Here is a 144,179-nt window from a genome sequence, read left to right on the forward strand (position 1 = left end):
GTAGGATGGGAAGGACATGCTGGTTCTGCCCCCCATCCCATGAGTGCGGGCAGTTTTAAAAAAAATGAAGCTAAAACCTTTAGCCCTTAATATTAGAACTGGTGTTACTTAAAGGGTTAAGGAGTCAGAGGGAATAGAAGGAAAGAATTCTATGGACAACAAGGTAGGGGGATTGGAACTTTGGTTGTGGGTGTGTAAACCCGCTCCAAGACAGCCACATTTACACCCTTGTAGAGCAGTTACTTCAAGTAACTGACATTTCCCTTTATAAAAAAAAGAAGAAAGAAAATAAAATTAAACAGAGAAAATGGACTTCTTGTGGACAACCCAGAAAGCTGAACAGGTCTAAAACAAACCTATGATTTAGCCCAGAGGAGTAAGTGAGAGGAACATTCTAGGCAGCAAGAATATTCATTTCTAAGGACTGAAATACCAAAGGACAGTTTTTCACTATCTACTCTGTGGAGAGAAATCTAGTGTGTCACAAACCCAAGTTCTCCCACATGCAGTATTGTGTGTAGGTGAGTCACTTAACCTTTGTGAAATTTACCCTCCAAATCAATAAAACGATAATAATATCTTACAAGGATATTCTAGTGTTTATGCTAAAGGATGTCTATAGCTTGGCCAAAAAATGAGGAATTTCCTGTAAATGCTAATTTCAAAGGTGAAACCCATCAGAGAATAGGCATCGGATGGTAGAAGTCCCTCAACATGTCCATTGAGCATGGGAGCACGTGGACACCGGGATGCAGGAATGATGTGTCAGTGAAGGTGATCTCCAGGTTTTCTGGATAAAATGTCAATGAAGGTTGCAGCAAGGGGTGAGCCGGGTAATAAGACTTCCTCTGAGTCCAACTCTATCCCTTGCTATCTCCAAAACTTTATGTAAACAGTGTCTTGATGCTGCTGTTTTATCTTCAAATCACTGATCCTGATGATCAATGACTGACTCAAATTGATGTGGAACATAGAGTAGAGGATCTTTCACCCAGCACTAGGGCCTGACCTGGAGATTGCATATTGATGAGAGAAATGAGCTTAAAAAAATTAGTTTAAAAAACTCCCATGTCTCAAGATTTCTCCTCCTCCTCTATAGAAATGCTGCCCCGCCTCAAAACCTTAGTCTAGCTTTAGCCTGATGCCCACAGTCCTCCGAGTTCCTTCCACCCTTCCCATTCATGCCTTCCTTTTGAAGCTTCTTACCCTTCCTAGGTATTTACTTCTTTCTGATTACCTCCAATTGTTTGCTTGAGAGTTTCTCTGGCATGGAACAACTTTCTATCTTCTTTTTACTATTTAACTTTCAGACATCCTTCCAAAAGATAAAATCATTCAGTCTGATATTAATTCCCTCCATAAACACTTTTGCCCACTCAACCCCCTCCCCCCCCCCGCCCCGATTTGGCTGCCCTGTCAAAAGATATTTCGGGAATCTTTCACAGACTGACAAGTCCTAGATGTTCATGACCTTTCTGGCGTATGCCCACTTTCAAACTTTCAAACACTATCATCCATACGTTCAATTGTTTATCCTTTAGCCTTTATCTATGAGCCTTTCCCAACTAAAGGAATGTTCCTAAAATCATGGATTGTGCTTCATCCATTTCAGTGTACTCAGTGCCTAGTCTAATGCTTTGAGCAGAGTCTAATGGTCACCTTTAGGACTGAATAAAGAAGACAAGGGAAGGGAGAGAGAGGACGTAAGGGTTGGAAGATAAAGAAATCTCTTTCAAATCTGCCCTCCCACCACCAGCACCATTGCGGAAAGGTCTAGATTCTCATCCAGTTTCTTATTAAGGTGATTTACATCTCACTTATTGGTGCCAGTTCACCAGGAGATTTCCCATGCCTGTAACTTACTCTAAACAAGCACCTCTTTAGACCCCTTTTGATATATTTCAGAAAAAAATATTGTGTTCTGGGCTCCTCTCGACATCTGTTTATAATCTCTCTCCACTACTTAAAATGTCTGATGTTAGAAAAGTTATTTTGCATCTTTGTCTCATTTTTCTCATCTGTAAAAGCTGTGTATATTATGCCCACCTTAAAGGTAAGAGTAAGAGTATAAGGAGTGTTTGAGTTGTCGGAACTTTTATTAGTACCAAGAGCAATCAACAGGGGATCTCACAACCCTTGAAGTTATTGTGAGCTTTTTCTCAGTTTCACTCACTTTTTGAAAAATCCAAGGAAATTTTATAAGTAAACATTGTAAAAATGTCTCCTTCTGCTTCTTGCAAGCATGCACCTAGAGCACTAATAAAATCACACCTCCCTTTGGTTTAAGTTATGATTCCCTAAGCTTAAATCTTTCCTGCTAAATTGATCTTTTATAAGTCCTTGGGAAAATATTTGCATTAAATATGCCACAAAAAATGAAACACACACAGCATAACAAGAGAAACTTCTAGTTAGTGAAAAAAATCAACATTGCAATAAATAAAGGAGGCAATGAATATATAGTTCCTATTAGAGACTGAAGGTTCACAGCACAGACTTCCAAAAGAGTTTCCACCTGCACTTTCCTACAAACTTAGGCCCCTGCCTCATTTTCCCCACCCCGAAAACAGATCAAACTATACTTTAACAAGTGAGATAGGTTTAGAATTAATGAAAATTAACACTTAACCAAAACCTAAGACCAACTGTCTAGAACATCTCAAATATCTACTTAATTTCAGCCTTTGTTTTTTCATGAAAGTGAAAGATATTCCTCATGGTTAAAGGTAAATGACAAACTCATGGTTATAAATCAAGTAAAACACAAATGAGATACGACTGACATCAATTGCAACAGCAAACATTATTAACATGACAACCACTTCTAGTAATGCGTTTGGAAAACTGGTCTATGTACACTTTTCTGGGACCAAGGCAAAAATTTGACCCCTATGAGAAATACCCTCCAAAATAATAAACAAGGATTTTCAATTGTTTTGAAGTGGTTTTGAAATTTTGAAAGACTGATTCTTTTTAAAACTCAAAAATATGCAATTTCATAGTCATATAGACATTTTACAAAGTACAGTCTTTCCTTCAAAACTATACCCTTGGTTATTGGGTCTAAAATGATAATTTTCAACATTCCTGAGAAATGTCGGGGTAAGGAATTAGTGGTAAGGAACCATAATGATTTTCATTTTAATATTATCTATTGTAGATCTGTGCAATGTTCGTGGGGTTATTTCCCCAAAATAATTATGCTTTATAAACCAATGTTCCATATACAATAATCTAAAAGAAAAACACTTACCATTTTTATTATCTATAACTTGTATTGGACTGAATATATTTAAGAATACTATGTATCTGTTTGCCACTCAATGCCTCTTTTGCAGACCACAACACCCAAAAGGAGAGAGAGAACAAAAGGGAATGTCCTGCCATAGAGGCAGGGTGGGATGGGGGGATGGGGGTGGAGGGATATTATCCATGGTGGTGGAAAATGGGCACTGGTGGAGGGATGGGTATTTGACCATTGTATAATCGAAACCCAAGCACAAAAATTTGTAAATCTACAACTGTACCTCATGATGTTTCACTAATAAAAATTTTAAAAAGAATACTATGTATCTAATACAATGAAAATTGTAATGAATTGTTCACATGTCAAAAATATTATTTTTACAAATAATCACTACTAAGATTTTATTCTGACACAGTAAAATAAATCGAGAGAAAAAGATCAAAGAACCATTTGTTATTGCTTAGACATTGAACACAGAGCTGAGCTTGTATATCAAACATGGGGAAAACTTGCATTATCCACTATGGGGAGAAACCGAATTCAATACACTATATATCCATCATCATTATAACTTTTTAAAATTTTTTATTTTATAAAGTGGTTCACAATACTTGATTGCGTTTAATATTCAAACACCAATCCCACCACCAGTGGAAAGAGTGTGAAGATTGTTCTATTTTGTCAGGGGCCATTAAGAGATTCTTTGCAATATCACTAACATGTTGGTAAAGGTTGAGTGATGTGAGCTTTCATATATATATAAATATATTATGGATTACGGTCCTCCCATTGTTAATCGATTTGCTCGAGCGGGCCCAGTAATATCTCCATCATGAGACTTGTTGTTACTATGTTTGGCATATCGAGTACGTCACGGGTAGCTTGCCAGGCTCTGCCGTGTGGGCGAGATACTCTCGGTAGCTTGCCAGACTCTCCGAGAGGGGCGGAGGAATCGAACTCGAGTCGGCCATGTTGGATAGGTGCAGGGCAAACACCCTACCGCTGTGCTATATATATATATATATATATATATATATATATATATATGACAAAACAAACACTGTCCTCCATTGTTCATGTATTTGCTCGAGCAGGCCCAGTAACGTCTCCATTTTGAGACTTGTTACTGTGTTTGGCATATCCAATACATCACGGGTAGCTTGCCAGGCTTTGCTGTGTGGGCAAGATACTCTCGATAACTTGCTGGGCTCTCTGAGAGGGGCGGAGGAATCGAACCCCGCTGGGCTGAGCTGGCTGCACACAAGGCAAACACCCTACTGCTGTGCTATCACTCCAGCCCCATATATATATATATATATATATATATATATATATATTTGAAAATATGTATATATGCATATATATATTTCGCTCTACTATTTGAACCTCATCAAATGTGGTGTGGTGCTCTTGGAGATTGGGTAGGGAGTATCTTATGGTGTGTCGTGCGGCCTCAAATGTGGTCCAGGAATACATTCATTCATGTGTGGGGCTCGGCCTGAGCATGTGGGGAGCGACCTTGAGCATGGTGGTGCTTGGGTTATGGAGGTTTTTGGCTGCCAGGGCTGAGTCTTTTGTAGTGGGAAGGGCTCTCACCTGTCCCCTCTCTGGGGTGTCCAGAGTGAAACAGCCTGGTGTGGAGTCTGGTAGTATGGCTATGACCATCAATATGACTTTAACCAAACATTTTCTGCACATAGAAGAACTTTTAAAATATTCTTGATTTTCAGAGATGGAAAGATAAATTGTTTTCTTTCTTTTGTCTCCTTTTGCTTACTTCTTTAATATTGGCTTTGTAATAAAAGAAAATTACACCTTACTCAGAAAAGGAATGTGGAATGAAAAGTCACAATTTCCAGTGTGAAAGAGAACTATCAAAGGTCTTTCCAGTTTTTTAAAAATATCTCATAAATGGATTGTTGAAAATAAATGATTTTATATGAAACATCCATTTTCATTGTTGTTTTCTTCAAATAGCAGCACATCAATTCTAAGACTCCAAATAGAAACTAAGAGTGACAACAGCTACAAGCTCCAATGTCTATTCACTTTCAATTGATTCTACTCACCAGCCAGGAAGAATTTTTATTTTTGACGGGGTGGAAGTTCATCCAAATAGAGCTTGGGGACCACATTGGGGGCCACTTGGCTGTTGGATTTCATGTTCAGAGGCCACCTGGCATTAAAATTCTGGAGCATCCATAAGGAACCCATGCAACTTTTTATTTTATTTTATTGAATCTCTGTGAGATATAGTTACAAAGCTTTCATGATTGAGTTTCAGTCATACAATGATTGAGCACCCATCCTTCCACCAGTGCACATTTTCCACCACCAATGTCCCCAGTACCCTCCTTCCCCCCATCACTCCACCCTCTATGACAATTCTCTCTCTCTCTCTCTCTCTCTCTCTCTCTCTCTCTCTCTCTCTCTCTCTCTCCTTTGGGGCATTCTGCTTTGGAGCATTATGGTTTGCAATACAGATACTCAGAGGCCATCATGCATGGTTCTTTATCTACTTTCAATATACATCTTGCATCCCAAGCAAACCCTCCAAACATCACTGACTTTAGTGGTCCATTCTATTCCCAGCTGCTTCTCACCCAGTTGCAGGTCATGAGGCAGACTTGCAACTATGGAGCATTCTTCCCGGCCCTGTCTCTACTGTCCTTGGTGTTAGGTTCATATTATGTTATTTTATATTTCACAAATGAGTGTAGTCATTCTATGTCTGTCCCTCTCTTTCTGATTCATTTCACTTAGCAGGAAGTTCTCCATGTCCAACCACTTATAAGAAAATTTTAGTCATGCAATTTGTTTAAGCATAAATAATACCATGCCAGTCCCTTGTTCAAGTTTCCAACAACTTCTCTTGTGAAATATTGCAGGTACTGTCACAGGGCCCAAGGCTGTCTAGTTGACCCAATCTTCATCCCAACTTGGATCTCCTTGGTACAATCACATTGATTCTCATTCTTATTTCTAAGTCAAGCCACTTGCATCCACCTTGGAACCATTGTACTGGCTTTTCCACTGGCCCAAACACTTTTGCTCCTCTTTCTTAACCTGGTCCTATTCATCTCTCATAACTAACACTCCAATAGTTATTGAACTGTGGAACTATTCCTATGTGTCAAGTTCTGAATTCAAGGCCAGTGATCAGTAGGTGACAAGAGTAGTCCCAGCATTAAGGAAATCACAATTTACTGAAGTACATAAGCATCATTTGAAGTTTCCTTGCTAAGACATAGTGAATTGGAAAGTAGTTGGAGTTGTAGAACCAAGTCTTGCAGAATTAGCCTATTAGTTCCCAAGGACGTAACATCTAAGTTGGAGGATGGGGAAGAAGAGGTAGACTGTTCGAGTCACCAGAACCAAAGGAGAAAAAATGAGTCTCATTTATGAACTACAAGTGTTTTTTTCAGTTGCTAGAAGCTAGTAGATTAATCCAGGGCTGTGCATAAATAGGTAGAGAAGCCATTAATCATCTTATGGAAAAAAAAAAGAATTTAGGAATCTCCCTATAGCCTTCCAAGGTTGAACCAAAAAGGCCTGGAATACCTGAACAGACATATCACCATCAAGAAAATGGAAACGGTAGTAAAATTCTCCCCAACCACAAAAGTCCTGGCCCAGATGGATTCACTAGTGAATTCTTCCAAATCTTTAAAGAGGACTTACTCCCAATCCTCTTTAAACTTTTCCACGAAATGGAAGAATCAAAAACACTTCCAAACAGTTTCTATAAAGTAAATATCACCCTGATACCATAAGCAGATAGAGATACCACAAAGAAAGAGAATTACAGATCCATATCCCTGATAAACACAGATGCAAAGATCCTCAACAAACTATTAGCAAATAGAATTCAACGACTCCTGAAAAACATTATACACCATGACCAAGTAGGATTCATCCCAGGGATGCCAGGATGATTTAACATTCAGAAATCGATCAACATAATCCATCATATCAACAAAAGAAAAGATAAAAACAATATGATCATATCAATAGACGCAGAGAAAGCATCTGACAAGATCCAGAACCAGTTTATGATGAAAACTCTCAGCAAAATAGGCACTGAAGGAACTTTCCTTAATGTAGTCAAAGTCATCTATCAGAAGCCCACAGCAAGTATCTCTCTCAATGGGGAAAAAAATAAAAGCCTTCCCACTAAGATTGGGCACAAGACAAGGTTGCCCACTTTCGCCACTCCTATTCAATATAGTACTGGAAGTCCTGGCAATTGCAGTTAGCCAAGAGAAAGGTATAAGGGGCATACAGATAGGAAAGGAAAAGGTCAAACTATCACTATTTGCAGAAGATATAATACTATACTTAGAAAATATGAAAGATTCTGCAGAAAAGCTCCTAGAAACAATAGGTCGGTTTAGTAAAGTGGTAGGCTACAAAATCAAAACCCAAAAGTCCATGGCTTTCTTATATACAAATAACAAAAGAGAAAAAAGAGACATTAAAAAAAAATCCCGTTCACAATAGTACCTTAGAAAATCAAGTACCTCGGAATCAGCTTAACCAAAGAGGTGAAGGACCTATGCAAGGAAAATTACAAAACACTACTTCAAGAAATAAAAGAAGATACTAGGAAATGGAGACACATCCCCTGCTCATGGATAGGGAGGATTAACATTATCAAAATGACAATACTGCCCAAAGCGGTATACAAATTCAATGTGCTCCCTATCAAGATACCCATGACATTTTTCAAAGAAATAGACAAAACACTCCTAAATTCATATGAAACAATAAACTGCCACGAATAGCTAAAGCAATCCTTGGGAAAAAGAATATGAATGTCATCACCCTCCTCAACTCCAAACTGTACTATGGGCTAGAAACAGACCTGCAGACCAATGGAACAGAGTTGAATATTCTGTCACAGACCCCAAGTATATTACCACTTAATCTTTGACAAAGGAGCAAGAAATGTGAAGTGGAACAAGGAAAATCTCTTCAACAAGTGGTGCTGGGAAAACTGGATAGCTACCTGCAAAAAAATGAACTCTGAACTCTGTCTAATGCCATGCACAAAAGTCAGAGTGGATTGAAGACCAAATCAAAGTGGATTGAAGACCTCAATATCCGACATGAATCCATAAGGTACATAGAGGAAAATGTAGGCAGAACTCTTCACGACATTGAAGCTAAAAGCATCTTTAAGGACGAAACAGCACTGACCATGCAAATGGAAGCAAACATAAACAAATGGGGCTGCATCAAACTAAGAAGCTTCTGCACTTCAAAAGAAGCAGTGACCAAAATACAGAAAGAGCCCCCAAAATGGGAAAGAATATTTACCCAAACCCATCATATAAAGGAATTAATATCCAGGATATACAAACACTAGTAGAATTGTATGAGAAAAATACCTCCAACCTCATAAAAAATGGGGAGAAGAAATAAACAGAAGTTTCCTCAAAAAACAACACAAATGTCCAAAAGGCTCATGAAAAAATGCTCCACATCGGTAGCCATCAAGGAGATGCTAATCAAAACAACAATGAGATATCTTCTCACAACACAGAGACTGGCACACATTCAAAAGAATAAAAGCAACCAGGACTGGCGTAGATGTGGGGGGAATGCTCACTGGTCCAGGCTTTCTAGAAAACTATATGGACAGTTCTTCAACAACTAGAAATCGAGAGAGAACAAAAGGGAATGCCCCGCCGCAGGAGTGGGGTGGGATGTGGTGGAGAGGTGGGAGGGACGCTGGGAGCACTGGAGTTGGGGAATGGGCACTGGTGGAGGGATGGGTGCTCAATCATTGTATAACTGAAACCCAAGCACAAAAGTTTGTAAGTCTACAACTGTACCTCATGGTGTTTCACTAATAAAAATTTTAAAATGAAAACGAAAAAAAACCTAGAAATTGAGCTTGCATATGACCCCGCAATACCACTTCTGGAAATACATACCGAGGATGCAAAAAAGCACAGTAGAAATGACATCTGTACCTATATGTTTATTGCAGCACTGTTCACAACAGCCAAAATCAGGAAACAACCCAAGTGCCCTAGAACAGATGACTGGTTAAAGAAACTTTGGTACATCTATACAATGGAATACTATGTAGTTGTGAGGAGAGATGAAGTCATGAACTTCCCTTTAAATGGATAGATATGGAGAGTATCACGCTAAGTGAAATGAGTCAGAAAGAGAGGGACAGACATAGAAGGACTACTCATTTATGAAGTATAAAACAACATAACACGAGGCTGACTCTTAAGGATAGTAGATACATGGGACAGGAAGATTGCTCCATAACTGGAAGACTGCCTCATGAGCAAAGGGGAGAAAGAAGCTGGAGTAGAGTCAGTATCACTAAGAAATGATGGCTTCAGGAACTGTTCGGGGTGGGAGATGTGTGGTGAAAGTAGATAAAGGACCAAAAATGATAAACTCTCAGTATCTTTATTGCAAAGCATAATGCCCAAAAGTAAAGTGAGAGTATGGGGAATATTGTTGACACTGAGGCAGGGGGAGGGTGGGAAAAGGGGCTGGGTGGGTTAGATCTGGGATATTGGTGGTGGGAAATGTGCACTGGTGGAGAGACTGTTGTTTGACAATTGTGTGATTGTAACCCAAACATGAAAGCTTGTAACTATCTCACGGTGATTCAATAAAATTAAAAAAAAAGAATTTAGGAATCAATCAAATTTATTAGAAGCATGTAGAAATCATATCAATTCTGAATTGCTTTCTCTGTAGTGTTATAAGAACATTGTTGATCTCCATTTCTTCTTTTTCACATTTCTCAGGAAAGTTCCGGTGAATCGAAGGTCTCTGGAATATTTATAGACTCCCTTCTCCCTCCTGATTAATCAGGTCTCAGTTTGTGCATTTATGAACCTACTTCAGGAATAAGAAGCCAAGCAGCTCCAAGGGCATTCAGTTTTTATGTATAGCAACCAGGACACACACACACACACACAAAATAAGAGTAAAAGACGTGGCCATGGCATCTGAAAGATAGTGCATCTCACTCTTAATTAGGTCCAGCATCTGAGTTTGTGGAAAGGAAGAGTGTATAAAGAAGAATGTAATGTTGTTTTCTTACATTCTCACCATTATATGCCATAAATATAGTAAAAGGAAGAGGTGGGAGAAAGTCAGAGAGAAAAACTAATGCGCATGGCCCAAAGTAAGCAGCCCTGAAAAGCCTGGCCCGACCCACTGCCTTACTTTAGGCTGTTCTAACAAAACATGGCAGAGGCCAGCGAATCCCCTTGCTGCTAATGGTGTTCTTTCCTTCTTTCTTTGTCTTTAGGTAACTTAGAAAGAGGAAGAATGAACTTTCTGACTTCTCATAAGGGCACTAGTCCCATCAGATGAGGATCCGAGCTTCATCTGAAGTGAAGCACCCCTCTGCATATACATCACATGGTGAATGGGGTAAGATATTTAATACGTGACTTTTCTGCAGCCACAGTTCATTCCATAGCATCTGCTCACTAACTCTGATTTCTTTAGGGTCCTCAGTTGCCTCCATTTTCTGTTCTCAAACAAACATTGTAATTGACAAAAGAACGTTTTTTGAACACTCATCTGAACAGAATCTCCAGGGGAGGTGGGCCTGCAATTATGGCAACCATAGATAAAAGATGTATTTTCAGACACAGGATTGTTCAGCTTCAGATGAGGGGTAGAATTAGTGAAATAATAGAAGTTAATTTCTATTTTCCTCTATCTGAGGGAATGAGGTATATAATTAAGTCAAATCACGTTCACCCACTCACACATATGCTAAGCACATGGGCTTATGCACACACTCACATACACACACAGAATCTCTACTGTGTCTGTGTTCACAGTCATTCACTTGATCACTTGATCACTTGACATCCTGTTACTCATCAATTTTCTCGAGGAGCCAGTAATGTCTCCATTCATTCCTGTCGCATGCTAGTGTAACCCAATGGCATCTGCTCATTCTAGGAACACCAAGAACCTCAAATAGATCGTCCAGGGTCTTGACGAAGAAGTCTGACCATCTCATAGGTGGGCGGTCATGTGATCTTTTGAGGTCCCGTGGAATCCAGTCAGTAATGGCTCTCCTCCAGCAGTTGTCTCCAAATCTCATTACGTGTCCAGCCCATCTGATTTTCGATGCCTTGGCAAATGAGACAGCATCCCTGATTCTTGACCATCAACAGAGGTCAGAACTCCAGATTCTTTCTCTCATTTAAGTGAAGCGTGATACTCCAAGCTCTTTCAATTCCTCTTTGGGAGACCCAAACAGCATTCTCATCCTGTTTTCGTCAGGCCCAGGTCTCTTGAGGTGTATGTTAATGTGAGAAGAACAGGGAATTGAAGAGATGTGCCTGGAACCAGAGGTTTTTCGTCCTCTTAGCTATTTCTTTGATGCTCTTGAAGGCGTTCCAAGCTGCTCTCTTCCTCCTGTGCAACCTAGGTGCCAGGTCAATCGTCATGTTGACTTTTCCACCAAGGAACACATAACTGTTGCATTTGGAGATGTTCATTCCATTGAGAGCAAATGGAATGTCAGGAATGAGACCATTTCTCATAAACATTGTCTTCATGAGATTCAGTTGTAGTCTGACCTTTCCACACTCATGGTCGAAGTCGGCCAACATTTGTGCCACTTGGTTAATGTTTGGTGTTATGAGAACAATGTCATCGGCAAAGAGGAGGTGGTGTAGTTGCCGACCGTCTATCTTCACTCCCATTCCTTCCCATTCCAATCATCGCATGATGTTCTTGAGGGTGGCACTGAAGAGTTTCAGTGAAATGGTGTCACCCTGCTGAACCCCTCTCTTGACATGGATGATCACTTCCTTGGAGAATGGTGAGATCCAGGTAGTGAATATGTAACACAGCTCACAGAGGATCCTGAGATATTGAGTTTGAGTGCCCTGTTTGACTAGGGCTTCGATGACCGCTTCTGTCTCAACAGAATCAAAGGCCTTCTTTAAATCAGTGAACTTTAGACAGAGTGGCATCTTGAACTCCTGGAAAATCTCAATGAGCTTGGTTATTATATGGATATGGTCACTCATGCTGAATCCTTTTTGGAAACTGTCAAGCTCGCAAGGTTGTCCTTCAACTAGTGTTCTGCCAATCCTATTCAGGATGACTCAAGTGAACAGCTTGTAGACGATAGACAACAGGCAAAACAGGTGATACAGGTGATAGTTGTCAATGTCGTGATGTCTCCCTTATTGTACAGTAGTACAGTCAAACAGGTTTTCCATTGAGACAGAACCTCGCATTCAGACAGGTAGTGTGTGAAGAGCCGAGCCAGTGTATTGATGAGTACTGACGGCAGGTTCTTCAGATGTTCAGGTCTGACCTTGTCTGGGCTGGGTGCTGTTCACTTCTTTATTGGCTAATGGCAAATGGCAAGTCAAAATGGCGTGTTGAACTTCAGAAGGGAGAACGTTGGGAATGACATATCCATCCTGCCGAATTTGGTGTGTGGGCAGGTGGATGTGGCTATCGAAGAGATCTGAGTAGAAGTCATGGATAACTTCTCCATTCTGGAAGATGTGATAGATCCATCAGGACATTGGAGGGCAGTCATCTTGGTCTTGTTGTTGCAAAGTTCAGGTGGGCAGTGCGAATGTTTTTCCTGGCTTCTGCTGCATCTGCCAGCACTGCTGCTCTACTCTCTTTGAAGTCTTCCTTTGTTGCTTCTCTGCACTGCTTTGTAAGCTTGGATGTTTGCTTGCAGTTGCCTGAGGCTTGTGCCAGGCCATTTTGGCGAATGAGCTCAAGAGTTACTCACATAAAAAAAATCATCAGGACAAAAATAATCAGTTCTTCATCAAGATAATCATATGGTCTTTTACAGCACACACACTTGGAGGCATCTAGTTGTTTTATCAAGAACCTGTTTGGATGTCATGGCAGTGATCTTCATCACCTATGTGGATTCCAGTGTAAATACTTAAGCTGATTCTCAGTCCTCTCACCAGACACCTGCGTGATCATGTGAAAAAGGGCAGTGTTTTATTTGTAACTATTGCAACTAGTCTTACTTTAAGGATGCAGGTGTTTTAATGATAAACCTAACGGGAAGACATACGATGAAACCAAATCTTCTTGTGAGGAATTGCCTAGATTAGATCACCTGCCCCTTGGGAGCATTGACTTTTTTCTCTGCACATTTATTCAGTGGGGGAATCAGCTCCAGCACATTTGTGAACCAAAGCATGTGGGAAATCTGCCAGATTCTGAGTCTCAAGGGATTGATGAAGACAAAGACTTCTGCCAAGGGCACTGGAGTAGCTGCCTTTCTCACAGCTGGAACAAAATCACTTATGTGAGGCATTTGGAGCACAGTGCTTAAAAGGTGCCTTTCTCAGGTCACAAAAATGCTAGCTCTTGACATATTATCCCCTCGGTGTCTTACCCTAGTCTCACTCCCGGCATTTTTCAGGATTGTGAATATCCAGGCCTGCAATCAAACTTCTTACTTTCTTATCCCCTTTAACTCTGGCAGGAGGTGCTGCTTGTAGAGCACTTCTCTCCAGCATCGCTCTCCTTTCTCCATGTGCTATGCTATCCTTCCACTGGGGCACCATCTTAGGCAGAATTGCCATCTTAGACTCTTAGGACTTGCACTACTGTCTGAACAGGGGAGACTTACTTTCTGTGCATTTCTGACTTTGGAGCTTCCTGGGAGAAGAACCCAACTGCACCCTTATGACCCCAGGGCCATACATATGAGAGTCATGGGAATGCGGGTCAGTGTCTCTCAATCTGGTCTCATCTTTTGAGTCAGCTCCTGGGCACAGGCATCATGAACAAGGGCAGAAGCCTTCCCCAGGAGCTTCATAGTCAGTTTTGTTGTCAGGCATAATTCTTTCCCCATGAAATTTTAATAGCGTATAAACATTGTGTTGTGTTTATATTGTCAAGTAGAGATCAGTATTGGAAGACTCTAAATTATGAAAATCCCTAAGATCTTTTATCTCCCTGCCGCAAGAATGACCCTTAAGAGTGTTGTTGTCTCAATCTTAAATGAAAGTATTGGACTGGAGAGTTAACTCAGGGGGTGAGGCACTTTCCCTATTTTTCCAGATTCAGTTTTATGTGGTAACTTTCCTGGTTGACCTTCACAACAGTTAGATGGGACTGTGAATGTTTAATAGTCCTGGTTATCAATTATTTCTTGGTAGAACTAATATAATAAGAATCTGCAAACTGCGGGGATTCATTCTACCCAGATATGTCATGAGGTGAAAATCGTGCATGGCTGTGTATGTCGATTGACTTAAAACATCCTCCAAGAAGATGGTTCTCAAGTATAAAACTGAGGCAGTGTGTATTAGCAAGCAACTAATACAGCTCAAAAGCAACAGTTCCATTTACTGCGAGTGGTAAAATAACAATTTAATTGCCATCTTTGCCCTCAATCTTATCACTTTTCTTAATCACTTAATCCCCGTTATTCATCGATTTATTCGAGCGGGTGCCAGTAACGTCTCCATTCATCCCGGTTGCGTGCTAGCGTAGCCCAATGGTATCTGTTCATTCTAGGAACATGCAGAGCCTCAAACCGATCATTTAGGGTCTTGACGAAGAAGTCTGACCACCTTGTAGGTGGGCGTCCACGTGATCTTTTGATGTCCCGTGGAATCCAATCAGTAATGGCTCTAGTCCAGCGGTTGTCTGTAAACCTCATTACATGTCCAGCCCATCTGATTTTTGATGTCTTGGCAAATGAGACAGCGTCCCTGATTCTTGAGCATTGACGAAGATCAGAACTCCAGATTCTATCTCTCATTTGAGTGAATCGTGATATTCCAAGCATAGTTCTTTCGATTCCTCTTTGAGAGACCCAAATAGCGTTCTCATCCCGTTTTCATAGGGTCCAGGTCTCTGAGGCATATGTTAATGCAGGAAGAACAATGGAATCAAAGAGATGTGCTCGATGCTCTTTGTCCTTTTAGTTATTTCTTCAATGCTCTTGAAGGCATTCCAAGCTGCTCTCTTCCTCCTGCACAACTCAGGTGCCAGGTCATTCATCATGTTGATTTCTCGACCTAGGTATATATAACTGTTGCATTCGGAGATGGTGGTTCCGTTGAGAGCGAATGGAGTGTCAGGAACAAGGCTGTTTCTCATAAACATTGTCTTCGTAAGATTCAGCTGTAGTCCGACCTTTCCACATTCACGGTCAAAGTCGTTCAGCATTTGTGCTGCTTGGCTGATGTTTGGTGTTATTAGAACGATGTCATCAGCAAAGCAGAGGTGGTGTAGTTGCCGACCATCTATCTTCACTCCCATGCTTTCCCATTCCAATCGTCGCATGATGTTCTCGAGGGTGGCACTGAAGAGTTTTGGTGAAATGGTATCACCCTGCCGAAACCCTCTCTTGATATGGATGATTACTTCTTTGTAGAATGGTGAGATCTTGGTAGTGAATCTGCAATAGAGCTCACGAAGGATCCTGATATATTGAGTTTGTACGCCCTGATTGGCTAGGGCTTCCATGACTGCTTCCGTCTCAACAGAATCAAAGGCCTTCTTTAAATCAATGAACGTTAGATAGAGCGGCATCTTGAACGCCCGAGAAACCTCAATGAGCTTAGTAATCGTGTGGATATGGTCGATGGTACTGAATCCATTTCGGAATCCAGCTTGTTCACATGGTTGTCCTTTATCTAGTGTTCTGCTAATCCTATTCAGGATGACTCGAGTGAATAGTTTGTAGATGACAGACAATAGGCAGATTGGGCGATAGTTGCCAATGTCGTGGATGTCTCCTTTCTAGTATAGTAGTACAGTACTGCTGGTTTTCCACTGGGATGGAACCTTGCATTCAGACAGGGAACGTGTGAAGAGCCGAGCCAATGTATTGATGAGTACTGATGGTAAGTTCTTCAGGTGTTCAGGTCTGATCTTGTCTGGGCCAGGTGCTCTTTGTTTCTTTACCGACGAGATGGCATGTTGCATTTCGGAAGCGAGAACATTGGGAACGACATATCCATCATGTGGTTTGTGGTATGTGGGCAAGTGGACGTGACTATTAAAGAGATCTGAGTAGAAGTCATGAATAATCTTCTCCATTGCCCTTCTGGAAGATGTGATAGATCCATCATGATGTCGGAGGGCAGTCATCTTGGTTTTGTAGTTGGTAAAGGACAGGCGGGCATTACGAATGCTTTTACCAGCTTCTGCTGCATCTATCAGTACTGCTGCTCTCCTGTTTTTGAGGTCATCCTTGATGGCTTCTCTGCACTGTTTTGCCAGTTCGGATGTTCGCTTGTGGTTGCCTGAGGCATGTGCCAAGCAACGTTGGCGAATAAGTTCAAGAGTGTTCGAAGAAAGGCGGTTTTTTGTGGTTATCTCTCTCTTGGCATTCCTTGCACAATCATGGAGGTGCTGAATCATTCGATCGTATTCCTCATCAATGTTGTCAATGACGGCATCTTCCCATGCTGCCGCAACAGAGCCAAAGAGCTCCCAGTTGGTGGTTGTTCTGGGAGTCCTCTTCTTAAACCTTGCATTCTTTTCTGCTCATTCTGTGAGGTAGAATTTTGCATGAAGAAGACGGTGGTCTGATCCCGTTTGGAATTTTGGGACAACAGCAACATCGGTTAGGCAAAACCGCTGATTGAATATGATGTGGTCTATTTCATTGTGGAACCGTCCATCGGGAAACTCCCATGTCCAACGTTTAGATTCAGCCTTTTGGAACTGTGAGTTACCATGGAAGGTTTTGGTTGACATGATGAACTGAGACAGTCTGTCACCCTGTTCGTTCCATTCTAGGCCATGGGTCCCGATGTGGAGTTCATCGACTGATCTTCTTGGTCCTATCTTGGCATTAAAATCACCTACAATGATCTTGTAGAAGGTATGATCTTCTTTATAGAACTTCTCCAGTTCCATGTAGAATTTCTCCGTTTCTCTTTCACCATAACTGGATGTTGGTGCATAGACAACAAAGATAGAAACTGCCGGTAGTGAGCCACATTTATTCAAGTGTAATCATCCGATTTGGGTTGTTAAGCATTCGAATGAATCAATGCTCATGACTAAGTTTGTGTTGACAAGGATACCGACACCACCGACGCCTCTTTTATCACATGTTCCAAGGAACAGTTCTTCTCCAGTGTCGAAAATGGCATGATGTGATTGATGTCTTCTTGTTTCGGCCAGGCCAATGATGTCTTACTTGATCTTTCGGCTTGTACCATAAGATCTTCAATGGATGCAGCAGATGCCAGCATACGTGCATTAAAAGTACAGACAATCATTTTTGTTTTTCTGCGTTTTGGAAGCCTATTTCTGCCTTGGTATTTTATCAGCCTCTCCTTCCATATCCTTCTCGACTCTGCATATTCAGGGTTAGGGAAATGAGATCCATTTATTACTGGATTTGGTATATCAATTTGGTCTATTTGGCATAGACCACGGATAGCTTGCCAGGCTCTGCCGGGCCGGTTGGATATTTAAGGTACCCTGAAAACTTAGAGAAAAGTAAATAAAGTAAAAATAAATAAATTAAAAATAAAAATGAAAAATAAATAAATAAATTTTTTAAAAAAGTCCCTTCATGGTCGCCCTCAATCTATCTCTCTTAAATCTAAATTCATAAGAGGAAAGAATGTGCACATTCCCTAACATCACATGTTCTCTAGTTGATAGTAAGCTTTCAAGAGTATGAAGTGTGAGTTACATTTTTTCTCCCACTTGGAAACTAATATAATACATTTCCGATAGTACCTTTCATTATTTTAAATATTGGATAATTTCCAGGTGATTAAATGAACCAAACATTTCTTTAAGTTTTACTCTGACATCTTGACTGAGATAAAGCGGCTGTTTGCTCTTGCATAAGTCATTTTTCCTGTGGTCCTATTTCTGCCTGTGAGTGCTCTCTGCTTTCTGGCTCTAAGATCCTTTCAGCTCCCCTGTTCTAAGGCACAGTAACACAGAAACATAGATTTGATGTGACTGAAATACTCAATGGAATGAAAGAAAGGGCAGGCAGGAGATGCCCATGGTCCTGAACCATAATTGTCCTGTTAAACAGTTTCTTAGAACACGGGTTGTAGCTGCTAAACCTCAGTTTCTCAAGACCTGGCTCACACTGCTAAAACTTTTCCAGGAACCCAGAAGCAACTCAGAAGAAAGCAAGATGGGGGGATAAAAGATGCAGGGGGAGAGAGAAGGAAAGAGAAAGAAAGAATGTGATCAAAATATTCAATGGGACCAGAGAGCTCACAAGGGGTGTCCATGGTCCTGAACCATAATTGTCCTATAGGACAGTTCCTCAATACATGCCTCAGAGCTGCTAACCCTCAGTTAGGCAGATAAGAGGGTCAGGAAGACAGAGGCAAAGAGAGGCTGAGTGAAAGAAACAAGAGTAAGATCAGGGAGAGAGAAAGCACCACAGAAGTAAACTAAGACAGACTCACATAAGATGCAGGAAGAAAAAAGAGAGAGATCAAAAAATAGATGCCAAAAGAGTTACAAATCAAGAGTCATAACTGAGTCACGAAAAGAGGGACAAAGAGAAACAAAAATAGGAAAGAGCTTAGCGCTGCTTGTGAGACTAGCCACTGAAAGATTTTCAGGGAAAAGGCACATGATCAGTTCCACCCTCCCTCCCCAAAATTTCCCCACTTGTGCAGCTTGGGGTGGAGGCAAGGGCGGGGCAGAGATCTGGGCTCCTGCTCTTCCTTACTTCTTCCCCCAGCCTCTGCTTCTGCGCAAAAGACAAAGTTATTTGAATCCCGGGCGCTGTTAAATGCTCTCTCGCCTGCCTTTACAACGTGCTAGAACATGATGTTCCTTAGTAGGTTTTGTGTAGGATAGAGTCCCCGCAGCCAAGAATAGCAGGGCCCGGCAGCCATCCTCCCGAAAGCATGGCACAGCCAAGAGTGGGAGCGTGTTCACACTTCAACTTCATGAGTTTGCAATTTAATAGACCCAACAGTGCCAACACCAAACAAATCTCCACTGGACCCAGAAGCAGCTCCCCCTCCAGGCTGAGCTCTGAAGAAAGCATTTGCTTAAACTCTGCAAGTCGGTAGTACAAACATTGAGTCCACTCACAGCCCCTGTTCCATGATCCAAATGCCAGGTATGAGAGGTCTTCTCTCATCTCCGCTGTCCTGAACCACCGGGGCCTCTGCCTTGATCAGTCACTAATCTCAGGTTGGGCTCAACCCCTCACCAATGGGCCTGATTACACCCTTTTTTGCCTTTTTACCTTCATATTATTCCCAAACTTTGCTCCCCTCACACCCCTCTGTGCCTATTTAGTGGAGAAAGGAGAGCAAAAGGTAAAACAGCTACCACTTTGAACATTCCTTCTTACATGTGTGTACATGGAAATAGGATTTATCTAAGGTGCTGCTTCATTTCTACCTAAGTCTTACTATGCTTTCCATTCCATTCTGCATGGTTCTCATGACACCGCTGCAGTGGAAGTTCCCCAGCATAGCGCCTGACACTTAGAAAGAAATCCATGAATATTTGTAACTGATATTTAATATTTATAAATCAGGAACTTTGACCTTTCCATGTATCTTTTTAAAAATGACCTATGGAAGTGTGAAGTTCACACATGGCCTTCAAGATATTCCCTATGGGAAGTGGGGAGCTTTCTGGGTGTGCCCCAGAAGCTGAATCATCTTGCGACTATCCCAGTTAAGATGAAAAGACGTTAGGAATTGGAATCTGGAGGTCTGGGTTCAACTCCCTGTTTTACACATTTATAACTTGAGGGAATTCAGTTTCATCATTTTTATGAGTAACAAATCCTAACTTGCTATGTCCCTCGAGGAACAAAAGGGCAAAAACATGGAAAGATTTTGGTGAGGGCTAGGAAGTGAACTCCCATCTTACTCTAGATTGTGTATGGAGTCATAGATAACACACATGAATTCATTTCAAACTCTATGGCAAACAGTAGTCACTTGATCAGTGTCTACTGCATATGGAAATGAGTTTCTCAACTGTCTCTTTCATTCTCCCCATCCTAACATCCACCTGAGCTCTAGATGTCCAGCTTCGCCTTCTGTGTCATTGACCTCTTTTTCCAACCATTCTCCCTTTCTAGTCCTTTTTTCACTTATGGTGTCCCCTTCCTGTCTGACTGTTGGCCTCCTCGTCTATTTCTGGGTTCCCCTTTTATAATATTTTTAACCTATAGCCCTTTTGGAATAACCTGAGGAATATCCATGCAGGGAGGAAGAACAAGGCCCCCTTTTGGGAAACACTGACCTGAATATAGACAGCTTCCCATCCTTCCCATAACCACTCTTGCTCCTTGGATACAAACAGTCCTTAGCATTCAATCTTACTAATAGCACTTTCTCTAGAACTCAAGTTCTTTTTAGAGTTTTAACCACAGGCTATTCTTTACATCAAACTCATATTTTCACATCCAATCAATAGCTAATAAAAAAAACCCTGTGTAGCCTTTTTCCCTCTGGAAAGAAAGATGGCAGCCTCTTGGGAGCTTTGTGGAAAGCCAGGTATGAACTGGTTGTGATGGGGCAACTAAAACCTCATGGGAAGGGGGGCGTTCCCAGCTCATCCTTCATGCCCTACCGAGGTCACGAGCTGCCCCCCACGAGCGGCTCTCCGGCATGGCCATGGCTCCAGAAGCACAAAGACTTAATGCAGAGCCCGGCAGCTTGCAGTAGAAAAGTAAATGGACTATGCCTTAATCCACGCCACCATGCCTGCCCGGAGGGGAAAGGGTGTTGGTCCCTTCTGCCTTTTTCCCTCTGGAAAGAAAGATGGCAGCTGCTTGTGAGCTTTGTGGAAAGCCAGCATGAGTTGGTCGTGATGGGGCGACTAAAACCTCATGGGAAGGGGGGTGTTCCCAGCTCTTACTTCATGCCTTCCTGAGGTCACGAGTTGCCCCCCACAAGTGGCTCTCTGGCACCACCATGGCTCCAGAGCACAGAAACCAATCTCATAACTCTCTGACTCTCAGCATAAATACTTCCAGGGTTAATAAGTAAAATATCAGAAATCTAAAAACGTGTGGCCGCTTTTGTGGCCACGCGACATCATTTGATTCTTGTGACCAGCTGTAGAAAACAAATTATTCCACAATGCCTTTTTAGCATGTCTGATTTGGGGGTGTAAAGTGTATATAATAATGGTGCATCTTTTGTTGAAACAATGAATCTAGTCAAAGTAGATAGAGTGTTAACTAGAATTCATCTGCCTCACAGGCATTAGGAGGGTTGGGGGGGGGGGTTATTGTGGTTCTTCGTGGTGAAAAATAAGTATTGGTAAAGGAAAATGTGTTTGATATTTGCATAACCGAGATTTAAACCTGAAAGCTTTGTAACTTTTCCCACAGTGATTCAATAAATAAAAAAAAAAGTTAGAACATGGACCAGGGGGTGTCTTCAGCAGTAGTCCACGAGGTTGGCATGTGTAAAGTACTGGGTTTGATCCCCAGGAATGCAAAATGAGTAAATAAAATACAAAACAGAGCATGAAAAACAAAACAAAGCAAAACAAAACAACCTGTGTACAACAGGCCATGAAAAAGGAAGAAACTTGTACCCACATTAATATCAGAGATTTAGAGAGAATCCATCCCCAGAGTCCTAGCGGAGGAGGAGTCAGAGAACTTCCCCCCAACACATACCCCAGAATAGAAAGAATTGATTGAATCACTAAGACTCACATTCCACTTGAACAGTGTCTTTGCCAGGTTTTGTGATGGGTAGGGACATGGGAATACTCCTGGTGGTTTATAGAGCTTACTCCTGGCTCTGTACTCGGGAAGCCACTTCTAGGAAATATATATGGCACAGGGAATGGAACCAGAGTGAGCCACATAGAAGATAGCATCGTATCCCCTGCCCCATCGTATCCTTCCAGCCCCCTTCCAGGGGTTTTCAGTTGACATCAGAAGTCATTTCCAACTCCTAGTAAATTCTCAGGGTCTCACTGGTGAGGATGAAGAGGGTTTGTAACTACCTGGAGAACCCCTAGAAGAAGCAGCACTGTTTCTCTATTCTCTGCAGATTTGTCTCTGCTCAACCTGCTAATAAATGCAGCCTGCAAATCCAGGCTAGGTTTAAGTGCAAAATTTCAAGCTTTCCATGTTAATCCCTTTTTAATTGACGTGAAATGAATTCCCAATTATTAATGGAAAGTGTGCTTTCGGGAGTCTAATTAAATGCACTAATCACATTTTCACCATTAAAAATGGTTTTGGGTTTCTGTTGTTGTTTTATTTTTTTCCTAATGAGCCGCTTACTCTGTTGATGACTGTAGTGTGGACAAAAGGGGAGATTCAAAAGCAGCTCCAAACGCTCAAAGGAAATGGCTTTCCTATTGATAATAATAATAAGCTCGAGTACGGCAGGGGGTGGTAGAAAGCCTAAATTTATTGCTGCTGTGTTGAATGTGCAAATGTCACTTCCTTAAAGAGGGAAAATTAGTTTTTAAGCCTGGTTTAGCAGCCAGAGTCACTGGCTGTCTGCATAATATTGGATTTTTCAAGGCTTCTACCATGCCCCGGGATGGGGTGTTTTGCATGCAAATTGCAAATTATATAATACGGAAGATGTTACATAAGGAAAAAAATAAAGACTGGTGCCTCATCTTTAAAAAATTATTTCTAGTTTCCTTTTCAGCTGGACCTTCTCCTTCTTCCTTTCCCCTGGACCTTCAACATCAAGGGAAGGTCAAACGTTCACTGAGCACCTACTGCATCTCAGGTATTCTTGAGCCATTGAAAACCCATGGCAATGCTTTGAAAGGGAGAATCCACATGCTTTTATGGAAGAAGAAACTGAGGGTCTGAGGTTTGAATAAAGAAGCCATTCCTTTAGAGAGAGGCACAGCTCATAGCTCTCTCCACCAGAACTTCTCAGACGTGAGCATGTATGAGATTCTCCTGGGGAGCTTATGAAAAAGCAGATTGCTGGGTCTCTCCAAAGAATTTATGGTTCAGTGGGTCTGAAGTGGAACCCAAAAAGATGCATCTCCTGTAAATTCCCAGGTGATGCTGATCCAGCACACTTCAGGACCACACTTAAGAAATCACTGCTCTCCACGGTCACCTCTTCCTCAGCTATAGCCACCCAAGAGGGAAGTAGCGGAGAGGTCATTCCATGCAGACCTCTGCAATAGGAGAGGTAAAATAATAAACCGCACCTGTTTGATAGATGACTCATTAAAGAAGAGTTGGGAGTAGGAAAAGGAATGTCTTGTTCAGAACCAGCCAGCTAGTAAGTACAGGGTTATCATCATTTATCATAGAGTTGACGTTTAGCAGATAGGACAGTTTTAAAGCACACATTAATTTACTGAACCATTCCTCCACTCTTCCTGCTCTTCTGTGAGCCAAGCCCCATTTGGAAGCACACTAGTTCTCAGCACTAATTCCACACAGACACCAGGAACAAGGCTAGTCCAGTACTGTAGGTATTGGGGAGTGAACGAAGCAGTGGGAAGAAGAAGCCCCTTTAGTCTAGATGTGACCCTCAACTTAACCCCTTGGTCACATTAGAAGTTTTAATTACTCACACAGTCCTAAGGAAAGACCATCTCATCTAGAAGAATTCGTATTTTTATATTAAAATTTCTAATACCTGGCTGGAGCAATAGTACAGTAGGTAGGGCATTTGCCTTGCAAGAGGCCAACCCAGGTTCAATTCCCAGCATTCCATATAGTTCCCCAACCACTGCCAGAAGTAACCCCTGAGTATCACCGGATGTGATCCAAAAAAGCAAAAAAAAAATTAAATTGCCAATATCCCTAGTAATGAACTATCGACTAGTTTTTGTAATTTGGCTGGAGCTATAGCACAGCGGTAGGGTGTTCGCCTTACAAGCGGCCAACATGGCCGACCCGAGTTCGATTCCTCCGCCCCTCTCGGAGAGCCCGGCAAGCTACCGAGAGTATTCGATATGCCAGACACAGTAACAACAAAGTCTCCAATGGAGACGTTACTGGGCCCGCTCGAGCAAATCAACGATCAACGGGAGGGCCTTTACCTTTACCTTTACCTTTTATTAAGAATTATCTTCTATTGTACATTTACATCTGCATAAAAGACTCAAATACAAAAATATTAAAATATTAAGAAACATTAAAGGTTTCAATTTAAACATCAAAATTAGATAATCATGATAATCCCAATATTATATGTCTTTATTTTTTCTAAAGAAAAAGAGTGAACAATAATTGTGATATGGGCCCCAAGGGCTCTAATCCAGGTAACCCAGTGTGTGGAGCAACTGCTCTTGTCAGAGCATCAATTATGAGAGAAGATTTCCAGGGAAATTATATATGTGGCATTCCTAACCCACCTGGTGGAGGAAGAAGGGCAATTTCCTGTGTATTTCTGGATGTGAGATTTGGGAGGTTTTGTTCATTTGTTGTTGTTGTTGTTGTTGTTGTTGTTTTGGCTTTTTGAGTCACACCTGGTGATGCTCAGGAGTTACTCCTGGCTCTGAACTCAGGAATTACTCCTGGCAGTGCTCAGGGGACAATTGGGATATCAAGGACAGAACTGGGGTTAGTCACATGGAAGGCAAATATCCTATGCACTGTTTGAAAGATCTTAATGCAGATTTCCTTGCCTTCTTCCAACCCAGCCCACTCCATCTGCAATCTGCACTCTCCTCTGAACAGGAGTAGCTGAATCAAACCCAGATATCAGCAACTTCCCTTGGGGACATTCTCCATGGAGAATTCTCCACTCTACAATGAAGTCCACACCTCTGAATTGTCAGTGGGGACACTATGTAAACACAGCACACATCTCAGAACACAAGAACAAGGACTGACTCTTGGGCTCTCTTTATTGTCGTTAATTGACTTTGGTCAGGGGAATGAGATTCATTGTATTTACTGCTTTGGGCATATCGAATAGGCCACGGAGAGCTTGCCAGGCTCTGCCATGTGGGCGGGATACTCTCATTAGCTTGCTGGGCTCTCCAAGAGGGGTAAGAGGCTTTTAGGGTGACCTCTAATCGACCTTGCAGACGTTCCCATGGTTCAAATCATATTTGAACCCCATCAAATATGGTGCAGTATTAAAGCAGCCTGGAGCGTGATGGCAGCTGGGTAGTGGAGGTAGTAGAAGTCGGCAGATGAGGAATTTATCTGGCTCCGGCAGGGTGGGTCTTCTGGGTGTGATCCCTGGGTCGCTGGAGATTGGTGGAAATAGGCAGAGGATCTTTGTTTCCGGGTCCCATTGAGTCTTGAGTCCAAGGTCACAAAATTCCACTTTACCTGGTTCTGTAGGGCTTCACTCATGCATGAAACTTGGCCCAAGCAGTCTGGAAAGCGGTCTTGAGAGTGGCGGCGGCTGGGTAGTGGGTACATCAGGATCCTTCATGAGCTGTATTACGGATTCACTACCATGATCTCACCATTCTACAAGAAGTGATCATTGATGTAAAGAGAGGGGTTCAACAGAGTGATACCATTTCACTGGAACTCTTCAGTGCCACCCTCGAGAATGTCATGTGACTGCTGGAATGGGAAGGAATGGGAGTGAAGATAGACGGTCAGCAACTACACCACCTCCGCTTTGCTGATGACATTGTTCTAATAACACCAAACATTAGTCAAGCAGCACAAATGCTAGCCAACTTCGACCGTCAGTGTGGAAAGGTCAGAGTGCTGCTGAATCTCACCAAAACAATGTTCATGAGAAATGGACTCATTCCTGATGTTCCTTTTGCTCTCAATGAAATGAACATCTCCAAATGCAGCAGTTATGTATACCTAGGACAAGAACTCAACATGACAAATCACCTGGCACCTGAGTTGTGCAGGATGAAGAGAGTGGCACGGCACACCTTCAAAAGCGTTGAAGAAATAGCTAAGTGAACAAAGAACCTCTGGCTTCAGGCACATCTCTTCGACTCCACAGTTCTTCCTGCTTTAACATGTGCCTCAGAGACCTGGGTCCAATGAAAACAGGATGAGAATGCTATTCGGTATCCCAAAGAGGAATCGAAAGACCTATGCTTGGAGTATCACGCTTCACTCAAGTAAGAAAAGGAATCCAGAGTTCCGATCTCCATCAACGATAGAGAATCAGGGATGCTATCTAGTTTGCCAAGACATCGAAAATCAGATGGGCTGGAAACGTAATGTGATTTGGAGATGACTGCTAGACCAGAGCTGCTACCGATTGGATTCCACAGGATGTCAAAAGATCACGTGGCCGTCCACCTATGAGATAGTCAGACTTCTTTGTGAAGACCCTGAACAAACGGTTTGAGGCTCTTCATGTTCCTGGAGCAAGCAGATGCCATTGGGCTACACTAGCGTGTGACAGGAACAAATAGAGACATTACTGGTGCCCGCTTGAGCAAATCAATAAGTAATGGGATGTCAAGTGATCAAGTGAAGTGATCAATTGACTTGGTGCTAAGCCATCCCAAGATTTTTATAGAAAGAGATCATGGAGAAAATCACAATTAATGGGGGAAAAAAAACTTTGGCTTTAATTTTTGACCTCTTTTGTTCAGATAGCATAGCGGTGAAGAAGGCTAAAGTTGAAAGGTAATTGCTTAAGATGCATAAGTTCTTTCCTTTCTTCATCTTCTTTCTTTAATAAAATCTGAGACCTCCTTACTACAAGGCACATGACTGGACTTTTACCATTAAATCTCTAGATGGAAGAAAGTTAATCCTGGATATGTGCAGTCTAGAAAGAAGCAGGGTAAAGGAATTTATCAGAAAACACAGTAGAGAAGGTACAGGCCTGGGACATAGCCTCAGTTCTTCTCGTTTCAGACTCCGCACGTAGTTACGGAACAGTCTGGTGCACGGGGAGAACATGACCATCCTGACTGGTATCCCCAGAACGCCAGAAGCTGAGGTGACCACCAAGCCATTCAGACTAAGCGCTATGTTCAATCTCTGTCTCTAGGATGCGTTCTCTTCCTCCTGCCTCTGTTCTCTTTCAGCCCTGGAATTCTGACTTAACAAAAGCCATTCATTTTCCTTCTTCACAACCTTCATAGTCAAAATATAAAGGAAAAGCAATTTCTTTGAAAATTCTTGTGTTTAATTTGGTATTGAACAGAAGTCCTCTCTTTTGGATTCTCTGTGTCTATGTTAATGTTAACTCTGTCCCTTTTTATATTTCTTTCCTCCATTCTAACCCTTAAATTTCTAACTTCCCCCACTTACCTGTCTTTTGCATTTGCTGAGTGGCCAGCATCTGGTTTTTCAGTTTATTTAGTAGACAGACTACTTGAGCGAATAGACCAGGCTCCTCTCTTGCCCTCATCTAAGAATTTGGAATGCTATGGCAAATGATCTTCTATAGCCTTTATCTGTGTAATAACATTTGCATATCCTTTCCCCCCCACAAACAGTGGAATCGTGAATGCCCCACCTTCTCCAATGTCACCTTCTCTCAGGTCTCCCATCTCTCTCTGTAGGAGAGATGACATTTCCCAGGACTGCTAAGAATTCCCTCTTTACCTGAGAGGAGAGAAGATGAAGAACTCAGACACTTCTTGGCAAGTGCACAGACCAGCTAAATGGTGCCAACAGTAACTGATGAGCAAGTTCCGATTCAGCAAGCAGAGGAGCTTAAGGGCACTTCAATGGTTCTCAGATGACAGACTCAAGAGCAATGAGCAATATGAATCTATTAATGACAAACCGTGTCAGGGAAAATGGATGAGCCTTGGGATGAGCATTATAAATGAGGGCATGAAAGGGACACCATGGCTTTGATGCTGTGGACCTGAGGGACACTTCTCACTGAGACAGGTGAAATCCTGGGACTAGCAGGCAGATGCATAAAGGAGAACACAGTTAGGGATGAAAACACAGTACAAAGAATATAATTAATCGTGAGCTCAGAAACACTATATGCAGAAGCCTATTTTACTGCTTTTATGCTGAATAATTATTAGTGACCATTTGCTGTGCTGAGAGCCCTCAAAAGTACTTTCCCAGCAGTTCATTCCATTATTGTTAGAAGGAAATAGGCAGCCGCAGTTCTGATTAAATGAGGGACTGGTGGAAATGTGAACCTTTTTTGTCGCTTGCTTGCTCCTCAGGCCTCATCTCCATTTAGGGAAAACAGGAAGTGGATGTGGGCTAATTCAGCTACGCCTAGTGACAGAAGATTAAACTGAATCCACACAACCTGACCTTGTGTCTGATACTTCCCCTAAAACACCTCAGAATTGCCCTTTATCCACTCCTCAGACTGACTTCCTGGTTTTACTGAACTTCTGCTCCTAGACCAGTATGTCCATGTTTTCTGAGCTGTTCCATGTCTATTATTGACTTAACTAAAGTACTAGTATTGCTATTTCCAACAAGTAAAATCTGTATTTCAAAATAGAAGAGAATAAAGCACTTCAATATGTTATTTATGGCTGAAATATTGCTCTCATTTATGTTTATCACATTCTGGCCAGATTTTAAACCTTTAGGGGCCTTCAGTGGGTTGTACCTTTGCTCATGTTTGAGACCAACTGTTACTTCCACAAACCTGAAAAGAGATGTTAAAATAAGCTCATAAACTAGGCGTGGTGGGAGTTAAATGGGACCATTTTAATTCACCTTGTAGGAGAATGCCCTTGAAGAGGCAAATTCAGAACATTCCCTATGTTGTAGTATTTTTTAATCTTGTTATCAGTATGATACAGATAAGCTTCAGAGTGGTGGTGCACAAAGAATCATTCAAGCAGCTAGAGCATTGCAATGATACATTTGGGAGGAACAATGAGCAGATTGAGGCTGTATCAGCCTTTCACCAAACAACTGCTTTAAAATAGAATACTGTAGTTAGTCCAACATTCTGTGCTACTGAAGTATATCCAAAGAATCATCATCAGTCTCCACTTTGTTCTTGTGTTGTTGTTTTCATACAAAGTTATTAAGCCACATTCTACTTTGTGCTTGTATAATTGCTTATATACAGCTGTTAAACCATACTATTAAAATGTATTTTAATACCTAATAGAAAGAGACGGGGCAGAGCGATAGCACAGCGGGTAGGGCGTTTGCCTTACAAGCGGCCAACATGGCCGACCCGAGTTCGATTCCTCCGCCCCTCTTGGAGAGCCCGGCAAGCTATCGAGAGTATCTTGCCTGCACGGCAAAGCCTGGCAAGCTACCCGTAATGTATTCAATATGCCAAACACAGTAACAAGTCTCACAATGTTACTGGGCCCGCTCGAGCAAATCGATGAACAATGGGAGGACAGTGATAGAGACAAGGTGAATTGGCAATGTAATGGACATAAAATGATATACTATTTTAGTAGTAAAAAAAAATGACGGTGAAAAATCTCTTTCCTATAAAATGGACATTAGGTATGGCAGTAGCAGCAAGGATGAGAGTAGCATCAAAGAGACTGTCATACCAGTACTCACCCGATGGTATTGGGCACAAAAGTATCATTACCCAATGTACCATCCAAGTAACATAATACCAAGGAGACTTAAACATTTGGAGATCTCAAATCCAGCCTGGGGAGAATTACAGAGAGAAGAGCTAAGTCAGAAAGAACAGGTATCTGGTTAAATAAACTAAATTTTGAAGGAGATTCAAGTAAGAATCATTTAATCCCTCATAAAGACAGACCTTTCCTTGCATTTACATGAAATCTGGGTAAACACTGGATAATCTTATTCATGTAGGGTATCTGGAAAAAACAGGTAAGGGATTAGACAATGTTAAATGAAAACAAGCCATTAGACTCGACCAAAGAATTGAGATTACTGAGGTGCAGGTATAAGGACATGTGGAGAGGTTGAACTGGAACAAAGGGTTCAAAGGACCATGGGGCAGAGATAGTGGCACTTTGGTGGCAAATGTAGTATGGCTGCATACTTTTTTTTGCTTTTTAAGTCACACCCAGTGATGCATAGGGGTTATTCCTGGCTCATGCACTTAGGAATTACTCCTGGCGGTGCTAGGGGGACCATATGGAATGCTGGGAATCAAACCAGGGCCGGCCGCATGCAAGGCCGATGCCTTACCTGCTGTGCTACTGCTCCAGCCCCAATCCCATACATTTTGAAGGTGTGAAATAGTATTCCAAAATTACATAGGTTTGTAAACCAACATTATCTCAAAGACACTTAGCATAAATAAATAACATTTTAAAAAACAAAACCACTCAATAGAGACACAACAGAAATGGAATACCCTTGAGGATCAAACCTTGAAAAAAAACAACTAGGCAGTATTCCAAAAGGTTATATGAGTAACAAATAAATAATGAATACACAAACACACAAATGCTGAAATAAATAATTTTAAAAACACAGATAGATTTCAAGAGAACATAGATTCAGGAAATCAATGTTTCCTTGCATTTACGTCAGAGGCTATTTGCAATTAAAAACTCAGCACAGTTATAGGTCTTTCCTAGATCTGATACTAGAGAAATATAATCCCTTCATGGTCTCTAGTTCAGGTCTAAGGAGACTGATGCTAAGGAAGTTTGGACCTCATGGTAATGCCCTAGACCTACATTTATTTCCTTCTCACTGGCACTCCAGTATGTGTTCTGGGCTGACCATAAAAGTCCTGCTTGATAAATAAATACCTTCTCTCACTTCAGATACTTGGTTTGGGCTTCTCTTGTTATTTTTGTCTTCTTCTGTTTTAAAACATATTTCTACCTAGATTGCTCCCAAGTGCCCCTCAAAATTCAACCTGAGAGTTTTTACTTCTAGCTATATTAACTTGATCCTCAAAAAAACTCTGAAGTGCCCCTTCTCTTTTCCACAGCATCTTGAGCTTACCCACCTGTACTCAATTTTCATCTTATATTATTGATACTTAATTTTCTGTCACACTAAATGGTGAGCTCTTCAAACTCCTAGACTATGACAGTTATCCCTAAACCACATGTTAGGAATGATGCCTAAGCATATTAGTAAGTCCTGAATGAATGATCATTGTATATATGAATGAAATAATAAATTAAAAGTTATGAGTAATATTTTAGAACATTATGAAAATAGTTCCTTTAAAAACTTTATCTTGTGGCTGGGCTGGAGCAATAGCACAGCAGGTAGGGCATTTGCCTTGCACGCTGCAGACATGGCTGACCCAAGTTCGATTCCTCCGCCCCTCTTGGGAAGCCCAACAAGCTACCGAGAGTATCTCACCTGCGCGGCAAAGCCTGGCAAGCTACCCGTGGCGTATGCGATATGCCAAACACAGTAACAAGTCTCACAATGTTATTGGGCCTGCTTGAGCAAATCAATGAACAATGGGAGGACAGTGACAGTGACAGTGATCTTATGGCTGTGGCGAAAAATTCGTATAAGCTGCCCTAATTTTTTTACTATAAAAATTCAGATTTGCATGCAGTTCATCTAAATTATTGTCTCTCATGTAAGACCTTAGTTTCTTAGAACTACTTGGAAGAACCACTTGGATTTTAATTTATATGTTTGTAGAAACAAGTTTCATTGCTTAAATACTTTCTGATGAGTTCATTTTGTTTTAACTTCGATACTCTAAGAAGCAGAATCTGAGATTTCCAGGGTTATAGGAGTGCACGCTAAGCTTGGGCTCCAATAAACAAGGAAGGGAATCTCACATCCAGTGCTGTTCCTATGGGATATCTATTACTTTTCACTATTTTTGCATCATTATAGACCTTTAACTTTATAAAATCATATGTACACAAACAAGAAGAGAAGAATGGCATGATGCATGCTGTCTATTACTTTTACAAAGCTCTTTCAACTCTTTCCTCATCAAAGAGCCCATTGCCTTTTGGGTCTGACTAATCTTGCAGACTCCCCAGGAGACCTAAATTTCATCATGGAAACAGTCAATAATGTTCCCAAGGTTCAGAACCTCAGTTTTTACCCTGGGTCCCAAGAACAATTTCTTGTGACTCTTATGACTTCCATTTACTTGTGACTGGGAATCAGAGAATTGGGGTTTTTTTTTATAAGCATGTCCCCTCTAAAATAAGTTCCTGATATCTGGACCTAACATTCCCTAATTTCATAGCTTTCACTTTTGCTGCCAGATTTTGAAACTAGAAAGACCCAGTTACAAAGGTAATACAGGACCAGGGTATGACTCAGAGGCCTGAAGCAAATGTTCTCTACATGCAGGAGGCCAGAATTTGATTCCTGGCACCAAGCACTTCTGGGGAGTGTCCGCTGAGCACAAAACTAGTAGTAGCTCTCAAGAACTGCTGGTTGTGGCCTAAAAAACAAATAATAGGAGAGACAGAGGCAGAGAATGGAATATCAATAAACAAAAGATCCCAAGTATTCTGTATTCTTTTCACCTTGCACTCACCTATTTGGGTAGGCAAATATCTAAAGGGACTATATTTGTATTTAATGGCTCCATCATAGTCTCAGGCAGAAGACTGGGAAAGAGGTTCCAGAATATATTCGTAGAAATAATGAGGATGCAATAGGGTCAAATATATTTCAGAATTCATAACATGTTTTCATTTTCTTCTTTTCCTTTTTTTTTTTTTTTTGCTTTTTGGTCACACCCAGAGATGCTTAGGGTTTAATCCTGGCTCATGCACTCAGGAATTACTCCTGGCGGTGCTAAGGGGGGACCATGTGGGATACTGGGAATCGAACCCCGATCAGCTGCATGCAAGGCAAATGCCTTACAAGCTATGTTATTGCTTCAGCCCCTGTTTTCTTTTTCTTTAACTTTCACAACATCCCTAAGAGGATTGGCTACTTGGGTAAACAATTTTGTTTTTGAAAAAGCAAGTTATGAAATTAGCCAGCCTGGATTCCAATTCCAGGGGTGCTATTCTTCATCTCTGTTATCTTCATCTTGTGATTTTTGTGTTCCTGTGTGAGCAGTGGTGTAAAGGTCTTCATTCTCTAACGATAAGTCCTCTATCAAGGACAATAACACCATTGAACAGGAAGCTAAAACTATCTATTGATCTTGTGGGGTTCCTCATACCAATTAAACTACAGACAAAAAACAAAGGTACTAGGTCAGTACAATAGCTAAGATTTGGTATCAATCTAGATGCCCAACAACACATCAGTGGATTGTGAAGATGTGGTCTATGTACATTATGCAACTGTAAGTAACGGTGAAATCATGCATTTTTCTACAACATGGGTGGAACTGGAACACATCGTGATAAATAAAAAATCAAAAACTAACTAACATTAGTCATCACTTAGAGTAACTGCATGAGGAAATGCACTGGTTTAAAGGGGGGATGTCTAGATCTCTCTAGGCCCCAGAGTTTAGAGAGGAAAAGGAAATAGAGTGAAGGGGAAAGGGAGACGAAATCTATGAGAAACAACAGGGTCAGGGGTCAAGGGAACTCAGTTGCATGGGAGGTGTCAAGGAATGATAGAGTTAAACAGCCAAATAACAGAGAAAACAACATGGGATTATGAGTATGAGACCCAAATTTTATAACCAGATTTAAAAGATGCTTGTCAAGATGGCAGACTGAAGCTGAGGAGAGGGGAAAGGGTAGAAGAGGAAATCTAGGAGTACTGTTGGAGGGAAGTGGATATTGATGGTCGGATTGTTCATGGAACATCGCATGTCAAAAACCCAACTATGAATAACTTTGTAAAGTCATTGTTCTTTAAATAAAATTTTGGAAAAAAGTAAAGGTGCTAGATATAATTGAGTGACAGACTCTAAATCTCAATGAGATATTGGCTAACAGGAATCAGGTCCCTGGCAGGAATGTGTCTGAACTCCTTTGGAGTCTTTCTGTGTTCCTGTGTGTTGTGATAAAGATAAATGGAAATAACAGCAACCGAATAAACACATAAAAGCAAACATATACTCAGGGATGAAGGTTTGGAGAAGAAAAGAAACCATGATCATGAGTTGCTTACTAAGAAGTTAAAAACATCAGTTAGAACCACATAACCATTTCCAGAACTGAAAACTATGCCATTTCATCTTGCTCTGATACAAATATATTTATTTGTTCATAATCATTATTTTTATTGTCATATGACCCAAGTATGTTCCAATCATAGTTAATATGATATCTCAATATTTAAATTATCAGATTGTAAAGGAGAGATTTTTCTCTGCTAGTAGCAAAAATATTCACACCATCTAAAGAAGAATACAGTGAATGACCCTTGGAGCAATCGTTTGGGGATACACTTTTAATTGTATAAGGGGCAACTTTTACTGCTATAAAAACTTAATATGATACTTGAAACTTTAATATCACATTGAAATGCAATTTTGATATTATTTCATTCCCAAATTAATATAAAAAAGGAAGAGTTGTTGCATGGAGGGAAAATTGACAAGGGATGGATTTACTGCATTTGCTGTAACAACTAAGACAGGAATAGTATTTCCCCAAATCCCTTTCCTCAGACAGTATTACATAAGAGTTGTACAAAGAGGAGCCTGTGAGTGATTTAGAAGGCTTTTTATTCTAGAACTCCTTATAATCAGATATTCGACAGATGAAGCGATGATTTGTGGGTTCCACATTGTCTTTCCCTTTTCCTCGCCTCCCTGAATGCTGGAGTAGGAAAGAGTCAATGGTGGTTCACAGATATTTATTTCTGTCTCAGACCAATCAGCCCAAATCTCGCCTCCACTATCCAGTTGACATCATGATTGCCACGGGCAAGAATAGCAGAAGAACCAACCACAGGAGACCAAACAAAGTGACAAAGCCGTGAGACCTTTGAGCAAATAAATGGGCCTTCATTTGATATTTAAAACAGTAAGTTTTAGGACAGGCCATTATGTATTAATAATCTATCAATGTAGAAAATAAACCTGTTTGGCTAATGATTTATTGCATTATTAACTATTATTGAAATGATATAAGAGAGATCATATACGAACTGAATTGCCTGTGTTGCATGATGCTGAGCTTGGTTTGATCCCTGGCACCACGCAATCATCCAAGCACCATTGAGGACATTTTTGGATTCCACATGCTTCACTGAGTGATGAGGGTAAACCTCAGTATCATAAGGCCTAAGCATCACCTCATCCTCAGGCCCTAGACCTGAACCACCAGTCGGGTTAGAGGAAACAGTCATCAGGAATGATGCTGGGCCCCCCTACCAGTACTGGGAAAGATAAAGAGATCAATTCAACATTTGAATATACACTCAAGATATTGTACTTCTGAGCTAATATCATACGTAACTAAAATTGTAACGGACAACAAAACCCAAAAGGCCATTTTATCCACCAGTTCAGCAGAGGCCTTACATGGGACTGAGCACACACATGGCAATGTATATGTGAGCATGTGTGTGTTCGTGTATCTCTTAAACAAAGCCTTCCATGTCAACAAATATTCTTAACTGAATTGAAATAAATTAAAGAAGACGAAATTATACCAAATCAAAATTAGTTATCTAGTAGAATAAGCCCAATGGAATACAGAAAGGAGCCAAAGTTTAGATTTAGGGTATTTCTCAATTTAACTACACTGTGTCCATTGGATAATTGATACTGCACATGATATTCTGATGAGACAATATCATCTCAGTTTAATTTATAACTCAGACATTTATTGGCATTTTACGTGGCTTTTCCCCCATTTCTTTATCTATAAAATAAGTATGACGATTTACCCACCTCTAAAGATTTTGTGAATATTGAATGATTTAGATTCAAAATGTGCTCAGAATACTGTGTCAATAAGTGAGTGCACTAATGTCACTGCCAATTGCTTCCGCTGTACAAATGGTGAACATTACCTACAACACCCTTGGCTGTGAAAATTACAAAGAAAATAAGTGGGAAAGGTCTGAGCACTAGGTCCAGCTCACAAGAACCTCTAATTATTTGCCCCCAACTTTCTCTCTCCTTTTACTTCCCTCCAACACACTTTTGTGAGCCACTCAGCCTCACAATCAAAGCAGACCCATTCCCAGTGAGATTGTGGGAATATCAAATGCAAACATGTCCACTCCGTGGAAACACTCTTCACAGGACAAAGATCCTGCTAATGTCTTTTTCTGTCTTCTTTCCCTTTCCACTTCCTAGGAGGTATGAGACTTAAAACTAAGTTGAGTACTAAAAGATGCTAAGAAAAAGATGGAACTTTCTCCCGTCTTTAAAAAGCATCCATCTTTATTCTCATAGTTCTTAGTAAATAATTTGGCATATTTTCTTCTCTTAGAAAAAAATGAGATAAAATAAGAAGCATCCATCTTTGAAGCAAAGCCATAGAACAGCTATTCATTCTCCCTGTTGCTCCATTTCTTTATAAGGTAAGGTAAGGTAAAGGCCCTCCCATTGTTCATCGATTTGCTAGAGTGGGCCCAGTAACGTCTCCATTGGAGACATTGTTGTTACTGTGTCTGGCATATCGAATACAGGCTCTGCCCTGCGGGCGAGATACTCTCGGTAGCTTGCCGGGCTCTCCGAGAGGGGCAGAGGAATCGAACTCGGGTCGGCCATGTTGGCTGCGTGCAAGGCAAACACCCTACCACTGTGCTATGGCTCCAGCCCTTTATATGGAAAGTAAGTGTTATGATAGGGACTCTAACATCAGATAGTTCTGAATGATTCTGGATGAGTTAAATATTCATATGCTAGCAGTGCAAAAACTTACTTTAATCATATTTGCCATTCTCCTCCTCCAAATGCCTCAGAGTCACCTCATTGGGTGGTAATAAGAGACAAATTCCTTATAACCTGCCTTCCAACACCTACAATCTGGCAAAGCTACATTGACAGGCCACCTTCCTCCCAAGCACTACATTTTTATCATCACCAGAATAACCCAAATACCTGCTATTTTTTCAGTTTGTGCTGAATTTCCACTGTCCAAGGTTTTGGCTAAAAATACTATTTTCTGAGCTATGTTTATCGTATTTTCTAATGAAACCTTTTCAATTGATTGCAGTGCCTTACTATTATCTCCCCACTGATCTTGGCCTACACCATGATTCTGATTTTAATTATACTCTACCTAAAATTAAAGTGCAGAAAATCTCTTCCCTATTCGTGTGTCTTTTCTTTGTGATGAAGAATAAGACTGTTTTGACACTACCTATGCAGTCAGCATTAACACCTTCCATATGTCATATGTTTCATAAATCTTCTATAAGTGGATGAATGAATAAAGAAAGAGCTCATATAAGAAATAGTGTTTAAAGATAAACATTTTAACTCGTGATAATTTCAGAGCTTGTTTTGGAAATGCTAAAGTCTGTGAAATGTATCCAATTACAGACAAAAATAATGTAATTAAAAAAATAATAAATGAGACAACAGGAAGCTTTCATTTTGTTTCAGCTTGCTTGGCTACAACTTGACCATTCGGGAACAAGAAATACCATATAAGACTTTGTAGGGTATAAATATAACTAAATATGGTGGCTTAAAGGGGTTCCACTATGCAAATAGTATTGATTTTTTTGTTTGTATTAGAGTTAATCACTATTCAAAAATTGCCTTTCAAGTCAGTGGTTTTAATTTAAACCTAATTATTTTAATTACTCACCTATGCAACATATTCTACCCATACATCCCAGGGGAGTATATTGAATATATGCATACACTGAAATTCTGGACAGACACGGAGTTTGTAGTTCATCACCTCCGCTTTTTATAAGCTCTTCTCAAACCAAACCCCCATCCACATGGAGCCATCAAGGTCTCTTATGAGACACTTCCTGCAACTAAAACATGGGATCCAGTATTTGTATTTCATCATCATTTGACTCATGGGAATTAATTGCTAGTTTAAATGATGACAAAGAAATGTGATTCCTGGGAAACTTGTCCTGTGAGTTGGGAGTTCCAACTGGAGCGGAGACTAAATCAGTGACATCAGAGCACATGCATGAGATAGGAAGAAGCAATTTTTATGCACAAAGAAATTTTGTATGTTCATCAGAGCTAAGGTAGGGAGCTCAGGAAAGAGAGATCTTTGAGTTACTATTCCCCCACCCTCCAGCCCCATAGGCATGCATCTGCCCTAAAAAGAGAAGGGCTGCCTCCACTCAGCCCTGAGGCACTGGATTGGCACCTCACCACTTTGGTACCTTGGAAAATGATGTTGGAGAGAAAGGATCAGAAGAATAAGTCACCTATACAGTCAGGTCACTGATGTAGGACTTCCAACAATGGTGAGAATGAGTCAGGGAAATTGTCATTATAACATTGGTTATATTTAAAACCAGTGAGTAATAAATTCTAGAGAAAGTTTTTCCAAAAGAAGCAATTGAAATAACCATTGAAGAACTAGAGAAGACGAAAGGAATGCCTTTCTTTTATTTCTTTAAAGCTCAGGTGGAGGAATTGGATTTATAAGCAAGTTTAGAGAAGCCAGAGTTGACACAGCACAATGAAAATGCAGTCAATTTGGCTGGAGGAACTTCTAAATGTTAGAGTTGATCAACAACCAGGTATGTTGCCTTAGGAAGTCTAGGAAGCCATGGGTTCATGCTCATAGCAGTTACTTAAGCAAGGAAACTAGTTCCCATCAGTGATGCTAAACTAAGTCTTGGGGGCATGTGGAAGATTAATTGCCTTATGTAAGCATTCCAAACTATTTCAGCATGATGTCATATAAATGAAGAAGATAACTGGTTGAAGTTACATGGGAGTAAATTTTAGCTCATGACAAGAGTTTATTACAAGCATTGCACCAGCAATACAGGTGATCATAAAAGTTATTGAAGCAGCTCCTTCTCGCTAGCTACCTAACAGGATTGCTAATATTTTTTCTAGTTTGAAAAAACTAGAAAAATACTAATGTGTTCCTTTTCTTAAAAACAGATCAACTTTTATTTTGGCTTTTTGGATCACATCCAGCGATACTCGGGGGTTACTCCTGGCTCTTCACTGAGGAATTACTTCTGGTAGTGCTCAGAGAATCTTATGGGATGCCAGGGATTGAATCTGGGTCAGGTGTATGCAAGAGCAAATACTCTACCCACTGGACTATCTCTCTCGCCTCCTTAAACAGCTAAACTTCTAATTAGTTGAACTATTATGAGAAAAGGAATAATGTTGCTATGGATGCTGATGATTCAGACTATCAGCAGTGACAGAAAATCCCACATACCCTTCACTGTCCAAAACACTTTATATGTAGCAATTCATTTAGTTCTCCCACAATCCTAAGAGATAGGCATTATCATAAGATCCTATATTACAAATTGATATCCATATATTACTATGACATAATGTATCATTTTGATTTTACAGATGAGTAAGTAGTGGACCCTAGAAAGACTGAGCAGGAGCTTGTTCAAGGTCTCATGAGTAATGGCCAGAATCAAACCCTGCACTCAGAGTCTCACTGTCTGTAGTCTGAACACAGTCTGTTGCTAGAGGAATTGGGGGGAACTTGAACACCAACCTCTGCAACTCTAAATTGCCTCCAATAATCTAGCTCACCTTGAAACTCAAGTTGGAAAATTACCGAACAAAAAGGACTGTAAGTTCCCTTGTGACACCGACTCTTTTATGGAGGAAAGGAGATTTGAGGCTGTGCTGAATGAAGTTATTCTCTTTGTTATTTGTACAATGTAACCCAGGAGGGGCTAGCCCTCAGCAGAGAGCAGGCTCTAGGATGTCACAGTAATAACCGTAGTGGCTAGTGTCTCTCTCATCTGCAAAACTTTTCAGGAAATAGAAAATTGTCTAGTTTTAAAAAAATTTCTTTACCTTGAGGTTACAGATTACATCCAAAATTAAACACACAAAAAATGTGGTCCAGAGAGATGGTAAAAGGGGTTCTGGAGTTTGTTTTGCATGTGATAAACAGAACCACATAGGATCCAGTGAGGACCACCAAGAGTGATCTCTGAGCACAGAGCCAGGACTAAGTCCTAAATGCCATTGGATATGAAGCATATCCCTGTAAAATAAAAATGAGGTGGGAATGAGGGATGGGAGGGAGGGAAGGAGGGACAGAGAGAGGGAGGGGGAGGGAGAGAAAGAGAGAGGGAAGGACAAAGGAAGGAAGGGAATTAATTAGAGGGAAGGAAAGGAAGAAAGGGAGGGAGGGAGGGAGGGAGGGAGGGAGGGAGGGAGGGAGGGAGGGAGGGAGGGAGGGACAGAGAGAGGGAGGGGGAGGGAGAGAAAGAGAGAGGGAAGGACAAAGGAAGGAAGGGAATTAATTGGAGGGAAGGGAAGGAAGGAAGGAAGGGAGGGAGGGAGGGAGGGAGGGACAGAGAGAGGGAGGGGGAGGGAGAGAAAGAGAGAGGGAAGGACAAAGGAAGGAAGGGAATTAATTGGAGGGAAGGGAAGGAAGGAAGGGAGGGAGGGAGGGAGGGAGGAAGGGAGGGAGGGAGGGAGGGAGGAAGATATAAAGACAGATAAAAAGAAAAGGAACTAGCATGATGCAAGCTTCTAAAAGCTAAATGTCAGCCCTGTTAGCTTGTGGAGAAAACCAGGCTTCACTTATGTAAGTTTCCTAACTAGAATAGTTCCCTATTCTACTTTTTCTTCTGTTATTTGCTAGAACTGGAAAAACATATGAGCCAAAGATCTTAGGAAGAATACAATCTTTATTCCAAAATTACCATATGCTAGACTTGAAACAAAATTCTCTAGCATATGTGCCCAATCGCAACTGAATGCTAACAATTGCAATGAGACCTCAGCACAGAGTGGGTTCATGCGTTTATCTTTAAGAATTCCCAGAGCCTTTCCAAGCCTTATAAATCCTGCCAGATTGCATGGTCCTCTGAGGGGCCTTTCTCAGATCATAGACCCTGGGGCAAATAAATGCTTTGAGCTCTCAAGGAATTCTTTATAAATTAATTCTACCCACTCACTACACCCACATTAAACAAACAGATGAGAGAGAATAGAGTAGCATATGATAGATGTAGAGGTATCAAATAAAGTCATTCATTTTTCAGAAGGGAGAACTAAGACCCAAGAAAACAGTCAAGACCAGAACTTGAATTTCTGGTCTCTAATTCAGAATTTTTGGGGTTGAGTATTGTTTTCTTTTGCTGACCCTCTCATTACTCCATATGGCAAATAGTGTTTCTATAACAAAGAATTTTTCCTATTTCTTTGATCCTTCTATTTTACAACATGAATGCACCCCAGGCTATTGGTCAGTCCTATGTTCTATTAATTTTTTAATAACAAAATCTATGTTATTTTAAATTAAAAATCTATATCTATAGAAAAATCATCACAAAATAACTCTTACTTATTATTTTATTGCATTTTTAATTTAAGAGAGAAGAGTTTAATTATTCTTTCTCAGAATGGATAGGGAATTCCTTGCATTATGCATTTCAGATAGTATAAAGAGAGTTTTAGCCCTACTTCTACTCAGTAATTCATTCTGCACTAAGTGCACTAAGTGCACTAAGTCCATGTGTTCTTTACACATCTCTCTCTCTCTTTCTTTCTCTCTCTCTCTCTCTCTCTCTCCTTCTCCAGCTCTTGTTCTTACACTGTGTTCTCTATCTCAGTATTCAGGAGCAGATATATATATATATATATATATATATATATATATATATATATAATGTTTTAGTATCTGATAGAGTAGAAAGCTCATGTTGGAACTTGGGTTTAACTGCACTTCCAATAATCTTCGCAAGCAGTCAGGGACCACTGTGAAGAGAATGCTGATCGTTCCATAATAAATTGTGATATTTTTCCATGATAGATTGTGATTAAACCCAGATAAATGCATAAATAGCGATGACTCCTACTGTCATAATATAACCAAATAAAAACAAACAAAAATAACTAAAGGAGATGAAGTGGCTATTCTTTACAGTAGAATTCCATAATAAATGTAAAATAAATTGGGAAATTGGCCAACAATTTCTCAGTTGGCCAAGATCACAGTAATATGTACTATAGTTAAGGTGCACACATTAGAATGTGAGAGTACGTAAAGACATATTTGTCTAATTTTAAAATTTCTCACCCAATATGTTTGTCAACAGCGAGAGGAAAGTCATTTTTCAAATGAAAAATAAATCCAATTTAGCCAAAGAACATTGGAAAATACCACCAACCGTTAAAAAACAAAAACAATACCTTTTTATATAATGAGCCCCTGGACAAAACCTATGGAGAACACACCCAATTTTTTAAAAAAATAAAATTCTTTGTAAAGATAGGAATAACACCTCCAATCAGAAGAAAACGTAACACAAGTCCAAATTGAGAAATATTCCAGAAAATAAATCATACTACAGACTTGCCAGGACTGTGAGAGAAAGGGAAAGATTGGGCAACTGTTCTAAGCTAGAGGCAACTCAAAAGAAGAGTGACTATAAAGCGGATCTTAAGGTGGCTCTTAAAATAATAAAAATATTGAAAGAAAAAATTGGTGTGAACTCTGAAAAAATGAGCATTAATAATATAGTATCCGTGCTTATTCCTTGGTTAAGATAATTGCACTGATGTAACTAAGAAATTCATATGGTTAACATCCGGGGAAGTGAGATAAGACATATAATGGAACTCTTGTGCTCTACTTGCAACTTCTCTCTAAAATTAGTTTAAAGCTTAAAAAATAAAATAGGCATGCCACTTTTTGATCCCCATTTTGTTCTTGTACCTTACCTAAGTTTTCTAGAAGTATGGCTACACCTGGTAATGGTACCAATAGAATAACATTCAAAGCAACATGGATTCCTTGGAGGATTGCAACGAAAGTAAAAATAAAAATGTATCCAAGTTGTGCACCTCAACTTTTATAAATAGATGCCTTGAAGGAAAATAAAATAAGTCTTGTCTGTCCAGAGAAGATCAAGGACTTAGTCTTGACCAACTAGTTGTGCCTGGGAGTTAAATATTCTATATAAAATTTATTTGCTTTTGAAATTCATTAAATTTTATTTTTTAATTAAATGCCTGTTATTTATTATATCTTGCTTCTTAAATATAGCTTTGTTCCTGGGATGCCTTCTGGAACCCAGAAGTACACCTGCTATTTGACCCATATGTTTTCATTGTTAAATTAACTTTGGACCTTAAGTTTGACCCAGAAATACCACTCCTGTGAATATATCCCAGAGAGGCAAAAAAGTATAGTCGACATGACATCTGCACTTGTTTGTTCATTGCAGCACTCTTTACAATAGCCAGAATCTGGAAAAAACCTGAGTGCCCGAGAACAGATGACTGGTTAAAGAAACTTTGGTACATTTACACAATGGAGTACTATGTAGCTGTTAGAAAAGATGAAGTCATGAAATTTACATACAAGTGGTACTACATGGAAAGTATCATGTTTAGGAAATGAGTCAGAAAGAGCAGGACAGACACAGAAAGATTGCATTCATCTGGGAACATAAAGAAACAAAATGGGAGACTAACACCCAGGAGTGGTCGAGATTAGTACCAGGAATTTTGCTCCATGACTTGGAGGCCAGCCACACGTGCTAGGGGAAAAGGAAGCTCAGACAGAGAAGAGAGCACCAAATAAAGGGTGTTGGGAGGATCCTCCAAGGGTGGGAGAAGCATGCTGAAAGTAGACAATAGACCAAACACTATTGCCACTCAATGCCTCTCTTGCAAATCACAGGAACCAAAAGGAGAGACAGAGAACAGAGGGGAATGCCCTGCCATAGAAGCAGGGTGGGATGGGGGGGACGGGGGGTGGGAGGGATGCTCGGAGCCGTGGTGGTGGAGGATGGGCGCTGGTGGAGGGATGGGTACTTGATCATTGTATAACTGAAACCCAAGCACAAAAATTTGTAAGTCTATAACTGTACCTAATGGTGTTTCACTAATAAAAAAATAATTAAGAAAAAGATTGCTATCATTATACCCATGACAAATATAAGAACATTAAGATCCAGTTTTCACATAGAATATAGGTAGTGCACTAACTAACTCCTCAATTCCTCTGGCTCAAAATCACACAATTCTCTTTCTAATAACAAGGCATCAAGAGACTTTGGCATGTGCAGAAGGATGATCAAGATGCTTTGTTCAGGTGGATACTTTAAAATATATATTGACGATGTTGCTTTTACTATATCGGAATTACCTATGCATTTGATAGAACTATGATAGAACTCATAGAACATGAGTTCTATTACTCATGTTAAGTGAGTAGTTCTGCTTCCTATGTAAGAAATCTCAAGGAAATCAAGAAAGCAAACTTAACCAAACCTCCTTGGGCACAAATAGTCACCCACTTTCGGAGATGACATTTAAGTTTTGTTCTGAGCAGTGAGGTATAGAGCCAGACATGCGTGGGAGCCAGGTTCCAGACAGAGAAAACATATACAAATGAATAGAAGCTTGAACTGGGATGAACTGCTATTGGCAATGCATGGGGAGAATAAAGGGACAAATCTGTGTACAGTTAACAATCATCTAGAAAGTTGCATCATAACTGGTACCTTTGCAGAACTTGTGATCTAAACAGGAAAACTGAACTTCCACATAGGAAACTGGTGCAAGTTTCTTTATTGATTTAATTTTTGTTATATTTGAGGCAAAATGTTTATAATAATGTTAGTATTATTGTTTCTAATACATAAATCATTCTCTCCACCACCATCATAGTGCCAAAGACCCTCCACCACTGTTCTTCTATCATTGCTACTTTGATTATTTTAGCCACATCTCCCATTCCCCCTCTCCTCAATGTTCTAAACTCAGATTCCAAGGGTTTATCACTTGATGCTCTCTACACAGGCTGGAGCGATAGCACAGCAGGTAGGCCGTTTGCCTTACACGCGGCTGACCCAGTTTAGATTCCTCCACCCCTCTCAGACAGCCACTGAGAGTATCTCGCCCGCATGGCAAAGCCTGGCAAGCTACCCGTGATGTATTTGATATGCCAAACAGAGTAACAAGTCTCACAATTTGTTTTAAGACATTATTGGTGCCCGCTCGAGCAAATTGATGAACAATGGGAGGACAGTGCTACAGTGCTGTCTACCCCTTTGCTCTGTTTATACAATACATATGAGAGATCGTCTGATACTTATCCTTTTTCTGACTTACTTCACCTCATATAAATCCTCTCAGTTACCACTCATATTTTAGCAAAGGCAATTACTCACCTTCTCTTAGAGTTTAATCGTATTCCATTAGGTAGAGATACCAAAACTTATCTATCCACTCAACTGTCATTGGACATTTGGGTTGTTTCCAGACCTTGGCGATTGCTAACAATATGACATGAAAATAAGTGTGCATATGTCTTTTTAAATTAATGTTTCTGTGATCTTGGGCAAGATAGATGAAGTGGAACCACAGGATAATATGTAAAAACAATTAATAAATTTTAAAAAGTCTCATACAATTTTTTATAGAAGCTGAACCAGACAATATTCTAACCATCCATGAATATTAATTTTATGTGATAATTTGCTTTCATTTGCCTCGTCTTATTATTTTCTTCTATTAGTTTGCTTCCATCTCAACAGAATCAAAGGTCTTCTTTAAATCAATGAACGTTAGACAAAGCAGCATCTTGAACTCCCGAGAAACCTCAATGAGCTTGGTTATCGTGTGGATATGGTCGATGGTGCTGAATCCTTTGCGGAACCCAGCTTGCTCACATGGTTGTCCTTCATCTAGTGTGCTGCCAACCCTATTTAGGATGACTCGAGTGAACAACTTGTAGATAACAGAAAATAGGCAGATCAGGCAATAGTTGCTAATGTCATGGATGTCTCCCTTCTTGAACAGTAGTACAGTCCTCCTGGTTTTCCATTGGGACAGAACCTTGCATTCAGACAGGTACTGAGCCAGTGTATTGATGAATACTGACGGCAGGTTCGTCAGGTGTTCAGGTCTGACCTTGTCTGGGCTGGGTGCTGTTCGTTTCTTTACTGACGAAATGGCGTGTCGGTTTTCGGAAGGGAGAACATTGGGAACGACATATCCATCCTGTGGAATTTGGTATGTCGGCAAGTGGACATGGCTATAGAAGAGATTTGAGTATAAGTCACGGATAATCTTCTCCATTGCCGTTCTGGAAGATGTGATAGATCCATCAGGACGTCGGAGGGCAGTCATCTTGGTCTTGTAGTTGGTGAAGGACAGGTGGGCGTTATGAATACTTTTCCCGGCTTCTGTCGCATCTACCAGCACTTCTGCTCTTCTCTCTTTGAGGTCTTCTTTGATCACATCTCTGCACTGCTTTGTAAGCTTGGACGTTAGCTTGTGGTTGCCTGAGGCATGCGCCAAACCACGTTGGCGAATAAGCTCAAGAGTTTTTGAAGACAGGCATTTTTTGTGGATATCTCTCTCTTGGCATTCCTCGCACAAACATGGAGGTGCTGAACCAGTCGATCATATTCCTTATCAATGTTGTCAACAATGGCATCTTCCCATATTGCTGCAATAGTGCCAAAGAGCTCCCAGTTGGTGGTCGTTCTGGGAGTTCTCTTTTTAAACTTTGCAGCCCTTTCTCCCTGTTCTGTGAAGTAGAATTTTGCACGAAGGAGACGGTGGTCCGATCCCATTTGGAATTTTGGGACAACAGCGACATCGGTCAGGCAAAACCATCAATTGAATATGATGTGGTCTATTTCGTTGTGGAATCATCCACCGGGAGACTCCCATGTCCAACATTTAGATTCAGCCTTCTGGAACTGTGAGTTACCATGGATGGTCTTGGTCGACATGATGCACTCAGACTCGGTCATTGAAGTCCTAGCAAATCAGGGCAAGCTCAATACATCAAGATCCTCCGTGAGCTGTATTGCGGATTCACTACCAGGATCTCACCATTCTACAAAGAAGTGATCGTTGTTGTCAAGAGAGGGGTTCGGCAGGGTGATACCATTTCACCGAAACTCTTCAGTGCCACCCTCGAGAACATCATGTGATGACTGGAATGGGAAGGAATGGGAGTGAAGATAGATGGTCGGCAACTACACCACCTCCAATTTGCTGATGATATTGTTTTAATAACACCAAACATCAGCCAAGCTGTACAAATGCTGGCCAACTTAGACCGTGAATGAGGAAAGGTCGGACTACAGCTGAATCTTACGAAGACAATGTTTATAACAAACAGCCTCGTTCCTGATGCCCCATTCACTCTCAACAGAACGACCATCTCTGATTGCAACAGCTATGTGTACCTAGGTCGAGAAGTCAACATGACAAATGACCTGACACCCGAGTTGCACAGGAGGAAGAGAGCGGCTTCGAACGCCTTCAAGAGCTTTGAAGAAATAGTTAAGAGGACGAAGAACCTCCGGCTCTGGGCACATCTCTTTGATTCCACTGTTCTTCCTGCATTAACATATGCCTCAGAGACCTGGGCCCTACACAAACAGGATGAGAACGCTATTCGGGTCTCCCAAAGAGGAATTGAAAGAGCTATGCTTGGAATATCACGTTTCACTCAAATGAGAGAAAGAATCCGGAGTTCCGACATCCGTCGACGATCAAGAATCAGGGATGCTGTCTCGTTTGCCAAGGTGTCAAAAATCAGATGGGCTGGTCATGTAATGAGATTTAAAGATGACTGCTGGACTAGAGCTGTTACCAACTGGATTCCACAGGATGTCAAAAGACCGCGTGGCCGCCCACCTACCAGATTGTCAGACTTCTTCATCAAGATCATGAACGATCGGTTTGAGGCTCTTCATGTTCCTAGAGCAAACAGACGCCATTGGGCCACACTAGCATGCGACAGGGACAAGTGGAGATGTTACTGGCGCCCGCTCGAGCAAATCGACGATTAACAGGAAGTTAAGTGATTAAGTGATTAGTTTGCTTATAATACTGTGACTCAGCCACATTCATGCTGAGAGCACTCTCCACATGGTACGATGAGTCTCACACATGAAGGAACCATCAGAGGAACCCAGGTATTCGAGATCCAGGCCTGAGATCTCCAAGCCTGCTCAGTTCGGGACTGGGCCTCCTCCACCCAGATCCTCCATCTTCCAGTAGCTAGACAGTTACACCCACCAACTTCTGTGTAATCTCATCAATGGCCAAGATCTAGAGACTATAAAATCAAGCTCCCCTGTGGCTGCATGACCTCTTATTGTCTAGTTTTCGCTCTCAGAGAACCCGGCAGGCTACCAAAAGTATCTTGCCTGAATTTATGCCTGACTGGGAACACCTGTAAAGGTGATTAGCGGCTGCCCCAAAAGCCTCCATCCCTCTTGGAGATCCTGGCAAGCTACCAAGACTATCCCGCCCACAAGGCAGAGCCTGGCAAGCTACCCGTGGTGTACTCGTTATGCCAAACACAGCAACAATGATGATCCTCATTCCCCTGACCCTGAAAGAGCCCCCGATATGCTATCAGGCTACACTAGCACGTGACAGGGATGAATGGAGACACCTGCATGAGCAAATCAATGAACAAAGGGGTGATAGTGATTAGTTTGCTTCAAGGTTAGTTTATTTTCCCTTTAAAGTTTAAAGTATGTATGTCTAGACCCTCATATCTCACCTTAGAATTCTCAAGTAAAACTCTACAAGCAAGAAGAGCTTGGAATAATATATTCCAAGTACTGCATTAAAAAATCTCTAATCAAGAATCTGATATCCTTTCAGTTTATCACTCAGGTTTGAGGGAGTAATAAAAATGCATTCTTAGACATCAGCTTAGGGTATTTGTTGCTTCTGAAGGAATCCTGAAAGAATACTTGTATGGTCTCTAAAAAGCAAAGTTTTTGAAACAGCACCTAGACAGCCGGTTTTCAACCCCTGATCCACGTGGGACGGGCACAGAGGCCCAGCTCTGGGCAACAAAGCTGAACAGCTCCAATTCCAACAGGTACAACCCGCCCCCAAGGGCCTGGGTTCCTCTCTGGGCACGCGCAGCTAGAAACAGCACCTAGACAGCCGGTTTTCAACCCCTGATCCACGTGGGACGGGCACAGAGGCCCAGCTCTGGGCAACAAAGCTGAACGGCTCCAATTCCAACAGGTACAACCCGCCCCCAAGGGCCTGGGTTCCTCTCTGGGCACGCGCAGCTAGAAACAGCCCCTAGACAGCCGGTTTTCAACCCCTGATCTGCGTGGGACGGGCACAGAGGCCCAGCTCTGGGCAACAAAGCTGAACGGCTCCAATTCCAAACAGGAGACATTCCCAACTCCTCGCCCAGTGCCAGGGACTCTTTCCGGAGCCGCGGCCACGTTGGTGGCCGCGAAATATTTTCCCACTACATATGCCATAGGAACCATAAGCTAACTTCTTAGATGGAAACTTCTCTATTTTAGCTCAGCCACTAGAAACACAGTTGCCAATAACTCATAAGCCTATCTTAACTCACACTGCATATCAAGCAGAATAGTAACACTGAACGTGAAGGACTAAACCACACCTCTCACAATGGTAAAGCAACGCAAAAGCCCACCAAACATTCATATTGAAGAGTCTAGCCCAGATGACACCAACAGTACTGTAGTGTTAGACAACCTCTCTGACAAGGAATTCGGAAGGGAGCTACTTAGGATGCTTAGGGAATTAAAAGAAACAATGGAAACCAATGCCAATAGAAGACAAGAGGATCTGAAGGCAGAAATGAGGAAAATGCAATCAGAAATGTCAAACCTGAAAAATCTCGTAGGCGAATTGAAAAGCTCAGTGGAAGGCCTCAGCAGCAGAGTAAGAGCGGCTGAGAACAGAATCAGTGAGCTCGAAGATGAAGTTCAGAGACTCTCCAGAAAAGAGCAGAAAATGGAAAAGAGACTCACAATTCGGGAACAGATGGCAAGAGAAGATCGTGATGAAGCCAAGAGGGGTAACATAGGAATTATTGGAGTCCCAGAGGGACAGGAAGAAAACCTCGATGAAGAAGAAACTGTCAAAGACATCATTGCTACAACATTTCCAGAGCTGAAGAAAACTTGTGACCACATTCAGGAGGTCCGAAGGGTACCAGCTAGAAGAAATCCGAATAAAAATACCCCAAGACACATTCTGATCAAAATGACCAAAACCTTAGACAGAGACAAAATTCTGAAAGCAGCAAGATCGAAGAAAGAAATCTGTTACAAAGGAGCATCCTTAAAATTCACAGCTGATTTTTCTGATGAAACCCTCATGGCCCGAAAACAGTGGTGGGACATAGTAAAAAAACTCAATGAAATAAATGCCTCCCCCAAAATACTTTTCCCAGCAAGACTCTCATTCATAATAGAAGGAACAACACGCAGTTTCACAGACAAACAACAGCTCAGGAACTTCATAGACTCAAAACCATGGTTACAAGAACAACTAAATGGGCTACTTTAAGGCAAGAAAGGCCCCTCAAATACACCAAATTTTAACATAACAATGGGACAAAATCCCATAACAATAATCTCTCTCAATGTCAATGGGCTAAACGCACCAATTAAAAGACATAGAGTGGCAGGATGGATTAGAAAATTGAACCCACCATTCTGCTGCCTGCAAGAAACGCATCTCAATAGTCAACGCAAACACAGACTCAGAGTCAAAGGCTGGAAAACAATCCTACAGGCAAACAGCTCCCATAAACAAGCTGGGGTAGCCATCCTTATATCAGACCACATCGATTTCAGAGTGAGGAAGGTCATTAGAGACAGTGAAGGCCATTTCTTATTGATCAGAGGATCTGTACAACAGGAAGAACTTACAATAATAAATGTATATGCACCTAATGAGAGACCAGCAAAGTACTTAAAACAACTACTCATAGATTTGGAAAAAGACATCAATAGCAACACAATACTAGTGGGAGACTTCAACACTGCTTTGTCACCTCTTGATAGATCAACCAGACTCAAGCTTAGCAAGGACATACTTCATTTGAGGGAAACAATGGAAGAAAGGGACTTAGTAGATATATACAGGACACTTCATCCACAAAAAGCTGAATACACATTCTTCTCAAGCGTCCATGGAACATTCTCCAAGATAGACCACATGCTGAGCCACAAAACATGCCTCCATAAAATTAAGAAGGTAGAGATTGTATCAACAATCTTCTCAGACCATAATGCGCTGAAATTAGAAGTAAATCACACACAAAAACAGAAAACTAAATCAAACACCTGGAAATTAAACAGTGCACTATTGAACAACGAGTGGATTAGACAGGAAATCAAAGAGGAAATCAAAAGATTCCTAGAAACGAATGAAAATGAGAACACGAGTTACCAAAACTTATGGGACACAGCAAAGGCTGTGTTAAGAGGAAAGTTTATAGCTCTACAAGCATTCCTCAGGAAGGAGGAGCGAGCACACATAAATGACCTAACCTCACAGCTTAAGAGCTTGGAGAAGGACCAAAAAAAGGAGCACAACCCGAACAGGAGAAAGGAAATAATAAAACTCAGAGCAGAGATTAACGAGATGGAAACCCAAAAAACAATCCGAAAGATCAATGAAACCAAGAGCTGGTTCTTCGAGAAAATTAACAAGATCGATAAGCCTCTAGCAAAACTCACAAAGAAAGGGAGAGAGAAAACCCTAATAAACCGAATCAGAAATGAAAAGGGGGTCATTACAACAGAAACCACAGAAATTCAGAGGATCCTCAGGGAGTACTTTGAGAAGCTTTATGCCACGGAACATCAAAACCTCGAGGAAATGGATAAATTCCTAGACTCCAACAGACTCCCAAGGCTGAACCAAGAAGAACTGGAATACCTGAACAGACCTATCACCATCAAGGAAATTGAAATGGTAATAAAAAGTCTCCCCAAGCACAAAAGTCCTGGCCCGGATGGATTCACTAGTGAATTCTTCCAAATCTTTAAAGAGGACTTACTCCCAATGCTCTTTAAGCTTTTCCACGAAATTGAAATATCAAAAACACTTCCAAACAGTTTCTACGAAGCAAATATCACACTGATACTAAAAGCAGACAGAGATACCACAAAGAAAGAGAATTACAGGCCGATATCCCTGATGAACACAGATGCAAAGATCCTCAACAAACTACTAGCAAATAGAATCCAACTACTCATTAAAAAGATCATACACCATGACCAAGTAGGATTCATCCCAGGGATGCAAGGATGGTTTAACATTCGGAAATCAATCAACATAATCCACCATATCAACAAAAGAAAAGATAAAAAGCATATGATCATATCAATAGATGCAGAGAAAGCATTTGATAAGATCCAGCACCCCTTTATGATAAAAACCCTAGCCAAAATGGGTATAGAGGGGACCTTCCTCAACATAATTAAAGCCATCTACCACAAGCTTACAGCAAGCATCATCCTCAACGGGGAAAAACTGAGAGCCTTCCCTCTAAGATCAGGGACGAGACAGGGATGCCCACTCTCTCCACTGCTGTTCAATATAGTACTGGAAGTACTTGCAATAGCGATTAGGCAGGAAAAAGATATTAAGGGCATTCAGGTAGGAAAGGAAAAAATCAAGCTCTCACTATTCGCAGATGATATGATACTCTACTTAGAGAACCCAATAACTTCCACCAAAAAACTCCTAGAAACAATAGACTCGTATAGTAAAGTTGCAGGTTATAAAATCAATACCCAAAAGTCCATGGCTTTCCTATACGCAAACAGTGAGAGAGAAGAAAGCAACATGAAAAAAACAATCCCATTCACAATTGTGCCCCAGAAAATCAAGTACCTAGGAATCAGCTTAACTAAGGAAGTAAAGGACCTGTACAAAGAAAACTACAAAACGCTACTTCAGGAAATAAAAGAGGACATGAGGAAATGGAAAGATATCCCCTGCTCATGGGTCGGGAGACTTAACATTGTCAAAATGGCAATACTACCGAAAGCATTGTATAAATTCAATGCAATCCCTATAAGGATACCCATGACATTCTTCAAAGAAATGGAGCAAACACTCTTGAAATTTATATGGAACAATAAGCCCCCACGAATAGCTAAAGCAATTCTTGGGAAAAAGAAAATGGGAGGAATCAACCTCCCGAACTTCAAACTGTACTACAAAGCAGTAATAATTAAAACAGCATGGTACTGGAACAAAGGCAGAACTGCAGACCAATGGAACAGGGTTGAATACACTGACATCTCTCCTCAATCATATGCTCATCTAATCTTTGATAAAGGTGCAAGTAATGTGAAGTGGAGTAAGGAAAGCCTCTTTAATAAATTGTGTTGGCATCACTGGACGGCTACATGCAAAAAAGTAGGCTCAGAACTCTGCCTAACACCATGTACAAAAGTAAGATCAAAATGGATTAAAGACCTCAACATCAGACCAGAAACCATAAGGTACATTGAAGATAAAGTTGGCAAAACCCTCCATGACATTGAAGCTAATGGTATCTTCAAAGATGCCACGCCACTGGCCGAGCAAGTGAAAACAGAGATAGATAAATGGGACGATCTTAAACTAAGAAGCTTCTGCACCTCCAAAGAAACAGTGACCAAAATACAAAGACAGTCTACAGAATGGGAAAGGATATTCACCGAATACACATCTGACAAGGGGTTGATATCCAGGATATACAAAATACTGGTTAAACTCCACAAGAAGAAAACATCCAACCCCATCCAAAAATGGGGCAATGAAATGAACAGAAACTTTCTCAAAGAAGAAATCCGAATGGCAAAAAAGCACATGAGAAAATGCTCTACATCATTAATCATCAGGGAGATGCAGATCAAAACCACAATGAGATACCATCTCACACCTCAGAGACTGGCCCACATTCAAAAGAACAAAAGCAACCGATGCTGGCGTGGATGTGGCGAGAAAGGGACACTCCTTCACTGTTGGTGGGAATGTCCATTGGTTCAGCCCTTCTGGAAAACAGTATGGACGATTCTCAAAAAATTAGAAATTGAGCTCCCATTTGACCCAGCAATACCACTCCTGGGAATATATCCCAGAGAGGCAAAAATGTATAGTCGAAGTGACATCTGCACTTGTTTGTTCATTGCAGCCCTCTTTACAATAGCCAGAAACTGGAAGAAACCTGAATGCCCAAGAACAGATGACTGGTTAAAGAAACTTTGGTACATCTACACAATGGAGTACTATGTAGCTCTTAGAAAAGATGAAGTCATGAAATTTGCATACAAGTGGTACAATATGGAAAGTATCATGCTAAGCGAAATGAGTCAGAAAGAGAGGGATAGACATAGAAAGATTGCATTCATCTGGGGGATATAAAGTAACAAAGTATGAGATTAATACCCAAGAATAGCTGAGATCAGCACCAGGAGGGTTACTCCATAACTTAGAGGCCAGCCGGGTATCCTAGAGGAAAGGGCTGTTCAGATAGAGAAGGGAGCACCAAATAAAGGATGTTTGGAGGATCCTCCCAGGAGGGGAGATGCATGTCGAAAGTAGACTATGGACTGAACATGTTTGCCACTCAATGCCTCTTTTGCAGACCACAACACCCAAAAGGAGAGAGAGAACACAGGGGATTGCCCTGCCACAGAGACAGGGGGGATGGGGGGATGGGGGTGGGAGGGATATTATCCATGGTGGTGGAAAATGGGCACTGGTGGAGGGATGGGTATCTGATCATTGTATAATTGAAACCAAAGAACAAAAAATTGTAAATCTACAACTTTAAAAAAAATAAAATAAAATAAAGGGGAAAAAAAAGCAAAGTTTTTGATAGAAAACAGATACATATGGTAATAAAAGAGAGAGAAGATGGAATATATTTGTGATTGGGTTTTCTTTCCTTTTTTTTTTTATTCAATCACTTTGGTATACACAGTCACAAAATTGTTCTGATTGGGTTTCAGTTATACAATGTTCCAAATCCATTCCACTACCAGTGTATATTTCCCACCACCAATGTCCCCAGTTTCCCTCCTAACCTCCCCCCGCCCCACAAAGGCAAGTCTGCCCTTATGGCAGACATCTCTCCCTCTCTCTCTGTCTCTCTGTCTCTGTCTCTGTCTCTGTCTCTCTCTCCTTTTGATCACTATGGTTTGCAATTGAGGTACTGAGAGGTTATCGTATTTGTTCTTCTACTTCTAGTCTCATTTCTTATCCAGATTATCCAGAGTGATCATTTCCAACCATTATAATGGTCCCTTCTCTATCCCAACTGCCTTCTCCCCAACATTTGAGACAGTCTCCCAAAGCTGGTCCAATCCTCCTGGCCTTTGTTTCTGCTGTACTTAGGTATTAAGGACCCAGGAGAGAGCACAAGTGACAGGAAAACATATTTTGCATATCCAAGGCCCCAAGTTTGAACTCAGCACCACATGTTCATCTAACTCCCTCCTCCCACAAGCATCACCATATCTAACCCTGGAGCAACTCCAAACCTAGGCACCAAACTGTTAGGCCTGTACCATCAGGCTAAGCATCACTAAGAGTGGCCCTGGGACCCCTAAGAATTTCTGAGTAATGTCAATATAAAAACTAAAACAAGTAGCAAAACTTATCACTTGCTGAAATGTAGAATGTCTCTCAGACATCTTGCCTTCACCTCTTCTCTTCATTCATTTTCTATCTTCATTGCTCGTGCTATCTCAATCTGAAGACTAATAAAGAACTGTCTACTTTTCAATACTTAGTGGAAGGAAAACCCAATAACGGAGTATATTTTTGGTGAAAATGACACATAGAGCTCTTATTCCTGGTAACCTAGTCCCTTAACATAGAAAACTTATTTAGGTAAGTAAACACACCAGTTTTACTTTAAAAATCAAATAAACAAAAAAAGTCACCTAACCTATACACTATGCCTCATTAGCAATGACAGAAAAAATTATAAGCAATGGTAAGTGGATAGCTATTTATTATCAAGTCTATATCTGAATACTGAACATATTAACAGTGAACTTTTATTGAATTCTTATCATGTTTCAGACTAGCAACTATATAGGTACCTTCTTATCTGGCATTCATAGTCACTCTAAGAAGAAGGTTATGGAATTATTATCCTCAGTTTGGGAGAAGAAACTCTTATAGAGTGGTGGGTAAGTAAGCAGTCCAAGATTATATAAATAGCAGTAACCAGTAGAAAAAATAATTTACCCCAAATTTACATGTTACTAGACTTTCCTGTTTTCAATCTGAAAGACCAACAATTTAGATAATGAGTATCCTGGGAAGAGGCAAGGTCCAGATTCCCCAAAAATGAAAGATAACAACAATGAACACACCCTACTCTAGCCTCCATCCAATTTGTTATAATTATTCCAACTTCCTGTCTAAAAAATGTGATCTCCCAAAACCAGTAGTCAGGAACATAATCATAATTCCTAATGGGAATAATTTGTGGTTTTATAAAAACAGAACAATTTTTCCAGCAACCTATCTTTCCAATATGAAGAAACCATCAGAATCTGATTGGTAGGACTAGAATTCAAGCATCACCTGCCGCCCCAAGACACAGCAGCAAGTAAAGACACACACACACACACACACACACACACACACACACACACACACACACAAAGGTTTCCAGCCAAACACTTTAGTTCTGTTTATCTTCCACGGAGTGTCCAACCTTCATGCTCCAGCAGTGTTATCAAAGACATAAAGAATATGAATAACTCACCAGCATTCACACATGGTGATGAGCATAGTATGTGTTCCTCGGAAGCTTCTGTAGTGAAGCCCGTGACTCTATTCTCTTAGTTTGCTTTTAACTGGTGCTTGCAACTTTATGAAAAAAATAAGAGGGGTGCTTAGAGCCATTCTATCATGAGAAAGTCACATCCAGCTCCAAATCTCAGTTTCAGTTTCTCTCCCTTTCCCCCTTCATAGCAAGGGTGTCATAATTTCTGCTGCCGATGGGATTGAGATGAAATGAGAAAATGGAGCGATAGCACAGCGGGTAGGGCGTTCGCCTTACAAGCGGCCAACATGGCCGACCTGAGTTCGATTCCTCCGCCCCTCTCGGAGAGCCCGGCAAGCTACCGAGAGTATTCGATATGCCAGACACAGTAACAAAAGTCTCCAATGGAGATGTTACTGGGCCCGCTCGAGCAAATCGACGATCAACGGGAGGGCCTTTACCTTTACCTATATGCAATAGACAGTACAGAGCAAGTTTGAGGCAAAGGGTTTTGAATAATGTTTAAGCTTCAAAAGAGGCAAGTGTTTTTCACTTATCCTCGGTCAAAGAAGGAAAGAGCTGGAATAATAGTACAGCAGTGCTTACCTTGCACACAGCCAACACAGGTTCTGTGAAATCCCATATGGTCCCCAGAGCGCCACCAGGAGTAATTCCTGAGCACAGAACCATGAGTAATCCCTGGGCACTTCTGGTGTGGCCTCCAAAACTAATTTTTTATTATTTTTTATTTTTTTATATTAAAAAGTTTTTAATAGTGAGACATCATGAGGTACAGTTGCAGACTTACACATTTTTGTGCTTGGGTTTCAATTATACAATGATCAACTACCCATCCCTCCACCAGTGCCCATTTCCCAAAACTAATTTTTTAAATAAAGAAAGGGAGAGGGAGAAAGTAAAAGTAGATAGGAGAGAGAACAAGTGTTGAGGAAAATCACTGTCTGTCACTGTCCTCCATTGTTCATTGATTTGCTCGAGCGGGCCCAGTAAGGTCTCCATTGTGACAATTGTTACTGTGTTTGGCATATTGAATATGTCTCTGGTAGTTTGCCAGGCTTTGCCGTGTGGGCAAGATACTCTCGGTAACTTGCCAGGCTCTCCAAGAGGGGCGGAGGAATCGAACTCCGGTCTGGCATGTTGGCCACTTGCAAGGCAAATGTCCTACCACTGTGCTATTGCTCCAGCCCGTTGGATGGCTGAGTGGTCTAAGGCACCAGACTCAAGTTGAGGAAAATAACAAGAAGCAAAGAAAGGAAAAAAATTAACTGTATTGACTAAGAAATTTCAACTAGCTAAAACTCTCCCAATGCCTGCACTTCTTCATATTTTGGGGACCACAAGAGTAGTGATAAGTTGCATCACACCCAGCAATACTCATAACTTAATCCTTGCTTTGTGTTTAGGGGTCTCTCTAATAGTGCTGGAGAGGAGGGGGGCATATGCAGTGCCAGAGATAAAACAGGGTCTGCAGCATGCAAGGCAAGCAGTTTAACTCAAGTATTAGCTCTGTGACTCTTTGTGTTCGTTATGTCCTTCTTCTCCCCTGAAGTTAACTTACAACCAGCCTTTTAGGGTGTTTCAAGACCCACTGTTACCAATTGTATGAAATAGTTCTGTGAAACTTTATTAAGACAATGGTTGGGCAAAATTATGTCAAAATATTTTGACAACCTAGTTTTTCAAGTGGGTCAGATAGACCAGAATTAGTTACTTGAAGACTGACTGTAAACCATGTCTCTGCGGTGGCTTTGGTGAAATACTAGATCAGTCCTTATTCTCAGATACCAGGAGAAGAACTTGACTCTGGTGGACCAAAGTGTCTAATTAATTGATTAAAAGGTATCTGGGAAGATTGTAGAATGTTCAGGACACTAAGAAAACTAGATATGAAAACTGAAAATAACAAAAGGTGATAACTCTTATCCCTATTACTGGAAGTCTGATGCCCAGACACCATATAGATTTGGAAAGAGTGAAATATTAGCAAAATAGAATTTCAAATTCAGATCAGCCTCCAGGCTCATGTCCTTCTGCTCACGTTGGAACTGAAAATGTCTGTTACCTTTGCTTTATCCTTGAAGGCACAGGTCAAAAAGTTCCAACTGTAGATTCAGAAAAAATCTTTAATTTCAGGTACCTCTCAGTCATCAGTTAGCTGGAAACTTAAGAGTCACACAACCATCCTCCACTCCACACATTCTATGTGAGGAGAGTAATATAACTCTTAGTCTGTCTAACACAGGGCTTCAGTGGTGCAGTGACAAGTAAAGGTGGTGGAAGCGTTGGTGAAAAGATAGAACAGAAGGTGAGGCACTTGCCTTGCATTCTGCTAGCCTGAGTTTGGTCCCCAGCATGACACCTGGTTTCATGAGCTCCACGGGGAGTGATCCCTGAGTGCAGAGCCAGGTGTAAACCCTGCCTACCACTGGGTATGGGGAGGGGGGTCCAAGTGGGAAGGTAAATGAACGTAGCCTCTTAAACTGTGGCTTGCAATCCCATAAACTGTAGGGTAACTTTTAAAAAAATGTTTTAAAATAAATTTTATGATTTATTGTCAGTGAGTGTTTTATTCGTGTGCCTATTATATATCTACACATCTGGGGTCATATAAATTTTTTTTAGTAATATAGTTTGCAAGAAGCAAAATTGAAGAAACCTTGGCTGGAGTACCTTTAAGACACTCATACGCAGATAGCAGATGCTCATCTTGCACGTAACCAACCTGGGTTTGATTCTGGTATCTCAGGAGAAGTCTCTGAGTGTAGATCCAGAAATATTTTATTTATTTATTTATTTATTTATTTTGCTTGTTGGGTCACACCCGGCAATGCACAGGGTTTACTCCTGGCTCTGCACTCAGTAATTACCCCTGGCGGTGCTCAGGGGACCATATGGGATGCTGGGAATCGAACCTGGGTCGACCGCGTGCAAGGCAAATGCCCTACCCACTAAGCTATCGCTCCAGCCCCGTAGATCCAGAAATAAACCCTGAGCACCACTGTGTGTGCCCCCTCCCCCAAAAAAGAATTAATAAAGAACTAAGACTCAAAAATTTTAAGAATATCCTTTATGATCACTAATTTCTAAATATTTAGAGAAAATGATGCAGCAAAAAAACTGTCTGGAGACAATTAGCCTAGATTCAAGCACAGACTCCTCATTAGCAGTGAGATATCCTAGGTAAAGCTGCACTGACTTTCTAAGCCTCAGTTTTCTCAATTATAAGGGGCTCAAGTTGCTTGCGTCTTCAAATTAGTGTAAAGACCAAAGCAGATATCACATATAATGCAGATTACCTAAATCTCAAAATCAGTAAATAGAAATAACAAGAACCAATACCAGCTATATTATGCCTCCTCTTCCTTTGGGTACTACTAACCCCCTTCACATCTATAACAATTACATAGGACTCCATAATACCTCTTGAATTTGTTTGGAACTAATAATTAAAATCATATGTGTTGCTATTGTTCATCGGCATACTGTTTTTTAGATGTCTATTGGATTTAATTCCCTTCATCTCTAGTTAAGTTAATTAAAAAATCCTCCAAGAGTGGCTGTCTTTCATGTATTGGTCACAAAGAGGAAAGGTGTAATTTCCTGAGGGGTTACAGTGAGGGAGGGATTTGGACTATTTGCTGAAGCATCATGCATTTAACCTTGTCAGAAGTCTTTGAGCTTTTGCCAACACTCTGCTCTTCTTCGCATACAACTCTGAGTGGAAAAGTACTGCCTAGATTCTGTGAATTATTAATCTCATCATGACATCAAATGCCTGCTAGGTAGAAAAAAAAAGTACACGTTGCTTCTACAAAGAGGATTTTGGGGGAAACCAAGAATCCCAATCAATATTCTTTAGACCAAAATCAGAATTTTCTTTGTTTCCCTCAGGAGTGGGGGACAGTCTTACTTATTCTCAGCCTTCTCCTATATATAACTTTAGTGCAATCAGGTAAAAGAGAAAACAGTATTGGCAGGAGGGGGTGGGGGGAGCGATGGGATGGTAGGAAAAGGGGGATCTGATATGGAGGAACGGGCTTTAATGGACATATTCTGCTGAAGACTACTCACCAGTTCCACCTGAATTTATGTTTTGAGTTGATAAGACCAGTAGCACACACAAAAATATTTTAAGACTTTCAGTTTGTCTGTTTTCCTTTCAAGGACCTATGACTAAATCCAACCAGGTAAAAACTGCTAGAGGAAAATTATTGACCCATGGAAAATTCCACTAGTGAAATCTCCATAGGAAATACATCTATCATATTCTACATTAACTTGGAAGAGCATTGAGCCAAGTTATTCTTAAGGCTAACCTCTAAAAGTAGATTTATTTTTAAGTGCAGGTAGAGAGAATGACAAGAAATAAAGATTGTGGCTCAAGAGATTTCAGCAGCTACAATTCCTTCAACAGCATTTGTGGAACTCAGGTGCTCTGAGTATGCACACATATACATCACTGGGGTCAAACAACAACTTCTTACACATAAAGAGGAGTCTGTGGCAGATACCCTATCAAGTGGTTATTCATAGCATACCATCTACTCTCACAGCAAATAAAGAATTTTTTGTCCCTATGCTTTTCAGGAAATTGGTGTATTGACTAAGATTAGAAGAGTTGAAATTCAAATCCATTTTATTTGAGTCTAGAATGCCTAATAATCACATACATTAGGAAAGAGGCCAGGTAAAGACATCGCTAATGCCAGAGGAGGAAACAATGAGCATATAGAATTAAATTTGTAATAGCCCGTGAGTATCTATGGTAAATGATAGAGTGGCCAAATGTGCTTATTTGTCCAGAATGGGGTGTTCTAGGATGCAAGCATCACAGTGCTGAAGTGTGGAGGAGGCATTTTAAATAAAGCTATGTTTATCTGCCACAGACTTAGATGGAACCCAAGTATTATGAGGCAATTTGTTCAGAGGTGAATAGCTTGATCTTTATCCTTTAAAGAATAAAATTTTTATATGAACATACATCTCTTAGAAAATTGACTGCTGAGTAAATTACAAGTAACAAATGATGAGAAGGGAGGCCAGGAAACTTTGAATAACGAGAAAGATGGAAAAGGAGCAAAGATAAAGCAAATAAATAAATGACATATTTCCTTTTTCCTGTAAGACTAATTAAAGATTAGGTTTCTCAAACAATGAAATGTAATCTAATCTGGACAGAAATCTATAGGATATACTTTCTAAATAGAATGTTCTAGATTGTGATTCAGTACTTGGTTTGGCTTCAATTATCCTCTCCACGACCCACCCCATAAAAAAATGTCCATGCTGCATAGAGGTGATAGAAACATTAGGAGAGATGAAAGAAGAGAGACAAAGGAACATTGCAATATAGTGATAGAGGCGGGTTCTTGGGGTTTGTATGCCCAGGATGCCCAAGAGAGAGCCGAAGCAGCAGAAACTAGGAAAAGATAAGAAAAGCTCTTTCTGCGGGTTTCCAAGGGAACACAATCCAGCTAACATTAGGTTTCAGGTCTTGTCAAACTGTGAGACAACAGATTGTGCAGTTTCTAGATGCCCATTCTGTAGTACTTTAGAACTGAAACCCTGGGAAGTTAGCCAGACTATATCCCATCCCCATTTTACTAAAAAAGATAGAACGGAGATAGGGCAGAATATAAATACTCTGGAAAAGACTTTTAGGAAGCAGACACTAACCAAGGTAGAAGTGTTTTCTTGAGATTTTTTCACTGAGTCATCTCAACAGTCTTATAACAATCCTGTCCAAGGAAAGAGAGAAAGAGGCTGCAGTGAGTCTGCAGGTCCATTGTGAGGAAGTGGTGGGTCTTTGCTTTGAACTCATTGACAACAAAACACAGATGGATTTTTCCTCCTTTGCATTACAACACTAATGACAGGGGAGCCAGGCAGTGGGCCAAATGAAAGAAAGAAATCTGGCAGAGCTCTAAGAAGCTTACAAAACATGGAGAAACAGAAGCTTGAGGTGATTGGGGTTGGGCAAGAGGAAGGACAGACAGGAGAGACATCCCAGTCCAGAGCTGTGACTCACCAAATTGTGGTGCATTCTTACTAACATGACAGGCCTCTCTCCTCTTCCCACAAGACTGCAGAGCACAGGGGGAGGCAAAGACAAAGTCTGTTCAGAGAGAGAGCTGAGAGCAAAGGAGTCTTTTTAGAAGCCTCTGGGGCCTACCAGGGAAGACACTTTTCTAAAGTTAATTACTTTCTGGATGAACATCTGATTATAAATATAATTTGCAAGTCCCACCTGCTGCGAACGTCTCCTGTTTTTAAATTGGATGTTCAAAGAATGATAAAATCCTAACAACACACACAGACACACATTTAAAAAAAACAGAATAATGATTATTTTGAGCCTCAAAAAGTTGGTATCTCGTTATGGAATTCATCATTACCCTTATGCAATCTAGAAGAACAAGGAACAGATAGGATGGGAAATCTCAAAGGAAAAAAAAGTTCTGTAAAATTAGCATGAGTCACTCCTCTAAGAAAAAAGATGAGTTTAAACCAGATTTTAAAAAATTTCTATAAATGACCCTCTTCATCCTCACAAAGAGGTTGTCATCTTTGGAAAGTATGTTTATTTTTGAGGAGTTAAATAAATACTTGATGCAATATTCATAATCTAGTGTAAAGACCTGGGACCTAAACCAGGCTACCAGTCCATACTGGGTGCCTTGGGCAATTTCAATCTTACAGTTCTCTTAGAACCTCAGTTTCCTTGTTTAAACAATGGTTCAATTATGATATGTTTATCTCTTTCTTCTCACTTCTTCTCTTAACCATTCCTTTTCCTTCTCAAATCTTTGTCTTTTCATTGCCAGGAAGAAGAGAGAATAGAAATTGAGAGATTTGTTAATCGATGTGGATAAGACAGAACATTTCTGTACTTAAAAACTACCCATAATGCAATGTGAAAAGTGACATTTACACTTGGTTATTTTAAAAAAGGGGCTGGAGCGATAGCACAGCGGTAGGGCATTCGCTTTACAAGCGGCCAACATGGCCGACCCGAGTTCGATTCCTCCGCCCCTCTCGGAGAGCTCGGCAAGCTACCGAGAGTATTCGATATGCCAAACACAGTAACAACAAAGTCTCCAATGGAGACGTTACTGGGCCCGCTCCAGCAAATCGACGATCAACGGGAGGGCCTTTACCTTTACCTTTACGTTATTTTTAAAAAAATGCATTTTTTATTAATTCAATGAGTATTCACTTTTTATTAATTCAATGAGTATTCACTTTATATATTAATCCTAAGGCTTAACCTAAGGCCTAAAGTATATATATATATATATATATATATATATATATATATATATATATATAAACTCTAAGGCCTAACAGAGTTAGGCCTTAGAAAATAAAATGTGATCGCTTGGCTCAAGTAATCCACAATGCTATTAAAAGAGGGAGACAAATAAGTGGTCAATGACAATTTAATGTTATAGGCAAAGAAATGCTCAAGGTACTTTGGAAACCAATATTAGAAGGTTTACCCAATTGCTTTAGATCATGAAGTACTTCTCAGAGGAGATAAACCTGAGAATGAAATCAAAAAAGAGACACTTCTAGAAAGAAAACCTCCTGAGCAGAAGTGGAATTTTAAATAGTTATTCATTGTACAGTTTTCACTAGATAAATGAAGCAGAAAATAAAGATTCAGGTACAGCCCGCCCCCAAGGGCCTGGGTTCCTTTCTGGGCACGCGCAGCTAGAAACAGCCCCTAGACAGCCGGATTTCAACCCCTGATCTGCGTGGGACGGGCACAGAGGCCCAGCTCTGGGCAACAAAGCTGAACGGCTCCAATTCCAACAGGTACAGCCCGCCCCCAAGGGCCTGGGTTCCTTTCTGGGCACGCGCAGCTAGAAACAGCCCCTAGACAGCCGGTTTTCAACCCCTGATCTGTGTGGGACGGGCACAGAGGCCCAGCTCTGGGCAACAAAGCTGAACGGCTCCAATTCCAACAGGTACAGCCCGCCCCCAAGGGCCTGGGTTCCTTTCTGGGCACGCGCAGCTAGAAACAGCCCCTAGACAGCCGGTTTTCAACCCCTGATCTGCGTGGGACGGGCACAGAGGCCCAGCTCTGGGCAACAAAGCTGAACGGCTCCAATTCCAACAGGTACAGCCCGCCCCCAAGGGCCTGGGTTCCTTTCTGGGCACGCGCAGCTAGAAACAGCCCCTAGACAGCCGGTTTTCAACCCCTGATCTGCGTGGGACGGGCACAGAGGCCCAGCTCTGGGCAACAAAGCTGAACGGCTCCAATTCCAAACAGGAGACCTTCCCAACTCCTCGCCCAGTGCCAGGGACTGTTTCCGGAGCCGCGGCCGCTCCGGAAAGTATTTTCCCACTATGTATGCCATAGGAACCATAAGCTAACTTCTTAGATGGAAACTTCTCTATTTTAGCTCAGCCACTAGAAACACAGTAGCCAATAACTCATAAGCCTATCTTAACTCACACTGCATATCAAGCAGAATAGTAACAGTGAACGTGAAGGACTAAACCACACCTCTCACAATGGTAAAGCAAAGCAAAAGCCCATCAAACTTTCATATTGAAGAGTCTAGCCCAGATGACACCAACAGTACTGTAGTGTTAGACAACCTCTCTGACAAGGAATTCAGAAGGGAGCTACTTAGGATGCTTAGGGAATTAAAAGAAACAATGGAAAACAATGCCAATAGAAGACAAGAGGATCTGAAGGCAGAAATGAGGAAAATGCAATCAGAAATGTCAGACCTGAAAAATCTTGTAGGCGAATTGAAAAGCTCAGTGGAAGGCCTCAGCAGCAGAGTAAGAGCGGCTGAGAACAGAATCAGTGAGCTCGAAGATGAAGTTCAGAGACTATCCAGAAAAGAGCAGAAAATGGAAAAGAGACTCACAATTCGGGAACAGATGGCAAGAGAAGATCGTGATGAAGCCAAGAGGGGTAACATAAGAATTATTGGAGTCCCAGAGGGACAGGAAGAAAACCTCGATGAAGAAGAAACTGTCAAAGAAATCATTGTTACAACATTTCCAGAGCTGAAGAAAACTTGTGACCACATTCAGGAGGCCCGAAGGGTACCAGCTAGAAGAAATCCGAATAAAAATACCCCAAGACACATTCTGATCAAAATGACCAAAACCTTAGACAGAGACAAAATCCTGAAAGCAGGAAGATCGAAGAAAGAAATCTCTTACAAAGGAGCATCCTTAAAATTCACAGCTGATTTTTCTGATGAAACCCTCATGGCCCGAAAACAGTGGTGGGACATAGTAAAAAAACTCAATGAAATAAATGCCTCCCCAAAAATACTTTTCCCAGCAAGACTCTCATTCATAATAGAAGGAACAACACACAGTTTCACAGACAAACAACAGCTCAGGAACTTCATAGACTCAAAACCATGGTTACAAGAACAACTAAATGGGCTACTTTAAGGCAAGAAAGGCCCCTCAAATACACCAAACTTTAACAGAACAATGGGACAAAATCCCATAACAATAATCTCTCTCAATGTCAATGGGCTAAACGCACCAATTAAAAGACATAGAGTGGCAGGATGGATTAGAAAATTGAACCCAACATTCTGCTGCCTGCAAGAAACGCATCTCAATAGTCAAAGCAAACACAGACTCAGAGTCAAAGGCTGGAAAACAATCCTACAGGCAAACAGCTCCCATAAACAAGCTGGGGTAGCCATCCTTATATCAGACCACATCGATTTCAGAGTGAGGAAGGTCATAAGAGACAGTGAAGGCCATTTCTTATTGATCAGAGGATCTGTACAACAGGAAGAACTTACAATAATAAATGTATATGCACCTAATGAGAGACCAGCAAAGTACTTAAAACAACTACTCATAGATTTGGAAAAAGACATCAATAGCAACACAATACTAGTGGGAGATTTCAACACTGCTTTGGCACCTCTTGATAGATCAACCAGACTCAAGCTTAGCAAGGACATACTTCATTTGAGGGAAACAATGGAAGAAAGGGACTTAGTAGATATATACAGGACACTTCATCCACAAAAAGCTGAATACACATTCTTCTCAAGCGTACATGGAACATTCTCCAAGATAGACCACATGCTGAGCCACAAAACATGCCTCCATAAAATTAAGAAGGTAGAGATTGTATCAACAATCTTCTCAGACCATAATGCGCTGAAATTAGAAGTAAATCACACACAAAAACAGAAAACTAAATCAAACACCTGGAAATTAAACAGTGCACTATTGAACAACGAGTGGATTAGACAGGAAATCAAAGAGGAAATCAAAAGATTCCTAGAAACGAAAGAAAATGAGAACACGAGTTACCAAAACTTATGGGACACAGCAAAGGCTGTGTTAAGAGGAAAGTTTATAGCTCTACAAGCATTCCTCAGGAAGGAGGAGCGAGCACACATAAGTAACCTAACCTCACAGCTTAAGAGCTTGGAGAAGGACCAAAAAAAGGAGCACAACCCGAACAGGAGAAAGGAAATAATAAAACTCAGAGCAGAGATTAATGAGATGGAAACCCAAAAAACAATCCGAAAGATCAATGAAACCAAAAGCTGGTTCTTCGAGAAAATTAACAAGATCGATAAGCCTCTAGCAAAACTCACAAAGAAAGGGAGAGAGAAAACCCTAATAAACCGAATCAGAAATGAAAAGGGGGTCATTACAACAGAAACCACAGAAATTCAGAGGATCCTCAGGGAGTACTCTGAGAAGCTTTATGCCACGGAACATCAAAACCTCGAGGAAATGGATAAATTCCTAGACTCCTACAGACTCCCAAGGCTGAACCAAGAAGACCTGGAATACCTGAACAGACCTATCACCATCAAGGAAATTGAAATGGTAATAAAAAGTCTCCCCAAGCACAAAAGTCCTGGCCCGGATGGATTCACTAGTGAATTCTTCCAAATCTTTAAAGAGGACTTACTCCCGATGCTCTTTAAGCTTTTCCACGAAATTGAAATATCAAAAACACTTCCGAACAGTTTCTACGAAGCAAATATCACACTGATACCAAAAGCAGACAGAGATACCACAAAGAAAGAGAATTACAGGCCGATATCCCTGATGAACACAGATGCAAAGATCCTCAACAAACTACTAGCAAATAGAATCCAACTACTCATCAAAAAGATCATACACCATGACCAAGTAGGATTCATCCCAGGGATGCAAGGATGGTTTAACATTCGGAAATCAATCAACATAATCCACCATATCAACAAAAGAAAAGATAAAAAGCATATGATCATATCAATAGATGCAGAGAAAGCATTTGATAAGATCCAGCACCCCTTTATGATGAAAACCCTAGCCAAAATGGGTATTGAGGGGACCTTCCTCAACATAATTAAAGCCATCTACCACAAGCCTACAGCAAGCATCATCCTCAATGGGGAAAAACTGAGAGCCTTCCCTCTAAGATCAGGGACGAGACAAGGATGCCCACTCTCTCCACTGCTGTTCAATATAGTACTGGAAGTACTTGCAATAGCGATTAGGCAGGAAAAAGATATTAAGGGCATTCAGGTAGGAAAGGAAGAAATCAAGCTCTCACTCTTCGCAGATGATATGATACTCTACTTAGAGAACCCAATAACTTCCACCAAAAAACTCCTAGAAACAATAGACTCGTATAGTAAAGTTGCAGGTTATAAAATCAATACCCAAAAGTCCATGGCTTTCCTATACGCAAACAGTGAGAGAGAAGAAAGCAACATGAAAAAAACAATCCCATTCACAATTGTGCCCCAGAAAATCAAGTACCTAGGAATCAGTTTAACTAAGGAAGTAAAGGACCTGTACAAAGAAAACTACAAAACGCTACTTCAGGAAATAAAAGAGGACATGAGGAAATGGAAAGATATCCCCTGCTCATGGGTCGGGAGACTTAACATTGTCAAAATGGCAATACTACCAAAAGCATTGTATAAATTCAATGCAATCCCTATAAGGATACCCATGACATTCTTCAAAGAAATGGAGCAAACACTCTTGAAATTTATATGGAACAATAAGCCCCCACGAATAGCTAAAGCAATTCTTGGGAAAAAGAAAATGGGAGGAATCAACCTCCCGAACTTCAAACTGTACTACAAAGCAGTAATAATTAAAACAGCATGGTACTGGAACAAAGGCAGAACTGCAGACCAATGGAACAGGGTTGAATACACTGACATCTCTCCTCAATCATATGCTCATCTAATCTTTGATAAAGGTGCAAGTAATGTGAAGTGGAGTAAGGAAAGCCTCTTTAATAAATTGTGTTGGCATCACTGGACGGCTACATGCAAAAAAATAGGCTCAGAACTCTGCCTAACACCATGTACAAAAGTAAGATCAAAATGGATTAAAGACCTCAACATCAGACCAGAAACCATAAGGTACATTGAAGATAAAGTTGGCAAAACCCTCCATGACATTGAAGCTAATGGTATCTTCAAAGATGCCACGCCACTGGCCGAGCAAGTGAAAACAGAGATAGATAAATGGGACTATCTTAAACTAAGAAGCTTCTGCACCTCCAAAGAAACAGTGACCAAAATACAAAGACAGTCTACAGAATGGGAAAGGATATTCACCGAATACACATCTGACAAGGGGTTGATATCCAGGATATACAGAATACTGGTTAAACTCCACAAGAAGAAAACATCCAACCCCATCCAAAAATGGGGCAATGAAATGAACAGAAACTTTCTCAAAGAAGAAATCCGAATGGCAAAAAAGCACATGAGAAAATGCTCTACATCATTAATCATCAGGGAGATGCAGATCAAAACCACAATGAGATACCATCTCACACCTCAGAGACTGGCCCACATTCAAAAGAACAAAAGCAACCGATGCTGGCGTGGATGTGGCGAGAAAGGGACACTCCTTCACTGTTGGTGGGAATGTACACTGGTTCAGCCCTTCTGGAAAACAGTATGGACGATTCTCAAAAAATTAGAAATTGAGCTCCCATTTGACCCAGCAATACCACTCCTGGGAATATATCCCAGAGAGGCAAAAATGTGTAGTCGAAGTGACATCTGCACTTGTTTGTTCATTGCAGCGCTCTTTACAATAGCCAGAAACTGGAAGAAACCTGAATGCCCAAGAACAGATGACTGGTTAAAGAAACTTTGGTACATCTACACAATGGAGTACTATGTAGCTGTTAGAAAAGATGAAGTCATGAAATTTACATACAAGTGGTACAATATGGAAAGTATCATGCTAAGCGAAATGAGTCAGAAAGAGAGGGATAGACATAGAAAGATTGCATTCATCTGGGGGATATAAAGTAACAAAGTATGAGATTAATACCCAAGAATAGCTGAGATCAGCACCAGGAGGATTACTCCATAACTTAGAGGCCAGCCAGGTATCCTAGAGGAAAGGGCAGTTCAGATAGAGAAGGGAGCACCAAATAAAGTATGTTTGGAGGATCCTCCCAGGAGGGGAGATGCATGTCGAAAGTAGACTATGGTCTGAACATGTTTGCCACTCAATGCCTCTTTTGCAGACCACAACACCCAAAAGGAGAGAGAGAACACAGGGGATTGCCCTGCCACAGAGACAGGGGGGATGGGGGGATGGGGGTGGGAGGGATATTATCCATGGTGGTGGAAAATGGGCACTGGTGGAGGGATGGGTATCTGATCATTGTATAATTGAAACCAAAGCACAAAAAATTGTAAATCTACAACTTTAAAAAAATAAAATAAAATAAAGGGGAAAAAAAATAAAGATTCAAATTACAAAGAGCTTTCTGGATCTTGTTAAGGAAACCAATGGACTCATCAGTCATGTTCTGCATGTGTAGCTGAGAGAGTCCATAATCACCTTGTTGGTTCTGGAATTCAAAGCACAGAGTCCATGATGATCATATTCCCATTAAAAGAATGAAGAGAATCATTGCATGGGGTGCCAGTTGACTTGAACCAAAGAAAAGAGACTAGAAAGGTAGAAACTTTTAATAGTGTTACAGAGGTGGAAAATAATACATTCTCCATTCCTTACTGGTCTAAAGGTTTTGAGAAATGTATAATAGTTGGCTGATAAACACTTGAAAGTCTTATACATTCTATTAGTGTCTTGTATATCCTGGATATTAATCCCTTATCAGATGGGTATTGGGTAAATATTCTTTCCCATTCTGTGGACTCTTTCTGTATTTTGGTCACTGTTTCCTTTGAAGTGCAGAAGTTTCTTAGTTTGATGTAGTCCCATTTGTTTATGTTTGCTTCCACTTGCATGATCAGTGCTGTTTCATCCTTAAAGATGGTTTTAGCTTCAATGTTGTGGAGAGTTCAGCCTACAGGTTGCTCTGTGTACCTTATGGATTCATGTCAGATATTGAGGTCTTTAATCCACTTTGATCTGACTTTTGTGCCTAGCATTAGACAGAGGTCAGAGTTGATGTTTTGTACAAGAAGAAAACCCCCAACCACATAAAAAATGGGAGAAGAAATGAACAGAATTTTCCTCAAAAAAGAAACACAAATGTCCAAAAGGCTCATGAAAAATGCTCCACATCGCTAGCCATCAGGGAGATGCAAATCAAAACAACAATGAGATATGATCTCATACCACAGAGACTGGCACACATTCAAAAGAACAAAAGCAACCAGTGCTGGCATGGATGTGGGGAAAAAGGGACACTCTCACTGTTGGTGGGAATGCCCACTAGTCCAGCCTTTCTGGAAAACAATATGGACAGTCCTTCAAGAACTAGAAATTGAGCTTCAATATGACCCCGCAATACCACTTCTGTGAATATATCTCGAGGATACAAAAAAGCACAGTAGAAATGACATCTGTACCTATATGTTCATTGCAGCACTGTTCAGAATAGCCAAAATCTGAAAGCAACCTAAGTGCCCTAGAACAGATGACTTGGTTAAAGAAACCTTGGCACATCTACACAATGGAATACTTTGCAGCTGTGAGGAGAGATGAAGTCATAAACTTTCCTTATAAATGGATAGACATGGAGAGTATCATGCTAAGTGAAATGAGTCAAAAAGAGAGCGACAGACATAGAAGGACTGCACTCATTTGTGGAGTATAAAACAACATAACATGAGGTTGACATCTAAGGATGGTAGACACATGGGACAGATAGATTGCTCCATAGTTGGAAGCCTGCCTTGTGAGCAAAGAGGAGAAGGCAGCTGGAATAGAGAAGGGACAACTAAGAAAAAGATGACTGGAGGAATCGGTCGGGATGGGAGATGTGTGCAGAAAGTAGATAAAGGACCAAACATGATAACCTCTCAGGGTCTGTATTGCAAATCATATGCCCCAAAGTAGAGAGAGATTATGGTGAATCATGTCTTCCATGGAGGCAGGGGGAGGGTGGGAAAGGGGGTGTATACCGGCGATATTGGTGGTGAGGAATATGCACTGGTGAGAGGGCTGGGTGTTTGATCATTGTGTGATTGTAACACAAACATGAAAGCTTGTAGCTATCTCATGGTGATTTAATAAATTTTTTAAAAAATAAATAAATAAACAACAACAACAACACTTGAAAGTCTCCTTTAAACAAGTGAGGCTTAGTATGTGTTCATTTCTCCTCAAAGTAGACATCCGTTATCTATAAAAGGGGACACAAAACTAAATTGGTTTTTCTTCTAGTGTTTTCACCAACAGCATTTTTGTAAATTCTCTCTATCACTCCTACCTCACCATGAACCCAATCTTGTGAAACTTCCTATCTTTTAGACAAATTGTACTTACCGAGTAGTAATTGTTTAATTTGATCTTTCAGTAGTATTACCAGAAACCTCAATTGCAGATTAACTATAAATTTCTTAGTGTTGACATCAGGCTGAAGTCAACCTTTTGGGAACTTGAGGTTGGAAAATCCTAGAGGAATTTACCTTCAAATGCCCCTCAAGAAATGATAGTGACTCCAGGAGTTAGAGGTGCAGAAAAGGAGGGAAAAGTTTGATCATCACATCATTTTGGAGACAGATTTTGAGAGAGAAAACAAAGGTGAATATGAATGAACCATGGAAAGAGTCGAGGTCAAGAACATTCCAGTGTGTCAGGAAGCGTGAAGGACCATGGATGGAGAATTGGGTGTGTCACGGGGCAGGTCCAGATTTTGTGGATCTTTGGCTTGGCTGTTTATTGACTTTAACTAGGGACAAGTACTTCTCTGTCCTGAAATGTGTTTCCTCTTCAAGCCTATGATTCTTAGCTTGAATGTATCATTACAAAAAATAAATGAAATCATTCCTTAAAGGAACAAACTATCCTTGGAACACAGTAGGTTTTTAAAATGTCATTAATGATAATCTCTGAGTTATATTTTAATCAAGAGGTTTAGACACCAGGAGCAGTCTAAAATCTATTTACTGTGCAAAAGATGCAAGTCTTTATTGCTCTAATGACAGTTATGACTTTACAGGCTGCCTGGAGATAGTACACAGTTGTTACTGTAGATAATAAAAGAAGTGAGGGGAGAATTAATGAGGAACCCAGACAAAACCAAAACGCTGGGTCATGTCTGGACTGCATCAATGCAGGGAAGGAAAGAATGACGTAAGTGTTTATTTCTAACTCTCCCTCTCTGAGCACACAGAATGGTTTCAGTCTGGCTCCTGCTTTTTGAGCTCTCAGCACACCTGGGCTCTCAGCAGCATTCTTTTCAAATATTTTGTTGCTGTTGTTGTTGGACCACATCCTTAAGCACCTGTGTGTATAATTATGTCCATGGCATACGTGGATAGGAAGGTAAGAGTGACCTGTTCCATAAGTCAGAAAATGTGGCAAAGAAACAGTCCCATCAAGAGTTAAACCAGAAAGGCGGTACAGTTGAAACAATTTATGCAAGTCACCTATCAGAGTAAGAGCGGGCCCCAAGTCAGCAAGAGGCAGGTTGACCTCACTGAAGATATTGAAGGATCTACATAAAAATTCATTTTGGTCAGAATGATACTGACCAGCATAGGAACAGAAAGAGAGAATCACAGGCATAATGTGTCCATGTGATCCGAGTCCCATCCAAGGTCACAATTATTGAATGTACTGGAGTCTCTCCTGGGCACTGATATCCCAGAGGGCAAACTTGCAGACTCTACGTGGGCTTATGAGGCCCTACAGGATTGAGCTTTAGCTTGTCTCATCCCATATCTCACTCAGCCAGCAGGCACTTTTGCCTTCTTTCTGAGGACACGATGGCCTGAGATTCACTTATCCCAAATTTTATAAGCCTCCCTGCCCCCGCCTCCTGACTCCATAGGAAAGATTTTCCTAACTGCCTTATCTAAAGTCTATTTAACAGAAAACCAGGATCCCACGACATATTTTAACTTGTAAAATAGCCAGACATTGTCCTGGGAATGAAAAAGACAATGCCAAAAGAATTTTTTAAGTGCAAAATCCAACAAATACAAGGTCAGGAAAGGCTGGGTTAAAAGTCGAAGGAAAGAGATACTCTGCACAGCATAAACCTGGGGAATATTCAGCCTCACAGATTGCAATGCGGCAGCAATATTTTCTGAGGAAGGAAGAAAATCATCCAGAAGAAGCTTATTTATTGGAACAGGATTTCATAGTTATGAATCTTGCTTGCTAAAGCAAGTGAATATCTTCTAGAATACTTATTCATTCAGGCATTTAAATGTACTTAGTGAAATTTTAAAATTATTTTTACCCAATCCTTCATTTCCTGAAACCTTGAATTTACTAACAGCAGTTTACAAAAATCATGTATCTTTGAGGAAGGGAAGCAATAAGTCTGTTTCATTCCAATTGGCAAAAGCCTTCCCAACAAAGTTGGCAAATCAGTCTATGCAATGATGTCACTGCATACTCAAATCCATTAAACACACTTTGTCCTAATTGCATGCTCACTAAGCAAGGTACTGATTATAACTGGGCTTTTCTCAAAAGTCTGTTAGAGAAGAAAAAAAAAAACTAGAAAAGTAGGCTTGTATTTTCTACCTTCTATGCTTCCATTTAAGTTACGTTTTGAGCCATCCAGGTGGGTAGGGGGCATCCAGAGGGGAAGCGCTCCTGCCCCCCAGCCCGCCTCCATTCCCGCCTGAATCCCAGCGGGGAGACTGTCCACCACCCTTCCTCCATTCCAGAATCCTGGGTGGGAGTGGCCTGGGAAGGGCTGGGGCGTGGCCACCAGGAAGGGGCGTGGTCTCCCAAAGTGGGCATGGCCTTCTCCTCGGTGGGCGGCCGCTAATGCAGCCGCAGATATATCATTTACATCAAGCACTCAGGACTCTCATCCCACAACTTGTCGCCTAATACCAACCAAATATTTCCCACCTCTTCTACTACAATCCAACAACATCCCACTCGCCTACTCCATTTCCAACAAAGACCTGTTTGAAAATAGCTGTATAAGCTCAGTACCAAATAGCACCTCCTCCAAAAGTTTCACTCAATGTCGGTTATAAAACAAAGAATAACCCCTGAATGAGAAGAAGGTCAAACTCAGAAACGTAGAAGGGTGCCTACCATCGACCAACCTTATCCAAAATCCTTTCCCACCATAAGAGGGAACAGTATGATCTGCACCGGACGGGAACCAAGGCCCATTTTCCGGCAACAAAACTGAACGGCTCCGGGCAGTCCCTCCTCATTCAACCAGGTACAGCCTGCTCCCACGGCTTGGGACTCTCCCTGGGCATGCGCAGCTAGCTGGATCCCCTAGAATAGCCAGTTTTCTCCCTTGACCTGAGCGGGACGGGAACTGAGGCAACATCACATCTCGCGGCAACAAAGCTGAATGGATCCGGGAACTCTCTCCTCGCTCAACCAGAATAGTAACAGTGAACATGAAGGACTAAACCACACTGGTCACAATGGTAAAGCAACGCAAATGCCCACCAAACTTTCTTATTGAAGAGGCTAGCCCAGAAGACACCAATAGTATTGCAGTGTTAGACAACCTCTCTGACAAGGAATTCAGAAGGGAGCTACTTAGGATGCTTAGGGAACTAAAAGAAACAATGGAAAGCATTGCCAATAAAAGACAAGAGGATTTGAAGGCAGAAATGAGGAAAATGCAATCGGAAATGTCAGACCTGAAAAACATGGTAGGCGATTGAAAAACTCAGTGGAAGGCCTCAGCAGCAGAGTAACAGCTGCTGGGAACAGAATCAGTGAGCTCGAAGAAGAAGTTCAGAGACTCACCAGAAAAGAGCAGAAAATGGAAAAGAGACTCACAGTTCGGGAAAAGATGGCAAGAGAAGATCGTGATGAAGCCAAGAGGGGTAACATAAGAATTATTGGAGTCCCAGAAGGACAGGAAGAAAACCTTGATGAAAAAGAAACTGTCAAAGACATCATTGCTACAACATTTCCAGAGCTGAAGAAAACTTGTGACCACATTCAGGAGGCCCGAAGGGTACCAGCTAGAAGAAATCCGAACAAAAATACCCCAAGACACATCCTGATCAAAATTACCAAAACTTTAGACAGAGACAAAATTATGAAAGCAGCAAGATCGAAGAAAGAAATCTCTTACAAAGGAGCATCCTTAAAATTCACAGCTGATTTTTCTGATGAAACCCTCAGGGCCCAAAAAAAGTGGTGAGACATAGTGAAAAAACTCAATGAAATAAATGCCTCTCCAAAAATACTTTACCCAGCGAGACTCTCATTCATAATAGAAGGAACAACATACAGTTTCACAGACAAACAACAGCTCAAGAACTTCATTGACTCAAGACCATGGTTACAAGTACAACTAAATGGGCTACTTTAAGACAGAACAGGCCCCTCAAATACACCTAATTTCAACAGAACAATGGGACAAAATCCCATAACAATAATCTCTCTCAATATCAATGGGCTAAACGCACCAATTAAAAGGCACAGAGTGGTAGGATGGATAAGAAAAGTGAACCCAACATTCTGCTGCCTGCAAGAAACACACCTCAATAGTCAAAGCAAACACAGACTCAGAGTCAAAGGCTGGAAAACAATCCTACAGGCAAACAGCTCCCATAAAAAAGCTGGGGTAGCCATCTTAATATCAGACCACATCGATTTCAGAGTGAAGAAGGTCATAAGAGACAGTGAAGGCCATTTCTTATTGATCAAAGGATCTGTACAACAGGAAGAACTTACAATAATAAATGTATATGCACCTAATGGGAGACCAACAAAGTACTTAAAACAACTACTCATAGATTTGGAAAAAGACATCAATAGCAACACAATACTAGTGGGAGACTTCAACGCCAATTTATCACCTCTTGATAGATCAACCAGACTCAAGCTTAGCAAGGACATACTTCATCTGAGGGAAACAATGGAAGAAAGGGACTTAGTAGATATATACAGGACACTTTATCCTCAAAAGGCTGAATACACATTCTTCTCAAGCGTACATGGAACATTCTCCAAGATAGACCACATGCTGAGCAACAAAACATACCTACATAAAATTAAGAAGATAGAGATTGTATCAACAATCTTCTCAGACCATAATGCGCTGAAATTAGAAGTAAATCACACACAAAAATAGAAAACTAAATCAAACACCTGGAAATTAAACAGTGCGCTATTAAACAATCAGTGGCTTAGAAAGGAAATCAAAAGATTCCTAGAAACGAATGAAAATGAAGACACGAGTTACCAAAACTTATGGGATACAGCAAAAGCTATCTTAAGAGGAAAGTTTATAGCTCTACAAGCATTCCTGAGAAAGGAGGAGCAAGCCCACATAAATAAACTAACCTCACAGCTTAAGAACTTGGAGAAGGACCAACAAAAGGAGCACAACCCGAACAGGAGAAAGGAAATAATAAAACTCAGAGCAGAGATTAACGAGATGGAAACCCAAAAAACAATCCGAAGGATCAATGAAACCAAGAGCTGTTTCTTCAAGAAAATTAACAAGATCGATAAGCATCTAGCAAAACTCACAAAGAAGGGGAGAGAGAAAACTCTAATAAACCGAATCATAAATGAAAAAAGGGGTCATAACAACAGAAACTACAGAAATTCAAAGGATCCTCAGGGGGTACTTTGAGAAGCTTTATGCCACGGAACATCAAAACCTCGAGGAAATGGATAAATTCCTAGACTCCTACAGACTCCCAAGGCTAAACCCAGAAGACCTGGAATACCTGAACAGACCTATCACCACCAAGAAAATTGAAATGGTAATAAAAAGTCTCCCCAAGCACAAAAACCCTGGCCCAGATGGATTCACTAGTGAATTCTTCCAAATCTTTGAAGAAGACTTACTCCCAATCCTCTTTAAGCTTTTCCACGAAATTGAAATATCAAAAACACTTCCAAACAGTTTCTACGAAGCGAATATCACACTGATACCAAAAGCAGACAGAGATACCACAAAGAAAGAGAACTACAGGCTGATATCCCTGATGAACACAGATGCAAAGATCCTCACAAACTACTAGCAAATAGAATCCAACTACTCATCAAAAAGATCATACACCATGACCAAGTAGGATTCATCCCAGGGACGCAAGGATGGTTTAACATTCGGAAATCAATCAACATAATCCATCATATCAACAAAAGAAAAGATAAAAAGCATATGATCATATCAATAGATGCAGAGAAAGTAATTGACAAGATCCAGCACCCCTTTATGATGAAAACCCTAGCTAAAATGGGTATAGAGGGGACTTTCATCAACATAGTTAAAGCCATCTACCACAAGCCTACAGCAAGCATCATCCTCAATGGGGAAAAACTGAGAGCCTTCCCTCTAAGATCAGGGACGAGACAAGGATGCCCACTCTCTCCACTGCTGTTCAATATAGTACTGGAAGTACTTGCAATAACGATTAGGCAAGAAAAAATAATAAAGGCATTCAGGTCGGAAAGGAAGAAATCAAGCTCTCACTATTTGCAGATGATATGATACTATACTTAGAGAACTCTAAAACTTCTACCAAAAAACTAGAAACAATAGACTTGTATAGCAAAGTTGCAGGCTATAAAATCAATACCCAAAAGTCCATGGCTTTCCTATACGCAAGCAGTGAGAGAGAGGAAAGCTACATGAAAAAAACAATCCCGTTTACAATCCGAATGGCAAAAAAGCACATGAAAAAATGCTCTATATCATTAATCATCAGGGAGATGCAGATCAAAACCACAATGAGATACCATCTCACACCTCAGAGACTGGCCCACATTCAAAAGAACAAAAGTAACCATTGCTGGCACGGATGTGGCGAGAAAGGGACACTCCTTCACTGTTGGTGGGAATGCCGACTAGTTCAGCCCTTTTGGAAAACAGTATGGACGTTTCTCAAAAAATTAGAAATTGAGCTCCCATTTGACCCAGCGATACCACTCCTGGGAATATATCCCAGAGAGGCAAAAATGTGTAGTCGAAGAGACATCTGCACTTGTTTGTTCATTGCAGCACTCTTTACAATAGCCAGAAACTGGAAGAAACCTGAGTGCCCAAGAATAGATGACTGGTTAAAGAAACTTTGGTACATCTACACAATGGAGTACTATGTAGCTCTTAGAAAAGATGAAGTCATGAAATTTACATACAAGTGGTACACTATGGAAAGTATCATGCTAAGCGAAATGAGTCAGAAAGAGAGGGATAGACATAGAAAGATTGCATTCATCTGGGGGATATAAAGTAACAAAATATGAGATTAATACCCAAGAATAGCTGAGATCAACACCAGGAAGATTACTCCATAGCTTAGAGGCCAGTCGGGTGTTCTAGGGGAAAGGCAGTTCAGATAGAGAAAGGAGCACCAAATAGAGGGTGTTTGAAGGATCCTCCCAGGAGGGGAGATGCATGTTGAAAGTAGACTATGGACTGAACATGTTTGCCACTCAATGCCTCTTTTGCAGACCACAACACCCAAAAGGAGAGAGAGAACAAAGGGGAATGCCCTGCCACAGAGGCAGGGTGGGAGGGGGGAATAGGGGTGATATTATCCATGGTGGTGGAAAATGGGCACTGGTGGAGGGATGGGTATTTGATCATTGTATGACCGAAACCCAAGCACAAAGATTTGTAAATCTACAACTGTACCTCATGGTGCTTCACTAATAAAAAAAAAAAAAGCCCAAAGAATGGGAAAAAAAGGTTATGTTTTGAGGAGTTTATCAATATATTGTACCAATGAACCTGATATATGCAGCACTCATGCTTCTGTTTGGTGCTTAGTCCTGTAGCAAGAAGCTTTCTTGAGGGCCAGAGTGATAGCACAGTGAGTAGGGCATTGCCTTGCACACGGCTCATGTGGTATTCAATCCCTGGCATCCCATATACTCCCCCAAGCACTGCCAGGAGTAATTCCTGAGTGCAGAGCCAGGAGTAACTAACCCCTGAGCATCACTGGGTGTGACCAAAAAAGGAAAAAAAAAAGGCTTTCTTGAGCACTCTGATTGGGACGAGAAGGAGAAGTCTTTGGTTTCCATATCAGAGATTGATAAAAGAAAGTCAGAATTTTTTTATTATTGGGTTCTGGGTTTGAACTAACCCAGATCCATTGAACCATCTAGTTCTATGTGGGCTACATGAAGGAGAAAAGCGAGAAATTTGTAAAAATTGAGAATCAAACTCCAAGCACTGCAGAGTTCCAGGAACGTCTTTGCTTCCCCACAGTCTGGAGTCTCCTTTTCTTCTTTTCCTACCATCTGCCTTGTAGGACATGGAACCGAAGCCTTAAGTTAGAAAAGATCCTGGGAGCTCCAGCTTGGAGCACGAACACAGGGTACTTGTATGTGTTTGAAAGTAGAAGGTCCTGTGTCCAGGGCCACATGGAAGAAGATCAGCAAGAAATTGAGTATCTGGGGCTTGGGATCAGAAACCAAGATGAACAGGGGAAGTAGATCAGGCTTCAGAGGAAACCCTGGTGGTGAACAGTGAATAAGCCCAGAGGCTCCTAGAAAGTAAAAATCATCTCCTGCTACTTCTACTGCCTGGGGTCCCTCTGGAGTTTTAAGAAGCTCCAATCAGCAAAATCACTACCCCTGTGCCCTGAGGTGCTTGTCTGCTCTGGATGGGACTCCTGCCATTTTTCCTATGTCCAGATGCTCTTATTTTGTTTTATAACACCACATTCTTAAAGCGTTTTATTTGTAATTCTGGACCCCGCCTATTGCTGTAGCAGAGCCATACTGGCTATTAAATGATAGTCTAAAAGGCCTCAGAGTATCCTAAAGCGTTGCTTCTGGCTTGCAGCTTTCTGTTGAGGGAGGGGCCTTTGAATCCACATCCACACTAAGTCTGAATCAAGCTTCCTGTCTGTGTCGGGTGCACACACAAATGCAATCCAGCTTCCTAACACTTTCTCCTAGAGGGGGTTTCTCTCTGCATTACCCCTGCAGAACCCCCATCCTCTTTTTTTTCTGCTTACATGATTAATATTTTAAGCTTGCCAGTTTTTGCTTTTCTGGTTGTAGTAATGCTTGAATGCTGGACATTGAAAAAAAATGTATTTATCTCCCCATCCAGACTGCTGCAGAGGAATTGCAAAGAGAAGACACAGCCATGGGGGCTTAAACAAATCCGGGCAAATCTTTAAATTGCTTCTGCAGTCATCTGGGCTTTCTTTCATTAGTGTCTTCTCTCCCCCGCTGACCTTCTCGGAAAGGAAGAGAGAACAGTTTGATGAGAGCATTACATCTTTTCCTTTGAAAACTCCAGACTTGAAATGCGTGGTGAGTGTTCTCAGACTAATTCGGAGTGGAAGGTGTCTGACTTCCCTTCCTGGGCTGGACACTGCCCTCATCCAGTTCATTTCCCTAGAGCTGCCCCCCTCTAATTCCACCCTTTTGAACTGCAGCTTTCCCTCCAGGAGGCACCATTCATTTCTCCCACCCAGGATCTACATTCACTTCACGAATAGCTGCAGGTTCTGGGACATTTCCACACTGCAGAATTCCTACAGAAGAGCTCCTGTGCTCAGGAAACAGAAAGAGCTTCTGATTTAGAGGTAAGAAGGAATGTGCAGCTCCAAAGATGCATCTGAGTTCATATATTCCAATTTAGCTTTGACACGAAATCCTAAGGCAGAGTATTTATTCTGGATCATCTTTAGCTTTAATCTCTTTACCTGCAAAACCAAGGCCCAGGGATGCTAATAAGAGTTAACAACGTGGAGACAATAAATAATAAGTAAGGATTCAGATTTCACAAAACATGAGCAGCCTACTGATCCGTTGCATGCCTGGAGGACACAGATGCCTGGTGTTTGAGAAATCAGAGGCTGAAAAGATACTTGGTAAGTTCCTTCATGTCTAAGTTTTTAAGTTTTGATATGACTACTAAGTGTTCATGCCTAAACTGGGTTATAAGGACCCCAAAATATAAAAGTAATGTTGACTTGGGGGTGAAAAAAGCAGGTGAATTGAGTAAAGATATAGTCAGCAAGGGGGCGTTTGGGAAACTGACCACTTCGCCAAGAACACAAGACAATGGAAGGTGAAGCCTCACTGGGTCACACATGCCCATAAAGTCCCAGAATGTGTTGAATGTTTGTACCGTCTGCACTCATCACTTTTACACCATGTACTTCTTCAGATTGAAGAACACTAGGTCTTATTGCTCAGAACCAAAGATCTCTATGAAGTCACAATGCATGCAGTGAAAACTTGCACAAAATATCAGAGGTGCTTGCCTTCGAAGGGCAGGGCCAGGACAGGTCTGGAAAGAGGAGGACTTAGTCCCGGTCTCCCAATTCTGAGCTTAGGCAAGTTGACTTCTTCAAATCCATACCTCCACTACCTCCACTTGTAAGAGGGAGTCTTTCTTCCTGTCTACAGTACCAGGAGAAAGAAATGAGATTATGCACACAAAAGCGTTTTATAGATAGTAAACCTTCTTGAAGTATTAGTTTTTGTATTAGTATGACATAAAGATGAGAGCAGAGGAGAGAATGAGAAAAAGATGTGGGGTAGGGAGGGAAAAAGGAAAGAGGCAGTATTATCACTGGTTCCTTCAAAGCCATAAAATAAATGTCAGGGAGGTAGCTCAAATGTCTGGAGCACATGCCATGTTGTGGGGGCCATATTCAATCTCTAGCTTTGCATTGGCCCCTAACACCACTGTGTATGACCCAGTTGCTCCCCAATACCACCAGACCCAGTAAATGACCCAGAGCAGGGCTAAGACTTACTATGACATCAAGGCTTTCTGAGCACTTTTTGGGAGCCACACCCTTCTCATAAGGAAAGCTTAATAGAATAATCACAGAGATGAAAACAATAAACGTATGGAGGCATCACATGACACTAGTAAATATACTCAGTTTTAAAATAACTGGGAACAGCAAATGCTGGTGAGGCTATGGAGGGAACGAAAACTTTTGGGAAAGCCAATGGGTGCAATGCCTGTTATTGAAAATGATTCAAAAATTCCTTTCACAAAATCAAAAAGTGGAGGGCCACAGGGGTACAAGGATGGGTAAGGAACTCGCCTTGCATGTGGTTGACTTGGTTATGATCCTCAGCACCACATATATTCCCTGAGCACTGTCACTTTGTGATCCCTGAGCACAGAGCAAGGAGCAAGTCCTGAGCACATCCAAGAGTGACCTAGAAGCCCCCCAAAAGGTTTAAATTCCATATAATTCAGCAATGTCAGTTTTTTACATTTATCCAAGAACATAAAAACACTTATTTATAAAAACACTCATTTGAAAAGATATACATATTTCTATGTTCATTGCAGCATTACCCAGAACAGCAAAACCATAGAATTAACCTCACTGTCCTTAATAGCTGACTGGATAAAGAAGCTATAGACCACATATGCAATAGAATACTGAATTTCAAAAAATGTAAAACTGTGCCCTTTGGAACAAAATGGATGGATTTAGAGGTGATTATGGTACATAAAATCTGTCAGGAAGTGAGAGACGGTGATCATATGGTTTTATTCATGTGGAATAGTAATTTCTAAAGGAAACTGTAAAAGTCATAAACTTTTACACTGACTCCTAGACTCAGTGAAAACTCTGGTTTTTACTAGACAGAAAGACAAGGAAAGGGAAGGAACAGATGGGTGGCTGGATGATGCAAGATTTAGCTGTTAGGAGTGACAACAGTTATGCACATACAATAGTTAAGCTAACCCCCTCAAATTTCATCATATTGTAAACCAACAATAAGTCAATAAAAAGTTTAAAATGGGGGTGACAGAGAGATAGTATAGGAGCTAAGGTGCTTGTCTTATATGCCGCTGACCTCAGTTCAATCCTCAGCACTGCATATGGTCCCCTGAGCACTGCTAAGAGAAATTCTCAAGCACAGAGTCAGGACAAAGCCCTGAGCACCTCAGTAGATGTGACTCAGGCACCTTCTCTCCCCAGACCCCCCAAAAATTAAGTTAAAATATGGATCTTAACAAAGGTTAAGAAGTATGCCTTGCATTTGGCCAACCCTGACTCAATCCATAACACACCTGGTCTTTCGAGCACCGCTGGGCGCAGCCCGGGAGGTGTCCAAGCACTGCCCAGGTGCAACTATGGAGGCTCCTTAATGCCACTACGGTGGCCCAGATAATTCCTGGCACCACAGGAACTGAGCAGCACCACATCCTCAGGACCCCTCACTGGACTCATTGGGAGGGATGCCCCCAAAACATAAAAATCAGAAATAAATCAGTTATGACCACAAAATTATGAAATATCTATCAAGGTCTGATAGACTGTAAGAACTCCAAGTAGGTAGATATAAAGCTCAGTTTTCTTGCTGCAGCTTTCATTTAATAATACTCTGGAAATTTTAAGTGAGGTACCTTTTCAAGGAGTGATAAAAACGAGGACATCTATTATTTATTAATAATGAATATATTGAAACTAAGAGATCCGAGTAGAAGTCATGGATAATCATCTTCATGGCCCTTCTGGAATATGTGATAGATCCATCAGGACATCAGAGGGCAGTCATCTTGGACTTGTAGTTGGCGAGGTATAGGCGGGCATTGCAAATACTTTTCCCAGTTTCTCCCGCACTGCTGCTCTTCTTTCTTTGAGGTCTTCCTTGACCGCTTCTCTGCACTGCTTTGCGAGCTCAGACGATTGCTTGCACTTGCCTGAAGCTTGTGCCAAGTCACGCTGGCGAATGAGCTCAAGAGTTTTCAAAGACAGGGGTCCTTTTCTGCTGTCTCTTTCTCGGCATTCCTCACACAATCATGGAGGTACTGAACCAGTAGATCACATTCCTTGTCAATGTTGTCAATGACGGCATCTTCCCATGTTGTCACAATAGTGCCAAAGAGCTCCCAGTTGGTGGTGGTTCTGGGTGTTCTCTTCTTAAACATTACAGCTCTTTCTCCCCACTCCATGAAGTAGAATTTTGCAAGAAGGAGACGGTGGTCCAATCCCATTTGGAATTTTGGGAAAACAGTGACATCGGTCAGGCAAAACCATAGATTGAATATGATGTGGTCAATTTCGTTGTGGAACCATCCACTGGGAGACTCCCATGTCCAATGTTTAGATTCGGCATCCTGGAACTGTGAGTTACCATGGATGGTTTTCTTGTTATTATCATAATATTTCTTGTTATTATCATTTATTTACTTTATAATTATTTTGAAAAAGCTATGTAAGAATTCTATTCTTTCTACAATTTCCTTTGAAATGGTATCTCTCAGATTCAAAGGTTATAAAGAATGAAATTGGTTCTATTGAAATTCAAAAGTGGACAGAATTAAAAGCTAATGCATTAGTATTTATTACATTATAACAAAATAATTTAAAAAGTTCACACCATTCCAACTAGAAAGCATCTAGATATTAATAGTAGTCTTATCCGAATAGTCAAATTAGGGTGGTTTTCTTCATAAGTTTGAATGGATGAGGCTTTAAAATTCTAGCTACACAAAGTGAATTCAGTAAAAGTGTTATGATAACTTTTTATTGCATTAGAGGATCTTGGAGATTGTGCAAATGAATGAGGCATGATACCTAATTCTAGATATTTTCTTTTTCATGGACTATTATTATTTTATTAGTTGTCTACATAAAATTATAAAGAATGGAGCCAGAGATACATGTCAAAGGGATGAAGCTCATGCTTTGCATGTGACTGATCCAGCACTGCATGGCCCCCAGAGCACCATTGGGATGAATCAACAGAGTTGGAAATAACTTTCAAAGCATCTTGTCACATTTGGTGTGGCCCCCAAAGAGCATCAAATACATGAATAAGAAGAATAACTTTGCAATGATAAACATCTATAGAATAAACTCAGTCTAAGTTGACTTAGAAAAGTTGGTCTAGTAGAAAAGATGGTAATGTTTAAAAAAATATCTGCATAGGATCTCTGGTCTTAATTTGGAAATTTTTGAATAGCGTCTATATTGTTCTTCCCAGTGGAGCAGCACCCATAGAATAAAGAGTTTTTTACCCATTTACTCATATCCACACTTACACTTAATTTTTGGCTTACTCTTTGAGAGTCATTCTAAGTGGTTTGACATGGCCTCATAGTGGTTTTTATTTGAACTTCTCTTCTAATAAATGATGAACATCTTTTCATGTGCTTTGACCATCTTTATATCTTCACTTATGAAATATCTGTTCAGATCCTCTGTTCTTTAAAATATGAATTAGTTTATCTTTTGTTGTTGAGCTGTTGAGTATACATCTACATGTATAACTATATTAACATATATCTATATCATTTATTTCTCTTTCTTTACCTCTGCATCATCTCTATCTTTTAGGCATTCATACAAAGAAAATAATAATAATAATTGGCAAACACATTATTACCCTTATGTTTTTTGTGATTTTATTAAAAAAAAATTATATGGGAAAAAACTCAAGTACCCAATGATCAATGAGTGGATAAATAGATATGGTTATATAAATAATGAAATTCTACTTAGGTATGAAAAAGAGAAAGTCTTGCCATTTGTGACAACATATATGAACATTAATTAAGATTTTGCTTATTATTGATGATTTTTGCTCATGTAAAAAGAAGTAAAGCCAATGAACAAAGAAAATAAAATATAAATTATTAGATACAAAAAGAGATTGGTGGCTGTTAGAGGAGGCAGACCCCACAATACCACTTCTGGGAATATATCCCGAGGATGTAGAAATGACATTTGTACCTATACATTCATTGCAGCTCTGTTCACAATAGCCAAAATCTGGAAACAACCCAAGTACCCTACAACAGATGACTGGTTTAAGAAACTTTTGAACATATACACAATGAAATACTATACAGATGTTAGGAGAGATGAAGTCATGAAATTTGCTTATAAATGGATAGACATGGAGAGTATCATGCTAAGTGAAATGAGTCAGAAAGAGAGGAACAGATATAGAAGGACTGCACTCATTTGTGGAGTGTAGAATAACTTAACATGAGACTGACACCCAAGGTCAGTAGATACAAGGGCCAGGAGGATTGCCCCATAGCTGGAAGCCTGCCTCATGAGCAGAGGGGAGAAGGCAGATGGAATAGAGAATGGATCACCAAGAAAATGATGGAGGAATCAGTCGGGATGAAAGATGTGTGCCAAAAGTATATAATTGACCAAACATGATGACCTCTCAGTGTCTGTATTGCAAACTATAATGCCCAAAAGTAAAGAGAAAGTATTGGAGAAATTGTCTGCCAGGGAGGCAGGGGTAGGTGGGGTGGAAGGTAGGTATACTGGGGAGATTGGTGGTGGGGAATTTGCACTGTTCTCCACTGGATGGGTGTTTGATCATTGTGTGATTGTAACCCAAACATAAAAGCTTGTAACTTTCTCATGGTGAATCAATAAAATTTAAAATATATATATAAATTTAAAATATATATGTATATATCTGTAAAATATATATAAATTTAAAACATATATATGTGTAAAATATATATGTAAATTTAAAATATATATGTATATATCAAAAATTGTTAGAATTGAAGTATTGAAAGATAAGTTTGCAGAATGTGGGATGAGATTCTTTGAAGAAATTCTTCCATACCCGTTTGAGGCACTGAATGTGATTCCCAGAATAATCCCATATAAGTAGTGAGATTCCCCAGCACTATTGGGAAAGAAGTATTAGCCTCAGTGCTATTAACATGTGTGCAACACCTAGCACTGCAACTAGAGTGTAATTCCCAACACCACCACTTCAACAAAAACATAGAAACATCTTACTGGAAGAGACAATGAACACACAGAAAAAAAGACAATATGTCAAAATATTGACTAGAAATACTGAAATCATAGTATTGATCACACCATGCATACTGAACCAGGGAGAGGGTGGCACATTTTGCAGCATAGTACAATAACAGAAAGGGTATCTTAACAGAAAATCAGTAATTTTGGATTGTAGTGACATATTTTGTGCAGGTAAGAATAAGATATATCTCATAGAATAAGACTGAATTAAAATCTTTCCAATGGCAATCTCTTTACCAAGTAACTATGTTTCTATATTTTTGTATTTAAAATTACATTGTATTCATGATTTTAGCATAATTTAGGGGTTTGTTAAGATATTCATTGCTTAAGGACCTTGAATAAATAAACTATGACTTCTCTGACTAAAATTTTTAAACTTATTTTTATGATGTAGTTATCTATGCTGTGAAAAAATAAGTCTGCAGTGGACCATGATTTTTATTATTAATATCAATTGTGTATTTTTGTGTTTCTATATGTTTGCACACATTTGAATATCATAGTGATTTCTGTTTAACAATAAATAGTTAAATTTGAGGTTAAAAAAAGAAGCAGAAAAAATAAATAGGTAAATAATGTTAATTGTGTGGTGGCCAATAGAAATTATGCTTTTGATGGTGATTAATATATAGCATTTACTGGTTTTGGCATATGGAATATGCCATGGATAGCTTGCCAGGCTCTGCCGTGCAGGCAGGATACTCTTGGTAGCTTGCCAGGCTCTCTGAGAGGGAAAGAGGCTTTTGGGGAGGCCTCTAATAGCCCCAAAAGCCTCTATATATAATATATAATATATATAATGAATTATATGTATTACCTGAAATATCCATAAAATTAATTCACTGGTTTTGTTTGTTTGAGGCAATACCTATTGTGTTCAGGGCTCATTCAAGGATCATTCCTGGCAGTGTTCAAAGATCATATGCAGTGTTTGAAATTGAACTGGGGTCAGCTATGTGCAATGTGATCACCTTAATGTTTGGTCCAGACTTCAGTAGTTTTTTTGTTTGTTTTGTTTTGTTTTGTTTTGTTTTAAGTATGTCTAGGGCTGGAGCGATAGCACAGCGGTAGGGCGTTTGCCTCGCATGCTGCCAGACCGGTCGAGTCAGGTTCGATTCCTCTGCCCCTGTCGGGGAGCCCAGCAAGCTACCAAGAGTATCTTGCCTGCACTGCAAAGCCTAGCAAGCTACCCTTGATGTATTCAATATGCCAAACACAGTAACAACAAGTCTCCAAAAAAAAGGAGACGTTACAGGGCCTGCTTGAGCAAATCGATGAACAACAGGACAGTGTTTGTTTGTTTGTTTGTTGTTCTATAGGGGGTTGGAGTGATAGCATTGTGGGTAGGGCTTTTTCCTTGCACGCGGCTAACCCGGGTTCGATTCCCAACATCCTATATTGTCCCCTGAGCACCGCCAGGAGTAATTCCTGAGTGCATAAGCCAGGAGTAACCCCTGTGTATCGCCAGGTGTGACCCAAAAAGCAATAACTAACTAAATAAATAAGTATGTTCTATAGAGCAAGACCCATTTAGATTTGGATCCATAATAATTCTGTACCCTGTTAAGACATACCGACTTTTCTCCTCACCAAGTTCTGATGCCAGTTCTTTATCCCATAATTTAACTTAATTCTGACACTTTTTACCTGAAGATAGTTTCAAATTCCCTAAGTGAAGCATTCAATTTCATGTTATTGCTCCCACTTCAGTTGCCAATTCCAAGTCCAGATTTTCACCTGAGCTTCTGACCAGCTAGGAGATTTATAGCTTCTGGCTATAAATCAGAGTTTCCCACAACACTTTTCTTGGTTCGATTAATCTACTAGAGCAGCTCTCAGCACTCCAGAAAGAAGTGTACTCACTAGATTACTATTTTATTGCAAAATATATTAAAGGGCATAAATCAATAGGTGGATGAAGAGATCCTTCAGGCAAGGAATGGGAAACAATGAAGGGCAGGGACCTTTTTAGCTATTTGGGTGGGCTACTCCCCCTGTATCCTAAATGAATCTCTGTGTAGTACCCACAAGAGCTCAGAAATTCTGAGTCAGTTCTTTTGGGTTTTCATGAAGGTTTTGTAGCATAAGCATGACTGATTATATCATGGCAGTTTATTTGACTTTCTGTCCTCTCCTCATACTGGTGGTAGGGGTGTGGAGTTAAAAACTTCAATGTCAAACCATCATATAGGCTCCATGGGCACACAACCCTCCTCCTCAAATGCTTCATAAAAATCACTTCATTAAGATTGTAAAAGATACCTCTATCAACCCCATCACAGGATCTTCCTAAGGCTTTAAGAGCTGTGTGTTGATAAGAAGAGGAAAGCAAGAAATGCATTTCTCATGATAAATTTTAACATCATAATTCCACACCACTCCAGATTTATCAGGTAAACCCAACCACTAAATGAGCCCACTTGAAAATGTGGAAACTAAACTGTTAAAGTCATTGTGAATTGAAGTGTGACAAGCCGAGTAGAATAGGAGATAATGCATATCCCATGAGTGTGGAGGGGCCTCTGGAACGTGGCCATTTCTTCTCACTGTGGTTTTATCTGTAGAAGTAAATTTTACATGAAAATGCTTGTTCCTTATATTTGGTCTGATAGCTTAAAGTTCACAGCCTCACTTTCCACACCTGTCCTTGTTTTCCACAAAATGCCTTATGGATCATGACCATGTCAAGTAACATGATCATATTAAAGGGCAGGTCAGCAGGCTGATGAGTGAGGTCCCCAGATGAGATAACCAGCAATTTCAACCTCAGCGTTTGATCAGGCACATTGCATTGTGGAGCAAGGTTGAGAGTGAAAACCAAGTGCCAACGGGAGGTGGTGGAGGAAGATGTTTAAGGGACAACTCAATTGCCTATTCCTGAAAGTAGAGAATATTTTATCCAAGCCAGACCAACCCTGAGATGTGGTCAATACTTTCACTGAAAACTGAGGAAATACAGACCCTGAAGGATGACTTGTTTAGAATAATCCTTATTGGAAATCAAGAGGCCAAAGCTTGAAGTTTATCCTCTACCCTTACCAGGGAAGAGTGACAAAGCGGTGCCTTTAGAATAGAAAATTTAAAGTATCTGGATTTATAATATAAAACAGCAAAAATCTGCCACTCCAAAATATGTCTTTTGTAAAGTCTGTGAAAGGAACCTGAAGACAGGATGGAGATCAGCTTTGAAACATACTTCCCTCTAGCCCTCGAAGGGCAGTCATTTCTTTAACCTCCAGTTTCTTTTATTCCTTCGTGGGGAAACCATCACTTCTAAGATTCAGTAGAATATTGCCACACTCTCCAGACATTTCTGAGCTCCTGTGTGAGCCCCCGATTATGAAAAATGAATTGTTCAGTCCACAAATCTTATAACTCAGTCCAAGGAGTCTCTGATATATCAAAGCTTCTGCTCAACAGGCTTTAATTTATGCTTAAACATGATATCAATTTTAAAGGTGAAATTCTCAGACAGATATCTTTTATTATACACTGTAATGAAGTATGGAAGTCCGAATTTGCTGAAAAAAGCTCTCTTTCAATCTGCCTATTAATAGATAGATAAGACACCATTGGAATTTAAAGCATCAAGAGAATTCAGAGGGATCCTACTAATACTCATTTTTCTACTATATCCCAAAGCATATAATTTCTTAAATGTATAATGTATTGCTTTTATGTATTATAATAGTTTAATAACTAAAGCACACAAAAATAACTCAGGCCCTGTATTTGCTAGAGAGAAAGAGAAGGAGGATGGGAAGAATGGAAGAGTGGTTACTGTGTGTTTGTGTGTGGGGAGGGGGAGAAGAGGAGGTGTCCAGGTAGAAGCCCCATGAATGCTCTCCTGCTGAACCACATTTCCATCCCAAGGGAGGTGATTTGGATGTAGTGATGGCAATGGAACTTTGTTGGTGCATGCTTTGAGGCACATAAACATAGAAAAGAGATGTGAATATGCACTCCTCCAATTTTTCAGTATAGCAAGCTGATGGTAAAGTGACCCAATTCAATTTAAATGCAAAATAAATGGAGTTGTCAAAAAGTGTCAAGAAAAAAAATCTATCTATCTATCTATCTATCTATCTATCTATATGCATACAAATTAAACGGGCTGGAGTGATAGCACAGTAGGTAGTGCATTTGCCTTGCACGCAGCCTACCTGGGTTCGATTCCTCCGCCCCTCTTGGAGAGTCCAGCAAGCTGCCAAGAGTATCTCGCCTGCATGGCAAAGCCTGGCAAGCTACCCGGACATATTTGATATGCCAAAAACAGTAACAACAAGTCTCACAATTTGTTCTGAGATGTTACTGGTGCCCGCTGGAGCAAATTGATGACAGGGCTACAGTACTACAAATTATACATATGTGTATATATTTATATAATATGTAACACAGGGGCTTTTAAGTACATTGCTACAATTATATCAAGGAAAAGAACAATTGTAAACTGCCACTTGATTTAGAAATAGTACAGTGTGATGAAGTGAGGAAAATTGAGATGTTTAGTGAGAGATTGCTATTATTAGAGTGATCATATTTAAAAAGAATTGCCTCGTGATTTTGCATCACAAGAGAGAAGAAGCAAGGAGAGAAGAAAAAGTAGCAGAACACTGTGTAACAATTCAAAGGTAAAATGGTACATTAGCCAAAAATACAGATACAGAAAGCATGATACCAATAGTCTAATTCTATATCTGGGAAGGAGAGATAAAACTCATTTCTTAGCAAGGGGAAAATGGATAATTTGGGAGCAGTGAAAAGGTCTTTTTTTTATGAGTAATTGAAAAAATGGGGGAGAAAGCAAAGAATTAAACATTAAGGAGGTTGCTCGGTGCAATTATCAGCTGTGTTGAGATGTTAGCGCAGAAATCCAGATCACTGAACCCTCTCAGCCAATCACGTTGTTTCATCTGTACTTTAGAAAAGTTTCATCTGTGCTGTAAGAGGAAGAACCTGAGACTGAGAGGCACCGGGAATTTTGCCCATCTTCACGAATTTGTGAAAAAATGAGATTTGAATTTGGATTTCTGTTTCCAAAGTTCAGCCTTCTACTTCATTGCACTTTTTGTGGTTTGTACAGTTACCACATCACAAGAAAATTAAGGTTGTTGCTATTTAAACTTGCCAAAGCATTTTTACCCTGAATTTCTGAGGACCAGGGTAGATCTATCATCATGATCATCTTCTGTCTGTGAGAATGGGTTGGTAAATCTACCAAGGTAGCCACTGGCCAGGTCTTTGTCTTGTCTGCACATCTTTGTTCACACAACCTAAAGTCATGTTGAATCAGGGCTTCATTTCTACATACACAGGAGCAATCCTGCAACCTCATACTGGACATTGCTATCATCATAAAAATTATTCTGAGATTAAATTTATTTCAAGAGGGAAAGTTGATTTTCATGCTTCCTAAATAAAAAAACATAGTTATCTAAATTATTGATCAACAACCCTGTGTTGTTTGACTCTACTTTCTATATGCTAAAATTTTTTTAAATTAATTCCACCTGATACTTGAATTTTAGAAACAACTTAAATGCATCATAAACAATTTAAAGTTTATAAAAATGGTTTACATAGTCTATAAAGTCTAAAGGGAATTGAAGTAAGTTCGACCCATCATCTATTTTTGTTAATAAAGTTTTATTTGAGCACAGATGCTTCGGTCATTCATTCAGTATTGTCTATGGCTGGTTGAGCCATATATTTCAGAGATGAATTACACCAAAGTATGGTTCACAAAACTGAAAATATTTTCTATTTGTCCTTTTTGGTAAATGTTTGCTGACTCCTAGTTTACAACATCAGAAAAAAGTTCGATTGTGCATTTATAATTAGGTTCTTGATGACATTTGATGTTCTTGCATAAAAAACTAAAACCTCTTGTCTTATTTGGTAGCACATAAATTTATTTAGGAATTTATTCATCAAAATAACTATTTGCTTCACAGGGATATTTTATAGTTTTATTTTTGCTACTGAGAGTATCTCGCTCGCACGGCAAAGCCTAGCAAGCTACCCATGACATATTCGATATACCAAACACAGTAACAAGTCTCAGAATGTTACTGGGTCCACTCGATAAAATCAATGAACAATGGGAGAACAGTAACAGTGACAGAGATTTTAGTTACCATGATTTATAACACAGCTAATGTAGGACTTCATTCATGCTATGTTTCATAATATAGACCCCACCAGAGTGTTTTAGCTGTTTTTCAAGAGTGAAAACATTTCTTTAGAATGTTTACCAAAATAATGTGACATAATTGCTATTTACATTTCAGAAAAAACTTACTTTAGTATCCAACAGTATTTATTTAAAAATTAATGTAGACTCCTTCCTATTATGGTGTCAGGTGGGTTAGGTGACAGCCATGGAAAAGACACAGAGAAGAAAGAATCTCTAAAGAAATGAAAACAGTATTGTACAGGCATCAAGATAAGTCTGAACAACTCAAAATCTACATTAAGCTTGTGCTTTTCAAAGTGAGGAATGCACAACTCCATACAACATGAGATAAGAATATACAAAGATATAGAATTATGTCTTCACTTTTGCTAGACAGTATTTAATCTTAAATTTTTATATTCAAATTAGCCAGATATTTAAGAAGATAAATGCAAAATTTAAATGAATATTTAAAATTAAGCATAAGACTTCAAAAAAATAAAGTATTCAATACCCTGATCCCTAGGGGTAGAATATTCTCTCTGGAATAAATACAGTAAGAATAAAAGAGAGAAAGAATCAAGTCTTTGAGCCAAATGCAGCAGAAAAGGAAACCTCATGATAGCTAAGATTTAAATGGAAAGAAGAAAAAAAAGTTTCAAGGAGAAGAGTTTTCCAATGCAAACTTGAAAATGACTTTCACACACTGTCGTTGGTCAGCCTGCCACTGAGAAGCCTAATTAAGACATCTGCTAAGAGTTACCAATTGGTGGTGGTCTTACTGTCACACTATTTTAATTGACATGCTGTGATTTCGTTCCAGATTAACTTCACAAGCAGTCTGCTTAATAGAAAGATCACTTAAATTAAAAGTAGGCTCTAAGTCGGGATTTGTGATGTTAATAGGCCAGTCTAACCTCTGTGTCATTTCATATATTTCCATTTTCTCCCAATACATATTTGCATATATAGGAGGATGTCACTGAAGGTTTTGCATGAGAGCAACATTAATATGGTAATGAACATGCAAGTGGAACAGTGTCCACAGAGCCATTTCTTTAACCTCCTCTTAGCAGTAATTTTGGAGCCGCCTTTGGGTGTTCAATACTAGTAAAATAAAACTCATGTCCAGAAAAAGTAGAGTTCAATCTATTTGTCCAGATGCCATAAATATTTGGAATATTGAATTAAATTAATGCGTAGGAACTTTACAACCTTTGAAGAGTTGCTGAGTTCTTGAACAGTTCAGTTGGTGGGTAACCCTAAAACACTCTAAACAGTCTTACTCATTTCTATATACATATATGGCAAGCATATATATATACATACACACACATATATATGCACATATATATGTATAATAAGTTCATTAACCTTCACTTTTTTCTTGGAAGAGTAGGATCAATTCTTGTCTCAATAGTTTCCACAATAATTGGACCCTACTCTTCACCGCCTACTTTAGTTGCCATATCTTGTTTACCTTGATGCATATTACTTCAACTTTCATGCATGTATCTTACTTCAACTTTCATGCATGTATCTTACATCCAAAGGTAGTTTACATAGCAATACTGCTCTCAATTTTGTAAGTCTTTATTCAGCATCAGCTTAACTAGTTTGAGCCATGTTTTATAACTACCATCAACCAGAAAATGAAAAAGGAGCATAGCAAAGAAACTTCTTTGTGTGACTACCCAGAGATATGTCCTCAGAAGCTTCACAAGGAAACAACAACATATTCTAAAATCCTTACCCTATACACCCACCATAGCACTTTGCTCATGCACTTAGAACTAAGTTGTAAGTCTGTCTGCAGGTTTCCAGATAAGTAACAGGGCAGGGGGCTTGGTAGGGACAGAAAGTTGTCACCTTAATATTCTCAAGAAAACACTATACAGTAAACTCTTCCTGTAAGTGCCAATACCTTTGAGAATTCCAGAGGGTCTAGGAAAAGATCTTGAATTTGTTCAAGATTTTTTGTCATTGACAAAAATACTTTGTCATTGCAGCAGACAGTGGTGTACTTCTGCATGCTTTCAATTCATTTTTTCCTGATTCTTGGAATCTCTGCCTCAATCCATGGCTTTCATAGGAGGTATGACCTGTCTTGTTCTTCCCCTCAGCTAAAGAGGGGACATGTGATTCTGGTAAGACAGAGCATACCATTACTCTGTGTAGCATCACTGTTCTAGCAGGACTAGCCAGTATCTTTCAAAGGATTCGAGTTTTAGCTTGAAGTAGAGTTCTTTTTCCATTGGCATTATCAGAGCAGGGATATGTGAATAGGAATATAAAAAATTCTTGGAAGGTAAAACCAAATAGGGTTCACACAACAAAACAAAGACAGAGACAGAAACTATCCATGACTAGACTTCTTGGTTGTGTGGGGCCAAAGAATTCCTCTTTTCATTACTCTGAGCTGAGTGTTGTACACTTGCAGCTCAAAGCCAATTAATTAAAACTTAGAAAGGGAGATGAGAGATCTAAATCCAAAAGAGCAACATAAGAAATCAAGTGTTGGCAAAGATTATGAGGCCAATGGGCTGGCAAGAGGTTAGGCTGCGTTTTGGCAAGGAAATAAATTTCTTCTGCTTTCTAATTAAACTTTTTTTTAGTTTTTCTTTTGTGAACTTTGTGACTGTGATATCTTCATTAAAAAACTATAATTATTTTCAGGCAGGGGTCACAATATTTAATGTCAAGTTCCACATCCAATGCGTGACAAAACCTGGAGTATTGAACCATGCCAGTTTCTCTCTGCTTTCACATCAATGTTAAGAACGTTTGATAGAAACAAGATTGAGAAAAAATGTAATATCGCTGGAAGAATATTGGATTTTAAATTAGAGATTGAGAATGGAATAAACATTTTGATATTCCTTTGAGGGTTATTGCTTTGTTGCTTTAAGCCCTAGTTTCTTGATATGAAAAGCGGGATAAGAGTAATTGCCCTCAGAGCTGGAGTGATTGTAAAGCAGATAAAGTATTCATCTTGCATGCAGCCAACTCGGGTTTGATCCCTAGTGCTCCATATGGTCCCCTGAGCCCACCAGGAGTCACTGAATGCAGAGCCAGTAGTAATCTCTGAGAACCATTTAGTCAAATAAACAGCAAAAGAGAAAAACAGCAATCATATAATATGTATGTAAATTGAAAGATGTACAGTGATGTATACTGGTTGGTGCTGACAATTATAGGTTCTTAATGTTTTTTTAGTTTGTTTTAGCTTAAGTTTAAAGGTTGATAGCATGCAGAGGGGACATTGAAACTGCTTTGATTTCTTCCAACCTGCAAACCAAGACAGAAATCTTTCTAGGAATCAGAAAGTATTGAAATATTTACCCACCTTGGAACTGTTCCAGGCACACTCTTCTCACTCATTCAGGTACCGCATGGCATCAGGGCACCTTCCCAGGGCTGCGCGTCTAACTAGACCTCCTGAAAACGTTCGGTATACATCCATGGTCTTCGGGGGACGGTAATTTAGGAATACCACACACACCCAAAACTGAACAGTTCCAGGAACCTCTGCTCACTCATAAAGGTACCTGCACAGCGGCAGGGCCCCTTCCCCAGCTGCGTGTCTAACTAGACCTGCTGAGAAGGTCCGGTTTACATCCGTGGTCTGTGGAGTAGGGTAATTGAGGCACACTGTGTGCACCCAAAACTGAACCATTCCAGGAACCCTGTGCTCACTCATCCAGGTATACGCCCGGCGGCGGGGCCCCTGCTCAGAGCCGTGGCCGCATGCTGTGAGTTATTCTCCCCCTACATATCCCATAAGAACCATAAGTTAAACTCTTAGATGGAACTTTCAAGGTTAGCTTAACCACCAGAAACACATTAGACAATAATACATTAAGCCCATCTCAATTAATTCTGCATCATAATCAGAATAGTAACAGTGAGCATGAAGGTATAAACCACACAGGTCATGATGGTAAAGCAACACAGAAGCCCATCAAGCTTAGTTATTGAGGAGGCTAATCCAGAAGACCCCAACAGTAATGAAGTTCTAGACAACCTCTCTGACAAGGAATTTAGAACGGAGCTACTGAGGATGCTTAGGGAGCTAAAAGAAACATTGGAAAACAATGCCAGTGAAAGAGAAGAGGATTTGAAAGTAGAAATGAGGAAAATGCAAACAAAATTACAAACGGAAATGTCAGACCTGAAAAACCTGGTAAGTGAATTGAAAAACTCAGTGGAAGGCCTCAGCAGCAGAGTAACAGTAATCAGTGAGCTCGAAGATGAAGTCCAGAGACTCTCCAGAAAAGAGCATAAAAAGGAAAAGAGACTCACAACTCAGGAACAGATGGCAAGAGAAGATCGTTATGAAGCCAAGAGGAGTAACATAAGAATTATTGGAGTTCCAGAGGGACAGGAAGAAAGCCCTGATGAAGAAGAAACTGTCAAAGACATCGTTTCTATGACGTTTCCAGAGCTGAAGAAAACATGCGACCACATTTAGGAAGCCCGAAGGGTATCAGGTAGAAGAAATCTGAATAAAAATACCCCAAGACACATCCTGATCAAAATGACCAAAACATTAGATAGAGACCAAATTCTGAAAGCAAGATCAAAGAAAAAAATTTTCTATAAAGGAGCACCCTTAAAATTCACAGCTGATTTGTCTTATGAAACCCTCAGGGCTCGAGAACAGTGGTGGGGTATGATGAAAAAACTCAAAGAAATAAATGCCTCACCAAAAATACTTTACCCAGTAAGACTCTCATTCATAACAGAAGGAACAACACACAGTTTCACATACAGACAACAACTCAAGAACTTCATAGACTCAAAACCATGGTTACAAGAACAACTAAATGGGCTACTTTAAGACAAGACAGACCCCTCAAATACACCAAATTTCAACAGAAAAATGGGACAAAACCGCATAACAATAATCTCTCTAAATGTCAATGGGCTAAATGCACCAATTAAAAGACACAGAGTGGCAGGATGGATTAGAAAATTGAACCCAACATTCTGCTGCCTGCAAGAAACACATCTCAAGAGTCAGAGCAAACCCAGGCTCAGAGTCAAAGGCTGGAAAATAATCCTACAGGCAAACAACTCCCATAAAAAAGCTGGGGTAGCCATCCTAGTATCACATCACATTGATTTCATCCTGAAGAAGGTCACAAAAACAGTGAAGGCCATATCTTATTGATCAAGGGATATGTAGAACAGGAAGAACTTACGATACTAAATGTATATGCACCTAAGGAGGGGCCAGCAAAGTACTTAAAACAACTATTCACAGACTTGGAGAAAGACATTGATAGCAACACAATATTAGTGGGAGACTTCAACACTGTTTTATCACCTCTTGATAGATCAACCAGATTCGAGCTTAGCAGAGATATACTTCATCTGAGGGTAAAAATGGAAGATATATACAGGACACTTCATCCTCAAAAAGATGAGCACACATTCTTCTCAAGTGTGCATGGAAAATTCTCCAAGATAGACCACAAGCTGAGCCACAAAACATACTTCCATAAAATTAAGAAGATAGAGATTGTATCAACAATCTTCTCAGACCACAATGTCCTGAAATTAGAAGTAAATCACACACACAAGCAGAAAACGAAATCAAACACCTGAAAATTAAACAGCTCACTAACTATTGGACAACGAGTGGCTTAGAAAGGAAATCAAAGAGGAAAACAAAAGATTACTGGAAACGAATGAAAATGAGGACACGAGTTACCAAAACTTATGGGACTGAGCAAAAGCTGTGTTAAGAGGAAATTTTACAGTTCCACGAGCATTCCCCAGGAAGGAGGAGAGAGCCCAAATCAGTAACCTACCATCACAGATTAAGATCTTGGAGAAGGACCAACAAAAGGAGCCCAATCCGAACAGGAGGAAGGAAATAATAAAACTCAGAGAAGAGATTAATAAGATGGAACCCCCAAAAACAATCCAAAAGATCAATGAAACCAAGAGCTGGTTCTTCGAGAAAATAAATATGATCAATAAGCCTCTAGCAAAACTCACAAAGAAAGGGAGAGAGAAAACCCTAATAAACCGAATAAAAAATGGAAAGGGGGTTATTACAACAGAAACTACAGAAATTCAAAGGATCCTCAGGGAGTACTTTGAGAAGTTTTATGCCACAGAACACAAAAATCTTGAATCTTGAGGAAACGAATAAATTCTTAGATTCCTATAGCCTCCCAAGGCTGAACCAAAAAGACCTGGAACACTTGAACAACATATCGTCATCAAGGAAATTGAAATGGTAATAAAAAGTCTCCCAAGCACAAAAGTCCTGGCCCAGATGGATTCACTAGTGAATTTTTCCAAATCTTTAAAGAGGACATACTCCAAATCCCCTTTAAGCTTTTCCATGAAATTGAAATATCAAAAACACTTCTGAACAGTTTCTACGAAGCAAATATCACCCTGATACCAAAAGCAGACAGAGATACCACAAAGAAAGAGAATTACAGGCCGATATCCCTGATGAACACAGATGCAAAGATCCTCAATAAACTACTAGCAAATAGAATCCAACTACTCATCAAAAAGATCATACACCATGACCAAGTAGGATTCATCCCAGGGATGCCAGGATGGTTTAACATTCAGAAATCGTTCAACACAATCCATCATATCAAAAAAAGAAAAGATAAAAACCATATGATCGTATCAATCGACGCAGAGAAAGCATTTGACAAGATCCAGCACCCTTTTAGGATGAAAACTCTCAGCAAAATAGGCGTCTAAGGAAATTCCCTCAATATAGTTAAAGCCATCTACGAGAAGCCCACGGCAAGTATCATTCTCAATGAGGAGAAACTTAAAGCCTTCCCTCTAAGATCAGGCACAAGACAAGGTTGCCCACTTTCACCACTCCTATTCAATATAGTACTGGAAGTCCTAGAAATTATAGTTAGGCAAGAGAGAGGTAACAAGGGAATACAGATAGAAAAGGAAGAGATCAAACTATCACTACTTGCAGACGATATGATACTATATCTAGAAAACCCTTAAGATTCTACAAAAAAGAACTCCTAGAAACAATAGGTCAGTTTAGTAAAGTGGCAGGTTACAAAATCAACACCCAAAAGTCCATGGCCTTCTTATATACAAATAACAAAAGAGAAGAAAGAGAAATTAAATAAACAATCCCGTTCACAATAGTACCTCAGAAAATCAAGTACCTCGGAATCAGCTTAACCAAAGAGGTGAAGGTCCTATACAAAGAAAATTACAAAACACTGCTTCAAGAAATAAAAGGGGAAACTAGGAAATGGAGACACATCACCTGCTCATGGATAGGGAGGTTTAACATTATCAAAATGACAATACTGACCAAAGCACTATACAAATTCAATGTGGTTCCTATTGGGATACCCTTGACATTTTTCAAAGAAATAGACAAAACACTCCTGATATTCATATGGAACAATAAACCCCCCGCTAGTAGCTAAAACAATCCTTGGGAAAAGAAAGATGGGTGGCATCACCCTCCCCAACTTCAATCTGTACTACAAAGCAGTAGTAATTAAGGCAGCATGGGACTGGGCTAGAAACAGACCTGCAGACCAATGGAACAGAGCTGAATATTCTGTCACAGACCCCAAAGTATATGACCACTTAATCTTTGACAAAGGAGCAAGAAATGTGAAGAGGAACAGGGAAAGCCTCTTCAAAGAAAAAGTAAAGTAAAGTAAAGGCCCTCCCGTTGTTCATCGATTTGCTTGAGCGGGCCCAGTAACATTTCCATTAGAGACTTTGTTGTTACTGTGTCTGGCATATCGAATAAACAGGGAGCTTGCCAGGCTCTGCCCTGCGGGCGAAATACTCTCAGTAGCTTGCCGGGCTCTCCAAGAGGGGCAGAGGAATCAAACTCGGGTCAGCCATGTTGGCTGCGTGCAAGGCAAACACCCTACCGCTGTGCTATCGCTCCAGCCCTTCAAGTCCAAGTCCTTCAATGAGTGGTGCTGGGAAAACTGGATAGCTACCTGCAAAAAAAAAAGAACTCTGACCTCTGTCTAATGCCAGGCACAAAAGTCAGTTCAAAGTGGATTAAAGACCTCAATATCCGGCATGAATCCATAAGGTAAATAGAGGAAAATGTAGGCAGAACTCTCCAAGACATTGAAGCTAAAAGCATTTTTAAGGATGAAACAGCACTGACCATGCAAGTAGAAGCAAACATAAAAAAATGGGACTGCATCAAACTGAGAAGCTTCTGCACTTTAAAAGAAGCAGTCACCAAAATACAGAAAAAGCCCACAGAATGGGAAAGAATATTTACCCACTACTCATCTGATAAGGGATTAATATCCATGATATACAAGACACTAGTAGAATTGTGCAAGAAAAAAAGCTCCAACCCCATCAAAAAATAGGGAGAATAAATGAACAGAAGTTTCCTCAAAAAAGAAACGCAAATGTCCAAAAGGCTCATGAAAAAATGCTCCACATTGCTAGCCATGAGGGAGATGCAAATCAAAACAACAATGAGATATGATCTCACACCACAGAGACTGGCACACATTCTAAAGAACAAAAGCAACCAATGCTGGCGTGGATGTGGGGAAAAAGGGACACTCTTTCACTGTTGATGGGAATGCCCACTAGTCCAGCCTTTCTGGAAAACAATATGGACAATCCTTCAAGAACTAGAAATTGAGCTTTGATATGACCCTGCAATACCACTTCTGGTAATATATCCCGAGGATGCAAAAAAGCACAGTAGAAATGACATCTGTACCTATATGTTCATTGCAGCACTGCTCACAATAGCCAAAATCTGGAAACAACCCAAGTGTTCTAGAACAGATGACTTGGTTAAAGAAACCTTGGTACATCTACACAATGGAACACTTTGCAGCTGTGAGGAGAGATGAAGTCATAAACTTTCCTTATGAATGGATAGACATCGAAACTATCATGCTAAGTGAAATGAGTCAGAAAGAGAGCGACAGACATAAAAGGACTGCACTCATTTGTGGAGTACAAAACAACATAGCATGAGGCTGACACCCAAGGATAGTAGATACAAGGGACAGATAGATTGCTCCCTAGCTGGAAGCCATGAGCAAAGGGGAGAAGGCAGCTGGAATAGAGAAGGGATCACTAAGAAAAAGATGGCTAGAGGAGTCGGTTGGGATCGGAGTTGAGTGTAGAAAGTAAAGGACCAAACATGATAACCTCTCAGGGTCTGTATTGCAAACCATATGCCCCAAAGTAGAGAGAGATTATGGGGAATCATGTCTTCCATGGAGTCATGGGGAAGGTGGGAAGGGGGGGGATATACTAGGGATATTGGTGGTGGGGAATGTGCACTGGTGGAGGACTGGGTGTTTGACCATTGTGTGATTGTAACCCAAACATGAAAGTTTGTAACTATCTCACGGTGATTTAATAAAATTTAAAAATATATATATTTATCCACATTTAATTGATTTTTGCATATGTGACTATTTTGGAAGACAAGTGTTTGGAAGACAAATTTCAAGGTCAATACAGGAATCTTAAAGTTAAATTTCTTGAAAAGGGGGTCATTACAACAGAAACCACAGAAATTCAGAGGATCCTCAGGGAGTACTTTGAGAAGCTTTATGCCACAGAACATCAAAACCTCGAGGAAATGGATAAATTCCTAGACTCCTACAGACTCCCAAGGCTGAACCAAGAAGACCTGGAATACCTGAACAGACCTATCACCATCAAGGAAATTGAAATGGTAATAAAAAGTCTCCCCAAGCACAAAAGTCCTGGCCCGGATGGATTCACTAGTGAATTATTCCAAATCTTTAAAGAGGACTTACTCCCAATACTCTTTAAGCTTTTCCACGAAATTGAAATATCAAAAACACTTCCAAACAGTTTCTACGAAGCAAATATCACACTGATACCAAAAGCAGACAGAGATACCACAAAGAAAGAGAATTACAGGCCGATATCCCTGATGAACACAGATGCAAAGATCCTCAACAAACTACTAGCAAATAGAATCCAACTACTCATCAAAAAGATCATACACCATGACCAAGTAGGATTCATCCCAGGGATGCAAGGATGGTTCAACATTCGGAAATCAATCAACATAATCCACCATATCAACAAAAGAAAAGATAAAAAGCATATGATCATATCAATAGATGCAGAGAAAGCATTTGATAAGATCCAGCACCCCTTTATGATGAAAACCCTAGCCAAAATGGGTATAGAGGGGACCTTCCTCAACATAATTAAAGCCATCTACCACAAGCCTACAGCAAGCATCATCCTCAATGGGGAAAAACTGAGAGCCTTCCCTCTAAGATCAGGGACGAGACAGGGATGCCCACTCTCTCCACTGCTGTTCAATATAGTACTGGAAGTACTTGCAATAGCGATTAGGCAGGAAAAAGATATTAAGGGCATTCAGGTAGGAAAGGAAGAAATCAAGCTCTCACTATTCGCAGATGATATGATACTCTACTTAGAGAACCCAATAACTTCCACCAAAAAACTCTTAGAAACAATAGACTCGTATAGTAAAGTTGCAGGTTATAAAATCAATACCCAAAAGTCCATGGCTTTCCTATACGCAAACAGTGAGAGAGAAGAAAGCAACATAAAAAAAACAATCCCATTCACAATTGTGCCCCAGAAAATCAAGTACCTAGGAATCAGCTTAACTAAGGAAGTAAAGGACCTGTACAAAGAAAACTACAAAACGCTACTTCAGGAAATAAAAGAGGACATGAGGAAATGGAAAGATATCCCCTGCTCATGGGTCGGGAGACTTAACATTGTCAAAATGGCAATACTACCAAAAGCATTGTATAAATTCAATGCAATCCCTATAAGGATACCCATGACATTCTTCAAAGAAATGGAGCAAACACTCTTGAAATTTATATGGAACAATAAGCCCCCACGAATAGCTAAAGCAATTCTTGGGAAAAAGAAAATGGGAGGAATCAACCTCCCGAACTTCAAACTGTACTACAAAGCAGTAATAATTAAAACAGCATGGTACTGGAACAAAGGCAGAACTGCAGACCAATGGAACAGGGTTGAATACACTGACATCTCTCCTCAATCATATGCTCATCTAATCTTTGATAAAGGTGCAAGTAATGTGAAGTGGAGTAAGGAAAGCCTCTTTAATAAATTGTGTTGGCATCACTGGATGGCTACATGCAAAAAAATAGGCTCAGAACTCTGCCTAACACCATGTACAAAAGTAAGATCAAAATGGATTAAAGACCTCAACATCAGACCAGAAACCATAAGGTACATTGAAGATAAAGTTGGCAAAACCCTCCATGACATTGAAGCTAATGGTATCTTCAAAGATGCCACGCCACTGGCCGAGCAAGTGAAAACAGAGATAGATAAATGGGACGATCTTAAACTAAGAAGCTTCTGCACCTCCAAAGAAACAGTGACCAAAATACAAAGACAGTCTACAGAATGGGAAAGGATATTCACCGAATACACATCTGACAAGGGGTTGATATCCAGGATATACAAAATACTGGTTAAACTCCACAAGAAGAAAACATCCAACCCCATCCAAAAATGGGGCAATGAAATGAACAGAAACTTTCTCAAAGAAGAAATCCGAATGGCAAAAAAGCACATGAGAAAATGCTCTACATCATTAATCATCAGGGAGATGCAGATCAAAACCACAATGAGATACCATCTCACACCTCAGAGACTGGCCCAAATTCAAAAGAACAAAAGCAACCGATGCTGGCGTGGATGTGGCGAGAAAGGGACACTCCTTCACTGTTGGTGGGAATGTCCACTGGTTCAGCCCTTCTGGAAAACAGTATGGACGATTCTCAAAAAATTAGAAATTGAGCTCCCATTTGACCCAGCAATACCACTCTTGGGAATATATCCCAGAGAGGCAAAAATGTATAGTCGAAGTGACATCTGCACTTGTTTGTTCATTGCAGCCCTCTTTACAATAGCCAGAAACTGGAAGAAACCTGAATGCCCAAGAACAGATGACTGGTTAAAGAAACTTTGGTACATCTACACAATGGAGTACTATGTAGCTCTTAGAAAAGATGAAGTCATGAAATTTACATACAAGTGGTACAATATGGAAAGTATCATGCTAAGCGAAATGAGTCAGAAAGAGAGGGATAGACATAGAAAGATTGCATTCATCTGGGGGATATAAAGTAACAAAGTATGAGATTAATACCCAAGAATAGCTGAGATCAGCACCAGGAGGATTACTCCATAACTTAGAGGCCAGCCGGGTATCCTAGAGGAAAGGGCTATTCAGATAGAGAAGGGAGCACCAAATAAAGGATGTTTGGAGGATCCTCCCAGGAGGGGAGATGCATGTCGAAAGTAGACTATGGACTGAACATGTTTGCCACTCAATGCCTCTTTTGCAGACCACAACACCCAAAAGGAGAGAGAGAACACAGGGGATTGCCCTGCCACAGAGACGGGGGGATGGGGGGATGGGGGTGGGAGGGATATTATCCATGGTGGTGGAAAATGGGCACTGGTGGAGGGATGGGTATCTGATCATTGTATAATTGAAACCAAAGCACAAAAAATTGTAAATCTACAACTTTAAAAAAAATAAAATAAAATAAAGGGGAAAAAAAAAAAAGTTAAATTTCTGGGGCTGGAGCGATAGCACGGCGGGTAGGGTGTTTGCCTTGCACGCAGCCAACATGGCCGACCCAGGTTCGATTCCCAGCATTCCATATGGTCCCCTGAGCACCGCCAGGAGTAATTCCTGAGTGCATGAGCCAGGAGTAACCCCTGACCATCGCAGGGTGTGACCCAAAAAGCAAAAAAAAAAAAAAAGTTAAATTTCCAGGTACTATTTGGCATAGTTCCTTCTTGGGAATTTATCAGGAATGTTGGTTGGGTGCTTCTAGGCAAGAAGGAACAAGGAGCCAAAGAAGACTCAAATCTCAGCAGAAAGAGCTAACACATGTATATGTTTTCATTTTGACCGACCTGGTTTATCAGAGTCGGGAAAAAAAATCAGAGCTTCAGGGTGAGTGCTCAGGGCAAGAAGGGAGCTAGACACTTCCTACCATTGACGTTTTTGACACTACCATCCTCCCTGCACCTCTCAGGCAAGGAGAAGCTTCAGTCTAGACACTTTCCATTACACATTCGCTTATTTAGCATTTTCAACAGGACACAAAAAACCTGCCTCGTAATAATACCTAATGCATAAAGGAGGAAGATGGCTAAAACTTTTACTGCGGACACATCGTCAAAATTAAAAAGTGAAGATCATGTCATTGGTAGTGCCTTCTCCTTTTTCACTACTCCACACCCCAAGAGCCTCATGGAAAAAAGACGATATTCCATCTAGGGACAGGTTCTTAACACACTGGGAGAGAATCTCTTTTCTTAGTTTTTGGAACAGGGATTGGGTGGAGAAAAGAAGAAAGCAGAATGGTTCAGGGAACAGATTTGGTGTCAAGTGGAATATAGTGGGTTGTGGACCAGGACAAAGTGATATTTATGTGCAAGCTTTACTAATTTCAGGATATGTGCCAATGAACAATTTACCTGATATTTCACAAAATTAAACCTTCTTTTCTAGACTTTCCTGCTGTTTTTTCCCCAAAAGGTCCTTGACAAAGTAAGAATCAAATAATAAATATCCGTACATCACGAATCACGGAAAATCACGGCCATCCTGTTATTCGTCGATTGCCTCGAGGAGGCCCCAGTAATGTCTCCTTCATCCTAGCCCTGAGATTTTTAAGAAAGTGCTATATTCAAGGATCTTTAGGAGAATGAGACCCATCATTGTTACTGGTATATGGCATATTGGGTACGCCACGGGGAGTTTGCCAGACTCTGCCGTCTGGGCAGGTTACATTCGGTAGCCTGCCAGTTTGTCTAAAGTAGGAATGAGATAATAAGATGTCATAATAAGATGTGACCGCGCGTTTCCGGGAGCTGGTTTTTATAGTCTCTGAGTCTTGGCCGTTGGTGGGATTACACGGCGCCAGGGTCCAGTTGGTGGATGTGACCCGTGCCTGCTGGAGTTTGGAGGATCTGGGTGGCGGATGCTCAGCCCCGATCCGAGTAGGCTTGGAGATCTCAGCCCCGGGGACCCGCTTGCCTTTGTTCCTCTGCCAGTACCTTCAGGTGTGCGGAGAGTGGTCTCAGCATGGTGGTGGCTGGTCCTGGAGGTCTTCGGCTGCTGGAGCCCTGATCGGGGCGGGGAGGAAAGCTCAACCCGCTCCCCTCCAAGGGGCCCCGGCGATCCATACATGGGCCTTCTTAAAATAAAAAGTTGAAAGCCAAGAAGTTATAAGAAACTTCAGAACAGAAAGTAGTGGGTTTGGCATGAAGGAACACAAAATATTTGGGGAAGTGATTATATTCAACTTCATTTTCTCAAATGATGTGTGTGTATGTGTGTGTGTGTGTGTGTGTGTGTGTGTGTGTAAGTGGAGGTGGATAGGTTTCCTACTTATCAGCCTGAAAGAATTAACTGATGAACTGTAGAGTTGTCCTGGACAAGGTGCCACGTTCACCCCACCCCAACCCCTTCCCCGCGTGCACCAGGAGCTGCTACTCTTTTGTCTGCACACAGTCTGTTCCCAGATCAGCCTCCTGAAGGAAATGCTAGGATGGACATTCTTTTCTGGGGGAGTGCTCATGAGAAGGGATCCTTACACTGATGTCAAATCTAGTGGTAAAATGAGAGAAATTGCCCTGTAAATGGGGTGAAATAGATGCACGGTTCTCAGGATGGCATCATTTGGGAATGCTTGAAACTGGAGATGTTCCTGATTGTGATGCAGCAGAGAAAGAGTGGAGGTGCTTCTGCAACCACCTGAGAGAGAAACAGGAGATATCTTGAACTCCCCAGCAATGAAAGGGCCATCTCCATGATAAAGAATAACCCAGGGGCCAGAAGATAGTGTAAACGTTTAGGGCACATGACCTGCATGATCCCAAGGCAGGTTTAATTCCTGGCATGAGGTGGTCCCCCAGGCATTTCCAGGTTCAGCCCTGGAGGCTCCAGGCATGACTGAGTGTGACCCTAGAGGTCCCAGCACCTTTGGAGGTGGCAGGGTACCCAGTATCCCTGGCACTGCATGTTCGAAGGCACAATGTCTGTGCAGGCCCCTATACTAACCTGAGAATTGGTAAAAATGGCACAGACTGCCTGCACACCCTTTGGGTCCCTCTACCCCAAATAACCTGGTCTAAGTGTCACTGACACTGAGGCTGAGAGTCATTCAAGGGGTTCCAGGGATTAGACATGACAGTCCACTTTGGTCGGAGACCCCATGGAGAGGGGCTGGAGGCCAGGTCAATGTCAGATGCACAGTCACACTTTGCCCTGCAGGCTGGCCCTGCCCCCAACCTGAGGGAATCCCTGCTGTAAATCCTCCCTGCTTGCAAGACTTTACCATTATTTACAGGAAATATATGGAGAGCTACAACAGAGGAATAAGAACTAGGAAGGACATGATTTGTAGTAGAGCAGTCCCTTAGCGTGTGCTTGGCTCTTAAAATATGGAAATGCCGACTCTGCCACTTATTAGATGCTTTTGTTTGTTTATTTATTTATTTATTTATTTAGGCTCCCGCGTTACCTGGAGATATACTAGCATACAACCTTGTGTAAATTTAAGCTGCAAGTGTGTTGATTTGAAACAGGTATGTGGTGCAAAATGCTTAGCCCCGATTGTAACACTGTAGAATGTCATATGATTACTGTTCCTTTCTTGTGATGAGGACATTGAAGGCCTGCTCTCTTAACAGCTTTCAAGAACACAGTAAGATATTAACTGCAATCAGATGCTAGACATTGTATAGCTCCAACTTCTTCAAAGTTTGTTCTCTTTTTACAACTCCCTTTACTCTTACTTATCTGTCCTAGTACATACTATTTTACTCTCCATTTCTGTGTGCTCAACCTTTTATATTCTACACAAATTAAACCATACAGTGTGAGGATATTTCTGTCTGATTTGTTTCTCCTAGTATAATAACATCAAGGTCTGTTTGTGTTGTCATTAATGACAAGATTTTGTTCTTTCTCATGGCTGAGTGATATTACCTGTATGCGATGTGAATGTATTTCTACCACCTCATCTTTGTCCATATATCCAATTATGGAGCCTGAGGTGATTTCTATATCTTGACTTCCATGAATAAATCTGCAATAAACATAGGGCATCAGATAGCTCTTTGAAACCCTGATTTTATTTTCTTTGTTTATAGATCCATAAAGGGCTTACTAGGATTTGGGGACAGCCAAACTGTTTTCTGAGATCTTGGCCTCACCAGCTTATATTTCTATCAGTGGTCCCTTTCCTCCACATCTGCACCAACACTTGCTCTCTCTGGTCTTTTTTCTGAAGATCCTGTGAAGAGCTGTGAACTGATATCTCACTGACAATTTCATGTATATTTCCCTGATGACCAGTGCTGTTAAAAATCTTTATGCGTACCTGTCAATATTTGCATGTCTTCCTTGGAAACATATCAATGAAGATCTACTCATCACTTTTAATTTTTATTATAATTTTATTTATTTACTTTTTTACATTTTATTTTCCCTTTTATTTGATTTTCCATTTTAATTATTTTTATTTAAAGAATGTTATTAATTCTTTATCGGTGTTTGGTCATTTACAGTACTGTGGTTGATGGTTTTTTATGCACGATTCCAATGCCACACCCATCCCCAGAGTATCGACATCCCTTCCTGAGGGACCCCAACACTCCTCCCTTTCAAACCCCACCCCCACAAACTCAATTGTGGGGTTGTCAGTTCTCCTGTAGTGTTGCCTTTGACCCTTTGTGGTTACTTTACTGTATAAGTGTCACTTTCAAATATAGGGTTGTTTGCTTTTTTTTTTTTTATTAGTGAAACACCATGAGGTACAGTTGTAGATTTACAAATTTTTGTGCTTGGATCTCGGTCATACCACGATCAAATACCCATCCCTCCACCAGTGCCCATTTTCCACCACCAGGATAATATCCCTCCCCCCCCATCCTCCCATCCCCCCATCCCCCCCTGCCACTGTGGCAGGGCATTCCCCCCTGTTCTCTCTCTCCTCCTGGGCGCTGTGATCAGCCAAAGAGGCATTGAGTGGCGAACATGTTCAGTCCAGTCTACTTTCAACCTGCATCTCCCCTCCTGGGAGGATCCTCCAAATACCCTCCACTTGGTGTTCCCCTTTCTATCTGAATTGTCCTTTCCCCTAGAATACCCAGCTGGCCTCTAAGTTATGGAGTAATTCTCCTGGTGTTGCTCTCAGCTATTCTTGGGTATTAATCTCATATTTTATTATTTTATATCCCCCAGATGAATGCTATCTTTCTATGTCTATCCCTCTCTTTCTGACTCATTTCGCTTAGCATGATACTTTCCATATTGTACCACTTGTATGTAAAGTTCATGACTTCATTTTTTCTAAGAGCCACATAGTACTCCATTGTGTAGATGTACCAAAGTTTCTTTAACCAGTCATCTGTTCTTGGGCACTCAGGTCTCTTCCAGTTTCTGGCTACTGTAAAGAGTGCTGCAATGAACAAACAAGTGCAGATGTCACTTCGGCTACACGTTTTTGCCTCTCTGGGATATATTCCCAGGAGTGGTATCGCTGGGTCAAATGGGAGCTCAATTTCTAATTTTTTGAGGAACGTCCATACTGTTTTCCAGAAGGGCTGAACCAGTGGACATTCCCACCAACAGTGAAGGAGTGTCCGGTTGTTTGCTTTTTATTGTTGTTTTTATTGTTTATTGAAAAAACACAATTTTTTTCAAATATATAAATTTCTTTTTCTAAGATATACACACACATTAGGGAGGCAGAGGTTGCATTCCAGTAGACTATTGTCAGGACCTATGATCCTCTCTCTGTTCTCAGGAGCTATAATCCTGACTCTGCTCAGGGACAAAACCACGTATAAGACCATGTATAAGACAAGTGTCTTAACCTGTCTTATCTTTCTGGACCTAACCTAGGGTTATTATCTAGGAATAATTAGGGGTAGTAATACTTATACTATGAGTTTGTTTTGAGGTTAAAATAATTTATGTATAATTTAGAAAGCTTTATCAATGGTTTAAACATACTCTCCTTCACTTTGATATTCCTATGTAGGCAAGGCAAATCATGGGGTGAGAAAGAGAAGGGCCCTCTAGGTGCTCTAGCAAGAGACCGTGGAGAGCCAACGGTAATGTGATGTAGTGATGTAGTGATGGGGTGGACTTGGGATGGGGATAAGCCCTCTATGGATTATGATATTCAATAGTAGGAGTTCATATAATGAGTGACCCCAAATAAAGTCAAGTTTATTTACATGGAAAGGAGGAGATACATCACATGTGGAGAGATGAATGATTCAAGTCTCACAGAGCAGCAATGGAAACGACTTGATTGATATGAAGAAATGCAGAAGCTATGCAGAATCAGATCCTTGTGAAAGGTCAGGCTACTGTTGGACTCAGGATGCTGACCCTTTATGGCGGCTACTTGGCATGTACATAGCATCCTTCATGTGTCAAACATCTCAGGATAGACTAGAATAAACCTCCAGCTGCACGTGAATGTGACTGCTTCACAGATGCTTACAACTTCAAGTAGCTATTCCCAAAAAGCAGCACACAACCCATGCATTACCACTGCGGAGCTTGGGTCCCCCAAGAAGTAGATTTTGAAATGGGCCCAAGGTCTATGAAGAGGGATGAGTTGAGCGGAGATGTAAAGAGGGAGGAGCTGGGAGGGATGCCAGCTCAAGGGCACTCCTTGGAGAGAGCGAGGGTGGTTTCTCTGGGTTGTCCCGCATTCAGGCAGCATGGGCCTGGTTTTTTCACTCCCTTATTGATCATAGTAGTACTCCATTATTGATCATTTGACTGTGCTCAGTCAAAAGTCTCCACCCAAAAGGAGAGATAGAACAAAAGGGAGTGCCCTGCCACAGAGGCAGGGTGTGATTGGGGATGGGGGGTGGGAGGGATACTGGGACTGGTGGGGGTGGAGAATGGTCACTGGTGGTGGGATGGGCACTCAATCATTGTATAACTGAAACGCAAGCACAACAACTTGTAAGTCTACAACTGTACCTCATGGTGTTTCACTAATAAAACAAACAAACAAAAAAAAAACAAAAAAATGTTTACTTATAAATATTTTAAAACTATTAAATATTGTGGTTTGCCTTGGTTTGACTATAAATACCTTGATGAATAAAATTGTATTTTTTCTTTGAAAAAAATTTAATGATATAAAACATTTGTTAACTTTGTTTTAACCAAAATTAAAACAAACCAAAAAAATCTCCACAAACACACCTGGTGCTACAGGAAAGTGTGCACAGTACCCAGACATGGTCTCACTTCTTGCTTGAAATAACTCTTCAAGGTGGATATGAAGGTGACCACTGACTCAGGGAGTGTAAGAGGCTTATGGAAGGCTACACCAGCTAACTGACCCCAGGGCTCATTCAAACCCAGAGAGGGGTCCCACTCAGCCTCTCCCTGAGACGGGGGTAGGAGGCAATAAGTGGTGCATCACTGGATACAGTGGAGAATAGAAGATCCCAAACACACTTTAGCTAATCAAAAAGATGCATTCATTCCTTTATCGAACTCATCATTCTCAGTGTGAGCAATTTGCAGACATTCCTTATGGGGGTTGATGGGATCTCTATGCATGAAGTACATTGAGCCATAAGCAGGAATGCAGAGTATTAAAATTTAATGGGGGACAATCCAGGGAAATGTCTAATATGGTGCCTGGAGGAATGGTGATAACAGAGCAAAGGCATAAGAGGAAACAAAGAATAAAAGGAGTCTCTTCGCTCAAGTTTTTATCGTAAAAACTTGTTTCTGTGTTCTTAATCTAGTCTTCCTAAAGTCTTAGAAGACAGGGTTCAACAACTGCTCTTCCTGTGTATTGGGAGAAACAGGGCTTTTAATGTTCTTTCCTTTCATGTTTTACTTATAAGACATTAAATAAAACATAGAAAAGAAATTTGGGTTGAGCCTCATTGTATGCATGTATGTGTGTGTGTGCATGGTGCATACACAAACACAAACACACACATAGACACACACTCACTCACTCTGAAGCTTCTCTGGAATGAGGCAGTGCAGCCCTGGACACCCACCTCTGCTGTACCTTCAAGTCCTACTGGCAAGCAGTGGTCTAGGAAGGGTCAACTGCTGTTGTTGCCTGGGATGCCCACCCACAGCCCTGGGCCCTCACTCTCATGTCTACCTTGCTTCTTGCACTTAGCTCACCAGCTTGGTGTTTGTAGGCATTTTAGTTTGATTCCTCTGTCTTGGGAGGTTAGAGATAATATGGGAGCCCACCAAAGCACAGTCACACATTCGAACCAGAAGACTGAAAAGAATTTCTCCAGGAATTCTGAATTTTCAGTGTGAGGGCTCTGTGAGGTTTCTGATACTTAACATGGATGGAAAACACGGAGCAAGTGAAGTCCCTCATTTTGCAGGTCATGGACTGATAATGCAGAGAGGACAAAAGTGAGTTGTCCTGAAGTTCATAGCTATTTCGGAAGGAGTTAGAATTAAAATACCATCCCCGTTGTCTGCAATAATTCCTTTGTCCTCATACTGCCTTCAATAAGTTTGGGGTAACATCAAGGAGTAGATCCAGAATGCAGAACTTTGATAAAAACTGATCAGAATAATAGACTTAACTTTTATTTTTTAGTTTGCCCAGTGACAAGCTTGCATTCCTTTAATCTACTCTAGCTTAATACTTGTCTTTTATTGGTTTTGTAACTGAGATAGCATGGGGTTCCGAAAATAACCAGTGGAAAGAGAAGGACTCTCCTGCCTCCAGCAGCTTCTATAAGCCAAGAAGTTTCCAGGTGCTTTCCTGTGGTTGCTTAATTTTCTTTTCACATAACCCTAGGAGCCTGGTATTATTAGCTCCACTTCAAAAAATGAAGAAATAGACCCAGATGAGTTTGCTTAGGTACCCAGAGCCTCACAGCTGGTAGACAATTTGTGCTCAGTTCATAACTTTCAGAAGCCCATATTCTGTCAGAGTCATAAGAATGTAAAAGTTCCACAAAATAGAGGTGTATTAAATATGTGCTCATTGATTTCTTCCCTACGTTCCTGCCAATGCTGATGCACATAGTAGGTGCTTGTTACAGAGTAGATGAAACCATGTATTCATGCCACTCAATCATAGAGGCATGATGTCTTGCGAGTGACAACATTTTGAATTTAACAAAATACAAAATATTGAAGTAAGACATGCTTCCTTTTAAATTCGGAGCTTTGTAGTTTTCAAATTGTCTGTGAAGGAGCATGGTGTATTCAAAACATCTCCTCTCTGTTGTCTGTGCTAGCCGTGAAGTTTACCGAGCAACGGTTTGACCTCAGCTTATTGCAGACAGAAAGTGTGTGCTGCTGTTACATCATTTAAGGTATGCTTTAAAAAAAAACAAAACAAAAATACAACTGTAATCAAAAGGAGAAAAAGCACTAATATCTCATAGATCTTTCAATACTTTGGACAAACAGAAAGATGTTCCTGGAGAGAGTATCACAGACTGGGAATTGGAGATCCTAGGAAGGTCCTGCTGTTTCTTCACTAATCTGTATTCATCAAACGTCCTTTCATCTTCTGCCTTCCAGACCATAGCAGCTTTTCAACATGGAGCTGATGTCAGTGGGCCACATGGGTGGCTCATGTGAAGCGGGGAGGATAAAGATGCTCACTTTCTCCCCATCCAACTCTGCCATCCAGGTCTCAGGGTTACTGGGTTCTTGTCTCGCCTAGCAGAAAGGAATTTCAGGAGTAGACAAGCAGTGAAGTAAATAGATTTTATTTGGAGGGTTTTTGAGGAGAGAGAGAAAGAGAGAGAGAGAGAAGAGAGAGAGAGAGAAAGAGAGAGAGAGAGAATGCAGGCTTCGCCAAGGGTGGAGAGGGAGAGCCTCTAGACACATCCCAGCATTAGACATGAAAGCGTGGAAGTACACATCTCAAGAGGGGAGATATAGTGGTGCTCAGGCACCACATGTGCTTGGCCACATGGATGCAAGCAGCACATGGGCTCGGTGGCAGCATATGCATGCCTGTCCCTTGTTAAAGTTTTCCTTTTATAGGCTCTTCTCAGGTTGTCTTGATCCTGAAGTTCTGGAAGTCTTCTCAGGGCTGAATCACTAAAGTTAATTGTATTAAGGGAAAGGTCTGAGGGTTTGAGGAACTTCATGGGGAGGGGCCCCATCTCTTCAGGGTCTGCCAATGGTCTTATAGGTCCTTGTTTTCCATATCCACAAGGTGGCTGTGTCTCAAATTTTTTCTTCCCAGAAGTTTTGTTGACCCAAGTTTCATTGCCAAGGGCCTTTCCCTGTCTACCTGCCTGCATCAGAGCCTTCTCAGCCCTGCATCTTGGACCCATAGCAACCCACAAACATCTGCTAATAAAATAATTACCTTGGTCCTAGAGAGATTGTATTTCTGTTGGTGAGGGCGCACATCCCAGGTATGGAAATTTCTATGACTCTCCAGAATCTACTTGGGTACATTTTGGTGAAGATGGGTTGCTACTTATTTTTACAACTATTATAGCTTAGAAAGAACCTGGTGATGCTTCACTTTATACTAACCTCCACAAGCTGTCTAAGATGAGATCACCATGTGCTCAATGAATTATAGGAGGCATAGGAAGACTCAGAATGTTCCTGATGCCATTTAGGTCCTGATTGTAGCAACAAGATGAAATCATGGTCAGTGAACTCCAAGAGGGGACTGGTACTGTGGAAAGTATTGAATTGCCCCAAGAAGGGCCTGTTATGACCTTGGAATATCCTTTGTTTACTTAGAAGCAGTGAGTTACACCATAGAGTGCTCTCAGTATGATTTATCTGGGAGCCTCAGGTTGTCACTATCAGCTTGTCCTTTGAGAGTGGTGACAACTAACATCGACCATATGTTGTTTGTGTTTACACAACAGTTGTTTGTGTTTACACAAACAGTCACACACTGTCTCCCAATCAAACCCTAGATGCTAAGACTCAGGTGAACATTCCTGGTTGCCAAGTAATGCTGCCATAGATTGCTTCTGGGAGCATGCACACTTCCCACAGCTGCCTGAGAGGACAGGCTGGAAGCTCCCCCACTCTGGACCTTGCCTTCCATATTGCTTTCAGTTGCTGATTTTAATGTGTCCTTTTGGCCTTGATCCTAGAGAGATTGCATTTCTGTGGATATATACATCTTGGTTGGGTTCTGTGAACACTTTCAATAAATTATTAAAATTCAGAGTGTTCTTTGGACTTTCACAACTCCCAATTTCTGTGGTTCTCTGCAACACTGAGGTGGGGGCATTGACAAGAAAGACTGATGGGGAGGGGACATTACTGTTCGACGAGCAAAGCAAGACTGAGGGTCTTCAGGTTGTAACAGGGATTGTGGGGACTGGCAACAAGATGGCTCTCTAATTGGGAAGGGAGATGGGGGTGTGTTCCAGAGGTCAGTGTGCCTAGCTCCATTTCTCTGTCCCATTGGCATCAGTATCCAATATGAGAAATGTTAGGACAGGACAGCCTTAGGACTGGGCCAAGGACAATGAAGATAGTAAAGTTTCCACCCAGGTCTCTACTATCTTCTTGTTCCGGGAGGAATGTACGGGCCCCAGATGGCTGTCACGGGTCCGGGCTCAGCCCTTGGACCCGGATATTGCGTGAAGCCAGGAGCGGGCACTTACATAAATTGTGACCTTCAAATCTGCTGTAACGGCTGACTTGGGCCCATAAGTAACCCCTGTACCTTGGATCAGGGTCTGGCCTCTCACACGAGACCTGGGCATTGCTGTGTGCATGTGCATGACCCTGGCTAGCCAGCTTAATAAACTGCCTGCTTGCTGATTGCATTCCTGTGTGGTCCTTGTCTGTGGTCGGAGATCCAGAACCATGCCCTAACAAGAAATATACCATCTTTCTTCAGAGACTCCATCCTCATATATCAATCTGAGATGCTTTGTCTGGACACATGCTACAAAAGCAAAGAGGGGTTTTAGGCAAAATGAACAATCCCAGTACCTTGCATTTTTAGCGTCTCCTTCTGTTTGCCTCTTTTCCCTTTTCCCTTTCTTTTATCCTCAGATCTTCTCACCTTTACTTTTATTATTTCGATATGAATACCAGATTCCCCAAAGACAAAAAAAAAGAGAGATGAAAGATGAAGGGACAAAAATTTATGTGAAGAAGAACTGAGTGCAATTCCTAGGAGTAACTTCTTGTTTCACATCTATGTACCTGCTCCCTAAGTAGGAACTCGAGATGGCAAGTGGACACTCTGGTCCCAACCCTGCCTCTGCTTCAAATATCTGATCTCAATATAAAAATACTTCCCCAGGTGATGAGGTATCTTGTTCTCCCAGTTTGAACTGCATGCATTACAGAGAAAGCTTGATATAAATGTTAGCTACTCAGCTTAATGGTTTCTGTTCCAAAAGGGTTTTCTATATTCTTAGAAGAAACTTAACACTGGAAAGAAATGTATTTTAGGTCAATAAAAGATATATGATATCTACTCTTATAAAAGTGGGGCAGTTTGACATGATCGAAAAGAGATGTCCATCCCTCGTAGGGACTCTTGCTCTGCCTATAACTAAAGCATCTGAAATTCTCTCCAGGAAACTTCCTGCTGCATCTGTCAAACTAGGGTTACACAACATCACATGGGTTTTTGATACCTAAACTCCACAGATTCTAAAGAAAAGAGCACCTAAGACTTCCATGACCTGGGAGGAAGCGCAATTATTATTTAGGTGACATTAGGAGTGATCAGTCAGTATTTCTTAACTAAGACTAAAATTAGCATCCAGGAAATTTTTTTTAAAGCCCTGAAGCCCTTATCTGTTCCTGGAATTTCTGGAATATTATTGGTGGAAACAATCTATCTGGTAGTTTCTATAAGTTTCTGTGGTTCTAATGTGATTCAACATCTGAGAGCTATGCCTTGTGCCCTCAACACCTATTGATACCTTCTGCCAGTCATCACACCTTTCCATTTTTGCTGGCTAGTCCCATTACATGGTGTTCTCTTGTCGACCTGATGAGCAACAATTCACGTTCCTCACCTTTCTGAATGTTTTCTGTGTAGTTTGACAGTGTGGGCAGAGATGATTGCTGCCTCATCTCTATTCTATAATGTTGCCTATATTTTATCTATCTTGGTACTTAGAAGCATAGGATTTTTTGTTTATCAATTTGGCCTGAGTTTTGGCACTTTGTATATATCACCATTTTTTTCCTGAAACCTGGTTGCATAATGTACCATATGCATTTGTGAATATTTATTTGGGTTAAATGGAGGAACTCAGGATAACTGTCCTGTCATTGAGGGTGAAAGATTTGTTCTTTATGATTTTTTTGGACTGTGACAGTTACTGCTTGGCATACCAAGTGTGTCTTATTTGCATGCACAAAGTATTTCCACTTGTGCATCAAAGAATTTTGCTAATTACAGGATTACTCATGGACACAGCATGCTCCATGTGCAAGTATGATTTTAAAAACAAGAGGTTTTATATTTAGTCCCAAGGATAAATCTCTGAAGTTTTAGTTAAAACTTCAGAGTTTTAGTCTTGGGTCTCTATAGGTTAATGAGAACCTAAAAGAGATATTCTGTCTTATTCTCCATTCTATGCTTAGTCTTCTTTTGATTTTTAAAAGATAGTGTTAATTTTACAATAATAAATTTCTCTTCATGTTTATAGAATTTCTCAAACAGCCTGATGTATTCCAGAAAGCAATGGGTAATGAATAATGGGCAGAGGATAGCATCTGCAAAAATCAGATGTTCAGGGAATCAATAGAGTTATTAAGCTTCTTCCTTTTGGGGAATCTAAGAGTGAAAATATTCGGTGGCCCATATGGGTCAAGGAGAGTACACACAGCACAGCCACTTGATGGCCTTTAACTTCCTGTAGGGAGTGGGTAAGAGATCATAGTGCATAGAATAGAGGTGTGTGTGGGTGTATCTGAGATGAGAGGTCATAATGGAATCAGTCTAAAAAAGTATTAGGAGACATTCCCTTTTTCTTGCTGTAATACAGCCCCAGCTCTTTATCTCTTAGCTAAGCTACTCAATCCTATCAGTCAAGGTATGCAGATTTCCTCTTGCTTTGACATCCTAAACATGGAACTTCAACTTCACAGTCTCAGGTGGTTGCTATAATTCCCACTTTCACATATACATGCCAAAATTAAGTAGAGAAGAGAAATCATAGAAATTGAGTGGGGGGATGGGGTCATTGTGGGGAGAAGAGACAGATAAGAAGCAATGAGGGTGGGGGGAGGGTTGAAGGGGATTCAGGTACATCAGTGGTGTTAAGGAAAATATATACTTAAATATCCAAATCACAGAGCGAACAATATTGAAATCTTGAGACCCAAACTTTAGCAACCAAGCTAAAAACATGCTTGTCAAGATAGCAGGCTTGGGGGGGTGGGCGGGGGGTAGGCGAGGAAACCTGGGATATTAGAGGAGGGAAGATGACACTGATGGTGGGGCTGGTGCTGGAGCATTGTATGTCTAAAACTCAACTATGAAAGACTTTATCATTGTGTTTTAATAAAATTAAAAAAAAAGTAGAGAACTAATGGCAATGACACACATACAGTTGACTAAAACATAGTCACACAACTATATCGGTTTTAAGGGAAATTGTCCTTTTATCTCTATGACCCTATTCCCAACTGAAATTTAATTATTCACGTTAAGAGGATAAAAAAAAATCCTGAGAAATGATTATTTGCCAAAAACAGTAACAACAAATCTCACAATGGAGACGTTACTGGTGCCCGCTCGAGCAAATTGATGAACAGTGGAAGGACAGTGCTACAGTGCTTTATTTTTATTATTTATTTATTTATTTATTTAATTTATTGAATCACTGTGAGAACAGCTACAAAGCTTTCATGTTTAAGTCTCAGTCATACACTTGATCAAACACCCATCCCTTCACCAGTGCATATTTTCCACCACCAAGAACCCCAATATACCCACCCCTCCCCGTGCCTGTAAGGCAGATGATTTCCATTTAACTCTCTCTCTACTTTGATTACATTCATTATTTTGACAAAAGATGAACCATTATTATTTGGAACTTTCCCCCAACAATCAAACCTGCTGAAAAGGCATCGTGAAATAATTTGTTTTCTATAGCTGGTTCTGAAGACCATATGATTTTGAATTTCTGATATTTTACTAATTAAGTCTGGAGGGATTTCTACCAAAAGCCACACAGTTCCAAGATTGGTTTGTGTGCCTTTGGGTTCATGGTCTTGCCAAAGAGCCACTCGTCGGGGGCAACTTGTGGTCTCGGTGGGGCAAGAAGGTCGTGCCGGTTCTGTCCCCTCCATCCCATGAGGCCGCAGTTGCCTCATCACCGGGGCTCATACCTGGCGTCCAATAAGCTCTGAGGCGGAGCTCACCATGCCACAGGGGGTGGGGTGGGGGGAGAATGAGGGAAGAGAGAGAGAGACAGACACCCTTTCCCTCCCGGCACAGTGCCTTAGCTTACTGCATAGTTCATTCACATTTCTGTCGGAAGCTGCTGGGTTCCAAATTAGGTCTGTGCGCCTCTGGGGCCATAGCCATGCCGGAGAGCCACTAGTGGGGGCCGCTACAGTGCTTTAATAGGAGGTCTTTTCTTGGCATCTTTCCAGACTCAGTACAATAGCATGAAATTCTAGAACTTCACGGACCAGCAGGGTGAATGCAAAAGGAGACAAGTCTCAGTGTTTTAAAAGCTGTCTCATAGCAAGGAATCAGTGGTTGAGTCTGTATATTAGCACATGCAGGTGGCTACAAAATCTCAGCATTGAAAAATGCTTTCTCTTTGGTGCCTTAAACCTTCTGCTTAAAGCTATGTTTAATACTAATTTAATTTCTTGGTGAGAGTGTTTTCCCAACATTACCAATGGTAACAGGAGTGTAGTGTGTGTCTGGGGTGCAGGTACAACCAGGAGGATAAAGATGACACATTTCCATAAAATTAATTACCTGGAAGAAGACATAAAAATTGCATGAGTGAATGGATAGGCTTTATGTGTAATTAAAAGCCTCTATTTTGAAAACAGCATCATGATTTTGAGTGTGTATGTGTGTGTGTGTGTGTGTGTGTGTGTGTGTGTGTGTGCATTAAATGTAAGTGTACGCACATCCATTTAACAGAAGTCTTCGAACAGTCATGTGACTTAGAGAAAGAATCATTTTCACTTTATGGAAATTTGGTGATCATATCCTATGTCTGGAGCTTGGGCCTGATGGGATAGTAAATGAAAGTACTTGGAGGGGAACAACAACTTAGGAGAGACCGAGAGTGGTACTTCCTTTATTTGAAATTTCTTTAGTGGAATCATATCAGTTTCAATCATTGATGTTTAGTCTGCTAGACTGGCCTTTTTTTCATTTCTTCTTTACCCAAAATCATAGTTGTGGATTCAGATATTTTATTTTTCCAAGTTACTAAAAAGCACAATTGAACTTGATTGAACTTTATATTGATTGAATCTAATAACTGAATTATAATCAAAGAAAAACATCAATGATAACAGTCTCAAAATGAATTTATTATGCTTATGTTTGTAGGACAATTGAAGTAAATTATTTTCATGATTTTAAATTCTGCTTCTATAAAGCAACTCTTGTAGATTCTTTATTATGACACTTAAAGATAAATATAAAAATCACCTCATCTGATACTGATTTCACTATAAACTTTTGTTATTGGAATGCCCTGATAGCGTTGGTCATTTGAGGCTCAGAGAGGGAAAGTGACTTGTCCAAGATGACACAACTTGGACAGTGGGGGATTGGCTCTTGAACATTCAGGAATCTTTCTTCTTTGCTGCACTAACTCTGCTGAGTAGGTCCTAGGAGATAGATAATGAATGTGAAAATCCTTCACAGACTGTGGAGTGGAATATGAATGTAGGGGATTATTGCTATTATTTCTAGGGCAGGAGAGCTATAACCTCTTGTGGAGTCATCTATCAACTAGGAAATCCTGTTGATGTTCACTGAATTGTACCCGTGACCCCAAAGATAATGTATTTCCCAGTGTACTTAACTTAATACTATGGGCTGACCTGTACCTCGAACTGAACTGGGTGAGTAATATTTAAATGCAAAGCCTGACAGCTTACAACCCAAGGCAGCTGCTCTCTTTCTCCTGTGGCAAGCTGCCAAGCCAGGGAGGGAGAACAGTAGGACGTGGGAATGAATAAGACTGGGGTCAAAGATATCCTCCCCCAAACAACCTATAGCTTAGATTTCTTTTTGAGCTTGATGAAAGAACACCTTTGTTCATGTCAATTAACAGGAGTGTTTCTTTTTTTTTTTTCCCCCTTTATTTTATTTTATTTTTTTTAAAGTTGTAGATTTACAATTTTTTGTGCTTTGGTTTCAATTATACAATGATCAGATACCCATCCCTCCACCAGTGCCCATTTTCCACCACCATGGATAATATCCCTCCCACCCCCATCCCCCCATCCCCCCGTCTCTGTGGCAGGGCAATCCCAACAGGAGTGTTTCTTAGGCCACCTTCTAGTGCCATCCTTGAATTGTCAGCCACCTTCTCATGGGCTCAAACTATTTCCTGTTGAAATAAAAAAAAACAGTGGGGGAATCATCTGGCTGGTGTCCTATATTATGGTTCTTCAGCCTTTTGGATGCTCCAGTGCCTGCCTTCCAAATTTCTAATACTAACTAGACACTTGTATTGGCCAGCTTCAGTGAGGAGGGGAAAGGGGGTGCAGTATTTCTACTTTCTTTGTATTTTAAAACTGGGAAGAAAATGCAATTTAATAAGAGTTGAGTCTATCTGAAACAGGAGACTTAGACATCCTGTTTCATAGACAAAAAAATGGAGATGTAATATGGTGAACAAATTAGTCAGTAAGCTGAAATATTCCTTTTCCCAGTGAGTCCATTCTGTATGTCCTATTATGCAGCTAATTTTCAAAAGGTTTATCTTTGCAAGTTAAGAAGGATCTTAACCATGTCTGGAAAGCTATTTTCCTCTGTGTTGTGACAATAATCTATCAGCAACAAGTCAGGGTTCCCAACTTTGCAACTGATACAGATTTCAAAGCTTACAGGGAACCCCTACAGCTTCCTGTGAGTTATGAACTCCAAAGATGCTGCCCCAGAGGGAACTGCCCTGCAGAAGTGTTGAATGGGGTCTTATAGGTGCTTATATGGTGGAACACGGTGTAATTTGGGGATCAGGTTGGGATCACTGCTTTTCATGTTATTCAAGGTTGATGCAAAAACATACAAGCCAGGAAGACATACTCTAAGAGTTTCGAGGCCATTGCTTGAGTATGAGGTCATGAATCTGCAGCTCCTTATCTGTAGGTGCTGAACCAATTGAAAAATAAAAGGGACTGGAGCAATAGCACAGCGGGTAGGGCATTCGCCTTGTATGCGCCCAAGCCGGGTTCAATTCCCAGCCAACCCATATGGTTCCCCAAGCACCTCCAGGGGTGATTCCTGAGTGGAGAGCCAGGAGTAACCCCTGTGCATCGCCTGGTATGACCCAAAAAGGAAAGAAATAAAGAAAGAAAGAAAAGAAGGAAGGAAGGAAGGAAGGAAGGAAGGAAGGAAGGAAGGAAGGAAGGAAGGAAGGAAGATAATAGTCCCAAGGACCAGAGAATGATTAAAAAGAATTCAGCTGTGAATTCTTTATGGCAGGTAAAATTTGAATTGCACAATTTTAGTTTGACTTTAGCAACTTAAGCCAATGAAGCTAACCAAGGCAGGTTTTAGAAAAAGATGAAGGTGACGAGGATGAAAGAGGTAGAGCAAGGAAATCATCAACAAATATGAAAGAAGAGGTGGAGAGTCCCATTGCCTCATGACTCCAGTAAGAAGTCTCATCTTAGAGGGAGTAGTGAATAAAAGAAAAGGAAGGACGGACTTTATTATCCCACTTTCCCTCCCCTCTGTTGTGGTTTCTGTTGTTATTGCAGTTACCAGGTGTCGCAAACACGTGGAGTTATGGTTTTTACACACTTGACCATCACACACACACCTGCCTGCCATACACTGGAGGTCACACACTCTATGGCAGTGCTTCAGGTCCCACAGTGCTGAGCTGCAGAAATCATGTTCTCTGCGTATGGGTGGCACTGGTGCTCAAACTCAAGACCTCATGCTTGCTGGGCAATGCTTTCACCACTGAGTCACCTCCAACCTGCCTATTTTAAAGATAAAGGATCATGGAGAGAGGAAGAAAATAACTTCCTATACCTTGAAGTAGTAGGCATGACCACAAAGAAAATGCGTACTCTCAAAATGAAATCTTTGATGTGGTGGTAGAATTTATTCAGTAGAGATGGGGAGAGATCAGAGGTCCCTTGGGTCGTGTTTTTCCCCCTTTTATTTTATAATTTCATTTATAATTGTGGTAAAATTTCATGCAATTTACCACTTTTTCTACTTTTTTTTTTTTTTTGCTTTTTTGGGTCGCACCCAGCGATGCACAGGGATTACTCCTGGCTCATGCACTCAGGAATTACTCCTAGCAGTGCTTGGGGGACCGTGTGGGATGCTGGGAATTGAACCCGTGTCAGCTTCATGCAAGGCAAATGCCCTACCCATTGTTCTATCACTCCAGCTCCCAACACCTTTTCTATTTTTAAGTGTACAGTTCACTAGTGTAAAATGTATTCTGATTGTATGCACCCACTTAGAATACATTTCGCCCCAGAACTTTTTCTTTTTGCAAGGCTGAAATTCTTTATCGATTCCGTACTAATACATTCCTTCCTTCCGCCAATCCCTGGAAACTACATTCTACTCTCTGTCTCAAGGAATTTTATTACCCTAGGTATCCCAGGTAAGTGAAATCATACCATATTCTTGCCTGTGCATGACTCGCTTCATTTAAGAAGCCCTCTGAGTTTACCCCTGTTGTAACATGTGCCAGAGTTATTATATTTGATATATACACTGTGCTTTGTTATCCTTTCATCCATAACTGGACACCTAGGTTGCTTCCACCTTTTGGCTATTATGAATATTTTTTGTAGCTGCTGTGAACATAGGGGTGCACACGTGTGTTTTAATCTTGCTTTTAACTTTTGTGGGTCAGTGCTCAGAGGAGGAAATGATGGATTAGAGGTTCTTCATTTTGACAAAATAGAATGTGACATTGTTAGAAAGATGAAATGATTTGGGAACCATCTACAGGGCTTCATAGTAAAAGTGTCTTCTGAGATCAAAGGAATTGAGGAGCTTCCAAAGGAATGAGAGGCAGCGCTAAGCTTTTGCATAGTGACAAGGAAGAGTTAGGTGGGGAGCAGGAGAAAGAGGGTGGGATGGCTCAATTTATCCTCAGAAGTGCGGTTTGCCTTAAACTGTTTGCTTTTCATTAAAAGACAGGAACAGGTGTGTGTCAGAGTTATTGTCTAATACAAAGAGAGGATGAACCAAGTCCTATGTGGTTACTCAAAAAAAAACAGAATCTCTCACACATGTATTAGAAGTAAACATAGACTCCTGTATCAGGGTGACAGTGTTCCAACTAGAAAGCATGAGTTTTATTTGTTTTCATCAACAAGTCCTACAGTCTTTATTCTACTTGCAATTTTATGCTAGAAAAAGCATAATGCCCACCGTTTTTCTAGGCTAGAGTTTCACAAACATGGATATTTTTCTGTGCCCCTCTCACCCCCACCAGCATATTTGCTAACAGTTAGAAAAAAATTTAATTATGACAACATAAGGGGAGGTGTTTCTGGCATCTGAACAGTGTCTGAATTTGGTGCCCTGAAAACCCTCCCCCTGCCCTCCCTCCCCTACACACAACCAAGGGTTTCCAGGCCCAAATGTCAATAGTTTCATTGGACAGAAATGGGATTTTTAAATCTCTTTCTCCAGGTTGTCTCATGCCTGCCTCCATCACACACACTGACTCCCATTCTCGTCTCATTTTATTGATGAGGAAGGAGAGAGTGTGTGTGTCTGAACAGTCCCCACTACCCAGAGATCCAGAACTAAGGTCAAGTGTCTTCCCTCCCAAGGCCATCACCCTTCATGCTCACTTTAAGGGCCAGAGAAGGGTCAGTGCCTGCCGCGAGAGGCTGCAGTGCAGAGCACTGTCCAGAACCCCACACAGGTCATGCACTGAGTCAGGAGGCAGCTGCCTTCCTGAGCATTGCTGTCATCAGGACTGGATTATAGCCTGGCAAGTTGTGGTTTAAACATCTAAATCAATTGTGAAACATCACATGCAGACTCAGGTCAACACGGAATTTGGCTATTTCTTCTAGAACTCATTGCTGCCTTATGAGAATATGGGTGCTTAAAAAATAATTAATTCAAAAGCCTCATCAATAAGAGAGTAATATCTAGTCACTCCAGAGCTTCTGTCCCTTCAGGCAGAAGTAGCGTGGACTGTCCGCATTGCGTCGGGGCAGCTCCAGGAGCTGGGGGATGCTCCCCTTACACACTGTATCTGATTGGCCGGGCAGAGACACAAAATGCCGCTGTCGCATCCTTCACATCTCTCTGTGTGTTTGTGAACGTGTGTAGACATTTCCCTCACTTATGCACGCATGTGCTGATGCGTGTGCGTTCTTATGTGTGTAAACATTTCCCTTGTGTTTTGATGCTCAAGTTCTGCTCATTTCACGCAGAACTGAGAAATTTCCAAACATTTGCACCCAAGTTCATGAACACAAACAAGGAGCAAGTCCAAGGCATGTTTCTCCTCTAGGTCAAGTGCTTTTCTTTGGGAAAACATGGCAGAAAAGGTCTTGGATGCAATTTCTGCAGCCAGATGTGCTGGCTTCTGGGGGGGCACTACTCAAGTTGGTTGGGACACTTGACTAGCTATTCTTAGCGTCATCACTGTAAGTGAGGCTGTCGCAGAACCAAAAGTGTAATTCATGAGAGGCCTAAATGGAGCAAGTTAAGGGGCAGAATTCTCTCCACTACAGATTATTGCCTTGAGCCTGCGTGATCTGAATTGTACAGAGGGCAGGTTCCAAAAGCCAATGTCAAGGGGAGCTCTTTGGCTTACCAGCTCTGGGTCTGATCTGCTTTGAGAATGGAAACAAGAGGAAGTAATGAGTGAAAGCAAGTCCTACCTTCTGCATGCTGAGTGCATGAATATATTATTCATTTATATTTATATAAATAATTTTACGTTTATTTATAAAGATTTTTATATTTGCTTATTGTTTTATTTTTGTAAATTATTTACTCTTTTTTATGGCAACTAGACAGTCTAAAATGCTCAAGATAATCCTCACAGCCAAGGAGTTTCCAGGCCCATCTGGAAAAAAGAGTAAATTTATTATTATTCCCAAGATGGCAGAACTCCAGGAATTATGAACAATACAAATTATGCATAAAAACCAAAGGTAACAAATTAGGACATACCCGATCCCATACATGAACCAGAGACTATTTCAGAATCGGGAGTAACTGTGGGGAAAAAGGTACCCAACTGCAGTGTGCCAATTGCTGGCATATTTTAACAGCTACATTTCTCTGAGCCTCAATTTTCTCATCTGTAAACTATACTTTTCATGGAGGCTGTGCATCTTTAATATAATTGAGTTTGTCGAACTATTTTACAAACTGTCAAGCCCTGTGCAGATCTGAGAGTTTTTTCATTATTTTCATCTAGTTATTGGTGTGGGTTTTACTCAGTGGAAAGAAATTCTTCTAGTTCATGTTCTACATGATAGCGACTTTGAACCTTATGTTCTCACTCATCAAACACCTGAAAATATGGAAACACCTAGAGTGGCAGAAGCAGAAAAAACAATCTATCATCGTGTTCAAAGTACCTTTCTCTCTGCAGCTCTCTGGAAAAGGGGTAGAGAGCAGTTCTTTTGTCGAGCTTGCTTAATTCGAAAGGGAGGAAAGCTGCAAATGAAAAATGCAAATCTAAGAAGATATCCAGCAACGTGCCTAGCTTTAATAATTGCTTATGTGAAAAAATCTAATCTCTGCTCCACACCACACATCCACTCACATTCATATTCACAATAATTTCAGGGCCTTAGTTTCAGTTAAATGCCTGTCAGGATCAGAATCCTATGAGATTCTATTCTGTGCTATTCCATCACATCTCCTGGTTTATTTCCTTCATCATATCCGACTCGAAATTAACTGCCTCATTGTTTGATTTCTCTGTTTTGTTTATTACTCTGCTCTTCTTATGATGATAAACCACCCAGGGGAAGACTTTAGATACCTCAGTGTCTCCAAAACCTAGCAGAATGTAGAGCATAACAGAAACTGAAGATTTCTGAGCTAACCACCCTCCCCACTGCATATCCCTGGGGATGTTGGGATTCATAAACAATGGTCACCAGGGCCACTGCTTCTAAGCACTGACTTCTGGAACAGAGAGGGAGCAGTAGCAGCATAAAAATCAACAGAGTAATTCTTCAGGATAGAGCTACAGTAGGGCCCCCAAGAGTTGGTGTAAAAAGGTGGTAGGAGTCTGGCCTGGGATCCCCCTTGGCAGTGTCATGAGACTCTTGGACCAGCACTGACTGGTCTCTCACTAGAACCAATGCTGATGACCTGAGATGAAGGAAAAGATAAGAGGGAAGAGAATGCCCTAGACCCTTTGAGTGATCTGGTCCTACTGAATCCAGAGAACAGAAATCTTTCTCACAAGATAGCTTACGTGAAATATCCAACATATCTTCTGTGATTTACACTTTATCCACATCATCTCTTCATAACCTGCATAGGCACTTCCTCCCATGTCCCATTTTACAGGTGGGAAGACTGAGTCCAGAGAATTGAGCTAAGTATCCAGGCAATTAAGTGGTGGTAGACCTGGGATTGAAGACAAGTCAATTGGATTTCTATCTTTTAAACCACCAGATACAGTCGCTTATGAGTTTTATAACTTGGACTTATGACCACTCTTCAGAAACCCTGTAAAAATAGTGAATGTCTTCGGGGTTATTTTTCCATTATAATTCTCATCCTGTGGTTCCCTAGGTATGATTTCAGTCTGTTCTTTGACATCTACGCTGCTTCCAATGACTCTAAACCTCAGAACTCTGTCCTGCTACCTGCTCACATCTTCAGCAGCCTGTCCTCTGAAAACTCCAATTTGACAAGCCCATAATAGAATTCACTGTTCCTTCTCCAAATATTATTTCTCTCAAATATCTCCTTCCTAGTTAAATTCTGCAGGATGGATATGTCATTCCCAATGTTCTCCCTTCCGAAATCCGACACACCATTTCATTGGTAAAGAGGAAACAGCACCTGGCCCAGACAAGGTCAGGCCCAAACACTTGAAGAAACTGGCATTAGTACTAATCAATACACTGGCTCGACTCTTCACACACTACCTGTCTAAATGCAAGGTTCCATCCCAATGGAAAACCAGCAGGACTGTACTACTGTACAAGAAGGGAGACATCACGACATTGGCAACTATTGCCCCATCTGCCTGTTGTCTGTCATCTACAAGCGGTTCACTAGAGTCATCCTGAATAGGATTGGCAGAACATAGATGAAGAACAACCATGTGAGCAAACCATGTTCCAAAAAGGATTCAGCACAATTGACCATATCCACACGATAACCAAGCTCAGTGAGGATTCTCGGGAGTTCAAGATGCCGTTCTGTCAAAAGTTCACTGATTTAAAGAAGGCTTTTGATTCTGTTGAGACTGAAGTGGTCATCGAAGTCCTAGCCAAACAGGGCGTTTAAACTCAATACATCAGGATCCTCTGTGAGATGTATTACAGATTCACTACCAGGATCTCACCATTCTACAAGGAAGTGATCATCCATGTCAAGAGAGGTGTTCGACAGGGTGATACCATTTCACCGAAACTCTTCAGTGCCACCCTCGAGAATGTCATGCAATGACTGGAATGGGAAGGAATGGGAGTGAAGATAGATGGTCGGCAACTATACCACCTCAGCTTTGCTGATGACATCGTTCTCATAACACCAAACATTAGCCAAGCGGCACAAATGCTGGCCGACTTTGACTGTGAGTGGAAAGGTCAGACTACAACTGAATCTCACAATGACAATGTTTATGAGAAATGGTCTCATTCTTGAAGCTCCATTTGCTCTCAGTGGAATGAACATCTCCAAATGCAACAGTTATGTGTACCAAGGTCGAGAAGTCAACATGACGAATCGCCTGGCACCTGAGTTGCGCAGGAGGAAGACAGCAGCTTGGAATGCCTTCAAGAGCATCAAAGAAATAGCTAAGAGGACGAAGAACCTCCGGCTCCAGGCACTCTCTTCGATTCCACTGTTCTTCCTGCATTAACATATATCTCAGAGACCTGGGCGTGACAAAAACAGGAGGAGAATGCTCTTCTCGTCTCCCAAAGAGAAATCTAAAGAGCTATACTTGGAGTATCACGCTTCACTCAAATGAGAGAAAGAATCCAGAGTTCCAACCTCTGTCGATGATCAAGAATCGGGGATGCTGTCTCATTTGCCAAGGCATCAAAAATCAGATGGGCTGGACACGTAATGAGATTTGGAGACGACTGCTGGAGTAGAGCCATTACCAAATGGATTCCACAGGACGTCAAAAGATCACATGGTCACCCACCTATGAGATGGTCAGACTTCTTCAAGACCCTGAATGATCGGTTTGAGGCCCTTTGTGTTCCTAGAATGAGCAGACGCCATTGGGCTACACTAGCATGTGACAGGATGAATGGAGACATTACTGCCCCCGCTCAAGCAAATCAGTGAGTAATTGGATGTCAAGTTATCAAGTGATCAAGAACAAGAAATAGGTACTTCTTACTAAGTCCTACACTTTTTTCTAAGTGCTATTTAAGTGCTTGAAATAATGCCGTGCATGCTGCTTTTAAGCATAAAGAACTTAGATATGTTCCTATTCCTTGATTGAAGATAAAATAAAAAGAGGATTAATGATGAGTAAAATCTGCCAGTGGGTGGTATATTTCTTTCCAAAAACTCAGACTTTTCAAATAAATCTTAAAGATGCAGGAAATCACTATTCAAGCTTTGCATACTGAAAATAGCCTTATGTCACTATCTGCATTTCTAGTTTGAAGAAGTAAATGGGTTTTTATTGTTTCTTATCAGTTATCTCAGACACTTTTTAAAAAACAGATTTCAGTACTTTTGAACTAGTTACCAAGTGCTTGAACAAACACGAGCAACTAAAATGAACATCGGTCATATTCATATAGTATACCTGAATGGAAATAAAGGGTTCTCTATACATAGACTGAAAAGTTGGAGGAAGAGAGGAGCAATGTGGTGAACATTCAGGCCAAAACATTTGAGACTACAACTCTATGATGTGACCTGATTCTGACTGTGGATGCAAATCTGATCATGAGGAGCTCTGTCATGATGATAGTACCCTTTTCATTCTTGGCATCTTTATTTGCACTTAGTTCTTGGCAATATGGAACATATCTTCAAATGTTTCTGCCAATCCAGTTGTTAGAAAGGGATACAATGGTCTAACTAGGTTTCCCATCAAGTAGCAGGTTCGATAAAATACTGGATAGACTTTGGAAACCTTTTATTGGAATGGTAGATACTAGCAGCATCATGCAAAGATGGAGTAGGTTCTCCTGAAGGCTGGATGTGCACAGTCTTATTCTTCAATATCTGTGGTGTTTCCTCCATCACCCGAACTCAAAGGTGTAAGAATCATGGCGAAAACATCTGTGGTCCCACTGATTATTACCCTCGTGACCCGCTAGCAACGTTTTTCCATTGTTTTCAACACCTTCATACATCTATCTGTATGGGTAGTTTCAGAGAAGGAATGCTCTCAACAGGATACAAGGCAGGGGGTTCATTGAAATGGAAGTTAGGACTACTGAAGCTCCTACTGACACTGAAATAATAAGGAAAAAGTTGGTATGTTGGGATACTGATTGCGGCTACCAAAAGGAAAGTGAAGGTGCAGATGAATAGTGTAGGGTAGAGTGCCCTACCTAATTCTTTTGCTAAAACTTGCTGCCTTCTAACCAGATTTTATATTATTATGAATTATCCCCCAGTTCATAAAACTACACCTTATGGTTTCCTAGGCCTCAGTTACAGATAGAAATCATGGGAACCAATTCCTTATAATACATGTTATTTATTTATGTATTTATGCATTTAAATATGAATGTATTTATACATTTATATGTAGCTATGTTTTATGATAACCCTGAAAAGTTCAGTGCATAATATTTTTCTTCTTAAAAATTTGAAGATGCAATTCTATCAAAGACAGCTGCTCACTCAATACTCAAGGAGTTCTAAGATATTTACAATGTGAATTTTCAGTCATCTGAATTATATTTTTAACTGCTTCTTAATGTCAATTACAATTCTACTGTTGAACTTTTAGTTTCTGAGAAATTCTTCTTTATTTCTTTCATTTTACGTAGTATTGTTCTTTAAAACTTTGTCTTATACTTAAGAGGTTATTGCTTTTGACATCTCATTCAAAAATACCAAATAATTTGTTATAAAAAAAGACATTTTATTTCCTGCAGCAGATCTTTGCCAAGAGCTTGGTTGTCCTCTGAGATTTTATGATGGTTTTTGACAATCATTGCTCAGAATTCCTGCTTTATGATTTTGTCATTGATGGGTTCATACTTTATGATTTTCACACCCTTAAATCAAGTATGTATCAAAGCCTATTATTTGCCAGAAGATCTCCAGGACGAGTGGTCCACAATTCCTCCTGGTCAATTCCTTTTTTTCCAGTTACAACTGCCCAGCAGTTGAATAATTACTCTCCCTCCCCATACCCTCCCCATAGTTTGTATTGCCTTTAACAGGCTAATGGAATTTTGCTCACGTTCTTTCTGGTGACATAAACAGTTGTTGAATGTGAAAATGACCATCAATCCCCTTCATAGACTGGTATCAGGGCTTTCTTCTATTTCTGTCCCACCAACAGTGTAGGGATTACTTTTTACACCTCCAGATGCTCCGTGTATCTTTGCCCTCTTTTTGCCTCCCAGAATGGTCACCTCTGAAGTAGCTGTACAAATGATGTGATTGTGGAGAGAGAAACAAGGCCTTGACTCATTACATAGACGACACAAAAAGGATATCAAGGTCTACAAAGAACAAAGGAGGGAGCACACTGGCTGCTCGCTGGAGGAATCTGTCTTCTTTTCTTGTGAAGTAGCAACGTTTTAAACATAACATCATGGGGGCTGGAGAGATAGGAAAGGGTTTAAGGTACAATTCTTTTTATATATATTTATTTATTGAATCACTGTGAGAAAAGTTACAAAGCTTTAAGGTTTAAGTCTCGGTCATGCAATGATCAAACACCTTTCCCATCACCAGTACTTATTTTTCACCACCAAGAACCCCAATTACCCCCCTCCGACCCCTCTCAATGCCTGTGAGGCAGATGAATTCTACTTAATTCTCTATCTACTTTGATTACATTTATTATTTCGACAAAAGATTCACCATTATTATAGAGTTTACACCCAACAATCAGAACTGCTGAAAAGGCATTGTGAAATAATTTGTTTTCTACAACTGGTTATGAGAAACATATGATGTCATGGCCGCCATCTTGCTGCCCAGGAGGGGGAAAAGTCAGAAGGGAGTGACACCCTTTCCCTCCCAGGGAGGCATGGTACCGTGGATTAATGCATAGTCCATTCACTTTTCTACCGCAAGCTGCCGGGCTCTGCATTAAGTCCTTGTGCCTCTGGAGCCATGGTCGTGCCGGAGAGTAAGTCATGTGGGCAACTTGTGACCCCGGTAGGGCATGAAGGACAAGCCGGGAATGCCTCCCTTCCCATGAAGTTGCAGTTGCCCTGTCCCCACCGGCTCAGACCTGGCTTTCCAATAAGCTCCAAGGTGGCTGCCATCTTGATGCCCGCAGGGGGAAAAAGGCAGAAGTAAGGTACATTTCTTGCCTGCGACCAACCCTAACGCAATCCCTGTGTACCCGACCCCAGAAGCATTATCAGATGTATCCATAGAGGCCACTGACACTGCAGGTGTGTCCCTAGAGGCCTCCAGGCACTCCCCACACTGAAATGCACAAACAGCATCATTGAACGTTGAACTAGCACATCGTTGGCTAAGAATCACTGAGCTGGTTGCCCCATAACCATCAGAAGGGGTCCTCAGACTCCTAAGAACTACTTAGAAGGTCACTACGTACCCCTAAAATAGGATGATGGGATGGTGGTTCTTCCCAGTGTTTTGCTATCTGGCAAGTCCCCATTAGGACAGTCAGGCTAATAGAACATAACATGCCTTTTCTCTCCGGTTCCATTGACCTTCAAGTTAGTTGGCAAATTATATAAATAAATATATGTATATAATACACACACACACACACACACACACACACACACTCTAAGACCCAGCCTTTAGTTGATTGTCAGTCCAAGTTTATGCCTGTGTTTTCACTTCACATCCTCAAAGCCTTCATAGGTATTTTATGGCACATTACAAAGAAGCTATATCAGAGGCTGTTAACAGACACTATTTTAAGCCAGCAGTCAGTGAATCAACTTTATAAGGGGCAATTTCCGAATTAAGAAAAGAATGAAGCTTTTCCCCCCTCCAAGTATGCTTCTTGTTTCCTCCACAGCCCCCCACATCTAGGCCTGTCCCCAAATGTGTCAGCCACGTTGGTGACTTTCCAGTGATATGGGAAGAAGCTTTGTTGCTTGTGAGTATAGAGCAGGACTGCAGGAACTTGAGCGAGATAATGCAATGCAACTGCTGAAATCTTTCAATTCTGAGCCCTGAAACTTTCATTTATTACTGTTGATTAAATAATGAAAACAGTTTCAGGTAAGGAAACTGTTAGCAATCAGCTCCACACAATAGCTATTGTCACTGATTCGTATATTTAATTAAAAAACTAATTACTGCATATTTATTATATTATTATGGTTGAGGCTGGAACAATAGCACAGCGGGTAGGGTGTTTGCTTTGCACGCAGCCCACATGGCCAACCCAAGTTTGATTCCTCCGCCACTCTCGGAGAGCCCAGCAAGCTACCGAGAGTATCTTTGCCCACACAGCAAAGCCTGGCAAACTACCCATGATGTATTCCATATGCCAAAACACAGTAACTACCCATGATGTATTCCATATGCCAAAACACAGTAACAAGTCTCGCAATATTACTGGGCCTGCTCAAGCAAATCGATGAACAATGGGAGGATAGTGACAGTGATATTATGGTTGCTATAACATTGCAAATGTGGAAAAAGAAAATGCTTACTCCTTGGAAGTCGGGGGAAAAACTAAAGATAGAATAAAACCCTTAAAATTTCCTAAATTTGGCTCTAGGGTAAATGTACATGTTTTAAGTGACCCAGCTAATAGGCAATGAGACTATAACTATAACCAAGGTTTCCTGTTTTCCTTCATGCTGTTCTATGAAAAAACAATAGTCAAATCATTTTTAACAAATTGAGATAGTATCATTTTCTATGCAATGTCTATCCTATATGTTACTTTTCAACTTCCAAGTACTTTTACAAAGTATATTATGAAATCTAATTCCCACAATCATATGCTCTGATTATGAGAACAGCAGGATTACCGTTCCATTTTCTAGGTAAAGAAATGGAAGATCACATTTTCTAACTTGACACACTTATTTATTGAACTTACCTATTCCATACTAGGTTCTCAGACACAGTGATGGCTCAGGATCATCTGCATAGCGCAGTCTAAGCAAATGTCAATACTGGTGAGGCTTATAATGGGGGTTCGAGGGGTAGGTCCAGGGTGCTCAAGTGGAGAAGCAAGTAAGGAGAAATCAGAACTTAGAAAAGGAGCTAAAATGTTGATACTCTCCAGATGGATGGGCAAAGACAGGTTATTCCAGCCGAAAGTAACAGTGGGCAGAAGACACCATTTTGGAACACAGCACATTTTACAGATTCCGGGCAGAATGTGTATTAGGAAGGATATCCCCAAAGAGTTTGAAACCAGGCTCATTTTTACTGGGGTCAGAAATTTTAACTTAATCTTCCAGGCAAGAAAACTGGTCAAGGTTCTTAAAATAAGTGTGACAAGTTCAGATTTGTGTTTTAGAAAATAAAGTCCAAAGTGATTCCTTCAAATTCAAATAGCCCAGGGGCTGGAGAGATAGCACAGCGTGTAGGACGTTTGCCTTGCACGCGGCCGACCCGGGTTCAATTCCCAGCATCCCATATGGTCCCCTGAGCACCGCCAGGAGTAACTCCTGAGTGCAGAGCCAGGAGTAACCCCTGTGCACCGGCAGGTGTGACCCAAAAATTAAAAATAAATAAATAAATAAATAAATAAATAAATAAAATTCAAATAGCCCAGCTTCAGACAAGTAACAAAGAACAGTGTAAAACAACAGAAAGGAAGAGAGATGAAATAATACCTGAGCGCAAAGGCAAGTGAGATCATACCATTCACATTTCCTTTTCTCTTTTAATGTAGAGAATAAGCCACAAATTTTGATACAATTAAAAATTACAATTAAAGAATTAAAATTGATTAGATAACAAAGCTGTGATGTTAAAACCAATCACTGTCACTGTCACTATCCTCCCATTGTTCATCGATTTTCTTGAGCGGGCCCAGTAACGTCTCCACTTTTTGAGACTTAGTTGTTACTGTGTTTGGCATATCAAATATGTCACGGGGAGCTTTCCAGGCTCTGCCGTGCGGGCGAGATACTCTCGGTAGCTTGCCGGGCTATCTGAGAGGGGCAGAGGAATCGAACTAGGGTCGGCCATGTTGGCCTCTTGCAAGGCAAACACCTTACCCACTGTGCTATCACTCCAGGTAATAATTATTCCGATTAAATAGAATAAGGTCAAAGGAAATTGAGCTGACTGTCCCCACTGAGTTCTATAAATTATTGATCCAGTTACCTTAAACACTGTAAATTTATTTGACTGTGTCCTGAGGTAACGGTAAAACACTGCCATGGCTCATGTAACTTCATAGCCATTCTTTTGTTTGTTTGTTTGTTTGTTTGTTTGTTTGGGTCACACCCGCTGATGCTCAGGTATTACTCCTGGCAGTGTTCGGGGTGTGTGGAGGGGATGGAGGGTGGGAGAACGAGGACAATGGACGGATGGACAGACCATATGGGATGCCAGGGATCGAAGCCAGGTGGGCTGTGTGCTAGGCAAACGTCCTCCCCACCATACTATTGCTCCAGCCCCTTCACAGCCATTCTGAGTCTTACCAACTTTCTGATTTTCATAGAGTTGACTTGAGTGAGTATAGGAAGGTATATAAGCAGTTAATGGCTACTCAAACCAGACAATACTTTCTGAATATTTCCAGAAACCCATAAATTCTGAAACTCAAGAGACTAGATAGTACCTACGCAAAGGAATTTTCCTAAAAAGTTCAAAACTTGTATCATATCAAAAAACCTAAAAAAAAATTTCACTCCTTAAAAAAATATTATAAATTTTATATTTTAATGCCGTGAAACAACATCTAAACTCAGTGACAAATATTCAGTAAGACACGCACTCATGGTAGAACTCTTTACTGCCAATTTCAAAGCCAGTTTCTAAAAGTGAGCTGGAGAATGCTACAGTGTGAATGAGGGGAATGAGGACACAAGGACAGATACTACTTATACCTTGAATCTTTTTTCCTTTTCTTGCTCAAGGCTACCTTTTTTTCCAAAACTTTCCGCTCTTTAAGAACTTCTTTTATTCCAGGGGCTTTAGGTTCCAAATTCTTGGATGATTCTTCTAGGTCTACATTACTTTTGCCTTGGCTCTTAACCAACCAATAAGTATAAAAAATCAATCTACGTGAAAATTGTTTTGATCAAAGAGTCGTTCATTAAGTCTTAGTCTAAGAACTTATTAAGCTATTTGCTGCTGAGTCATTTTTTACTGTTTTTGTTTGTTGAGTTTAGTTGTCTTCTATGTTACTTTCCATTTAACAAGTGTGGAAGGAAAGAAGAGATACAATAGACTAACAGAGTATATAATTTTTTAATTTAGAGTTTTGGGCCACACACAGCAGTGCTTGGCTTAGTACTCCTGGCCATGCTCAGAGAACCATATATGATGCCAGGGGGCAAATCTGGACCAGTTAAAGCAAGATAAGTGACTTGACCTACTGTACTATCTCCCTGATTTTCTTTGAGAAAGTAGCACATGGATCAAGTCGTCTGGATTTATTCTGTAAATCCAAAACACTCTGTAATTTATTCCTTGATGAAATTTTAGATTTGACTTTTTGTGGGTTCGTTTGACAGAGAAAGCAAGTTAGCAAAGTGCAAACTCTGAACACAAGCCTCAAATGCCACCTGAAATCAGCTTTCCCTGAACTCTCTAAGCCCAAATTGGTGTGCAGCAGCTTCTGTTTGATCTGAGAGCCAAGCTGAAATGGAAATCCTGCACTCCCAGCCTACATTAGCCTCTGTGGGATTCAGTTAATGTTCTCTGCCATAAAAAAGGAAATAGCTGGTCTCTCTCCCTAACTACGTTGTCTCTCTGATTTAAGTACTTTTCACCTGTGAATGTCCTTGCTATGCCCGATCCGTATTTTGGTCCTAGAAAGGGCACTAAATTAAAGACTGTTCAGGCTCTCCTTTCACTGAAGTGATTTTGAAAAATGCTCTAAGATTGCCCCTCTCCTCAGAGAACCAGTGAAGTTCACCTTAAATGTCACCTGCTTTCTGTAATTTTCCCTAATACCACTTTTTTGTGACTCAGTTCAAACCCCTGCATCCTGAAACCTTTTCTCACCATGCTGGCATGCACTGCTTCCCCTGCTTGGGCCATGTGCCGTGACAGTGGTCTTTATCAGTAGCCACCAACTCATCTGTGCTGGTCATGTGATGGTTGACAGTGATGGTCATCTCTGGCCATATCATGAAGCAGTGAGAGCAATCTCTCTAAAATAAAACTCAGATCCCACCATAGCCCGGCTTCCGTCTCCACTGGATCTCCTTTCTATTAGTATAAGTATTACACCCATTAAGATGATGGACAAAACCCTGAAAAATCTGATCCTGTCTACAGCAGTTGCTGCGGCTCTCTTTTTCTGATTCTCCTTGGCCACAGGATCTTTGCACTTATCCCCAAGATCCAGCCAGAGGATAACCCAGGCTACTCAGATCATTCACCTCCTTCTGGTCTGGTGTTAAATTCTTCTGCCCAGAGAGACAGAGTTCCCCCTGATCATCCCATTGCTCCTTTTCCCAGGCAATGGCCCCTGGGCAGTATACACATTGACTTCATAGTTGTGACAGCTAAGAAGCACTTTACATACCTCCTTCTGCCTGTCCCCGTTGTCTCTGGTCTGGGCTGAAGCCCTCTGAAACCCACCCAGCCACATTCACTCTGGGCTCACTACACAGAGGTTACTTCTAGTCAGCAGTTGAGGAAGGCAGGGACATTAAGGTAGTCAATGTCCCTTAAGTAAGTCAAGGACTTACCCAGGTTTTATTCTCTGTCTCTGTCTGTCTCTGTCTCTCTGTCTCTGTCTGTCTCTGTCTCTCTGTCTCTGTCTGTCTGCCTGTCTGTCTGTCTGTCTGTCTCTCTCTCTCTCTCTCTCTCTCTCTCTGGATCAGACCAAATCTACAGTCTGATGACTGGACCTTCCGCTTTTTCTTGGAGCCCAGATTCACACAAAAGCCCTTAACTGGATTTTGGTCTAGTTTGGGTGATTAAACTAAACATCTAATAGTAACTAAATCAATATTAATTAATTTAGATATTTACAATGTTAATAATATTTTTTTCTCTCACTGCAAGGTTCATAACACTTGGCACCTCTTGACACCCTGCTTGTCAATATTTGACTGCCTTTGTACATGGACCTACCACCACATTATCAGCACAATATTGGCAACTTAAATTGATATGTCATTAAGCAGTCAGAGTTTTTGAGAATCTTCTGGGTTTGGACTCAGCATATAGCCTTAGGCAGAGTCTTAACTCAGTGCTCAGTATCCAAAGATGAACTGCCCTCCATCATTACTCTCTCCTAAGCCATCATTCCCCACTCAGGTCATACAAGATGGATTTTGTCTGATTTCCACTGAGAAGTGCAGTCATCTTGTCCCAAACAGTTCCTCTTCCCCAGTCCTCTGTCAATGTTAATGTTCCCTTCCTCCTTGTTCCAATATCCCAGTAAATGCTCCTCCATCTCTGGCCATTTCTCTTCCCTCAGTGTTTCAGGCTGTCCAAACCATCAGCAAACTTGATGTTTTACCTTCTAAATACATGCTCACTTAGTAAACTTTTCTTCACTGCAACCCCTTAGGTCCAGGTCACCATCATCTCTTCCCTCAACCAACATATTACATCCCTCTCAATAAGTTTCCCTTCCTCCACAGTATCATCCCTCTTATAAACTCTTCATCAAATAGCAAGAAAGGCTTTCTAAAAGGCAACTCTGATCAGGTTATGCCTTGAAATCTCCGTAGTTTGTTGAAGAGAGCTGGTAGGGTTTCCATACAAACTCACCCACCCTGCTTGCCTCCATCCTCACTCGCACTCAGCTCTCCTATTCTAGTCACACAGAGAAGCTTCTTAGCTCCAGTTTTCATGGAAAATTGTGATTCTCTCAATCATGCTGACGTCTTCTATGATCATTCCTGCTGAAGCCACTTGATGCCACAAATTTTGTGGAGGCTGACCCATAGTGGATAATATGGTTTTCTTTTGAATTCCAACAAGAATCTGAACTGCCCTCCTTATGATGCTTTCTCTAGTCAGTTTGGGTTGTTCTAGTAAAAATGGACTTAAACCAAAATACTTATTTGGAGAAGCAGGAGAGCCAAGACCAAGAGGCAGGTAGACTTGGCAACTGATGAGGATCTATTTCCTAGTTCATAAGTCCCTGAGGTCTTTTTCATAAGAGCACTGGGGATTCCATTCTGACAAATTCTCTCCAAAGATCCCTACCTCTTAAAGTCATCTCATTGGAGGTCATGAATTTTAATTTGGGAAGGAAAGCTAACATTCAATTGACAAGGCTACATATTGCCCAATTGTTGAATTGGGTCCTAGCCAAACCAAGTGACCCTCACAATTATGACAGGGATCTGACCTTGCTACCCCATTTAACCATCCATACATTATGGATCCTCTCATTACCTGCAAATGTGGGTGTGCCCAGTTTCTCTCTCTCTCTCTCTCTCTCTCTCTCTCTCTCTCTCTCTCTCTCTCTCTCTCTCCACCTCCCCCCTCTCTTATGCCTCCCGGAATCCTCCCCCTTCCGTGCTGTAAGCAGAGCAAAGCAACCCTAGCTCACAGACCTTTGCATACGGAGCTTCTTTTATCTGGACTCCTGTTTCAGTCTTCCCATTGATCAATTAGTCTCCATCTATCATATCTTAATCATTTCCTCTTCCATCAAATCCCTCTGATTCTTCTATATCCGCAGTAGAATTCACAACTCCTTGTACTATGGTCTCATGCTATTTGTTTGAATTCTGAGTTACTTCATGTCATTTTTGTTTTCAATTTATAGCTCTAATTCTGTCTCTGATACTGGACTCAGAAATCTCTCAGGGTAGTTACTAACCAGTTACTGGCACCCACTTGGGTAAATCAATGAAAAACAGTGATAGTGGATGGCAGTGATAGTGATACAGTTACTACCACATTGATTTGGGTTTCTTTCTTTTTTTATTAGTGAAACACCATGAGGTACAGTTGTAGACTTACAAGTTTTTGTGCTTGGGTTTCAGTTATACAAGGATCGAGTATCCATCCCTCCACCAGTGCCCATTCTACATCACCACTAATCCCAGTATCCCTCCCACCCCCCCATTCCCCCATCCTACCCTGCCTTTGTGGCAGGGCATTCCCTTTTGTTCTCCTTCTCATTTTGGGTGCTGAGGCTTTCAAAATAGGCATTGAGAAGCATTCATGTTCAGTCTGTAGTCTATTCGCAGCATGCATCTCCCATCCAGGGAGGATCCTCCCAACACCCTTTACTAGGTGTTCCCTTCTCTATCTGCGCTGCCTTTTCCCCTAGCATGTGCAGCTCACCTTCAAGCAATGGAGTGAACCTCCTGGCACTTATCTCGACTATTCTTGGATGTTAGTCTCCTATTTTGTTACTTTATATTTCCCAGATGAATGCAATCTTTCTATGTCTGTCCCTCTATTTCTGACTTATTTCACTTAGCATGATATTATCATAGTATCATCCCTATGATACTATAGTAGTACCATGTAGTACCACTTGTATGTAAATTTCATGACTCCATCTTTTCTAACAGCTGCATGGTATTCCATCGTGTAGATATACCAGAGTTTCTTTAACCAGTCATCTATTCCCGGGCACTCGGGTTTTTTTTCCAAATTTTGGCTATTGTGAACAGTACAGCAATGAACATAGAAGTGCAGATGTCATTTCAACTGTACTTTTTTGCCTCCCTTGGATATATTCCCAGTAGTATTACTGGATCTAATGGGAGCTCAATTTCTAATTTTTCGAGAATCGTTCATATTGTTTTCCAAAAGGGCTGAACCAGTTGGCATTCCCACCAGCAGTGAAGGAGGGTCCCTTTTTTGCCACATCCACACCAACACCGGTTGCTTTTGTTCTTTTGGATGTGGGTCAGTCTCTCTGGTGTGAGATGGTATCTCATTGTTGTTTTGATCTTCATCTCCCTGATGATTGGTGATGTACAGCATTTTCTCATGCGCCTTTTTGCCATTTGGTTTTCTTCTTTGAGAAAGTTTCTGGGTCATTTCAGCAGCCCATTTTTTATGGGGTTGGATGTTTTCTTCTTGTGGAATTCAACCATTTTTTTGCATGTACCTGTCCAGTTTTGCCAGCACAATTTGTTAAAGAGTCTTTTCTTGCTCCACTTCACATTTCTTGCTCCCTTATCAAATATTGTATGATCATATGTTCGGGGGGAGATGTCAGTATATTCGACCATGTTCCATTGGTCTGTGGCCTTTGTTCCAGCACCATGCTCTTTTAATTATTACCACTTTGTATATCCTTGATATCAACCCCTTGTTGGATAGGTATTGGGCGAATATACTTTCCCATTCTGTAGACTGTCTTTGTACTTTGGTCACTGTTTCTTTGGAGGTGCAGAAGCTTCTTAGTTTAAGATAATCCCATTTGTCTATCTCTGTTTTCACTTGCTTGGCAAGTGCCATGTCATCTTTGAAGATACCGTTAGCTTCAATTGTCTTCAATGTACCTTATGGATTCCGGTCTGATGTTGAGGACTTTAATTCATTTTGATCTTACTTTTGTACATGGTGTTAGGTAGAGATCTGAGCCCATTTTTTTGCATGTAGCTGTCCAGTTTTGCCAGCACAATTTGTTAAAGAGTCTTTTCTTTCTCCACTTCACATTTCTT

Source organism: Sorex fumeus, unplaced genomic scaffold (assembly GCF_029834395.1).
Source record: "Sorex fumeus unplaced genomic scaffold, SorFum_2.1 ptg000157l, whole genome shotgun sequence".
Lineage (NCBI taxonomy): Eukaryota > Metazoa > Chordata > Mammalia > Eulipotyphla > Soricidae > Sorex > Sorex fumeus.